The sequence below is a fragment of the Cydia strobilella genome, chromosome 13 (assembly GCF_947568885.1).
Source record: "Cydia strobilella chromosome 13, ilCydStro3.1, whole genome shotgun sequence".
NCBI classification, from domain to species: Eukaryota; Metazoa; Arthropoda; class Insecta; order Lepidoptera; family Tortricidae; genus Cydia; species Cydia strobilella.
In genome coordinates, this window is record NC_086053.1 from 8,919,731 (window position 1) to 9,063,909 (window position 144,179).

Genomic DNA, 144,179 nt, shown 5'->3' on the forward strand with positions numbered 1-144,179 from the left:
TTAGCCATACTATCCTCTACTACTACTATATAATAAATATATTCTTAACTTGTTATTCAATCCACTTTGATGAGATGCTGAGGCGCCGGCCACCAAGATACCCTGAAATTATCCACATATTATTTGCCGTTTTTTTAAGGTATTTAGAAGCAAAGTTTGTTTATTAAGAAGAAAGGGGACGACCGCTTCTTCATACAAATTAAGTCCCCATTTTCCTCCCTAGATATTAACGTTACATTAGAAAGTCAAACGTGATGTTTTATCCTCGTAAGGCCCAATGTGCATTACAATGTACACTCTGCTTCAATCTAATTTGAACCTTACACTAACTGAATTAAGTAGCATTTCTTTGGTTTCATTGTTTTCTCAAACAAACGAAAGTCACCCTAATCTTCTATACAACAAGGTTCAAATTAAAAATAGGAAATCTTTGTATGGTGGGCCTTACGAGGTTAAATAATCAAAATTTTACTGCTTGATATTTACGTTTTCTTAAATCTTACCTGGTTTTCTTTTCGACTCTTCCTTTGTTCAACTGAATCAGCAGCCCGCAAATGTAAAGTCCTTGCAGTGTGTAGAAAATGTACTGCCAATTCATCATGGTTGTCTCATTCTCGGTTTGGGTGGGGTTCCTGAACATACCCTGTAATTCTCGCTTTCTGGCAAACTCTATGTCAAAGCTATTCCGAGATTCAGCTTCCATATGTCCTCTTGCAAGATTGTCTCTATCAAGAGTCCTTTGAGTGTCCCTCCGCGATTCTCGCTGAAAGGTGAAAATACGCCTGCTTTCAAGCGAGTCGCGTTTGTCGAGACGTTCAATCGCACGATCAGATCCACGCCTCTTTTCTTCTGATCGGCGATCTCGGTTCAAACGGCTTTCCATAGACCTCTGACGTCCCATTGATCGAATGTCTCTTTCTAGACTACGAGTAGCTCTTCGGTTATTAGCTCGTTCATCTTTAGCACGAGATACAATATTTCGAACCATGCGGCGGCTTTCAAGTGCCCTTTCTTGGATTCGAGCATCCCTGTTATTATTTTGACTGTCCCGGCGGTAATCAGTGGTACGGTCAAGTGAACGAATTTGCCTTTCAATACCCTGAGTGTCTCGACGATAAGTAGCGCTTTCAATAACTCGATTATCTCGACGGCCTTTATCAGTTCGTTCAGGCCTAAATACAAGGACTCTATTACTTCGAGCATCTGCTCGAATGTCAGCGCTTCGACTATTTCTTTGCTCTGATCTGAATGCTCGTATTCCAAGTTCACGAGCATCACGTCGACTTTCGTCCGTGCGCTCAGACCTGAATGATCGTGCTTCAAGAATGCGAGCATCACGTCGGCGTCCGTCAGTGCATTCTGTCCTGAATGCTCGCAGTTCAAAATTGATAGCATGTCGACGGACTTCGTCAGTTCGTTCGTCACTGAATAGCTGGGAAATAACATTTCGAGAATCTCGTCTACTTTGCTCAAACCTTTCTGTCCTGAATGATCGGACTCCAATACTGCGTGCATCTCTCCGTCTTTCTTCAGTGCGTTCTCTCCGTATGGCTGGGACTTTAACCGTGCGAGCATCACGTCGACTCTCGTCAGTGCGCTCAGTCCTGAATTCAGAGCGTTCAGTTCTGGACGATCGTGTTCCAACGGAGCGAGAATCTCGCTGGCTTCTAACAGCGCGTTCATTTCGGAATGCTCGGACCTCAAAATTTCGAGCGTCCCGTCCGCTATCGTCAGATCGCTCAGTTCTAAAAGCGCGGATTCCAACGTTAAGAGCTTCTTGTCGGTCTTCGTCAACGCGTTCAGTTCTGATAGTTTGGGATGGAACATTGCGAGTAAACCGTCGATTTTCCTGTGATCGCTCCCTTGTCATTATTCGAGCCATTCGGTGTTCACTCGACGGTTTTCGATCATAAACGCAGGTTTCTACAGTGCGTTTGGCATTTGACTTAAATACACGGAAATCCCTTTCGGCATTACGGATTGCCTTCCGTGTTTCCGCTGCACGAATATTATTAATGTTTTGTCGAGGTGCTGTTTCAATATTACGGTTGTCATTTCGGTTTTCTAAAACTCGCTTTAAAAACTCTCTTCTGGACTCCATTCGATATGCGCTTCGTTCTAGTGATGCTGCCATGCTTCGAGCATTCCTTCGGTTTTCTGCAGTAATTTCACGCTTAAATGTCCTGGACCCACTAAGATCCTTTCGGGTAACACGATCATCTACGGATTGTACTGCTCTCGCCAGTCTAGCTTCGTTTTCGGTATCTCGGGTTTCTCTTCGGGTGTCGGCAGATTGAGCTCGTTGAGTGTTTCTGCGATTTTCAGAGATACGATTAGCTAGAACTCTGCGGCTGGCAGAATCTCGGATATTTCTTCGTTCAACTGTTAGTCGGATTTGAGATTCACGCTGCCTTTGTTCGACGACGAATCGCGACCCCTCATTGGCACTAGCTCGATTTACTTTATCACCCGAGGTTGACGAGCTTCTTATTTCCCTGCTGGAGCGTCGGTTAAGAATTTCACGGTCCGCATTGCGGCCCTGTTGAATTCTGGACACAGAACGCCGTGTGTCCATCTTTTGAACAGCCTCTTTCGCAATACGATGGTCTATCAAACTGCTTGCTCCATTATCTCTCGCTCGGTTGGTATGAGAACGTACTTCCCGATGTTCTCGAACTCGTTTCGTGTCTGCATTGATTCGATTTTCTCGGATATCTCGTCGAGATGCCACTGAAGCCCTTTCATTGAAGCGCTTGTTATCGATTCTTTGAGAACGGTTTTCATCTACAGACAATCTGCTGTTCTCTCGGCGGCCAGAGAAGCGAGCTTGGTGGGATTCCTGCGCTGTTGAAAGGCGCTCACGTCGGGTTTCTTGCTTCCGTTCGTCACGGTGACTGGAAACGGGAAGTGTTTTGTGAATTTCGCGGTGCAGGACGGCGTCGTTACCGATGCGATCGCTAGAAAGCCTTGTCAACGTAAACCTCTCCCTTTCCACGGTATCAGCAAGTCGCCTGTCTGACGATGAAGCGATGCGAAGAGTTTCTTCCTTCACTTCATTACGGCGAAGCTTACGAATATCGTCCCTCTGGTTTAGGCAGCGATCTTCCACGGCAGGTTTGTTAAAGCGGTAACTTCCATGAAAGTTGAGTTCCGGATCGCGCACCGATGACCGATAGTCGCAGCGTTCCTGCCTTCCATTAACGAGGCCGCGCTCAGTGTACGAAGCAATCGGCTGGAATACCGCGACAAAGGCAAGAAGCAGTAGACACCCGTTATGCATAGTCACAGTAGCCCTTTTTGTATATGGATTTCTTCCTTCGTGATGTAGTAGAAGTGCTCCTTTGACGGTCGTCTTCTAACTGAATGTGGTAGAGCTGCTACCTCCTTTTATATTGCTGGAAAGTAGTCGAAAGCGTGAATTTCGATTAAGCGCTACAGTGCATTCAATTTTCATGGGCCGCCCACAGGATACGACAATGCTAAAACGCGTGGTTCAAACAATCTTGCTCCTCTCCTAGCTAGAATAGTCGGTACCTACTATAAAGTTTTCGAATCTCCGACTAACAAAACGCGTTTTAGTATTAATTATAATTAATTAATTTAATTTATAACCTATTTTAATTTAATTGTAATTTTTAATTTGTATTATTGTGGACCATTGTTGTCTGGAGTTAAATAAATGATGATGATGATGATGATTACCGTTTGTCGGAACAATAAAATTATAACATTTAAAACTTTCGCGGTTTAAACACATATTAAATCACATTTAGAAACGGGTCTATCGCGAATTTATTTTGTTACCTTTATTTACCGACGTTTCGACACAGGTTTCACTGGTCGTGGTCGCGGCTAACTGACGTCCCAGCAAAATGTCAAAACAGAGATTTGTGTGACTACCCCACGAAAAATGCATTTAAAGTTCGAGGTAGAGGTGTGTCGAAACGTCGGTAAATAAAGGTAACAAAATAAATTCGCGATAGACCCGTTTCTAAATGTGATTTAATAAAATTTTATCTTGATAGGTATGTAAGTAATAGGCAGGTTGAAATAGAATCTGATTCTTAAATGGACAATGGCCCGATATCACGGGTTACGTGCGAAAACTGGAGCCCACAAGCATATACCGTATTGCATAAATTACCCGATAAAACATATATCTTCACGCTTACTTTTGCATAGTTCTTTCTAAACAAAAAAGTTGTAATAAATCGCAACGTTTGTAAATATCTTTTTTAAATGCGCGCACCTAGGAAGTATGTAAACGGAGAAAAAATATTATGCTCATTAAGCTCAATAAGATTTGTATGTATGTATGTAAACACTTTATTGTACATAAGACAGATTTATATTGTGGATATAGATAAATACTTAATACATAGTAAACATCCATATCTAAGTCAGGACATACAGTGTGTTTTTTAATGTCCTGCAATATTTTACAGTGAAAATATAGGTCATACTGAGCTGAGCAATTTTTACTATATGGGACCAACCACGAAAACACGAAAATAAAATTTTCCGTACCATTACGCAAAAAACGGCAAAAAAAATCAAGTTTTTTGTATGGGAGCCCCACTTGAATATTTATTTTATCCTGTTTTTAGTATTTGTTGTTATGCGACAACAGAAATAGGTACATCTGTGAAAATTTCAACTGTCTAGCTATCAGGTGGCGTAACTAGGGGGAGGGGGGGGCAGAGGGGGCAAGTGCCCCGGGCGCCATCCAAGAGGGGGGGGGGGACGCCAAAATGGGCAAAAGGCAGCAGCAGGGAAACTTGTCAGTCGTCAGGGGGCGCAAGTTTGGTGACTGACCGGGCGCCATATCCTCTAGCTACGCCCCTGGCTATCACGGTTCATGAGATAAAGCCTGGTGACAGACGGACAGACAGCGGAGTCTTTAGTAATACGGTCCCGTTTTTACCCTTTGGGTACGGACCCTAAGAACACCATGTATGTTCCTGTGTGAACACAGAAATAAATGGTCTTACCAGGATTATTATATTACCGGGTATTGCTGCCTTCGTTGTAAACTTGGTTAAATTTGGAAACATAAGCAAGTATCAAGAAAACACGGGCCGCGCTACAACCCCTTGCATGTTATCGCTGGCCACAGCTGCGCGGGAAAATTTGTCGCCGCGCGTAAAATAATTATCTGATTGAACCCTCTCAAGCAATAAATGGAACTCTATAAATTGAAATTCTGTGACGTCAATGCGACCATATTGCGTCGTATTTACTAACAAAGTATGTTATGAAGGTGCGAAATAAAATAATAATAAATCTCTAGTCTAGTGGGTATACGACCTAGTAAGGTAAAATGCACGTTTCGCTGAATCTACTGATATAGGTACCTACCGAATATCTTCTCTTCAAGCTATATGTAGGTAAGTTGATTATGTATTTACAGTTAATATTTATGTTTTTTTTGGGGTTCCGTACCCTAAGGGTAAAAACGGGACCCTATTACTAAGACTCGTCTGTCACCAGGCTGTATCTCATGAACCGTGATAGCTAGACAGTAGAAATTTTCATAGATGATGTATTTCTGTTGCCGCTATAACAACAAATACTAAAAAGTACGAAACCCTCGGTGAGTCCGACTCGCACTTGTCCGGGTTTTTTTATTTTATTCTCTTTTCACCACACCAGCTGGTAAAGGCTCTCATGATTGTTCAAAAACTGATAGGAAAGTTGCATTTTATCCACATGTAAAGTAATCAGATGCAAGTTTTGAGTTTTTTCCTTAGGTAGAATTGACTTCAAAATGATGATTTTGAATGATAAATATTTATGACATTCATTTGGATTTGATATCTTACCTAATACAGTTAGTTAATATTTTTTTTCGGGTTGGTGTGGTAACATTTTTGTTTAACCTTCGTGCTTTGAAACCCTCGCAACGCTCAAGATTCCATTTTGCGACCCACTCGCTGCGCTCGGGGTTCCATTTTGGAATATTTCGCTTGCTCGGGTATCAATATTAGCACGAGCGGTTAAACAACAACTTTGCTCCCTTGAAAAACAAATAACTAAATCCTATGTAATTCAGTCATTCTCACTAAAAGCGGTTACATCTTTTGCAATTTAGGATCTACAGTTCAGTTTTACGACCACAAGGAGCTTTTTAATTGATTAATGAGTAAAATATACCTTAAAATTTATATTTCTAAATGGTGTTACAAGATGTTCTTATAATTCATTACTACATAGGTTTATTTTACATTTACAGAACTTTAAATACAAATATAAAAATACAATAAAAAAATAACCTTCATTAAAAATACCTATTATGTACATAATAATTTTTAAGAAAAAAAAACCGACTTCAATGGGGGATGCCGCTGAAAGTTTACTTATTGTTGATAGTGCACGTTTAGATTCCAGACAATGAAATGAAAAAGACAGCATCTTTTGCCTAATTATCCGAATCCATCTTTTGCCTAATTGCGTAATTATTATAATATTGCCTAATAATGTAGAAAAGGAGGTAAAACCACCCACTTTTCTAATAGCATTTCGTTTTTGTAAGGGTCGCAGTTCTAACCTAACCTACTTTTCTGATAGCATTTCGTTTCTGTAAGGGTCACAGTTCTAACCTAACCTAACCTACTTTTCTGATAACAGTTCTGTTCTGTGAGAATCGCAGTTCAAAACCAACCACCCACCTAACCCACTTTTCTAGTAGCATTTCCGGGTCCAGGTCTGGGTCCGGATCCGAGTCCGGGTCCGTGTCCGGCTGTTCGGGTCCAAGTTTGGGTCAGAGTTCGGTCCGGGTCCGGGTCCGAGTTGGGGTCCATGTCCAGATCTGGGTCCGGGTCCAAGTTTGGGTCTGGGTCCATAAGAAAGACAACAAATCGCCAAACGTGAACCATGTGTCATTGAAGAGTTCCATTCTGATCATCATCAGCAGTTCCACTTCATCAAATGTCACTTTTTTAAATGTAAATGCTGTATTTGTTGATGAAATTACTAAAATCACTATATGTATGCCTTTAACATTTGAGGAGTTCCCTCGATTCCTCATGGATCCCATCATCAGAACTGCGTTTTGACAAAAACGGGACCAATCCGTATGTCTTACAAACAAAAAAAGAATTTTCAAAATCGGTCCAGAAATGACGGAGTTATGGAGTAACAAACATAAAAAAAAATACAGCCGAATTGAGAACCTCCTTTTGAAATCTTGAAGTCGGTTAAAAATACCCACAATAAACTTAAACATAATATAAAAACTAAACTTAAACTCACCCATAAAAACAAAGTAGTCGAACAACCCTCCCCGCATCGCTCCCGACGCAATGTGCCCATCACGCCTGCTGCGTTTCCGCGTTGAACCGCGATGGACAGCCTCGGCGCCAGGAACGACCCGGAGCGGGGGTCAAGACCCCTCTCCCGCAAGCGACGCCCCAGCTCCCCGAGAAAAGTTTTCGCCTCTGCGCGCCAGCACCCGCAGACGTCTCCACAGCAAGGGGAACGAACAAGTAGTTCATTAGCCCCGAGTACTTGTCCCTCTTTAGGGACGCCGCCTGCTCCTGCCGACCGCACGGTGCGGCCAAGGTGCGTGGCGGCGAATGTGCTGACGCAGGTGGCGTCTCACAAAAGGCACTTACCTCTCTCCCACGGCACCAGAGTCAATCAGTCTGGTTTTTTTCCATCTGGCCGGCAAAGACCCGGCGGCTCCAGCAAACACGGGACATTGGCTGACACCAGCGCCCTTCGAACAATGTCATTTAACGCGTGGTGCCGTGGGTACCTCCCCGAGCACCGGCAACAACTCAAAGCATGGTGCCCGTTGCTCTCCACCATGGACCCGCAAATGCATAGATGTGGTGTGTAGACAAACATCGCAGCCCAGACGAAGAGCAACGAAGAGGGTGCCCAAGTTCGGGGAGGGAAGGGCGTGCAACCAAGCCCCAGAATCCAGATTTCGGCGCCGAAGCCGCGTTCAGCCTGGCTCTATCCGCACCAGAAGCCTTATTTAAGACAGCCAAACAGACGCTTAATATCAACCTCGTCCCACAAACGCAGACGGAACGTCTGTTCAGGCACTGACGCACCCGGGTTGAGCCTCCCAGGCCGACAACGCATCGGAAGCGATTAATTATTTAAGTTTAACCTTATGGTTTTTAGAATTCGCCTCGCTTTCAACTCGCCAGTGTGACCTCGCTCTTAATCCTGAATCACCCTATGATGTTTTTTCTTGGGGTAGTGGTACAGTAGTCGCCATCAGATATATCGGAGCGGCCGAGGTGCTCAAAAATATCTGAACACGCACTTAACGCCTTAACAATAGAGGCGTGTTCAGATATTTGTGAGCACCTCGGCCGCTCCGATATACCTGATGGAGACTGTACAATGGTACAGTCAGCTGCAGAGAAAAGGTACCCCACGTCCATACTAATTTACAGAACTTTGTATGCAGGGTGGGTGACTTTTCTCTGCAGCTGACTGTACATAACCCTTGAGCGAGTCCTATTCGCACTTGGCCAATTGGACGTATTGGCAAACGGGCACCAACCCACACCAAATAATCATTCAAATGTCTACTACATTGTTTTAACATTAAGGTTCGATTTGCAATGAGTATTGTTGAGTGGGTTGGTTCCCGTTTGCATAAATACGTCCAATTTATTGAATGAAATAAAATGACAGTTTGGGCAACCAAAGGTTTATTTTTGTAAAATTGTCTTAATCCTAATTGTATCCATAGGATTGGATGACTGCCGTGAAAGGCGCTGTTGCCTTCGCGACCTTCGCGCCGGCGTCCTTGGTGATTTTCTGGAAAAATATTTTTTTATTAGCCTACAATCTAATGGTGTATTTAGTATAAATTACATTAATGATGAGATATCAGAATAAGTGTCTTTTCATAACACATCAAATAATGTAGGTAAGTTAATAATCATCATTGGCAAAATTTCACATGTATGTGCTGGAGTTATTGGGAATAAATTTTAAAATAAAAAGGCAACCACATTCCAGTACATTACATTACAATTAAACTTAACAAGTTCTTAAACATTCATAAATTTAACTAATTAACTTTTGGACCACAATTTGATCAAAAAATTACGTGTGTAAAAGTGTGAAGTTACATTTTTATGGAATAGGCATTAATAAAGCTTTAGCATTCTTGACACTATGGCACGGACATTATACAAAATGCTTTGCTTAGCAATTCTCAGGGTTGAAAGGGTTAGAGGCAATTATGTTTTGACATAATCTGTGCTCTTGTAAACCCAATTCAACTATTTCTACAGGTAAACAAATAGCGGAATACACACCTTCAGCTTCCTTTCGTAGGCGACCTTGTGGACAGCCTTGAACTTTCTCTTGTCCTCAAGTTTGCGGACAACCTCGCGGTACTTCCAGCCAACCTCGTGTGAGAGGCGTCCGACGTGACAGTACTGGAAATGGGGAATAATGTGTCAAAATTATTTACAATTAATTATTATTCAAAATATGTGTCACGGAAGTCTCAGTGTACTTAAAAGTTGACAACATAAGTATTGCTTTCAGTCGCAAATTACCCAAGTAAAAACATCATTGAAACTGGTGACTTGCTTCTACATTTTCAGGAATAGTTGTTAGAAATGCTTACAATCAATCTCTTGTTCATTTTGGTGCTAATTAAGGTCCTTTGGAATAATAATTTCGACTTGAAAAAGGTTTGTACTTCTTAAAGTATTTTATACATCAACATACTTTTTTTTTTCAAATCCTTCCTTTGTTTAATGGAGGCTACATGGCATACCAAGTCAATAATAGATCTAAATAAGGCGATTTAATCTACACACTGGCGTCGTAACCGGATGCGGCGGCGGTACAAAAGGAGACAGCGCTATAGATAGTAAAGCGCAGTCCTACTCGCACACCGTCGCTGCATCCAGTTGCAGCGCCAGCGGGAACTGAATCCAATTTTTTTAAACCATTTGATAACAGAAGTAAAAACTAAGACAAACTGCAAAAACTAAAAACATGCTTTCAAAAAACTATCAGAAAGTTACCTAATAATATAGCAGTTTTCTGAGGAATGAATTCAGTTACATAAACCCACCCATACAATCTTCAAATTGATCTTCTACCCATATATGTGGTATTTTCTATAAAAAGGGACTATTGTCGATGGCGCTTACGCCATTATTAACGATGCTCCGATATAAATACAATGCTGCGCGAAGCTGTGCGGCGTAAGCGCCATCGACAATAAGGTCCCTTTTCATAGAAAATGCCCCATATAGATAATGGATGGGCATCGTTTACAAACCTTGCGACCAGGCTTCAGGCAGAAGACGCGGAGGGCGGCGGGCACGACCACGCGGCGGCGGTTGTCGTAGGGCGGCGGGCAGCCGTCGTACGAGCGCAGCCTCCGGAGCGCGTCCTTCCCGCGCTCCGTCTTGTGGGGGATCATTCCTGAACAATTCTCATTAGTCAGTCTATGGACAGAGACTGGCCACTGCTGTACGATTTTGTAGGACTTCATATGTTGGGTATTATCATTGACAGAATCAAATAATGTAGGTATTAATGTGAATAATCATTAAGACATGGCCAGTGCAGCTGTCTCACATCTCTACTTTTAGTGCTTCATTCTTTGAGGAATAGATACTTGATATATTATGAGTGGCCATAACACACTAAACAAACACCTACATATTATGGGTAAAACGGACAGCCCCATGTGCAGAGCGTGCATGGCAGAAGAAGAAACAACAAAACATATTCTCCTAGACTGTAAACAGGTAGAAGTATATAGGAGCAAATACCTAGGGAATCCATGCACACTAAAGGAAGCAACTAGCAACCTGAAGACCTTGCTAGGCTTCGTGGAGGAGCTGGGGTGGTTAGAGTAGCGCTACCTCGTTTCACGCAAAATAGGCACATTGGATGTCGAGTTGCGGAAAATGCCCAGCAAAACTAACTAACTAACTAATATTATGAGTGGCCACAGTTTAGGGTTACAGTTGGTCAAGGGTGATCCATAAATAGATTATTGACTGTGAAGTCAAATTAAGTCGGTATAAATGTGTAATTTCCAATTATAATTAGAAATAAATGTTGAGATTGCTAGTTTTACCATGGAACTAGGTCTGCCATCACCATCAACCAACTTCAAATCAAATGTTAGGTACACATTTAAAAAGTCAAAATGTGATATTGAAACTTTTCTTACAGCTTGGAGAAATTATTTTTAATTCATAAGTTGTTTATTGGTGTTCCCCTGAGTCAGGAAGGGCCCTGACTCAAAAAGTATTCAATTGTTTACATGAGTACTTTACACTTACAGTTAGGAACTTTCCCTTGAACCTGAATGATATTGTCAATTCAGCACTATATATTATGTTTAGCGATGATAACTACATTGCAAAATATCATCACAATAACTTATTTTACTTATACAAAAACTAAACATGGTTGTAATTAAGGATGAATTATTTAGATACATGTAAAATATGTAAATTATGAGTGGATAATACCAGCCAACATATATGGCAATGATAGTTCCATTCAGTCAAATAATTAAAAAAGATTTTTAGTGAAATAGCATATTATTTAGAATTTTATTTATATTATAACAAATAGATGTTGACTTCATGTCTTGTTATAATATTTTTTGTATGTAATAAATGTTTAAAAACTTTTGAACACCCAAACTCTTTGTTGTGAATGTATGGATGTCAATGAGGTTGTCTATGCTGCTCAAAGAAATATATCATGGATTGATGATATCACAGTTTGGCTTGCTTCTGATTGGTGTTTCAGTCAAAATGGCTGATTGGAGAATTTTGCGGTTATTTTATGGAAAATATTAATAATCCTAATGTTTATACTGAAGTTTAGCCATTTTTTAGAATCATATTATGTTCCGTTGAAGTTGAAACCATTATTTCCATGATTCTTTGGTCCCGTCATCAGGCCTATTAAAACGAAAATATTACTTTGCTAATCCGCAAAACAATAATGTGATAGTTAATCATTGATAACCTGTTATACATACTTGCAGATTTTTTGGATGTAATGTTCCCATTCCCACCCTCCCACCACAAAAATAAATATAACAAAACCACTACCAAAAGTACAAAACTAGACGTGTTTCGCCTCTTATAAATTTGGAATAATGTAATTTAAAACAATAAAATAGATTCAGTGGTTTTGAAAGCATGTGATCACCAAATCCTTTTATGGTCCACACTTGGTTTAGACACTGAAATTGTGGTAAATTATTGTACCTACTTGGTTCCTTCATTTAACTAAAGATATATTACATTAACTAATGAGCAGCAATAATACCTCTAGAAATTTGGACAACACAGTTGAAATATCAATTGAAACATGCTTACCTCTGACAGTCTTCCATAGGATTTTGGAAGGAGCTCTGAAGTGGAATGGTCCACGAGCAGGGTTCACATTGCACCGCTTGCGCAGAAATGACATGAACTTCAACTTGTTCCTGTAAAATTATTAAAAAATAAGCATGGGCTTAAAAAAAAAGCTATTTGCAAAGAAAATTCACAATTATCAGATCATTTAATTTAACAACATTCGTTTCAGTAAACATTCAGTCGCAAATTACCCAAAAGAATAACATCATGTAATAGCCAATCATAAAATATGTTTATGAAAGTTTTAGAGTTTAGATGGTCCAAATGGTAGTCAAATTACATGTGCCAAGCTGATTTATCATAAATTTGATATCTATATTGCTGATCAAACGTATAAGAAATCAAAGAACACGACAAAAATGTTACATAAAAAAAGTAGACTGTATACAAGCTTACCTGAAGAAGTTGCCAGAGATGTTAAGTTGTTCGCAACGAACAACGACGACTTTGTTGCCCTCCAAAAGGACCTTGGCGATGACGGCGGCCAGGCGGCCGAGCAGATGGCCACGGCCATCGATCACAATGGCCTGGAACACCAAAACTTAGGTTATACCGCTGACGTCCCAATGCCCTATAACCTCAAAATTTTATGAACCGAATTGTTATCACTCCCTTTATAGTTATTTCAATTTTTACACTTATAGCATTCTCTTAAAACAATATGCGAATATAGCTAAAATATAAAATAAATTGTCACAATACAAGTAAATGCCAAAAGCTCGCACGTGTATCCAAGTGTGGGCATTTTGTCTGGATTTTCACCCTTTATCACTCCAAACCACAAATATAACAAGCGAAACTGAATTACACGACAAAGTAATTCGACATTTTGTGATTTTAAACATAATACACCATTAGTTTTCTAATTTTCGGGTCCTCACCTTATTGCTAAAGCCCGTCATTTTCACGAACACAACGGAAAAGAATTTTTTTTTTAACAATATGGCCACCGGATCTTCACCAAACCATAGACAAGTAGACACGAATCAGTTGGTGGAAGTATAGTTGGTCAAACCAAAGTGTCAGTAAATAAGAACAAAAAATTATACTCATCCTTTTCTTTTGGGTGATAGTACTTTTATTATTATTAGAGCTTTTCATTATTCTACATAGAATTATTATATGAATTTGATAGATATATTTTAAGTTTTATTTTATTTTTCTTCTGTAGACCCCTACTGGGTAAAAGCCTCCTCCAGCTGTTTCCATTTGGCTTTATCTAGAATGCTACACTTTGCCATTTCTGGCCTGCAGTGGCAACAATTTCGTCCTGGCAGGACGTGATAGTACTAGCGTGAGACAAAGATAGTATGATAATCTCTGTCTACGTATGAAATGAGACAGTCCTTTGACTATGGAAGGTAGAGTTAAGGAAATGAATCTTCATGTATCAAAAAGTGACCGTAAAAAACAGTAAATAGGCGGCGCCACCATACACTGAAGTACCTAAACCCTACACCTAGTATTTTATATAGATGTGCACCCGTGCGACCGTGAGGGACAGAACATACGCAATGCGACAAAATTAAAAACACCTTTTAACATTCCTGACAACATACCAGAAACAACCTACGTAATTTGGTCGGGTTATTTGCTGCCCCTATAGGGATTTCAACTCTACATTATTATACCTCTATGGTTCATGTCATAGAGTCTCCTATATATTACAATACTCTTTGGTCTCAGAGCCTACCTAGCGCCACCGGAGAGATTAGGAACTATTATTTATAGCTGAAAGCGGTCACTTTTGCAACAATTCTGCCATGAGAGATTGGCATCCTTTCTATACCATCCATACCTTTGACAAACTATATTTATCAGTCATATCGATTATGACGCATTTTTATTGATATCTCGAACAGCAATTTTGACGTAAGCCAATTCTTGACATTTTCGGCGAGAACGAGAATATAAATAAATACTTACCGTTGAAAATTACGTGTATTACTGAGAATGGTCTAGTATTTTATTAAGTGGTATGATCAGATTTCTAACAGATTTACGTCGGTAAAGATGGAGATCCCTTATAAGAAAATATTTATATACATATTAACCTTCGCTGCCTATGCATACACTGGTATAGGCTCGAGCATGTTACGGAATTTAAAAGATGCAGTATTGTCCGCTGAATCAGTTTTCGGAGACTTGTTTCGCAATACTATCACCGTCGCTGAAAAGTTCAAATCATTGCACGAAATATTCGATGCAGCTGTGGAGGAGGAATGTATATTCTCATGTCCTGAAGGTAACCTATCAATTTTCATCCAATATCATTGTTTTTTTACATAATTATCTCATGATTCTCTTGATTAACGCCCTTATTTCACTGTTTTCAGGCCAAAAACCAGTCAGGAATAGAAATCACATAGCAACGTCTGATGGCTGTGGTTCCCTTGGGTTCGAAATTTCGTCAGAATATTTGCCGCTGGAGCGGATGACCAGTTGCTGCAACACACACGACATCTGCTACGATACATGCAACAGTGGCAAAGAAGTGTGTGATCTAGAATTCAAGAAATGTTTATACAATTACTGTGATTCTTACAAATCTGTAAATGTTGCTGGTGAAACAATAACTAAAGGTAATTTTGATAATAGTATTTATGATATTATAGTGCAGCATTTATAAATATATATTATGTGTAGTTTCATAAAGACCAACATTGTATTTCAATTACATGTGCTCTCTGACATACATCTTATTATGCATTCACTTGGCATATATCCAAAATAACATTACACAAGGTTTTATAATTGAACCAATTATTTCATTAGGAATTTCATTGTTGTAAATATGTTACAATAATTTAAATGTGCAAAACTTATGCTGTTCCATTCTCAAGAATATTCTCCATTTTGCATAAGCAGTAGTCTTACTCAAGATTATTATATACACAATGAAAAAGGCTCTTAAACTACTGGTATAACACTAAGGAAATAAAGTTTTCTTTACATTATTACAGGTTGTAAAGCTGCAGCCAAATTGCTCTTCACAGGCACCCTGACCCTCGGGTGTAAGTCCTATCTGGATGCACAGAAAAATGCTTGCTACTGTCCACCTCCAAAGAGCAAGTATAGAAAATATACAACAGGAGATGGAGATCTTTAGGTAGTGGTGTAGGTCAATTATTCTTTATGCAATATTAATAATTTTAACTTAAATAAAATATAAAATAAGTAATTTGTATTTCGAGTAACTTTACAGACTCATATAGCTTGTGTTAGTAAGTACTTATAGCTATGTTAATGCTTACATCTATCACTATAACTTAAGCTAGGTCAATAGCCTTATTGCCAAAAATGTATTTATAGTCAGCTTAGGACCGGACCGGATTACAGGATCCACCGGACCGGAATCCTTAGCACCAATGACAATATGTATAGTTTCATTCTAGTAGCAATTTTTTTTTAAATCATTAATTTCTGTTTATTATTTTACCTTGCCAGCATCATTCTTATTTATTGTTATATTTGTTATTTCGTAAGTTAATAGGAGGCAGTTAATATAAAAAAGGAAGAATTAGGTTGTGTGGCTGCCAAATGTTGTGTAAATAAATAAATAATTCTAACAGGCATCAAGCTTAACTAAGACAAATCATAACAACTTAGTTGAGCAGTAGACCTGTGGCATTATTATATGGTCTTTTGACTTTTGGTCTGGTTGATAATATTACTTTATTCATGAAAATAATCATAAATGTTTGGGATTGAAATATTTTTGTACAGTTAATAAAAAGATTCATACATTTTTTGCAGTTTATTGTTATAGCATTAAAAAATTACATCTTACTTTTTATCCTTGTGGAATATTATATCTTAATATTAAATAATTTAATTTTAAATTTAGAGAACAGGCCTTCCCTACTGTATCTAACCAATACTAACTGGACGCACAATTAAAACATATGTATGTTATACGAACATATGTTGAGCTTATAAAAATAATTCTTGCAATCTAAATAAATGCATTTAAAAATAGTTCATATTACGGAGTTACTTCATTGTTCAACTGGAACTAGTGATAATATCTTAGTTTCCTATATTTGTGTAAGCTACACGTAGATACTTTGTGATCTAGTCCTATGTTAGCAATTCCTTGATCTCATCCTTTTCAGCGGCTTCTATGTATGGAGTTCCATCTGGGGTTTTTCCATCCTTTGAAGCACCCTGTAATGAAAAAAGGAAACCATTATTCCATGTAAAATATGATGCCTTTATACTGCTGCACAAAGACTGCATGTGTGAAGGGGTTTCCCTACAACTAGGACAACTATGAAATAAAAACCGGACAAGTGCGAGTCGGACTTGTCCGGTTCGAGGGTTCCATAGAAATTTAACATATTGTTTATTTTATTTTTTACAAATATATAGTTTTTAGATTTTTCTCTGTAGTTGTAGTGTAAGATGATATTACTTGCCAAATTTCAGTTCTAGGTCAACGGGAAGTACCCTATACATTTTGATTCCCTTGAGTGTTGAAATATACGCTTTTTGCGGCATAAACGGCCGTAACTTTTTTTCGCGTTAACTTCTAAGCTTTATATTTTACAGCTTCATGGGACCATAGCCCTTAGTATATGGTTTTAATTTCAACTGGATATGTCCACACATTCCCAAGATAAAGGGGTCTTGACAGACTGACGGATAGACAACAAAGTGATCTTATAAGGGATCCGTGTTTTCCTTTTCAGGTTTGGAACCCTAAAAATGTAGTGGAGTAATTTTTAACAACAGAAGGGTTCAGGAATAAAGTTTGAGCTAGACATATTATTGAAAGGGGTTGACAAATAATGAAGATGTTAGATAACACTGAAAATCATAAAGACACAGTCCTGAATGTTCTGATACAAAGTAAAGTACTTATAAGAGTGCTGGTTAAATCACTACCAGGTTTGTTGTAATTTTAAACTTACATGTTTCAGCAATGTCTTTACACAATCGGTGTGGCCTTCCCATATGGCTGCCAATATCACAGATATACCATGTTTGTCAACCATCTGAAATTAATTAGGTTTATGATGCTTATTAGACTATATATTTTTTTTTATTATTTACCCAAGGGCAAAATTCATAAATGGGTAAAAATAGATCCTAAGTCAATGAACTTGTTAGATTTTAGCTATTTGAAAATATTATGAGATAATAATACAATTCTTGAACTGCAAAATTCAAATACTGAAACATTGAATAGTTTTCTTGACTGCTGCATTGTGGTTTTGATAACATTATATTTATTTTTAAAACCACAAAGCAGTAGTTAAGGATATTTTTGACATACATTGGGATTTGCCCCTTTATCCAGCAAGTAGTTCAGTACGGCTGTCTGTCCATAATCAGCCGCATAGTGCAGGGGTACTCGCCCGTCCAGCAGTGCATTCAAATCTATTTTCTGAAATTCATAAACAGTATTAGTACTTCAACGTAAATTAATTATTTTTGCTATGTCTACATAACATATATTGACTTAGGCACTAATAATTATAAGACGTAGTAAATCTGTAAACAAAGTAAGTACATAATAATATCTATTCTGTTCTAGGCAGACAATTGAAATATTAACAAATTAGTCAACACCCGTTAAAATTTGTGTTTCTAGCATATTTAGATACCATATGAGTAATACTGGAAATTCGAGGGTGCTATCAACAATAAACGAAGAAATGCTTTCTCTTGCCATCACGTCTGACTGTGCAGATTCCAATAATCACAAGCAAAAACAAAGATTGCTTTCGTACAAAGATAGATACTTACTTTGTTTTCTATAATGTCTTTCACTTGATCTATATCGCCGTTTTTGATACCCCAAACTAATTCACTCATCTTGGCGTACTTCTATTGCAATATTTTGGTAAATAAAATCTAACTTCAAAATTCCGGAATGCAATGGCGATGGTTCACGCCGTTCACGTCACGTCACGTCAAGTGACGTCTGTCAGCAAAGCAAAAGAAGCTGCAAACTTGTCTGAGAAAATGTTTTAAACGCGTTTTAACTGTACCAAGCATAGACATAGTATATATAGTTGGTCAAGCAAATCTTGTCAGTAGAAAAAGGCGAGAAATTCAAATTTTCTATGGGACGATGACGATAACCCTACGCGCCCACATTTATTAAAATCGCCTCCTAAATGTGATGCCACCCGGTCGGTGATAAGGACAAAGCATGGCACTCTTTTCTCTTATACGAATCGCAATAAGACTATCTTTCTCTAGTTTTACACTAGTACTAGTACCCAAAAGAAAAAGATGCGCATAGTTTTTTTTTGTTTTTATTTACTGACGATTTGGTTTGACGAACTATAATAAAATTGATCGATTGAATTCATTTCACCCAAATGTAGGCGCAAATACCCAAAAATGTAGGCGCAAATGGTTCACTCTTCCCCACGTCCTCCCACACACAGACTATTTGAATTTCGCGCTTTTTTCTGACAAAGTGGGTTTGCCAGAGTATAAGCACGAAGAATTTCGTGCATTGACTCGCCTGTTCCTATCTCTATAGCCCGCTCCATACTCGTGCGCGAATCGCGGCGCGAAGCCGCGAACACGAGTGTCACAGATCTGCAAAATCGACTCCACACTTGTGTTCGCGGCTCCCAAGAGTGTGGACGGCGCTTATCGCTCGCACATACTTATATTGCTGTCCCGCTCGCATATTGCCATTGACTGTCGGCGTCATGGGCCGTCGGCAATATAATTATGCGCGTGCGATAGAGATAAGAACAGACGTGTCAATGTACGTAATTTTTCGTGCTTAGCGTCCTTACTTTACAAATCATAATTTATTTGTTGAAAGATCTATAGAGCCCTTCAATTTAATAAAATTTTGGGGTGAAAATTCTATCGTTTGTATCTCGTTTGTATCAGTTTTGAAATTTTTGTGCTGGCAACTCAAAATAACCGATTGTCATTTTTGAAATTTCAGTAGATTTGTTTTGTAGGTTTTGTGAGTTGTGAGACGTTTTCTTGTAAAGTTTTTATACAAAATGGACCTGAATTTAGATTTTATGCATATCCCACGGGATCCACCGAGTGCTTCAAAGTTTATTGTGGTACGATTTCCAAATAAAATAATTGTTCACCATCATAATGACTTAGTGAAACTAATTTATTATCCATTTTTATAGGATTTGTTATTTAGCAAGATATATCCACTAATAATTAGAATACGAACACGCTTACAAGCTGCTACAGAACAAGAAGAGGAAGCCACAAATATTCTAAATGTGTTTACTTTGTGCTGCAGTCAGATTAAGAAATGTGTACTCAACTTCTTTGATATCTTCAAACAAGAAAATCAAGTAGGAATATTGCTACAGGTTTGTGTTCATAATTAATGTTGTTGATTTTACCTAAGTTTTATTTTGACGCTATTGATAACAGGCATAGACATATATATTACTTTGTAAAGACCGGCCTTACCAGCACTACGAATGGGGCCGATACATTGGAGTTAAAATCGCATTTAGTTACACCAGCGAGCTCAGCCGTGTGGCGAATTGCTCAGTGGAAACTGTGGAAAGGCATCGGTGTTCGGTCGGAATTGTATGCATACGCTTATCCTTCGTTTACACCAATGGTGACGCCTTTCCACTGCGCAATTCGTCACACGACAGTGCGCTGGTGTAACTAAATGCGATTTTGACAGCCCCATTCGTAGTGCTCGTAATATATATGTCTATGATAACAGGTTGATGAATAATATTTATTTTAGGAAAGTCGACAATGCACCATAGAGAGGTTATCTTGGTGTGTCAACAGACTTGTGGTGGTTGAAGACAAGTTAAAAGATTTGGCGCAGATTACTCTAAATGACATTAGTTGTGAAGACTCTCCATTCACAACTCCCATGTACTTTGTCAATTGGATGGATCATACTTTTGAAACTCTTTCTAAGCTGGCTGAAATTATTTACAAAACTGATTACAAAGAGAATGTTGAGCTGTATTTTGAATGGAAAATCGAAGTAAGTATCTTATTGACATCTTTGTACAATGTACATAACTTGTTAATTATTATGTTTACTTATATCCCGATAACCAGACAAATCCAGACTGGTCATACAAGTACTCTCATATTTCAATACAATAGTTATTAGTTACAAGTTATTTATTTATTTAAGCTTTATTGCACAAAAGAAAACCTTACAGTACAAAAGGCGGACTTAATGCCATGAGGCATTCTCTACCAGTCAACCTTTAGGCAAAGCAGAGATTGTGGGGTGTTTAACAACAACAACAAAATATATGTATATATATAAATACACATACACATGTAATTTTATTATAAAATTATGGAGTACTTACAAACAATTGTTGACTATTTTTAGACCATGTTTATTAGGATAATAATAATAAGATAATTTGAGTAATTTTAAGTGTTATAATTTAATTGCAGCTATTAGACTGCATGCGGGAGCTACACTCCGCTCTGGACGAGCTGCTGCTGTCTGCTATGACACTTTGCAAGTATTGCCTGCCGTCAGACCAGATAATAGTGAAAACTCGGTGTCAAGTGGTAAGAGACCATACATTCTTATTAATACATTATATGTGTTCAAGAACTTTTATAACCTTACAAAGTAGTTTTTATATCAATGTAGATGTAGTGTAGGGACGCCCGGCCGGAGGCAAGCGGGCTGTCGATCACGTGTCGCGTTCAGTCAGCCCAGTTCCCTGAAGTTGGAGCTGCAGGTTACTGTCCCGGCGGCATTCCCACACTATTCTCCTCAAATCTTCTTGTTTTCCTGCAGAACAGAAGGACATCTTTAAGTTCGACGTCCTTTAGTTCATTCTCTTTCAGCGTGTCTCTGCGGAATGTATTATATCGCGATGCCGCATACATAATACACTCTGCTAGTAAGTGAAAGCTGGTCTCCTCCTTACCACAATGTGGACAGGAGGCGTCTCTGCTAATTTCCATTATCTTAAGGTGTCTGTTGAGAGTGTTATTACCTGTAATGATACATGTCAATAGTCTTAGACGGCTCTTACCTAGTTTCAAAAGATACCTGGTTCTCCTGTGATCTATACCTTTAATCATCATCTTCGACTGTCTGCATCCAGCCTCTTCTTCCCATACTCTCTGTGCTTTTATCTCTTTTACCTTCTCTATGACTCCCTTCGTGACATCCGCTGACATGGGCAGAGCCGGTTCCGGACCTATATATCCCGTCTCCGCCCCTATCCTCGCCAGCTCGTCAGCTTTCTCATTTCCCGTTACTCCCTGGTGTCCTCGTACCCATGCCACCGTAACGCTTCTTTGCTTGCTTATCGAGTTAAGTTCCTCTCGACATTCTCTCACCGGAGAGGAGGTAACCGATATTTTCTTTAGTGCCTTCAGTGCTGCTTGGCTATCTGTGTATATTACAACAGCACCCTCTCTTTTACTATACGTGCGCAGTGCGCTATAGCACATACCTCTGCTTGGAACACGCTAGCATATCTACCCAGTGGTATTGATACATTCTCTCTCAGTTTAGGGATCACTATATTTATATCAATGACAGGTAATACTAATATTAAAAATTAGGGATGTACCGACTAGTCGCCGACTAGTCGGGAAAGCCGACTATCCGGCCACATTTGCAGTCGGCGATTAGTCGGCGACTAGTCGGCCAAAATGGCCGATTAGTCGGCCAAAATGGCCGATTAGTCGGCCACTTATTAGGTACAGAAAAATAGCAAATAAACGAAATAAACAGCAAATATTGATCAAATGTTTAATACCCAGTTTACTCAAATTAATATATTTTTCAACACACTTGCTCAAAACGACGTTTTTATTCCACCGAGTTTTGGCTCATAATCCTAGATATTAAACACGCGTGCTCTTTCAGTGTATTTTTCCACTCGTGCTTTTTCATTATATTATCGGACTGAGTTAAGAAGCTAACTGATTGCTAATAATATGCATGGAAAGGGAGCCTTCTTTAATTGGTCAGACTGGCGGGCACGGGCGCACCCGACCGCCTGCGCAGTGCGCGGCGCGCGGCCCGCCCGCCGCGCCGCCCGCGGCCGGGGCGAGCGAGGGCCGGCCGGCAGTACGAGTATGACAGATAAGATGAAACACACAATACTAACTGTTTTAACTATTAAAATTTGATTAATATGAAAGTTTCTTTTTTTTCCCGCAAGTGTGTTGAAAAACGTCGTATGAAACGCGTGTGCATTGGTCATTACACACATCGGCTTTCTTATTGCGCGCTCGCTTACAGCTCGCGCGCACAATATCGCCTCGTGTGTAATGACCAACTTAGCACACTTGTATCATAATGTACTATTTGAGCACAGTTAAGCAAGTTACACTATTGTGCATTTCATTTATTAAAACATATGTACAAAAATAGCGCGCGAAAAGCTAAAGCGACGCAAGCAGCAAAATAAATGTTTTTCAAAGCATCCGAACTTAGACAAAGCTGCTGCAGTGACTATCCGAATGCAAACTTTGAAGAGAGAAAATTATTTATGGATTTGGCCGACTAGCCGACTAGTCGGCCGACTAATCGGCCATCCGAGTGCCGATTAGTCGGCTAGTCGGCTAGTCGGCCAAATCAATAGTCGGTACATCACTATTAAAAATACTCCTGAACTGTCGGAAAGTTTCGAAAATTCTGAAATTTCCACATGGAATCATTTCAGAAACACTTCTCATAATTTTGTATGGGAAACAAAATATTCCATTTCAAAAATTTCGAAACTTGTGAAATTTTCCGGAAATTTCTGAAAACTTATAGAAACTTTCTACAAACTGTACATCTATAATTACGAATGCAAATACAACTCGTTGGTTAATATTGTTTCCTGGGTTAGATACTGAACGGGTCTTAAAATATCAGCCCTAATTTATGTATCTTACTTGCAGGTCCTAAGAGAAGCTAAAGTTTTAATAAATGAAGTCATTGAAGGTGATACAGATGGAAAATTCAGTGCCACAGTAAACTCACTGAAACTACCAATCTTGCCAACCAATGTAAATGTCTCAATCGATGTCCTAAAGGATGTCCTGTACGTTTTGGAGACAAATACAAACACTGCTTTGCTAGCACTAGTTGTTCACTGCTTTAGTAACAGTGTCTCTCCTGTTGACATAGTGAAAAGACATTTTGTGAATACAGAAGGGTGTCCATGTCATGATACTAGTGAGGACAATATTGTAGAAGATTGTGAATATGTAAAAGAGTTTGATCTCTACGGTGAGAGGCTTTTGCAAATTGGGTCTTTTGCAGTATCTTGTTCTTCAGATCAGGAGAGTAAGTAATTATTATAAGATTCATAAGTTAAATCTATCATGTTATTACTCGAGTTTTTTTTGTTGCTCCCAAGTTTGTCAGTGGAGACAGAGAACTAGATGGCGCTGTACGGCACCATGTTTTGTAGTACCTAATTGAGTTGACAAAAATAGGTAGATTAGACAACCAAAGTTACGACACATAATGTATGAATGAAGCTGTGCAGCGCCATCTACATAAGCCGTCAAATTCGCAACACGAATCCTAAATGTAGTTTTTGCTTGCATTACTCCTCTTTTATCATTCCTAACTGCATGCTTTGCAGTTTTGAGGGAAATTCTGAATGTCAGCAGTATCCAACTGTTGATTAAAAAACAACTATTACCTACAGTTTTCACATTGATGCAGAACCGCACGCCGCTCCGATGTTTGATCGAGACAACGCTATGCATGTATATAGATGTCCCGTTCACTCACCGGTGCGCCGTGTGGGATCGCATCAGAGGGCCTACCGTGAGCACGTTCGACGTGTTGCCTCCCTGTGACACTTACTCGCGATAGTTACGATCGATCCGAATCCAATATGAAACGCCCTATAGCCAGTTTAACATATTTCAGGAATAGTATCTCTAAGAAGCGGCCTGGCAAGTCTAGAAGCCCTGGACCCTCACCTGGTGCCGGCATTGATGCTGTCTTCTGGTAGTTGGCATGCTGAATTTCTCACTGACTCCTGGCGTAAGGAGGTACAGGATATAAAGGACAGTGTTTTCCTGATTGTGGACCCAGCTGCATTTGCAGAGGTAAAACTAAATTTCTTAATGACTGCTGATACAATGAGTTAAAAAGTAACAAAGCGGAAACATACCCCTCAGTAGCAAACCACCATACAAAATAAGTCAGTAAGAACTAGGAAAATTATTCTCATCCCTTTCCTTTGGGTGCTAGTACTAGTGTAAGACAAAGACAGTATGATTCTCTTTGTCTATGTTTGAAATGAAACAGTCCTAGGCCAAACTATAGTTTCATAAAGCGAGAAACCGCAAAGGGCGTTCATCTTCACCTTCATTATTTGACAAACCAATGACTTATCTACTGGGACATACCTACTTCGGTGACTGGAAGACTGAAAGGTTAAGTCCAAAGCACAACTAGGGTTTCGAGAAAGATTTTTCGTTGTTGTATAAAAAAAATGGATACACAGGCGCATTTGCTATAGTTCAAAGAAAAAGAACCTCAATTAATAACCAAAGCGGGATTTACAATACGAAAATAGTCTCATGGATGTTGAAATCAGTTTCACGAAAGTAGTTTCGATATATGCGAAAGTAATTTCGTGAAATAATTAGTGTCGCAGTGACCACGGCCTCATCAGCATCGAAGCTACACATCCGCACACCCCAGTCACTTTCGCGACACTAGTTTTTCACGTCGCATTTACATTACGAAATTAGTTGCATGACACTAATTTCACCAAAAAATCGTGCAGGGCACGAAATTGATTTGCTTTCATGAAATTAATGCATGCATTACGAAAATATTAAATTACACGTGAAACTGTTGGTAAAACTACAGTCACGAAATCAATTTCACGCCACTAATTTCATAATGTAAGTCCCGCTTTAAAATTCAACTTATTCTGTCATGTTTACTTACAGAAATCAAAACAGATGATGCACCAGACCCTGCTGCAGCTTTTCAACACGAAGAAGTACGAAGGTAGCGCTGTGTGCAGTGTGATCAACCTTGGCGGCGTGCTTCGTGACTTTTTTGACGTCTACAAAGAACATGAGCCTGAAGCGCTGTCTTGTCAAGAGGTTTTACTGCTATTGCTGGCTGACTTGAACAAAGGTAAGTGGAGTTATACTTAAATGATCTATCCACCTATCTATACTGAATATTTTTAATTGACCGAGCGTTAGAGAAGGTCTCCGTTTCAGCTTGGGCAAGAATGCTTTCGTATGTCCGGATGTTCTTCTCTACAGGTCGCAATTCTCGACCGTGTTTCGTAAAGAAGGTTCGATGATTAAATCTTTCTTTTGTCGGTTAAATTTTTGGAAATTGTTCAAAATGGCGGAGTCATACATTTATTCAGTTTTGAGTTATGCTCGCGAGGTCTACGGCTCACAGAGCCACTAGTGACTAAGTTTAATTTTGCGTTTGTTTAGCTGTTAACACTTTCTGCGCAATTGCGCTTTTTTGTGTCTAGGTATATAAGTAACTTTAATTTTTCTTGTTCCACGCGATTCGCACGATGAAAAATAAACATAAACACGAGTAGCTAATCTATTAATTCTTATTATTACCATTTTCTGTGATAACAAAGAAAGACAGCCAAAATTACGATGCTTGTTTACATAGTTCCCATTAATGGGTTAAAAAAATCCATTAAGACTAATTCTTAACACTTTCATTTTAACATTCTATTTATGTGTTCGTGCAGGGTGCATTACAGTTGTTAAAATTACTTTTCATATATTATAATTTGGTATATCGTTACTTTGAATAACGTAATAACTGCCATACTACCGTAATACCTAATTAACGGTACATATAATGTAATTATTGGTATAATGGTCATTGGGCATATTTACACTTCGTCTAATATATATTGCCATAATTATTACATACTCTAAAGCATATTATTTGTTATAACAAGTGATATCACATAACTATTTGTGTGGCATAATAGTTGCATGATATAAATTGGTTAGGTTAGGTTGAAACTGCGAGTCCGCACAAACGAATAACTACCTAGCAAAAGGAGGGTTAGGTTAGGTTAGAACTTTGACCCCCCATAGAATGAAATACCTAGGAAAAAAAGTGGTTAAAGGGGCCCACTGACTATTAGTCCGCCGGACGACATCGGCCTGTCAGTTGTTCGGAACTGTCAATTTTTTGTTCTAACTGACAGGCCAATATCGTCCGGCGGACTGATAGTCAGTGGGCCCCTTTAGGTTAGGTTTGAACTCCGGCACCTACAGAATCGAAATCCGTGAATAATTTGGTTAGGTTAGGTTAGAACTGAGACCTCCCTAGAATAAAATAGCTAGCAAATGAAGTGGGATAGCATTAAACACATAACTAGAAATTCAAAATTTTAGTGCAATCGTGCTATTCTTTTTCGTCAGGCGTGTTTACACTAGGATAATTTGTATTTAATTGTAGGGCCTGCGTACTAGTTATAAAAAGTATGTAAAATGTTACGTTTTTCTTAAATAAAATATGCTAAAAATGTTTATACAATATATGTATTTATAATTGATTTAATTATATTAAGTATTACGTTATATGCAAAAATAATATAACAAATGTCATTATTTATTTATTTATTTAATCGTATGGCGTATATACTTACATAAACATTCTTTATAAAATTGGATAATAGTCTGAATAAGATAATTATAAGTCCACATTCAGGGTCCCGAGCCACGAGATTACGTCAGGTGTTAATTTAAACAGATCTTCCGGGAGGCCTGCAAGTGAGTGCAGAGGGCAGCGCTGTATAATGTCATTATAAAACATGTCTATATACTATTTAAAAATTATATTACAATAGGCATTATATCAATGATAGTTTAGATGAAATCACAATATAACAAAGGAAACTTATAATAAAAATTACATTATAACATATAATAATATATTAAATGGCGTTATATCAAATGTATATTATTATATATATATATATATATATATATATATATATATATATATATATATATATTTATATTAAATATTACACACCCGTTTGTGCAATGTGTCCACTGTAGCGTTGAAACTAATAAGCTGATTTTGATAATTGAAATATCAATTACAATAAGTTCGTTTATGGGTCTGAGTGACATACACTACATTTCTAACATTTATATTAACCATTTGTAAACAGGAGGGCATATACATGTACGTACTTCCTAAAATATTTTTTTATTTTTTACTTGGAGTTTTATCATTCTACCTATAAACCTTTCAATTAACTCTTGCAATGAATACCATTAATCTTGCAATTAATAATATTATAATATACAATGTTTCTATTTTGTTAATATTTACCACCTTAAATAAATATCTCTTTCATGAATCACAGGTTTAATTTATATAACTCCGAAATGTCTATGAGTCAAATAATTTTCATAATATTCATTTAATTAGCGAAGTTATAATGATACTGTCTAGTGCCTTATATCTACCTATTAAAGGTCGCGATAATAAGCAGCTTTGCATAGCTTATTTAGAGTGGCCCGACCGGTCCGAGGCTTATAGCAATTTATTCAGTATATTTAAGAATTCATTAATTTCATCCTCATTACAATAGGCACGTTCTTCGTACCCGGGAAGTAGGCATATCCCGCGAAGTATGATAAAAGTATCAAAATTCTCAACTGACCTTGTGTGGGTCTTATTTCGTAACAATAAAGTTTAGTCACTTAACTATATGTCAGCGATGGTCCGAAGCTTTTATATTACATTCTAAACAAAACCGAACACAACTTATAAACCGGTTTTTAATATAAATAACATTTTGTTATTATACAGTTTAAGTACATAATTTACATTATACGGTGCGAAATTTTCCTATTTCCGGCTACACTGAGCATCTCTGTCAAAGAAACAATAACATAATTGATGATTAATGAAACTGTAGCAGTACCTAATATGTGTGTGATTTTAATTTACAGTTGTTTATCTGCCTATTCTAATATCTGCGCATTCGTTACCTACGTATTTTTTTCTTAGCTCTTCAGGAGTGCAAGGTGGTCAGCAACCTTTTCTGCTCAAAGGACGATTATTCGTATGACGTAAAAAAACCCACGCCCAACAAAGAGGTCTCTCTGGAGCAGCTTTTTAAACGTCTAAAACTACTGTACACACTGGTTAATAGAATAAACCAGTTGCTTCATCCAGACGATAATGATGACCAGTTCTTTAAATCGGAGATAGCAGAAGAGCAGGCGACCATTCCGAATGTCACGTATACAATGAGCCCTGTAATTAGCAACACTTATGTTAGCTCCCCAAAAAATATACCTTGTATGACACGTAGCGTATTTGCTAAAACTGCCAATATAAGAACACCAGCAATGAGATATCCGTTGAAGAAATTAGTTAATCAAATTAAAGCTCAAAAATGTTACGAGCTAAATTTTTCCATACAGCTCGACGCGATGTTTAACCTGTCTGAATTTGAAACCGACCAAAAGGAAAAAGCCGAAGTACATAAAAACTCGATTTTGTACAATTTCTCACCCAAAAAGAACAAGTCGTCTCTAAGAAAAATGGTTCTAAATAAGCGCTATAACTTGACTTCTGAGAAACAGCTGGAAAATAAAAGCTTGAAGAGCGAAGTGCTCTTCAAAGAGAGTCTCATGGACGACACAACAAGCTTACAGATTTCAGGTGAGTTATTTATGCCTACTTATTATTCTAACAAACATAATGAACAAAGACATTAATTGGGTAAGATTTATGTACAAATCTGTATCTGTCTTGTTGGATCCTGGAAAACTTATCTAAGATTTTGTCATTATTACAGGGACTTACAAGGAGTTGAGTTGAGATTGACTGATATCAATGAAAAAAGTTTTGTTGTTCAGGCATTGTTTAGTAAAAACAGAAATAAAAATAAGTAGGACCATAAAACTGATAAAATACCTAGCTTTTGTTGACGAAAAGGTTTATATTTAAGGTTTAATCTATGATATATCATAGATTTAAATATTGACATCCGTCTGGCCTAGTGGGTAGTGACCCTGCCTATGAAGCCGATGGTCCTGGGTTCGAATCCAGGTAAGGGCATTTATTTGTGCGATGAGCACAGATATTTGTTCCTGAGTCATGGATGTTTTATATGTATTTAAGTATTTGTATATTACATATATATAAATCGTTGTCTGAGTACCCACATCACAAGCCTTATAGAGCTTACCGTGGGACTTAGTCAATTTGTGTAAGAATGTCCTATAATATTTATTTATTATTTATTTATTTAAATATTCATAACACACTAATATAGGCATTTAACTCCCAACTAATAAAAAATATATTTTAGTACAGCTCATGTTTATCAGACTGAACAGAACACAGATTAAAAACAGACCTAGCGAGTTATATTAATTGGATTTTGTTTTTTATTTTACAGAAATTCTTGACCAAATGCATGACATGACGAAACTTCTCTCCAAAACGAATTCGCGAGTTAATCGCACAGGGCCCATTTCAACAAGGAACACCAATCGAAATACATCACTATCTAAATACTTGCGCAACATACCGCCTAATGCCAGTGCCCTGGAAGTAGAAGTGCGTTTGGACGACACTGAGGCGATTGCTACTAATGCTACGGTGCCATCCGACGTGTCAACGTTAGAGAGACTGAAGGATTTGAATCGTGTTGAGAACAAATTGACAAATCTGAAGCTATTGCATAAGGAAACTCGTCTGTAATTAAGGACATCGCTAATACAACAACATCGAAATAGAATAGGTATAAGATTTTTTTATAATCTGGATTCATATCGCACGTAAAATGTGTCGAGCGTGTATTCAAGTTAAATCCGGATATTGCCGGTAGCTAAAGCAGGTAGGTACCCTACGCTGAAAGTTCGTTAGGATGACGGATGACAGTAGGCGAAAATTATAACATCGTCTGTCGTTTCCATTTTGGGGAAAGTGTAAGATTTTAATCATATTGACAACAAATTGCATGACCAACGTGAAGTTATTGCACACGATTGTAATTTAGGTTGATTATTCATATCGCAGACAAAAGTTTCATTCCTCAGAATTTATACTTCCTGAAATCCTGAACAAAAAAAAACCATTATATACCTATAAAAAAAACATGACAGATTATTTTCATACACTTTTCATATACATTTCTTATAAAATGATTTCTGTAAAATAATAATTTTACCTAATTAGTATGTAATTTAGTATATTGATCATCTTCCTAACTTTGTCCCGGCTTTTTGCACGGCTCATGGTAGCTGAACTTCCAACCCAGAGGGGAAATTAGGCCTTATTGTGATTAGGTACTTCGATTTCCTCACGATGTTTTTCGATTATAGAAAAGAGACTGGTAACTATCAAATAACATGTCGTACATAAGTTGCGAAAAACTTGTTGGTACGAGCCGTGGTTTGAACCCGCAACCTCCGGATTGCAAGTTACGTTACCAGCGCTTTTTTATTTAGTATATATTATTGAGACATAGATAAATAAGGCCCACTTGCACCATCCCACTAACCCGGGGTTAAGCGGTTAAACCGTTAATCCAGTGTCAAATTGTACTGGTAACCATGGTCACTTCAGCTTTAACCGGTTAACCTCGGGTTAGTGAATGGCGCATGTGGCCCTAAGTAAGCTTAGAGTGCTCACTTCATACATGAATTTCCTAACTTAATAATAATAATTGTGTCGCTTAACTTCAAACTCGGGTAAATCCATTCGACCCTCTCGGCAAATCGCATTAATCTGACAGATGGATTCACCCGAGTTTGAAGTTAAGCGACTCAATTAAAATGGAAGGTGTGGTTAAATTTATTATTGATAAGTTTTAAAATTCCTTAAAACTTAATACTCACTAAGCTTGAATCGAATCATTAATAAGTTTTCGCTAGACTTATTAAAACTTATTATAAAAGGGTTTTTATCTCTACATATTATGTATGGAGTGAACACACTAAGCATACTTATTTCTTTATGATTGAGATTAGGTATAATTTATAAGTTTATATTTTGAACTAATAATTATTTATAAGATGCACAATCGCTATGTCTATACGCAATTCGTTGCAACTAATTTAAATGCAGACCTGTGATATAACCTAATTCAAATAGTCAAAAATAACACTCAGAGATCCAACTACAACTAAGCAGTATTATAATATTATTGTTACATTTGTTACGGATTACTACAAACTCATAAAATGAAGTAAAGCGGTAAATCATTTGCTGTTTTCAAAGAAATAAGATGCAACGCTTATATTTGTCAAACAGTTCCATCCAAGTAAAGAGGTAGCCTCCGGCCCAGCTTTTGCCGTGTTGTTCGACAGAGCGATCGTGCACAAACACATAGAAAGGTCAGCCACGTACGAGTATCTACCGCGATGCTTTTACATTGTCGCGAACGAGAGAAGGCGGGATTCTACCACTGTGCGGCACTGTGCAGCACAAGCATTTTTGTATGTACTGAATATGCTTGTGCCGCACAGCAGCATTATATCTCGTCATTTAAATATAAGTTAGTTATTGTATTATATATACTTAATACCTTTAAGAGTCCACAGCAAGCTCGGCCGAATTTCACCTTCCCATACAAACGGAGTTTCGTTCTCATTTTAAAACTACGTGTTGGATTGTAATGAAACTTTGCACATACAATGACATGAGGTATATCTAATATATCTATGTCTGTAATTAGTTCATATAGCTCAAGCTTATAAAACAAACGAAATAGAGCAAAAACAAGTTTTGTATGAAAAACTTAAATTAGCTGTATTTTTTTAACTGTGGTATCTGAAGCTACATAAACTAATTACAGGCATAGATATACCTCATCCTATTGTAAGTACTAAGTTTCAGAGCAATTTAGCTAGTCGTTTTAAAATGATAGCGTAACTACGTTTGTATGGAGAACCGAGCTTGCTGCGGACTTGGGTTTTAAAATCGTAAGAAAATGAATTCCGTCCGCATAATAGTGTGGTTCGTCCCGTACCGTCAAAGATAGATATAACTCCGTAATAGATGGATACAGTCTAAGGAAAAAACGTGCCTCGAAAATCAAGAAAAATTGATTTTCGTTCAGAGGGCGCTACTAGTTTTGGCCTACAGTCGTATAGATGGCGTTGACGGTTTCGTTTGTTATTTAACAATTTTAACGCATATCAGTGAAAGAACATGGGTCAAAATCATAAAAAATAATTAATGCAAATAAAAAAAAACATTTATCTATATTTAAATACTTTCTATCGTATTTTTATAAATCTTTATTTTTAGTTTTAAAGTGTGTCGACAGATGGCAGTGAATTTACTGGGGTTACAAAATTTACTATGACAGTACCGCTCTAGTATAAGTTACTCTATGGTACCGTCTAGTTATATATAATATTATTTTATTTTATATGTTTTACAATTAATTACTAAATAAATATTTTTGTAATAGGTAACATTTTTTTGCTTTTTAACCTAATATTTCCTAATATCCGAACATGTCCATATATGAGGGTTATTCTCGGGTGTTACCAGGTTACCACCAAATTGTAATACTGGTAACAGTTAAGTAATGATACGTCAAAATGTGAAGTATAGATAGTACATAGATGTAAGTGATTAGTAAGAAGATCTATAAGCCCCAAAGGCGGCGTAAGTACCTAACGTAACGGGTCCCGCAGCGCCCAATTTACTTGATTTGGAGCCGTGGGCCTCTGCGGCGGGTCGGCTAACGTTGACGTCAAAGGTCACTGCGAAATATCTGTTGCAAATGGTAAATAACAACCTAATTAGAAAACTTTTACAAAACCATACATACAAAATCATACATAAGAAGTGGTCCAGAAACAAGTAGCAGATAATATTGATGAATACCGTCAACCGGGGTGAATAGGGACAAAACTTCAAATGTAATTTGTTATATTACACAAACCATTTGGAGCCACTTTTGACCCCTAAAAATGTATTTAACATAAACCAAAGATAGATATAACTCCGTAATAGATGGATACAGTCTAAGGAAAAAACGTGCCTCGAAAATCACGAAAATTTGATTCTCGATCAGAGGGCGCCACTAGTTTTAGCCTACACTCGTATAGAGGGCGTTGACGGTTTCGTTTGTTATTTATAATTTTAACGCATATCAGTGAAAGAACATGGGTCAAAATCATAAAAATAATTAATGCAAATAAAAAAAATCATTTATCCATATTTAAATACATTTTATCGTATTTTTATAAATATTTATTTTTAGTTTTAAAGTGTGTCGACAGGTGGCAGTGAATTAACTGGGGTTACAAAATTTACTATGACAGTACCGCTCTAGTATAAGTTACTCTATGACATAAACATATGAAATTTAGTTCATTTATTAAGACCCATAAGGCTAACAGAACTAGAACCCCAAATTCCATATATAGCTCAACCGGTTATTAAGATACATACATCTAAAAATCGGGTTTTCTCTCACTGACTTATTGACTCATGTACTGACGTACCGATTAACCGATTCTGCATGTACAACCAGCCTTAAAGTTTATTATGGTTCATTATTTTTGTATGTGGGTATTTTTGCACATTGTAGTTTTTCATCAGTCACCCGTTGACCACGAACGCTGTAAAGGGTTCGAAACGTCGGCATGAATTATAAATTCAATATACGCGATATAATCCGTTTTCATAGTTTTATTTCATGAGTAACTATCGCGGTAACCGAAGATGAATAGGTGTAATTTTTTTAGGGTTCCGTACCCAAAGGGTGAAAACGGGACCCTATTACTAAGACTCCGCTGCCCGTCCGTCCGTCTGTCTGTCAGTCAGTCTGTCTGTCCTTCTGTTACCAGGCTCTCATTAACCGTGATAGCTAGACAGTTGAAAATTTCACAGATGATGTATTTCTGTTGCCGCTATAGGTAACAACAAATACTAAAAACAGAATAAAATAAATATTTAAGTGGGGCTCCCATACAACAAACGTGGTTTTTTTGCCGTTTTTTGCGTAACGGTACGAAACCCTTCGTGCGCCAGTCCGACTCACACTTGACCGGTTATTTTATTTGAATCTAGTTCTAAGGTAAAATAGTATTATAAACAAAAAAAAAAACAAATAAAATGAAAATGATATTCATACTTAATTTATTACGCATTGAACTTGTGTATTGGAATTGAACTAAGTACTTTAAGTAGCTGGGTGGCTAAGACAGTTAGTACTTAATACTTAATGTCATATACTTCATAGAGGCAAAATCCGCAAAATGCTTCATGAAATACAGCCAGCTGACAAAGAGGCGGACAGACAGAGAGACGAACAGCGGAGGCTTAATTATTGACCGAGCGTTAGCGAAGGTCTCTGTTTAAGCTTGGGTAAAAAAAATGCATTCGAGGTATATCCGGATTGTTCTCTGCATGTAGCTTTTTTTTGTCGTTTCATTAAAAAAAAAAATGGGAAATTGGCATAAAAACTTACGCGCCAGTAGATTCTATGGCACTTAAGACCATTGTGAGTTCGTTGTCGAAGTTAGTATTTTTTAATTTTTACATCTTTTAAGCTTATCGCGAGGTCTAGATACAGCTCACAGAGCCACTAAGCGCCACTTGCACCATTCTACTAACCCGGGGTTAACCCGTTAAACCGTTAACCCAGAACCCAGTGTCAAATTGTACTAGTAACCATGGTAACTCCAGGTTTAACCGGTTAACCCTGGGTTAGTGGGATGGTGCAAGTGGCCCTAATAGCGTTCGGTTCGGTACAAACATAATGTATGTATTGGTGGTTCACTTTGACACTGGATTAACCGTTTTAACGCTTATCCCCGGGTTAGTGGGATGGTGCAAAGTGGGCCTTAGGCATGTTGAAAATGCGCTCTAGCGCGGCTCGACTCCAGTCGGTTGGTGGGAATCGTACATTAATGATACTAGCCGTTACCGGCTTACCTATTCTATCGTACGTACCTAATTATGTAAGTAATAGGGATGTTGTCATGAATTAGCCTCATGCATGAAGTTTATATTTGAACGAAATATGTTTTATTCGGATGTTTGTTACCGTTATATCATGTTACAAATGCATTTCCGTTTTTAAATTACCATTTAATTACTTAAAATTATAAATAAAAAGTACAAAAATTTGCCCGCGAAAAGCTAGTGAGCGAAACGCTCGAAACGCCACGTGATGTCACGCGTTCGACAGATTAGTGTCATTAGTAGCAAACGTCAGTTGGGCCGCCCAACGTGTGACGTCATCACGCTCTGTCGAATTCGCGCCAAAAATTATGAGCGTTTCAACCGCTTAAAAATTTTCAACATTTAAAATATTTTTTAATAAAATAATGTTAAGGTTTACAAAAGTATTTTTATCATTTCCGGTGTTCCAACGATATAAATTATGAATCCAAAAATAAAAATAAATTCATGCATGGAGCTAATTGCGAATATATAAAATGTTATGTTTTTACCATAGCAATAGCAGGGAATAAAATGCTGAAAATCATATTTTGTAAGTGTAAATATGCGTAATTAATTAAAAATAATTTAAAAAGTATTTAAAATAATGATCAGCATCACGTGACTGCAAACGCAAATCGGAGCGCGTGACGTCACGGTGTGAGAAACACGCACAGACAAGTTGTCAAACCTGGTCATATACCTAGCATTACATAGACCAGCTATACGCGTGCGCCCGTAAGGGATAGACATAGATGACGTCATAAACGTGGGGATACCATATTGGTAAAAATTACCCCAATATTTGATATCACGTTGGGGCGATTACCCTGGAGGCAAAGTTAGCTTGTTTGACGGTATTAAAAAATTGTTAAATAAAATGTCAATGGGCCGTTCTTTTTAGGCGTATAAACAATGAAATACCTCCTATAATTCGCGCAGGTGGTTAAAAACTAAACATGTTTAGTAAATAAAACGTAAAATAAAATATATTATGGGTTTTAATTTAAAGAAATCACAAATCGCAATCACACCAATTAATGTACACCACATTTAATCTTCACAACATTTGTTTATTTATTTTTTGGAATTAGAAGTACGAAAAAACTTCGAGGTCAAAATTACCCATAAAATTATGATATTTTCATCTGGTATCCCTAACATTATTGTTATGCAGCTAAATTAAGAAGAAGTTTAAAAATGGCTGACCTCAGACTCTTACCTACCTACGTAATTTGGGCGGATAATTTTACAAATAATGTTTTGTTATTTTGCGTAAATAATTGTGATATTTTTATTGAAATCGTTTGATTCTACATTGCTTTGAGTGTAACGTAATTTAACGATGTTATTCTCACATATTGCGTTAAGAGGAAGGTGTAAAATACCGTACTTACGTGTGAAAGGTTATGATCTCATATTTTTGCTCAGAGCGGCTATTACAGCCGATTACAGAACAATTCACCAGTATTTTATCAAAGTTCAAGCATTCAAAACGCTAACCATCACTATATTTCATAAGAGAAAGCACAATTTCATACAAAACAACGATAATTAAACAAGCAACGAACAAACATGACATGTCACGTACTTATTTGTTTGCCACAACCTCGGTTGTGGCAGCGGTGGAAAAGTGAAACTATGACAAGGACAAACAATAACAGCGCTTTCTCTGCTACTTCTACTGAAAGATACATAAGACTATCCCGTTCGGTCATTTTCCCCCACTCCTCATGACCGATCCAGTTATACTAGATTCATGAACCTGGTGGTCTTCCGGCACTGACAGCAGTTTGTTTATCACATTATTACGTCATCCAGATCACGTGACAGCTTGGAGCGTTTCTGCGCGAAATTTAAATACTAAACTAATTAAAGTCGATTTTTTATTAAAAAATTATAAATAAAAATTTAGATTTTTTTTTGCAATAATTACGTATCTATCTATAAAATGGAAACAGTTATAAAAAAATGTTAACATCCCTATTCTAGCTATAATATTGCTATTGAGAGCCATCAACAGTATTTGTATCGCAAAGCCGATAACAACAACAACCCCGTGACGTATTAGGTGCTAAGCTTTAATTCCGCAGAAAGCAATATCGCTTTATAACCGTAAACCGCTTAGGTGGCGATGGCGGCTATTTTCGACTGTCTGGCTGCGCGTGGTAGTGGATAAATATTTTGCTGAATCATAGAAAATATTTGTTGCTATTTAGTGTTTTACTTAGAGCTCAGACGTATACAGTTAGGAGCAAAAGTGAGTCAATAGTAGTACCTTAGTAATATACAGATAAGCATGACTTAATTACTTTAAATACAACTTATAGATTATGAAATGCTCTGTCAATCAGTTCACAAATGATCTGTCTATCATTTATGGTTTTTTACTAACTCTCAAGGCTAAACCGTATAATTCATACTTTTTTATATCCCTGATATAATTACCAAACCTGTGTATGAAAAGCAATATCTAAAATTCTTAAATCAGGGAATGAGTACCTGTACATAAGTAAATAACATATTGGCTCAAATAAAATTTCGCAGAAAATTTTGTGAACAAAGTGTGTGGTGCTAAACTGAATCATTGCAATAATGTATGGATGGAGCCAACAATTGATTCACTTTTTGCACCTGATATAATGCCGAAATAAAGGCAATAATTACTGGAATGTATTTCTGGTTTAAGAGAGTTGCTGTTTATTGTAAAGACGCGTAATTAATTTGTCTTATAATTGTAGCATATTTGACATCCCATAGTTATTTTAAATTGAAGTAAAACCAAAATATCTGATTTATACCTATTGGTTCAAAGGGAGTTTAGGTAATATATAAGTCATGATCTTTAACTCCGACTTAAACATAAAAAAAATTACACATTGTCTATTATTAGTTTATTTGTATTTATTAGAACTTAACGTGGATATATGAAGATCCCAGAAGAATTTTATGTTATGAAAACTATGAATTAGACTATCCGCCAATCATAGAGGTTGCTGCAAAATAGAGTCAATGTTAAAGACGTTTTAAAAATAAAATGCAATATCCTATTTTAAAATGGCTAAATGCTACGGTATCCTCAATATGTATGATAACGGAAAAGAATTGATTGCAAACATAATGTCTTACCAATTTCATGTAAATTAGATACATCACAAGATAGGTAAACATATTGGTTCAGTTATGCTAAATAAGGATAAACGTTTCGAACATACTTAGCTTCCGTTTTATAGTTATGAATAAATGTTGAACCGGCTTGGTTTTATATGGTTTTATAAAACATTAGTAGAGAGGTAAATAATAAAATAACGTTATGGTTTATGGTGCCGGTGACAGTGATATTGATAGGTGATAACATAATATAAATACCTTAAAGATTTTATTCTTAACAAGCTTTAGAGAATTACTACATAAAAAAAATGTAAAGCGGTTTATCGATTTGCACTGGACCGGATGAACATAAGATTCTAATTTATAAAAGCCGGTGAACGAGTTAACAACCGGTTAATTTTCAGCTTTATTATACTGAGCGCCTTATGTTTAGACTTTGCAAACATTTATTCTAAGTATTCTAAGCGCCACTTGCACCATCCCACTAACCCGTGGTTAAACGATTAAACCGTTAATCCAGTGTCAAATTGTACTGTAAACCATGGTAACTCCAGGTTTAACCGGTTAACCCTGGGTTAGTGGGATCATGCAAGTGGCGCTAAGCTATACTAAACGTCTTATATTTAGAGCAGATTTATTTTAAGTATTCTAAGATTTAAAATTACCTTCACATTTTTTCCTAAAAGTGTTATGTTTTAAATAAGTTATGCTTACGAGTTAATTTATATTTGAACAGAAAAAATTTTAAAAAAATTTAAGAGTTTATTTGTTTACTGTATATGAGCTCCAGCAGATTTATCAAATAGGAATGCTACCGTGTCTGTTCGCTCGCATTATAACTGCTTTTCCTGAGTCTGATATAACTGTTTGACCTTAAAACCCATCAATTAGCAGTGCATAGGTTGTAGCTCCTCCTCCGAGCAAAGCGCGTGCGCGTGACTTATTCTGGTATAAAAGCTTTGGCGCGTCCAACTCGCCACCATTCCCGGAGTCCTTATCTGCTGCGCCTGAAAACGGGCGGGAAACGCAAGAACTTTCCAGAAGTTTTACAAAGTGCAGTGGCGGAGGATTTGAGTTTTTAATGTGAGTATTAAGTTTATTTAACTTGTAAACGACAAAAGTTTACAAGTTGAGGTTATTAGCAATAGCGGTTTCTTTGGAGTTAAGTCGTAAGTAAGTTAGTTTGTGTGCTCATGAAATATTCCAAACAGACAATGGTTTGCTCAACTTTAATCCTCTAGCGGCCCACCACACAAGAAAAATTGGCAATCGAATTTGAATTAATGGTAGGTACTTATTAGTTGAATTTTTGTTTTAAAATCGAACGAAACAAAACGAAAGCAACTCTGTTCCATTTCATTAAGATTTAAGTTTAATTGGAGGTAAGATGTACCTACTAGTATTAGGACATTGAACCCCAAGGGGTTAATTAGACTTCTGTTTACTTGTGTTGTTTGTTTGTTCTGTTGTTTTGTGTGTATATTGTTTTGAAAAAAACTTATTAATCATTGACGATGTTGCATAATATATTTTTCTTTAATTCCATATAAAACCATCTTTCTAAAATAATTTTTACTTACTTACACATGTTATAATGAACGTAAATTATTTTAATAAATTATGTAGGTGCCTAGGTATAGATAGGTACTACTAGCAGTACTAGTATTTCCTTAGTCACTTCGAACTGCATCATCAGAATAAGTTTATGTTTGTACAGGTACTATGGGGTTAATATGGCCCAATTTCGGGCTCAATCAGACAGTGGGAAGTGGTACCGATTTATCTTTCTACTAATTGAATCAAATCATGCTTAAATTTAAAATACGAAATATTAATTTATTATTTCAGGCCACAAACTACTTGTATGTAAAAACTTCATGTGGTTTAACCATGTGGGTGGTTAAAACTTTAAACATGCACATTTTAACTTATGAACTGGGTGTGAATGCACATTATTTGCACAATTGCATATTTTTTAATCATAACCTCACTATCTATCAATAGCTACTTTATTGGTCTTCAATTTTTGTAAAGTAGGTAGGTATTCAATAAAATAGTTGGTACCCTAAACAGTTCTATTTGCATCGTAAATTCATTATTTTTCTATGCGATAGATATAGTATATTGCGAAAAAAGTTATGTTAATCCACTTTATTTTGACTTTCGATTAAAATTAAACCATAATTACCGTATCTTTGTACAAAACCACCATTATTATTTAATTAATCTTAATATTCATGAGTATCTTATAACTTCTCTTGTACAAATTGGTAGTACCAGCAAAATAAATAAAAACAAAGTAAATACGCTTGATGGTATTTTGTAGGTAATTTATAAAATTTCATAATCGCTATTTTAATCTGCACTAATATTCATCTATGCACTGTCATTCAGACATTTATTATTTATTTCTTTATTTGTTAGGGTTCCGTACCTCAAAAGGAAAAAACGGAACCCTTATAGGATCACTCGTGCGTCTGTCTGTCTGTCTGTCCGTCTGTTACAGCCTATTTCCTCTGAAACTACTGGACCAATTAAGTTGAAGTTTGGTACACATATGTAACTTTGTGACCCAAAGATGGACATGTAACGTAAACAAAATACATTGTTTAAATTGTGTAATGTACGGAACCCTTGGAACGCGAGTCCGACTCGCACTTGGCCGGTTTTTATTTTAAACTTTATTGCACAGTAAAAATATACAGTAACAAAAGGCGGACTTAATGCTACGCGGCGGCATTTAACCGTCGGAAATGAAATATTTTTTTATCCACAATTTAATAGCGTTAGGTACCCTTAACCCTAAAAGCCTCAATCCCGGACATTTACTGGTGATTTGCGGGTATTATTATTATAAGAACCGATTGTGATCCAGTAATTAAACTCAAGAGCAAAGTTTTGAATTATTTGTAGGCGATCGGACCAAACTTTCAAGTTGACAAAATCTGAAGTTAACGAGCTTTATTTGTTGTTCTTGATTAAGACAATAAAAACCGGCCAAGTGCGAGTCGGACTCGCGCACCGAGGGTTCCGTACATTACACAATTTAAACAATGTATTTTTTATGTGAAACTTGAGTGGAAGGTAAATTGCGGTTTACGATTTATGACGTATTAAAAAAACTACTTACTAGATCTCGTTCAAACCAATTTTCGGTGGAAGTTTGCATGGTAATGTACATCATATATTTTTTGTAGTTTTGTTATTCTCTTATTTGAGAAGTTATAGGGGGGGGGGGGGGGGCACACATTGTACCACTTTGCAAGTCTCTCGCGCAAACTGTTCAGTTTAGAAAAAAAATATATTAGAAACCTCAATATCATTTTTGAAGACCTATCCAATAGAAACCCCACACGTATGGGTTTGATGAAAAAAAAAATTTGAGTTTCAGTTCTAAGTATGGGAAACCCCCAAAATTTATTGTTTATTTTTCTATTTTTGTGTGAAAATCTTAATGCGGTTCACAGAATACAACTTACCAAGTTTCAACAGTATAGTTCTTATAGTTTCGAAAAAAAGGCTGTGACATACGGACAGACAGACAGACAGACATGACGAATTCATAAGGGTTCCGTTTTTTGCCATTTGGCTACGGAACCCTAAAAAGGGAAGGAAGCTCTGTTATTGTACCGCTAAAATAAAAATAACATTTACCTAATATAAATTGTACGGTTCGGCGCTCTTGTTCTCGCGGGCTCCAAACCCGTATGTAAAAGAAGGACGCAACAACTCTTAGGCCAAGCAATAAGAAGGTATAGAGGGCTGCCAGGAACACAATTTTTAACTTCGTAGCTTTGTTTGGACTAGTTAGGTTAGAAGATGAACATATCAAAAGTCCCCGGCCGTAACCCTGGTGCTGGGGGGGAGAGGGGGGTTTGAAGGTTCCATTTTTCGGTTTTTCGATTATATTTCGGAAACTATGCGTTTGAGCAACTTGGCCACTTATACAAAATGAAAAGAGATTTAATTTGTTACAAGTTTTATTCAGTCAAGTTTTTCGATATCTTGTATAGTTTTTGAGATATCCGCTCTTGAAGGTTTATTTAGGGCTCTCATTTTTATCTTGATTATCTACATCAGTAAAGCTGCTAGGCTGGGTTTGGTAAACTTTTCGTATAAATCGGGGGTGCTGAATTCATTTATGGTATCAACAATACACCTTTCCGAAGTAAAAACAAATAACTTTTTTTTAAACTCCTCTTCACGCTTAAACCGCTGAACCGATTTAGTTGAAATTTGGTAAATAGGTGTTTTAAGTCCCGAGACAGGGTATAATATAGTTTTTATCTCAAAAATCATACTTTGAAGGTGTGAAATTTGGTTTGAGGGGAATTCAGCTTCTTCGCCGAAGTTGAATTCCTGAGGTTAATACTGTTTAAATTTAGGTTTGAAGTCATGTTTGGTATCATTATCAACTAAATCAAACATGTAGACCATCCCAAATAATATTTAAATAGGTTCAGCGGTTATTGATTCCCCATACAAATTTCCACCCCACTTTTCACCACCTTAAAAGATGATTTTGGTTATAAAAATTATCCTATGTACTGTCCCGGTACTCAAACCATATCTGTACCAAATTTCAACGAAATCGGTTCGGCGGTTAAAGCGTAAAGAGGAGTTTTATATAATTTTTTTTTTAATTTTGTTTTTACTTAGGAATGGTGTCAATATTGATACCATAAATGAATTCAGCACCCCCGATTTAAACGAAAACGATCCCAAACCCGGCCTAGCAGCTTCACCGATGTAGATAATCAAGATAAAAATGAGAGCCCTAAATAAACCTTGAAGAGCGGATATCTCAAAAACTATACAAGATATCGAAAAACTTGACTGAATAAAACTTGTAACAAATTAAATCTCTTTTCATTTTGTATGAGTGTCCAAGTCGCTCAGACGCATAGTTTCCCAGATATAATCGAAAAACCGAAAAATGGAACCTTCAAACCCCCCCCCCCCCCTCTCCCCCCCAGCACCAGGGTTATGGCCGGGGACTTTTGATATGTTCATCTCCTAACTAGTCCAAACAAAGCTACGAAGTTAAAAATTGTGTTCCTTGCATTTCCCTCTATACCTTTTTTTGGGCATTTATTTCTTGGCCTATCTATAATATGAAATAGTAAAATTCAGCAGTAAGAAAATTAAGCCCTTTTTAGGAAAATTTGTTTATGCCCAAAGTATAATCACAGGCTAACCTGAATAAATAAAACCGAAATTGATAGGCCCGAGTAAACACCTGGTAAGGGTAACCGCTTGATCCCGAGTTCAATTAAATATTATTTAGACAGTCGCAGAAGTATCTGAAATTTTTACGCAATTTTAAGTTTATTCGCCTCTCAACCCGGGTGTCGTTAATAAATCTGCATATTTATTTAATATTTTTACTCGAGTGACGAAGAAGGAAAACGAAGAAAAAGTTATACACACTTTTATTTAGCTTCACTGCGTATACAATACAGTGATAATATATATGTGCTTCAAATCATCCTTAATTCCAATGACAATGCGAGAATATGTTAGCACATAGAGTTGGTCTGATGATACAGTCGGAAAGTTCTAACGGAACTGTTCGATGGAAAAACATGAAACAAATTTAGGCTAATCAGAAAGGTCTCAAGAAGCGTATCTTTTAGCTTGGGCAGAAATTATGCTTTCGTACTCATATGTCCGACCGGCTGTTCTCCTCTACATGTCGATTTCTCAGTCGATTCTCGTAAAAAATTGTGACCGTGTAATAATTATATAGATTTTTTGTCGATTCAATATTTGTAAATTTTTCAAAATGGCGGATTAGGACTCGCGGGGTACAGCTTACAGTCACTGGTATAAATATATACCTATATAAAGGAGCCCACTGACTATCAGTCCGCCGGACGATGTCGGCCTGTCAGTTGTTCGGAACTGTCAAATTTTTGTTCTAACTAACAGGCTTATATCGTCCGGCGGACTGATAGTCAGTGGGCCCCTTTATACATATGTACTTGACATTTTAAAAATTAGGTTTTTCAAAGTTAGGGTCAAACTTCATGTTATTGAGATTGTCAATGATATGTAGGTATAATAAGGATGGAAAAGGCCGTCGATTGTAGCGTTATCTTAAGATTACAGTGACTTGCAACATACCTACTTGATGCTACCATGTAATGTAAAAATCCATAATTTCTGTATAGCATAGGTATCTTAGAACAAAGCCACTAAAAATAGTAAAATAAAAATAACACATAAAAGTTTGTCTAATTTTTAGGATATATTATGCCTAGGTATAAATATAGGTAATATAGGTAGGAATATAGAAAATCTTGCTTGGGAACGCAAGCAAGGTCAGTAGAACTTTGTTGAAGACAGTGGCGGATTTGCAGTCTTAGCGGTCCTAGGCCCCAGGTAGTAACTACTAGCCGCCCCTTTCTCAGCACGCATCATAAAGACTGCCGCCTTGTTGCCGCCCCTAATATCTAGCCGCCCTAGGCCCGGGCCTACTGGGCCTTTAGGCAAATCCGCCACTGGTTGAAGATGCTAGAAAGTAACCAATGGATGGACGAGTTGGATTGAGGGCCGAGCCATGGCCAAGTCGTTAGGGGAGGTCTTCGAATTTACTGGAAACCACTTACCTGCTTTAACTTAAAATTCATAAAAGTTTTATTGTAAAAAAATATATTTTTCATACAAGCTTTTATCGCTGACTGTACTTTTTTTTCAACTGGCAACTATACTCATTACTCATCGAGCATATTTTTATTTTAACACTATTCTTATGCTCAACTATTCGAGCATTAATTTTACAACTTATCTCAAAATTGTATCGTCTCAACAAATAAAAAAAAAGCTAAAGGCGTTTATTTTACTAACTGCTCGATGAGTTTCTGGACCTATAAATAATCTTTCTTATTTTTAAAAGCATCAAAACCGCTACCATAAATGACCTAATTAACTTGGTAGGTACACTGAGGGGTAGAGTAGTTTTTAGGGTTCCGTACCCAAAGGGTAAAAACGGGACCCTATTACTAAGACTCCGCTGTCCGTCTGTCTGTCTGTCTGTCACCAGGCTGTATGACAATTGAAATTTTCGCAGATGATGTATTTCTGTTGCCGCTATAACAACAAATACTAAAAACAGAATAATATAAATATTTAAATGGGGCTCCCATACAAAAAAACGTGATTTTTTTGCTGTTTTTTTTCGTAGTGGTACGGAACCCTTCGTGCACGAGTCCGACTCGCACTTGGCCGGTTTTTTTATCAATCATGATTCCACGCAGACGAAGTACCTCTCAACTGTGATCTGATAACGTTAAATGTCCAGATTTTTTAAATACACACGCAACTTTTAACGAATAACGATTACCTACAGACGGTTTGGTTAGGGGTAACCAACCTCCGCCGTTGGTAAAAATTGTGAAATACGCTATTTTGTATCCTTAAATATATTTAAATTTATTTAACACAGAATAAAATAAATAAATAAATAAATATTTACCTAAGCTAGGGATGGTTTTAGAATTAGTCGGTTTTGATTGTAAAATTAAACTTACGGAAATGGAAACGATGTTATGTCACGTATAAAGTTTGAAAAGAGTCCGTAAAAGTAAACGTACTAACAAATCCTTAAATCATATAATCGTGTAGAAAAACGGTATATGTTTTTCAGCTTGCGTCTCAGATGGCTTACAGCTGGCGTAATTGAATTTCTCCGTTTTCTACGCTTTGACAGGTTATTATCCCCCGTGCGACTAAAATGCTTTATTATTTACTGCTCACTAGGATTTCTACGAATTCAATTAACGTCGGAGAAAACTTTATTCCTGTATTGATATTATATTTCTAGATTCCTATTCAATCTTACCTTCATATCTAATGCTAATAAACGTGTGTAAATATAAATGAGTCACACAAAACGTATTAGAGGTTTGAATATGGAGAAATTAATATATTTAAGCTAGGGATGGCTTTAGAATTAGTTTAGAATGTAAAATTAAACTTAAGGGAATGGAAACGATGTTATGTCAGTTATAAAGTTTGAAAAGAGTCCGTAAAAGTAAACGTACATGTACCTAATGTAAATTTGCCTTATGTATAAAATGTACAAGCAATGAATTATCTCGTTTTAATTTATTTGTGTTCTTTAACTGCAATCAGATGAGGGAATTTCGTGGGATGAGTACAGCAAGACATCGCGGTTGCCTATTACTGGTTGCCGCGGTGGTTTTGGCCTTCTCTTCTTACATTGAACAGGTAAGATTTAAAATGATTGTGATAATTACATGAAATACAAGTTACTTAAATGTTACACGTTTAATTTGTTAGGTGGTGAGCATGCCCGCTTTGCCAGCTCCAAATCAATGGCCCACATTTCCCAGAAGAAATATAGCCGCTCTAGCTAGAGCGGGTTATTTGAGAGGAAGCTCCGCTGCTACTTTTAAAAGAAGCATTTCGACTTTAGCGAAAAATGGAATGCTTCCTACTTTTAGAGCACCGTACGATGAAGCCGACAAACAAGATGATGACGATGGAGAGTCTCATGAGAAACGAAACCTGGCTTCAATAGCCCGACTGCGGAGCTACTCAGCCATGAAACGGAATATCCAGGCGCTGGCCAGAGATGGTGGTTATCGCGGAAGCGGGAGAGCTCAGTACAGCCAGCAAGCCGATAAGCGTAATGTAGCCGCCTTGGCTCGCAATGGGATGGTACACCTGCACAAAAAGGACATGTCTGGTGGCGATGAATATTACTTCCCCTTTTATCAGAACCCTGTAGAGCCACCCTCTGACATCGACTCCAACGAAATATACGACTGGCAACAAATCGTAAATCCGGACATGTTCCCTCCCCTGTCACAGGTTTACAAGCGGGGTGGTCCCATGCCTCAAAGTGAATATGAAAATGCCGATGAGAATGGCTACGTTGAGTATGGAAATCCTTCTGAACTGGATGACAATTGGTATTTTAAACGAGGGTCCGTTGGCTTGCCGGTGTTGGGAATGTATAGGCCCACCATTGGAGACCAAAGTACCAGGACTAAAAGATACATTCTTTCTCTCCCCGATGTCATTGATAAGAATGATATTCATGACTCCGAGGACACTGAAAATGAAGACAAACGATCCGTAGGTAAGTGTGTATTAGACGAAGCATAAAAAATAATCTTTGAATTATAGAGAGGTAATTTTGTGTGCCTTCATTACGTCTGTTACAGATGATGATGACGATGTGCGTGATAATTTTGCAAAGCGACACATTGGGTCACTGGCCCGGTTAGGCTTACTACCGTCATTTAGGTTTTCAGGCGGACGCTATAGTCGGTCTGGCCGCGCAAGGCTGCTATGGCCTAGTCAGGAATTGTACAGGTCTTGTGGAGTTCGGATCTAATAATAGCCATCGATGTTACTAGTGTGTGTCATTGTCAATTTGATCCAGTAGTTATTTAGGACAGTTTTATCGCTTTAACGCTTCAAATAGGATTGGCGCTTAGTTTTAAGGATGATGATAGAGGCATGATAAATGTGTAATGAGTGCTGAAAGAAAAATAGATTCTTTTAAAGGCAGTTCGCGACGACTCGGGCAAAAAAGAATTTTTTAATACAGTTGCTCAAAAAGTGCTACTTTACGTAGCTGTTTAGCGTGCGGAAAGTTGGTTTTCGCGAACTAGTGCTTTTTACTGTTCCAATTTTTTTAAATTCATTCTTGTTCCAATTCATGACTACTTATTGATGAGTGTTAATATTAGTTTCCTTTAAACGTCGTAATCAACATAAAAACCTACTATTATTGTAAGAATACGAAAAATATTCATATTTCATATTTTATTACGTATACCTCTTCATCATTATAATACGTTTATTTTTTAATATTGAATATTGAAAAACCGTTCTTAATAAGTTGTCTGAATGGAACGCCTGTCAAAGAAGAGGTGTTTTTTCTTACTGCAAGCATGTTTTAAGTTTCCAAAGGCAACATTTGATATTGTTTTTATAAATATACGATACACAAATAATAATGGGTAATAATAGTATAATGTTTTATATTTACAATTGGTTCTGTCTTATAGAACATGCATTAAAAAAAAACTCATTGAAGTGGGTTCAAAAATAATAAAAACATCCATTCTAGTCGAATAAAAGCTAAAAAAAACACCTCTTCATAATGTCAATGATGTCACAGAATTAATAGTATAAAAGTTTCGAATTCCTTACTTGTTGTTTTTCTTATTTTTTCGCAACTGTATTAAAAAACGTCGTTCGATACACGTGCGGAAATGTCATTCTTCACTCGTCCCGAGTCTTGCCACTCGCCTACGGCTCGTGCCTCGTGCTCGGCCTATATCTCGGTACTCGTCAAGACGTAATGACATACTTTTCGCACTAGCATCGATATGTACTATTGTTACCAGCTTGTAATATTATGTCCCCTATTCGAAAAGCGAAAAGACATGGTCAGACATCGTAAATTTCGTATTGTTATATTTTGGGCTACCTAATTTACTTACACTAATTGATATACACAATAAAAAAAAGTGTTTTGTTAACTCATTTCATTTTAATTCATATTTACTGACATTATACTAACTTTACTAACATTGCAACGAAAACAATACAAAATTTGAGATTTCTCTTTTTTACATGGAACATCATGTTATAGTGGCCACGTCATAATGTTTTCTAAGTCTCGAGCTGCCCAAAATATTGTGAAATAGCGTTTATTTAAATGTTTAGGAAAATTTAAGTTTACAAGAAATGAGTGAGTTAAATCCTGGCAAATAGGTAAACAGTGTTAGCGCAGCGAGATAGTAAAGTTAAATGAATGTCGCATGATTGTTGACGTCATTAGAGCGTCGGCTGCCACTGTCGCTAATTACGTAATTACTGACATTCATAGCGGGAAATGCAAAACTAGACTGGCATGGCGGTAGGAAACTGTTCTATAGTATATAGACTTTTGGTCGATTTACTAAAGCTGACACTGAATGGGTTTATTATTGGCTCGCTTTATTATTAATTGCCCTCATTAAAATGTTTACGATAATTTTCTTTTTGATTAAATTTTTGATAGGAACCTTAGTAACGTCACTGACCGCTTCACCGTTTCAGGAAGAAACATATGGAAAATGTAATTATACCAAACCTAAAAAAAAATAAGTAGTATCTACCTACCTATACAACCAACATAATATTTAAATGGTTGGACTGATTGAATGCAGTGTACTATTTTGTGTTTTATATGTGGAATGTGCAACTTGATATTTTCACTTAATTGTAGACGCCTTAATTAGGTATAGTTAATAAATAATAATTGAATTCGTGCCAGCTTTCGTAAATTTACCTGTAGGTACGAGCGTTACAATTAATGTTTAGTAGGTGACTGCAAATGTGTGTCGTTTTCAAGCAAAGTGTACCTGTGTGTCGGTTGACATTATTACTGCCATAAAGATGCTATTTGAAATCGCCCTTATCGACGACCGACCGATGGTACTTTTTACATGAATACATATTTTACTGTTGATTGTTTTACCAAGTCATGAATGTCATGATATGATTACTTAACCAATATTATTTTTCAGGAAGCATTCCCATGACGAGAATTTCGGAATTAGGTAAGTATGTTATTAAAATGTTAATATCAGTGTATTGTTAGGGAGGTTAAGCCGCTATTTTAGGATAATTTAACATTATTTTATTAATCCATCATTATCAAAAGCGACACTGGGTGCGGAACTTCGATTCTTGTCCACGCTAACTTTAAAAATACATATTATCTTTAAGGGCCAGCACTCGCATCATCCTACTAACCCGGGGTTAACCGATTAAACCTGGAGTTACCATGGTTACCAGTACAATTTGACACTGGGTTAACAGTTTAACCGATTAACGCCGGGTCAGTGGGATGGTGCAAGTGGCCCTTAGTACCTCTCTATAAACCATTTATTTGTAGAGAATTAGGTACCGATTATTTCCGACTGAACGATTATTTGTGAATTTGTGATGTTCTTAATCAAAAGGTACCACTTTGTCGCTTACTATAAAGACGAAATTTGCTTGAGTATCTTTATACAAATAACCTGTCAGAGCGTCCTTATGGCAAGCGACAATGTAGTCCCTTTTGATTGAGAAAGTCTCATTTAGTGACCTTTTCCTATATACATATTATATTTAAGACATAAAATGAGAGCAGTTGTCACCAGTTGGGTTGCGAACAGATTTCCTGACAAGTCTGTTTGTGTTTTTATAAATATTGCAGCTTTAAACTAGTAGGTAGTTTAACGCAAATTTTGGAAAAAAATAGTTTAATTTTCCTAGTAATATTCTTTATCTATTTGTCTATTTTACGGGTGAAAGTGACAGATAATTGAGTAAATTGTGTATTTACAGGCAATATATCCCTAGTGCCGAAGCTGAGCCAGGCGATACAGACGACGCCGACGTACCGCCGCCGCCAGTACTTGCTCACACGCACCCGACCGGCCGCCTCCTCCACCGACCACTAGACAACGACGTGTCCAACGATGTGTCCAGCCCTTTGCCATCGCCCCCTAACTCCCTAGAATCCTTCGCTAAGAACCGGTGGCAAATCAACACCAAAGAAGTCCCCAAGTTCTATTACTTTAGGTCGCTGAAACTTCCCTATCACAACTCGGGCAAGCGATACCTGTTGCTGCCGGCCGTCGATAATATTCTCCTGAGGAAGAACTACCCCAACAGCAGTCTGCCGGGTCGACGCAAGAATCAGTAGCCATATAACTGTCGGCTGAGCGGCGGCGCGCGTTAACTCGTTTAAAACCTGACTAAACTACGGACATTATATCTAAATAGACCTTGCTAGGTCTGTCAAGCATGTACAGTCAAGTGTAAAAATATGGGTACAGTGAGGTTCGAAATTGCATGGAGTCATACAACTTTCTCAAAAATATGTCCCATAGTTCTTAATTCGCTGACATAAGAGTATGATGATATTTTTGAGCATGATGTGTGCACCCACATTTTTACACTTGACTGACTTGACATTTAAGGGTAAAGATGTGGCTACGGCTAAAATAAGTATACACGACCTTTGTCATAAAATTAAGGTTGAGTAAACGTATTTTTGGTAAATTGGTCACATCGATATTTTGACCCTTGATTGTACCACGTATTAATAAATTTAAGCGTGCTAATTTCTGAGTGACGTATGCCATGTCACGGGTTTTTGAATGATTGTAAAAGGCAAGGTCATGTTTTGCTATTCATATTTTTAAAGCTGACATAACATCTCTATATCTTAGGTTGGGAATTAAGATTGGATTCAACCCTTGTTTTTGAATGTACTGAATAAAGCATTTTCTATTGCCGATGGTACGTTAGGTACAATTAAGTGACTATTTAGATATATGTTTGAGGATTTCACCGTCTGCACAATACTACGGCATCTTACGATCAAATTCATCCTGATATTCTTTCCGTTGTTTAGTGTATGTAGATTGTTGAAAATATCCGTTATGGCAGACGCGCCTCATGCTCAAGCTGGAAAACCTAAAACAACTAAGGGTAACTTTTCCACGTAATATTGTACCAATGGACTCAATTAATTGATGGGAACCAGTTAGATCAATTATATTATACTTACTAGATGATGAATAAATTAATTACTTTTTTCCTGTAAGTTCTCTCAACGGTTCTGCTTTATCAATAATGTTGCGTTACCAATCCTTTTATAACTAAAATAATGTTTCAAGATTTGTTTGTATTATTATTACCACCGCTTCATAGTTTTTATACATCGCAGGAACAAAGGATACGGGATATAGTATAGACAATAAATTTAATCTAAATGATACACTATTAATGTATTGATGTTAAATGTTGTTGTGACAATGAACTAATTTAGCATGAATATAAGTTTTAAATAGGCTAGTGATACTTAGAATATATCGGACATTTTTACAAAACGACTTTGGCCAGATTAACCTGTGACAGATATAGTTTAGCTAATGAAAGTAATGAAATAAGTTTATGTTGTCAATCACAATACAAGAATTGATAAAAAAACGTAAAAAACATGATAGTCTTGACAATATAACAAATACGTAGTTTCTTAAACAAAAGTCATAGCTATAAGGTACTATTTACTGTCTGGTGTCTTCGTGCATTTGTTATATAATAACAATGTTAATTAAAGAGCTTTTTGATCCCTTATCGCTAATCGATATCAAGATTATCAAGATTGTAAAACGATTTTTAAACCAACATATCCTTCCTTGGTTGTTTAAAGTCTTACTTTTGTTACTGAGACTACTAGACTAGCTGTGTTTGACAAATAAATATAGAACATAATTTGCTTTTTATAATAGGGTATAAGAGATTTGGGATTCAATGGAAATTTTCTACTAATAAAGATGTAAGATACGTTGCCGTTGTAATTATAGGTAATACAGTAACTTTATACATTTATCGTTTGCGTCAAATCCGGTAGTTCTGATTTTTTGCAGACTTGTTTCTACTATTTTAAAAACGACTTCCCTAAATTACTATAAAAACGTCTTGAGGAGGTACTATCAAAAACTAGTCTTTTAACCCTAAAGGACCGCCCAAATCTAAAAAAATAAAACGAAATTTTGGCGGCTTTTTCGTTTTCTGGCAAAGTTGCGTTCGGCGCTCGAGGTCACAAACTTGGATTATTCATTGAACCAACATCATAAACAAGTCAGTAAAAAATCAGAAGTACCTGATTTGACGAAAAAACCCCGTACTTTCAGGCGACAAAGTTACTGGATTATTAATACAAATGCTTAAAAAAGGAATTCGTATCTTTCCTTTTCTTTATTAGTAAAACTGGAGCCTGTGATAAGAGAAAGGATTTCTTCGCGTGATTTCAGAACTTACCTATAGAAAATCTTCAATAATATTTACTATAAACATTTACATGTTCTTGTAATGTTTCTTGGCTAAAATTTTTGACAATAATACGAACGAATGTGACCATAAGAACGATAATAACTTAAAATCATAATATTTTACTGTAGGGTAGTACTTTCTCCTGAATAGTAGGTATGAGGATGAGGTAATTGTATCACTAATACTTTTAAAATAAATTTATAATAAGTATTCAATTTTACTGTCGTGTTTATTGTAAATAAATATAGACAACCATGCCAAGATGTTGTATTATTTCATTATAAAAATAAACCTGATTTATTTTGAAAAAAAAAAATTAAGTATATATCTCGCTAATTTATTAAAATAATTTACTCCCTATTAATTCTAATTACATCTACGAAATGTCGTTGAAATTATCATCGATTATGAGGTTCAGTACCAGGTTCTGAAAAAGAAAAATGTGTTGATCAATTTCTTTCTACTTAATCTAAAATCTTACGTTAATATCGCGTACAATTTCACTGATAATAACAATTTAATTATGTGCCCTCCCCGGGTCAAAGATGTCCATAGCAAATTTTATCTATATATCGGTTCAGTAGTTTAAGCGTGAAGATGTAACAGACAGACAGAGTTACTTTATATTATATATATATATGGCGTTATTTATAAACGCATTAGCTATGAATCGTTTGTCTTTATCTGTCATTTTGACTTATGTATTTGTAAGAGATGGATAAACATAATTTAACTAATTCAGGCTCGTAAAGTTTTATGAATAAGGGGGATAGAGTTCATGTATAATATTAGTAGGGATAGGTAATGTACCTGATTTAACCAGTGGAGTTGGTACAAACTTCTCCAGGGAAGAAAGAGCACCGGCCGAGGTTGCAGTAGGGGAAAAAGCCGCGGCAGGCCTGAAGACGGCCGACGTTAGCGGAGCCGCAGGTCAACGCGGTGGTGCAGCTGGCGCAACGGGCGCCGCCCTGCGGGGAGAAAACTTACTTGACCCATTACACCGTATCATACCATGTATGTATCAGGCACGGAATGAAACGCGACACGGGCTACCACGCCCACTAGAACTAGTGTCAACATTGTTTCATAACCGTACATACCTACAGATAAATAAATAAATAAATATTATAGGATATTTTTACACAAATTGACTAAGCCCCACGGTAAGCTCAAGAAGGCTTCTGTTGTGGGTACTCAGACAACGATATATATAATATAAATACTTAAATAAATAGAAAACCACCATGACTCAGGAACAAATATCTGTGCTCATCACACAAATAAATGCCCTCACCGGGATTCATGAATCTAGTATAACTGGATCGGTCATGAGGGGTGGGGGGAAATGACCGACCGGGATAGTCTTATGTATCTTTCAGAGGGAGTAGCAGAGAAAGCGCTGTTATTGTTGTCCTTGCCACAGTCTCACATTTTTTTTTATTCCCCACCGTAAATTTAGTGTGGTTTATGGTGGGCTACAAATCTACTCGACCAATCATATTGTCGCATTGCGTATGTTCTGTCCCTCACGGGCGCACGCGTATAGCTGATCTATGTATGCCGGGATTCGAACCCAGGACCATCGGCTTCACAAGCAGGGTCACTACCCACTAGGCCAGACCGGTCGTCAAGATGTAGTGCATAATTATTTTCCTTCGTATTTTTACGGAAACGTACGAACGTGACTTGCTATTTCAGTCGGTCTCTGTACAAAAAGTTCTGAGGTTGACTGAAGTAGCATGACAAATACGAAAGTTTCCGAGAAAACACGATGGAAAAACATCTGCACTACGTCTGTAACGTGTTTAGTGACCGTAGTTACCGCAAAATATTCTCGACGACAATCTTTGACGGTTTGTGCATGGCACGGTGCTGAGGGGCTACTGCGAAAACCGAAGTTCGCAAATTGCGGGGATCTTTCTCATTTACTCCAATGAAGGCGTAATTAGAGTGAAAGAGAAAAATGCCCGCAATTTGCGAACTTCGATTTTCGCGGTTATAGCCCGTCGCAGTGGTCGGTGATGAAACGGGCTAGTGGGCATACCTAGTCTTATACTTTTTAGATACAAAGAATATTTTTTTTGCCTGACACGATCCTACTACGTTCATGATGTGATACGGTGTAGTGGGCAGAGACCTTAAAAAGTGGTAAATGAGAGAACCGATGGCTGAAAATTTTGAAAAACTAACGTGATTTCAATTAGCGAGAATAGGCTCCCACCTCCCGTTCATCCGCGCATTTATTGTTTTACTTGTGGGATGCTGGCAGCACTTACCTAACCAAGGCTTAGACCTCCGTGACGGCAGTGTTGAACTTCATCATTGGCCTGTAATGTCTATGGCAGGCGATTCGTTGTAATATCCGAGTGAAAAAATAAAGACAAATCAATACTGGACTGGCACATGACATATTATGCGATCAGTATCGGATTCTACCCGGCGGGTAATGTAAAAGCGCTTTATCCTTATCCTATAGCCCCGTTGTAATAGTATTTACAGACGGCCGCACCGGACCGCGACCTTGGTGCAGTCAAAATAACTCTTTCTCGCTCTCACTTATAATTGCGTCCTGTACGGCGGACCACCTACCACACGATCGCATTAAGGTCGCGGTCCGGTGCGGCCGTCTGTTAACACTATAATTCGTTTCGTCTAGAAATTTATGAGATAAATAACTTGCCTGCGTGGTATAGTTACAAGACACTAATGTCGAAGCCGGGTGGAAAAGGTGGAAGAAAAATCTGTCCTGGTGATCTTGTTCATGTTGTTCTGAGGAAGCATGGTCTGCAGATGAATCAGTAGCATCAGCGGGTGGGCCCCCGGCTTCTTGTTCTCTGATACCTGGGAATTGAAATGGGGGGAATTGGAAAGAGGGTATTTGGAATTGAGGCATTGGGAAATGTGGAATGGGTATACCGAAGAAACTATGCTGTTGGCCACTGGAGCTGGTATCGTTTTGACTCTGTGCTAGAGAAAGGTTGAGGGTAGCCTGAAAATATATTAATATATATGTAAGTAGGTACATATTTTTATAAATAATGTTTATTACTATAGTGTAATAGAGGTGTGTATGGAAAAAAAGGGTTTTTATTGTCCTAGAAATTAACCTTATCTTTATAGGTGTAGTTTGATTATATCGTATACCTTCTGTAAGTTAGGTGTATCTACAATTATAACGGTACCTAAATATGTGTTACACTAGATTTATACAAAATATAAGATAGGATGATCATATTTTCTTCCCGTGATTGCAGTTTTAGTTAGGTAGGTACTATTACAAGATAGTTGTTCTTTTTTTATTATTATTAATGATTGTAATTTTTACTTATATTTTGTATGACATGTCAAAAGTGCTTATTAATTTATTATTAAGCCTACATAAAAAAAACGATTTTTGAAGTTGAAGTTGATATTTTAATCTGGGAAGAGGCGATCTCAAAACCTTGGTAAGATTCCATATTATTCAAACAAAACTTACCACAATCGTGACCAGTACAAATAGTGGAATTTTCAACATGATTTTCCGTTCGGTGCTTTGGACTATGCAGATATTCCTTGCCAATTACTCCACTGTGGCTGATTTTCAGCGGCTCTACATTATATACTGTTTCCATATTAAAGGAGTTATGCTAATTAATCTGTAGGGATGTCGGTATTGTCGGTCTAGCGTGGGATTAAAATTAATGGAGTTTTCTCTTTAATCACCATTTACACAGTTGACGCTAACGAGAAAATTAATAATTTAGGTTCTGATAAATTCTGCTGCAAATAAAACGCCTTACTGAACGGTCGGTTTGTACAAATAACAGACAAGGTTACAGCCATAATTTACACGAGGCATATTTCCAATCAAAATTATCACGAGAGTAAACAGATCAGTATACATTTCAGTACAATATTTGTTTTCGACATTCACTTATTGATTGACTCGCCGAATTGTTTTCGGAATGGAAATTGGTTGGGTACCTTCATTAAATATTCATTGAATTCTGGTGTGAGTACATAGTACATAGTTATAATTCAACGTTGCTCGCATTTTCCCCTTCAAATACTAGGCTAAAAATGGCACCAATTTATAGAAACTTTGGTCTCCTTTCGGGATAACAGATGAATTGAAACGTTTTGAACGAACAAAATATACTGTTGTATTGTTTGCCTATGCTTAAGCTTTATTTAAATAGGTAAATATAGTATAAAATAAAATAATTCAGTTTTGTAGATACTGACGGACCAAATCATTGAAGGTAAAAAAGTAAATTCATATTTATCTATTTGTAAAATAATATTTTTGTTTTTAGAACAACAAGTGCGAGTCGGACTCGCGCACCGAGGGTTCCGTACTTTTTAGTATTTGTTGTTATAGCGGCAACAGAAATACATCATCTGTGAAAATTTCAACTGTCTAGCTATCACGGTTCATGAGATACGGCCTGGTGACAGACAGACGAACAGCGGAGTCTTAGTAATACGGTCCCGTTTTTACCCTTTGGGTACGGAACCCTAAAAAAACATCGTGTTGCGTGGCTACCTACTCATACTCATACTCATAACCTGTGTAATAACTTTTAGTTATCTTGTTTAAACATTAAGTAATTTACGGTGTTCTGATTGTCAGCCCTATGCGGACATGAGCCGAGAGCAAACAGTGCTGTACTCGTCTTCCTGTAAACAAGTTAGTACAGAAATGCTTTCATTTTGCGTGTTATGTCGCTCGAATACCTTCCTCCGAACAATGATAACATACGAATCGTGAGCCGTGTTTGTTGACAATGGAATCTTAAACAATTAGGGACAGGCGAGGCAGTCTTTACAATTAAATGACGTTATCAATTGTTTAAATACTTTAAATGCAAGGAAAGAAGCTAGACGAGTCGTAAAATACTTTATGGAAAAACTTACGTAAAACAATGTTATTACTGAGTAACGGTTGAAGCTTTGATCTCCAGTTTTGTCCGTTTTAGTTGATTCAGATGCCCAAAAAATATTATCCAATATACCTATTACCTACAGTTTATTTTCGCAATTAATAAATTCACACAAGTCAGTGAAATGCTTTCTATCCGTTCTTAATTTCATCTTAGCTATTAATAGACTTCGCCTCCATCTTTACTACATTTCTAAGTGTCCCCCCCCTGCAGGTTAGGCATCGAAGGCACAGACCTTCGACTTTCAGCCACGATTGAAAATTGTGTAAAAATATTTTAAAAGGCTATTAAATTAATCAAATTAAATATTTTCAAACATAAACAAGAATATCAAATTATAAACGTCAGTATTTTAAAAGTAAAACTCCCTTATACTCCGTTATAGTTATTTGTTATGCAATTCTGCAAAGTGGTTATTTGGCGTGAGTGTTGAAATTGAAAGCTGAGCGAGCGAAGGAATCTAAAATTCAAAGATAATTTCAAAGATAGATTCCTGAACGTAGCGAGGCTTTCAAGACACGAGACGCCAAATAATTTTTCAGCCGTACGGAACACATAACTTTTCACCTCACTACAGCGAGGAAAATGCGAGATGCAAGAAAAAATTAATAAATAATATCATCATCATCATCATCATCATCATCATGGTTTTCTGCTAATGGTTTGGTACTAAATGTGGAGAAAACACACATCATTCAGTTTAGTCTGCGTTTCTCAAGTGATTACTCATTAAATATTATGTGCAATGGCCAACCTGTGCCTCAAGTTGACCAGGTAAAATATCTAGGGCTAACCTTTGATGCTGGATTGAAATGGGCACCCCATATTGATAACTTATGTCAAAGACTGTCCTCTGCTTGCTTTGCTCTTAGCAGACTGCGGCCATGCCTCAGTTCCACTAACGTAAAAAAGGCCTATTATGGCTATTTTAACTCTATTTTAGTATATGGAATTGACCTTTGGGGCTCGGCTGCGGAACGCGAGAGAGTATACAGGCTCCAAAAAAGAGCAGTGCGTATTATCGCCGGTGTGAGTTGGGATCATCCTGCAAAAGACCTGTTCAGGAATCACAAAATCTTAACTGTACCCAGTCTTTATATCCTAGAACTGGCTGAGTGCGTCAGAAAACACGTTTATCTCTTCCGTACCAACGCTGATACGCACGGCTCCATTACTCGACGGCGGCATGAGCTTAGCTTACCTCAAACGCAGTCTCATTAAGGCTAAAAAAAACCTAGTTACATTGGTACTAAGGTTTACAATACAATCTCTCCGGAAATTAAACAGGCTATAATTAATTAATATAATTCATTTGTACGACAAATAAAAGCAAAACTTGAAATAGACGCTTTGTACTCGATTGATGAGTTTTTTTAGTACCTAGTATTCAATGATTAAATAATAAATGGACATGTAGTATATAATATAAAAAATATCTAATTTTCTAATATGTATAGCTAATTGATAGCAATATGTGTATTAATAATATAAAACTGTATATGTACCTTTGTAAATTTGACGTGTAAAATGTGTATTTTATCAATAAACCATTGAATTGAACCAATATCAATTGAACCAATATACCGCCTCCTCTTAGGAACTCATTGTAAGTGAATTCGTTCAAAGTGAATTACAAAAAATACATTTTAAGTGTACAGAAAAATCGTAGAAGTCTGTGCTAATTCTTGTTGTGTACTGTGTTTCTGGCTTCGTTGTGGAACTAGTTATGCAAATTGGGGGGGTATGACTGTTGCTGTAGTGGTCAATAGTTTTTACATTTTTGGTGTGGATCAATAGTTTTAGTAATTTGGCTAAAATTATATTTAATTTGTATAGCTGTAGTTTTTTTTTATTTTTTTATTTAGGCAACAAACAGTCATATACAAAAATGATGTAATAAAAAGCAATGTGTTAATAGACCTTGAGTGCCCTACCTTAATTAAATAATTTCTAATCTAAAGTAGCTAGTGTAGGAGCAGTAAGCGGAAAACAAAGTTATCATTAATTAACAAACTTATCAGTAACTTGAAGTGTATCTATATTCATTTATCCATGTATATGTATGCACGGGCAGGTTGCTTACTCGTACATACATCCACACGGGGTACACAAGGAAAGTTATAAATTATTTGTGCATAAGTTACCTATTACAATGTTAAATTATAGAAGTTGTTACAAAAGTTTAATTATACCTACTTAAATAAACAGTTTGTTATTGTTTACAATTTCGATTTGAAGTGAGTAATAATTTGTTTTTTAAAGATAAGATAAAGATAAAAGACATTTATTCGTGACGATCACAACACAAGTACGAACATGTACAGACAACAACAGCAAGAAAAGAAGAGATCATCAAGTGTGCATCACGAAATGGACCCAACTCAGCATAATGCTAGCTATAGAGCCAGCGCTGGTCTTCCGTAGGGCCCATTCGGTGATGCCACGACAGATAACACACAAAGATACATATTAAAACATTACAAAGCTACACACAAAGAATACCTAATTATATACAAACATATTAACCAAACCAAAAAGATATACATGAAGAGCACAAACAAAAATAAAAAAATAATAAGTATACAAGAAAAAAAAAAGAAAAACATTCAAGAAACAAACAAACAAATCCATAGACAATTAATAATTATGAATGCGACCATACCATCTGTCAAAAACCAGCTTGCAGCTGCTAGCGCCAGCGGCTACTGGCAAAACTAAAACTGCCTGCAACTGCAAGCACGGTATAACCTCAACTAAATGGTATTATCGCAACATAAGACGTAATCCTAACATACACTTAAAATTATAAATTAAAAGAAGTAATATGGCAAAGCAAAAGAGACAAAAACGAACGGTAAATAAATACGAGAGACAATTTATATGCAACTAGTGTCATGACTCAAAGTTTCCTGTGATTGTTGGTGTAAATACATAAACTTCTTGAGTTTGCATCTAAAAGTGTTAACATTTTGCAGCATTTTTAACTTTCACAGGTTTTATACGAAAAAAGATCAATGTGGGATACATTTATATTATAATAATTGAGACAACGGTTGAAATAAGAATTTGAGCAATATCTTGTACGAGAGAAAGGAATAGAAAATAATTTCTTATGGCGTGCAGTGCGTTGAGGTATCTTAAATAACAATGTACCAAGAAGTGAGGGGAGTCAATAAACCTGTTAATGATTTTGTAGAGAAACATTATATCAAACTGTGCTCGACGATCTTCAAGTGTCAGCAATCCATAGTGAACAAGACTATTTTTATATGAGTTTCGACTCCGTCCCATACGGAAGTCGATAGACTTGAGAAATTTCCTTTGTACACGTTCTATCCTATTGATATGACACTTAAAAAAAGGGTTCCAAATGATACACGCAAAATCTAGGATTGATCTGACTAAACTGTAGTATAATATCATGTATGTCATTTCGTTTTGAAAAGGCCTACAAACCCTTAATATAAAACCAAGTTGTTTGTAAGCCCTTTGAACAACGATATCTATGTGATTATTAAAAGTAAGTTTATTATCTATTAAAACCCCAAGGTCACGGACTTTGTCAACCCTGATTATGTGGTGATTATTTAATATATAATTATATGTTATTGGATTTTTGTTACGTGTATATGTGATTATATTGCACTTATCAGGATTAAGAAATAGTTGATTACTCTCACAATAGTCAGACAGAGAATTAATATCGGCTTGAAGCTCGCAACAATCATTGACTGTGTTAATAATCTTATTTTTTTTTGCATCATCAGCATATAACAGGTGATGACTGCTGCCAAGTACATCACCAATATTATTTATATAAAGTGTAAACAGTAATGGACCGAGATGCGACCCTTGAGGGACACCTGAAGGAATGTAAAGAAAATCTGACATGAAACCTTTGATCGAAACGGCTTGTGAGCGATTTGTGATGTATGACTTGATCCATCGGAACAAGTCGCCATGTATTCCGGCACTCCAGAGCTTCTCCAATAAGATTCTGTGACTAATTTTATCAAAAGCCTTGGAGAAGTCCGTGTACACGACATCGACTTGGCATTTATTATTTAGTGCGGTTAGTAAAAAATCTGTAAAGGAGACTATATTTATATATTTTTATTATTATTATTATATTTTTTTTTATATATTTGATTTGTATAGCTGTTATATTATATTTAAGTTGTATTTGTTGCGCTCTCCAGGGGTTTTCACGGAAGACCAGCGTCGGGGACCTCAAAGGTTCCTTGACATGAAGCTGAGTGGAGACCATTTCAGGAACGCTTTATAACCAGCAATCTATGTTAGCGTCATTAGTTAAGTTTAAATTAAGCGTTTTTGAATAAAGCATCTTCTATTCTATTCTATTCTAATTGAATTTATTTAATTTTGCCCTCTATTTAACATATCAAATTTAAGACATAACACACTCAAATCCAAACAAAATAAACAAGAGAAAAGCACACATATTCATCGTGTTCGAAATTCAAATGACTTTTGCACGCTAGCGGATAAAATAGACTTTTGCACGCAGATTTCGCGCTATAAACTGAGGTTTTCCGAGCGAGTGAGGTGAAAACTATTTTACTAAAAACCTACTTGGTTCGTATGAATTAGTGACATAATTTAAAAAAAATCTCACAATCCATAACTCTCGCGGGAACAATATAGGCCTTTACCCTTCAGTACACCTGCATGAAATAAGATCTTTTTGGAGCAAGTGTGATGAAAACGAAATTGATATAGTTTCTGTTAGTAAAACAATACGAGTATTTGGCAAATTGCATTGATGCATTATCAGAGTTGGATATTTATAACTACCTACTTACTCATAATTTATTTTCTTATTCATGCCGTGATTTATTGTCACCATTTTTTGTAAAACAAAATATATTTACCTATAGTTACTTAAAACTGTCCAAGCGCGTGTCGTTTTTTTAGGGTTCTGTAGTCAATTATAGGAAGCCTTATCACAGTGTCCGTCGGTCTGTCCGTCCGCGGCTTTGCTCAGTGGTCGTTAGTGCTACAAAGCTGCAATTTGGCATAGATTAGATACATAAATCAATCATGGCGACAAAACGGTAAAATAAAAATTACAAAAAATCATTTTTTGGGGTACCTCCCCTACAATATCTTTTGTTTTAACCCTATGGTGTGGGGTGTTGTTGGATAGGTCTTTAAAAACAAATACGGGTCTCTAACGAGCAATTTTTGATAAAGTGAATATTTACGGAAATAATCGCTTCGAAAAACGTACAGAAAGTGACGTCCTCAGAACGTGACCTAACTCGAAAGTGACCTCTTAAGCATGTGACATACCCCGCCTAAACCTAGCTATAGTTGTTAAGTTACCTCTAGCGTTTTGTTAAAACATAAACGTTTTGTTTTCAGTGCCAAGATATGGTTGATCAGAGATAGCGCTACAAGGCACGATTTAATAATACATGATTTGCTTTTATACATCTTAACCGATGAAATATTGTTTATTGCTTTAATTCCGTTACGCAAAAGTTAAAAAAACCCGTAATTGGCCATTAAAGACTGCCACATAGAACTACCGCTCAGTACGGAGCGTCGCGCAGTACTTTCGAATCACTTCATGAATCTTCAAAACCAATCGAGATGCCATTATAATTTTTTTTATAGGACATTAGTACACCATAAGCTACATTATTGTGTAAAAATAAAAAATATAAAAAAATGCGAAGTTGGAAAAAAAAGATATGTAATACTAACTTCCGGTTTGTTATATGAAAAAAAGATAAAAAAAACTTTTTTTATAAATTTTCAAGGAAATAAACTAATATTCTCAAATAATCACTATTTAGTTATTATTAAATCCATTGAAAGAATTGCAATAATAATTTTTAAAAAATCCGTTCCTCAAATTTTGTAGTTTTTTTAAATGCGTATAAATTTGTAACGAAGCAATATATTAAAAAAGTAATGATGCCAAATTTTTTAGTTCACATATAGGTCCAATTAATCCAACTATGAACAAAATCCAGAACCTAACAATTTTTTTGCTGCCCGCTTGACGTGAAATGCCCCATTAGTCATAATTTGGTTTTCTCAGAAACGCGTAACTTTTCAGGATTGCCAAACAAACCTAACCTAACCTATCTATAGGATAACCGGAGGAAAATCCTGAAAAGAACGGTTTCAGAATTATGACTAATGATAATATGACAATCATTATTATTTACAACGACGGGACTTCATCGCGTAAAATAAGTATTAAACCCACCTCCGACGTTTCGAGGACGGCGTTGTCCCCGTGGTCTCGGAGAAGACTGGCTAAAGTTGACATTAACATCTTCTAGGCGCGCGAGTTTTTCGAACTACCCGCACTTGGTCTTGTTTATTAACTTGAACGTTTTGCGCACTAGGGATGTTACCGGGTCGACACACAACACTCACAATATTCGATTTTTCAACTTTCGATATTTGGTTTCGCTTACACTTACTAATGACTGGGTTCCATGTGGATGAGATCTTAAAACCTTCGTCTCGATTGAAATTTCTATGTTTCTTGATTTCAATGGCTTCACGGATTTTTCTACTATAAAACCCACGATCTGTAGAAAGTATTCTAGGGTTGTGAAGCTCAATCCAGTGGTTTGGCCCTGACTCTAGTAAATGCTCAGCAACAGCAGACTTGTTCACCTGACGGTTCTTGACAGCTGCGATATGTTCCTTAACTCGCTCCGCAATGGTACGTTTCGTTTCCCCGATGTAGGAACTACCACAACTGCAATCGATCTTATAAACGCCAGGTGACTGGAACGGGATAACGTCCTTCGGTGACCTCAGGTTTCCTGCAATTTTGGATAAAGGAGTGTATACCGTCTTTATAGAGTACCTCTCAAGTACTGTGCCAACCTTATCCGTTATTCCTTTCACATAAGGTAAAAATGCCGGTTGCCTTACTTGAGAGGTACTATATTTCATTTACTATAGTTTACTATAGTTTACTATAGTTTACTATAGTTTAGTTTCCTGTAATTTCTCTTCTGTTGTGTGGCAATAAATGTTTTCTTATTCTTATTCTTTTTTTTATCCTTTCAAAACCCCAATTGCATTAGATGTCACGTACAAGATATTAAACTGTAGGTACATAATTATATATAATACCTATAGTCATGCTTGTTATGAAGAAAAAAACTGCACTTTAAGATGATAGCAAGCCGCTTTGCACGATGATAGTGGAGGCCCAATAAAACGATTTTTTTCGAAGAACCCATAATTTCGTCCCTTAGGAGCCGAGGTGAAGGTCTCTAAAAACAGAAAAAAAAATCTACAAGTTTCACGGATTATCCCATTTCCAGGGATATCCGAGGTTTTATTCCACCCCCAATTATATGGGCATGGTACTTGGGTGTCCCATTTCAATGAATTGCCCTATATATGGCCCACATGGTACGCTGCACGCAACGTAGGTTAGTTACAAGTTTGTTCTTTATTGTAAAAATAATTTTGTGTACTTCATTTACCGTTCTGTGCTCCGTATGTGCATCATACAATTCAATAAAAACGCTTACAATTGGATTAAATCCTACCTGAAAGATAGAAAACAGTGTGTAGAAATTAAACACCTTCAGGAAGACTCCGGGCAACTTCTGCAAACGTCGCAATCAAAAATGGTGACAGTGAACAGCTCCATACCACAGAAAAGCGTCATGGGATGTGTGCTATTTTTAGTGTACATTAATGACCTCCCTAAAATTACTAGCCAAAAGTGTGATTCGCTGATGACATCTCGCTGCTGTTTAGCCATCCCAATAACTCAAGCAATTTCACCATCATTAAAAAAACATTTAGTAGATTTTCTGAATCGCTACAAGACCATAACCTAGTAATAAATACAAATAAAACACACATAATACAATTTCGGCCACACCAAAAGAATTCTATCGACTTAAAACCACTTCTAGAGGAACTCAAAATCAACGAAACGACCGACGCCACCCTACTCGGGTTGACAATCGACTCACACCTCGACTGGAAAAAACACGCAGCCAAAGTCAAAGCTAAACTATCCTCTTTCCTCTTTGCATTAAGTATATTAAAGGCCAACACTCATACGGAATGCGCCCTCTCTGCATATCACGCACACGCTCAAGCTTGGTTACGCTACGGTGTCATGCTATGGGGAAATAGCACCGATGCATATGACATATTTTTAAAACAGAAAAAATGTATCCGCATACTTGCAAATATACCGCAACTCGTAAGCTGCAAACCATACTTTATAAACTTCAAAATTCTAACTTTACCCTCTTTATATATCTTGGAAATAGCCACTTTTGTCAGAAACAACCTTTATTTGTTTAAATTCTATAATAGCGAACGTCGGAACGATAAACTCATCCCGCCAGAACCGATACTAAACATTTACAAAAAGGGCCCATATTACAGCTCAATAATAATATACAACCAAATACCAATAAATATAAGAAATACCACAACTAACAACATTTTTACAACAAAATTAAAAGCGCTTTTAATTCAGAAAGCCTACTACTCTGTTGCAGAGTTCCTGGAAGACCAGCATGTATAAAGGCAAAATTGTTCTCCACGCCATTGTATTAGTTTTAAGAACTAGCTTTAAGAACTATTTTTAAGAATATATGTGCTATACCCTGTCAGGGTCCATGTGAAACTTTATCACCTGTAACAACATATGTACCATGGTTTGCAATAAACATTTATGATTTATGATTTAAAATGGTTTCTAGGGGACCAGATAAGATAAGCTTATAAAGGCAGGAGTTACTTCTGCGTGTTGGAGTCCCAGGGCCTAAATAAGGCTGACGGAAAAAAGCCAGATGGGTTGACACTGCTTCCGTGAGCGCGAAAACGCAGCCTCATTTGGGATGCTTTTTTATTATTATTTAGGAGTTTAGAAGGAGACCTCTATCATATCCTTAGATTTGACGCCGTGATGTCCCTTGGCCTTGACCTGCTTATCCTAACCTAACCTACGGCTCATAAACTTTTTCATTAACAAAAGCCCAAAACTCCCGACTCAAGAGTATGACTGTAGTAAAAATCGCCATGAAAATTTGCCACTTTGTAAAACTTGAATCTCATAAACGGCTTAAACGATTTTGATGCGATTTTCAATATACAATAAAAAATATGTTTGATTTTATCATATAGTACTTTTTTGTAGATATTTTCTATGTGGAACACACTATAGGTATTTGCAGAAATAAAGCGTAAGAGGAAAAAATTGATTTTAATTTTTCTTACACCATTTTTCTTTTAAAATATAGTTTTTATTTTTTTTACAATAAATAATGGCATTTTCTTTCAATTGACACCAAATTTAACGAAATCGGATAATCCGTAAAACTTGTAGTTTTTTTTGTTTTTAACAGCTTCACCCCGGCTCCTAAGGGACGAAATTACGGGTTCTTCGCAAAAAAATCGTTTTGTTGGGCCTCCACTATCATCGTGCAAAGCGGCTTGCTATCATCTTAAAGTGCAACTTTTTAGGGTTCCGTACCAAAATGGTACAAAAGGAACCCTTATGGTGCGACTCTGTCCGTCTGTCTGTCTATCTGTCTGTCACATTGCTAAATATCTCGAGAACTACTGAAGCTATCGATTTGAAATTTGGAATAGTTATGAACAACGCTAACCCAAACACATTGGAAGTGTAATTTTTTTATTTTATTTTTATTAATTATGAAAAATGCCCAATATAAAGATGGGGCAAAATTTCAAAGTCTAGTTACTAGGTCGAGTGGGATATCATTTGAAAGAGCTCGAATTGAACATAACAAAACAATTTTTTATTTGTTTTTCATAGAAATAAAAAATTAACTTATGCAGGAAAATATGTAAAAAAAAATCATTTTTTGCATAATAATAACATTATTGTAAATCTTCTTCTTCTTCCTGCCTCTGTCCCAGTTCATCTGGGGTCGGGCCTCCTTGTGCATCGGCGCCAGGATATTCTATCCCGGGTTGTCACAGGTGCAAGCTTCTGGGCTTTCAAATCCTTTTCGACGGTTGACCACCAAGTGGCTGGTGGTCTGCCTCTTCCTCTAGGCCCTGTATTGATGTTAAGTACAGTCTTCAGAGAGTAGGTATCGTCGCGGCGCATAACATGTCCATACCAGCGGAGCCTACTTTCTCGGAGTTTTTCTGTTACTGAAGCCACTTTGAATGAACCCCGGATGTGTTCATTCCTTACCCTGTCTAGGCGCGTAACTCCTCCAGCCCATCTCAGCATCTTCATTTCTGCCGTGTGCAGTTGCTGTTCGTGCTTGCTAAGGGCTGTCCAGCATTCCGCGCCGTATAACATGGCAGGCCTTACGGCCGTTTTATATACTTTGCCCTTGGTTTTAATTGGCATTTTAGGGTCACATAGAACTCCAGAGAGGGAGCGCCATTTCAGCCATGCTGTGTTTACGCGGTGAGTTACATCCTCTTCTATGCGAATATCAGATGTTAGCATGGATCCTAAGTATTTAAACGGGTAACGGTTGGAAGCGTTGCATTGTCGATCTGTATCTTGCAGTTTAATTCTTCTGTGCCACCCAGATCGCATTCCATATATTCTGTTTTTGTGCGACTAATTCGGAGTCCATGCCTTTCGAGTTCTGTGTACCACTTGTTAAAAGTTTGTTGTAGCTCCGATGCCGACTTTGCGATCAATACGATGCCGTCTGCATACAACATGCACCAAGGGATTTCTGATTGGAGATGTCTCGTTATGTAATCCATGATCAGGTTGAACAGTAGGGGGCTTAATGCCGAACCCTGATGGACACCTACTTTCACCTGGAATGGATCTGTGACGCCAGCGGGACTTCTAATTTGCGGCGTAACCCTTCGTACATATCCCGGACTAAGGATATGTAGTTCTCGGGTACATTATGGGCTCGCATTGCTTGCCAAACTAACCTTCTTGGGACCCTGTCGAATGCCTTTTCTAGGTCTATAAACGCGAAGTACAGGTTTTCCTTGTTCATTCGACATTTCTCCATTAAGACGCGGATGGTTTGGATGGCTTCTGTTGTTGACCTACCCGCTGTGAAACCGAACTGGTTTTGTGTCGTGCTAGTTAACGTCGTCAGTCGGGCACTTACTACTCGTTCCCACAGTTTCAGCGTATGCGACGTTAATTTGATCCCCCTGTAGTTGTTATACTCTGCCACATCACCCTTATTCTTATATATGGGGCAGAGGAAGCTTGATCACCACAAGGTTGGTATTGTACCCTTAGACAGAATTTTATTAAAAAGTGCCGTAAGCCAGGGTAGGGCAGTCTTTTGCAGCAATTTCCAGATGTCCGCTGGCACTTCATCAGGACCAAGGGCTTTGTGCAATTCCATCTTAAGTAATGCCTTTGCTATTTCTTGTGGCTGAATGCAATCGTGTGGGCCCTCTGTAGATGATAATATTGGCAACTCTTCGCTAGGGAAATCTTCATTTAACAAATGATCATAGTATGTTCGTCATCTCCCATTTATGTCTTCATTAGAAGTTAAGAGTTTACCTAAGCTGTCCTTGATGTACTTATTGCACTTTATGTCAAGCGAAGTTTTGTGCCGCTGCCGAGCGATTTTAAAAATGGCGCTTTCCGTGGGTGCGTTTTCCAGTCTCTCGTAGAAGTTCTGTCGCGAGTGGGCCCGTGCCTGTGCCACTGCTGATTTTGCAATCGATTTCATGGCTTTGTACTTTTCGTGGTCCTCCTCGAGATCAGATTTCTGCCATGTCTTAAATGCGTCGCGTTTTGCTTTGATTATATGCTGAACATCATTGCTCCACCAGGTAGTGTCTTTGTTAGTTCCCAGTCCTCCTCGGGCGACCCCTAATATGAGGCGTGAGTAACTTTGGCAGATACATTCAAAGTCTGACCACATCCTGTCAGCAGGTTTGTGGGCATATGCATCGGTCTGCAGGTATGTATGTACCAATCTTGTTGAGCAACTGGGTCCCTTTACTGCTGTGAAGTTCTTTCCATTTTATGCGCTCGGTTCGATCCATGTGTACTCGGATGGGTTTTGGTAATTCCATTGTGGCTAGTAATAATCTATGCTGTGTGGTTAGAGCCTCTCCTGGTATTATTTTACAGTCTTTATAGTACTTTCTCATCGAACTTGACGCTAGGATGTAGTCTATTTGTGTTCTGGCTGTAGATGTTTTGTATGTGATTAGGTGTTCTTCCTTTTTCCGAAAAAGTGTATTCATAATTTTGAAGTTGTATTTTACGGCGAAATTTAGAATACTGAGTTCTTCTTGGTTACGTCTGCCATATCCAAAGCCTCCATGCACTTCAGGATATGCCTCATTCTCAGCCCCAAAATGGCCATTCAAGTCTGCTCCTATGTGTACCAGCTCCTCTGGTGGTATATTTTGTAGCACTTCGTCAAAATCCTCCCAGAAGGTATCTTTCTCCGACGCGGAACAGCCTACCTGGGGTGCATATGCTGATATGATGTTTAGGACCGGTTGGTTGTCCAGTGCTAACTTAACCAAAAGTTACCTATCGCTCTTTCTTACGATGTTATGATTCGCTGTTTTAAATCTGTATCTAGTGCGACTGCTACACCATTGCGCTTTGCATCCTCTCCGTGGTTTATTAACTGGTAACCGTTGCCAATGTCCCGGGATTTGGAGCCCTTCCACTTTGTTTCCTGGATGCAGCATATGTTAATGCTTCTGTTACGAAGTATCTGACTTAACTCCGCACTGCGCCCGGACATGGTTCCTATATTCCATGAGCCCAGTCGGAGTTTTTTGGTACTTCTTAGATGCGAATATTGGTTCTTGTCGTTGTCGTCGCTTCGGGCATTCAATTGGCATTTCTTCGCATTCACATTCATCGCATCCGAGTTCTCGTCTTCGCTTACGGGGGACGCCCTAGCTTTTATCGTTTTTCTCTTATGTTTCGCTATCATGATTGCACAAGGAGAGTGAATATTGACTATAGTTTTACGGCCGGTTGTCACCTGACGCCAAAGCCTTCATCTTCTCAAGATGTGGGTGCCGCCGTTGACCCGTTAAGAGTTCTTCCGCCGCCATCCCTTCTGTGTACTCCAGCCCAAGCACAGAGCATGACTGAGACCTCTACTTCGAGTACGTCAAAGAAGCTCGCAGCCAGGGTTTGATACGGAGTTACCATCTCCGGCCTGTTTGGTCCGCGGGAGGTATTTTATTTCCCTCCTACCCTTCAGGTAAGTATATCTACCTGATGGGCATCCCCCTATCCGCCACCTGGGGACGCGTCCTCTAGGGTGAAAGGCTCCCCCGAGGACACTTCCTGTAATATTTACAATAACATTATTCTACTACACCTCTATCCTGAAAACTTTTTTTTATTATCATAAAATCTTTTCTAATTTAATTTGCAATTTAAGCCCATTTGCGGGTGAATGTTATACTTAAGTAATGTCAATGAGATTATACTAAAAACATCTTCTTTCAAATAAAAGAAAAATTGTTGAAATCGTTTCACATGATAAGGAATTATCACTGAGAAACCAACATACATACAGATCGCGCAAATTAGTTAGCCAATTTGCCGATAGATGGCGCTGTACACAATTACGCTTAGTATACTTCTGGGCAAAAGTCTTTTGTGATTCTATTTACATGAGAAAATTGAAAGATTGTACGGAACGAACGAACTCGCACTTGACCGGTTTTTTTTTCATAACAAGCATGACTTATTTATATCCTTTTGATATGAGTAATGATTGATATAAATAATGACTCCGTTAATCTCATATGAATACCTATGTTCATTTAGATCGTTATACAGATTAACAACATTTGGTATCAGTTGATAAAATAAGATATAGATTTGACTCATTCAATATATAAGTTAGTTTCGTATCAAGCGACTTAAAATCAGGTGTGTGTTGCAATAGTCAAGGATTGACCATGGCCGCCCTCATCAAACTTAGTCTTTTTGTGGTACGTTCAATTTGTTTTTCTATTGACTCGACTTAAAATTATACTAAATATAAATTTAGTTTACAGTAGTAGTAAACGGCATGATCGTAAATATATTATTTATGTATTTCTTGTAACCTAAAATGTTTTAAGGAATTGAATTATTAAAAAAAAAATTAAAAATTTAAACTTTATTTAAAAAAAAGAAATTACAAAATCTACTAAATAGAGGCAGTAGAGGACACTCTTACGTAATACCTATCTTATTTATCTGTAATATACTTGCTTATAATTTAAAGATTTAAGTTTATTGGGTGCGTATTCTGATTGTTATAACAGGATATGTTTTCGATCTGGATTTGTTATGAATACGATCTGTCAGTGTTAATACTTGAATACGCCTCTTGAAATCAGTCTTTATACAGTGCCACGATTTGTCAGAATATCATATGTTATTTTATATTTTCAGATTACCATAATCGCGATGGTTAACTCGCAGCGCGTCGTCGATGATCCCGTGGGTATGCCACAAAATTTGCCGTGGATTTCACAATTGGTGGAGTGCGAATACGAGCATGGAACATTTAATGGTCCCACATGTAACGATTGCTACAGCACCTTACGCTGCACGCCTAAAGGGGGCATCGTGAGGAACTGCTTCGGACGGACACCTTACTGCGTTGACGGAAAATGTGTTAGAAAACCCAGTGCGGACTGCGAAGATTTTGAGACAGTCACCGACGTTTATTAGGGTCTGATAGTTTGATTGTTTATTAGGTTATGTACAGTCAGCAATACTATTCGCTTAGCACTTTTCTTTACAATTTTCTATGCAGGGGGGTACCTATAATCAAATAATGTACATAAATATATTGTACATAAATATATACTAATTAAATTTTCCCCTTTTAAAATTTGTTATCACTCTACACGTAAGATACACTCCGCATGTTTTTTCCTGGCCTCTCTTATCCTAGAGTTTATATTTTGCTTCGGAGAGTCCGCTTTACGACTTTTTGGCCTAATCTTCCTATGGTTCCCTGGCCTATTCCGATTTCAAAGCAAAGTTTATTGCAAAGTTAACATATGTAGGTAGCATAATTACTGGTTGTGGATTGTATCGGCCAAATCATCTTCAAAGTTCACTAAGAAAATAAAATCATGATATCTGTATGACCGTCCCAGAAGTAGTTAGGTACGACTGATATTATAAATCTTATAAATCTATAACTCAATGACAGAAAAAGAAGGTCGATAAAATGTTCTAGGGATTTCAATAACCTTTGATTTATATATTTCGTAGCGTTGAGTGCCTAGTTTGTGATTAATAAGTTTTTATATACTAAGTGTATACAGTTTAGGTTTAATAGGTTAGTTTTAATTTTATAATATTGTAATTTTATTTATTAAAGTGACGTGTACAAGTTGTACAACTCACTTTAATAAATAAAATTACAATATTATAAAATTAAAACTAACCTATTAAACCTAAACTGTATACACTTAGTATATAAAAACTTATTAATCACAAACTAGTCCCGTCAAAAATTTCCTTTTAAGTCCCGAACTGTTCCCTACCTGGCCCAAATGTTCCAAATATGCCAGCTGCCTTGCCACGCTGAAAGGCTAAGGATATTTGTTGGACCAGGTAAGATCCAGCACGGGGGTCACAGCCTCTGTCCCTCAACCGACGTCCGATCTCCCTGACCAGCTTTTTGGCCTCGGCGCACCATGGCCCAGCCGTTTCTACAGCACCGGAATGAAGTCATACACTGGTCCAAGGTTGGCGTATTTGCTGTGTTTGACCTTAGCAGCGGCCTCAGCCGCTGCACCTGCCTTTTTAAATGTGTGGCCGACATGAGAGGGAGCAAACGTGCACACACATGTGGCATCCCACAGCAGGCTCCGGCCTTTTGCCCACGGGACCAGTGTAAGACCGTCCGGTCTAAAATGCATGGTATGTTCGCCGAGACTAAAGCGCGTCGAAGCAGCTCGTTAATGGCTTGGTGCCTAGGTATTCGCCCTACACATCGGACGCAACTAAGCCCGTGGTGCCCATTAACCTCGACCATTACCCCGCAAGGGCATCTGTGGGGCTCACATACCCTGCTCCCAAGACGTAATGCGACACTCACCCTCACAGTGTCATTGTCCAGCAACGTTCCTAAGTGACGTTGTACAACCCAATTTACCCGACTGAAGTCTGATGTATATTGACGTTTGACCCAACGGGGTGTGATGTGAGGTTTCATACGCCATGTACGCTAGCTTTATTTAGTTTTTTTTTATTGTGTTGATTAAATAATTTTGGCTCTGAGTTAGAAAATATTGCGTTACTGCTATCTTATGACGATTACGCAATCGTCCCAAGATCATCATCTATATCTATGGTTGATCGGTATTCTCTACTGAGATATTTTACACTCATATTTAATACATCAAACAAACATCAAACATTTAGGTATTCAGCGAATAGGCCACAGGGGCACTTTTCATGTCAATTTTTACAAGCAATACAAAACCAAAATTTACAAAAAACAATTACAAATATGGAATCAATAAAATATTAGATACTTTGTCAGAGATGTATCCAGTCTAAATGTCGAATTACACAAAAAAATGAAAACTAATAAAAAATATACAAACAACAGACAATTACTAAAATTGTTTAGAGATGTAAAAGTCTCTAGGTGTCAGAAATAAAATATGTATAATAAATAAATAAATAAAAAGATCATCAAATTATCCTTAGAGGTGTAACGGGTCTCCAAGACTTGAATTGTTATATAAGTAATTATAAGACAAGAAATTAAATCAGACAGACAAGAACCGAAATAACCGAATATAAGGATATACGTAGGTATATATTATTATGCATCAAATGGGCTTGCCACGAGATGAGATAAATCACACGTAGTTACTTTGTCAATAAAATTCCACGGTTTCAAATTGAAAACATCGAGCGATCAAAGTATTCTAATATGATAAATAATCACGATGACTGAAAAATAGAGTTAAACCAAACTAATAGTTGGCAGCGATTTTGATGGCCCAGACTGTGCAAGGGTTATTTTAAACCTTAAACTCTTATGAAATTATGACGTTTAAATAACAGTTGCACAGTCTGGGCTATCAAAATCGCTGCCAACTTAGCTTGGTCTAACTCTCTTTATAAGTCCACTCGTTGATGCTTACTGTATTCTGATAGTCAACCGACGGCCACCCTGCGGGCATTTTTCACATACTTTAGGGCGAGAGACACTAAGAACACCTAACATCCTCGTCCTGTCTAGTGATGTGCCGATGAAAACGTTCTTATTTCTGAGAATTCCTTTCCGAAGAAATTTCCGAAAAATTTCCAAATTTCTCGAGAACCTTCTCTAACTTTTCTTCCTGCACCTTATAAATAAAACAAAGTCCCCCGCCGCGTCTGCCTATATGTCTGTATGTTGGCGATAATGGCGATAAACTCAAAAACTACTGAACGGATTTTCACGCGGTTTTCACCCATAAATAGAGTGATTCTTGAGGAAGGTTAAGGTGAATAATTTGTTAAGGTTTTGTGTAAATTGGTTGAAATATGACGATGTTTGTTAAAGACGTCGGAAAAAATCACGGTGGCTAGGAGCTTTAATCGGAAACGCTGCCGAATCCGTTTGAGATATAACAACATAATGTATGGTGGAATTGTATCTCTTTTATTAGTCTACAAAAAAGTCCGCGCTAGTATATGTCTATCTTTTAAGTATAGCTTACTATACCCATCATTAACTTCTAAAAATAGATCACATATTATGTGATAATTGTAAAACTATTTATATTTATACACGGATACAGTATAAATCATTATCAAATTAAATACGTTACTTAAATTAAACATTTCACATGGATTATAATGGGTCTTTACAGCGTACAATTTAAATGAATATCTTAGGAGTTAACCGAAATTAAAAAATTCGCGCGTAAAATTCAAGCAAAACTGTGTTATTGACGTTGTTGTTTATTACGCTTTACTTCCCGAGTGAAGCCGGGGCGGGTCTCTAGTATGAGCATAAATAAGTAATGAACAATTTTTTTAATGGAATGACATATTTATTTTTGTTATGTTTACACCTTTTGCCTCAAATAACTATTTGAGAAAATTGGGTTATTTTACTCTAGGTATTTTATCAATTAGTATTATTTTTATATTGCAATGAATGGTGCCTAATATTGGGTCATTAATGTAATATATACTAATTATAAATATAAAATTCACAAGATATACGCTCACTTTTGTATATTTTTTTTGTATAATTTTGAATAACATAAGATTCGCATTGTATAAAACCTATATTTTATAGTGATAAAATGTCTAATTTGTTTTTAAATAACATTCAGGCGGGCCGTATGCTTGTTTACCACCGACGTGGTATAAAAAAAATCAGTGTAGATAATTTAATGTTGTATAAAAGTTAAATTTCATAAAAATTATACAGTCGAACGATCAAAAACCATATCAGTTAGTAGATCTAAGAACATAATCTAATCTAATCATAATATCTTTATTTGTAATAATTGCTATAAGTTATGTATGTTATATAAAAATTAATTAGCCAGTACAACCTTTATATGATATATTAATATATACGAAGTATGTTAGATAATTTCTGATTATTATCTACGATCAATATGTACATATATATACGTTTTTTGAATATTGAATGTGTTTTGTTTACCTGCCTGAAACCCAATAATGACAATATTTTTTATACGAATGATGTCCGGAGAACGTTTCCGAGAATATTCGCCGGAAATTTCCAGAGGGAATTTCATGTTTACACTTTTCCAGCACATAAAATAAAATAACATAATCAGTGATGCTTATTTTGAGAACACAATAAATAACAAAATTATTTTTTTTGTTTAAAAAGTACTTTCTCCACAATTTCCGTCTGAGAGAACGTTTCCGAGAACGTGTGTTCTCTGTTCTCGGAAAAATTTCGAGACCGGCACATCGCTAGTCCTGTCTGACACGGGACACGGGTCTAGCTGTCAGCGCCGCGTACAATGCCGGAGAAGAATTCCCATTACTGCGCAATATCTGACTCTTGCAAATGTAACAACGGCCTTAATTGGATTCTTTCCACTGTCGTTTCAGTGTCTCATGCGACGAAAATAATACTCGTTGATGTATATTATAAGTACGGTTTATACGATTTTAAGATACTCTTATAACACACAGTCAACAATAATGTATTTATACCCTCATCTTCCTTTAGTTTTAACTTCGATCCACTGAAAACCAGCTTTTGCTTGCTGGGGTAAATTGTTGAGCGGGGATCCTGTTTGACTTCTTTTTGTTGTTTTATTTCTATTGACTACACGTCTAGCACGTCTTGCCGCGATTGGAAGGGCCACGGCTCCACATGTAAAGTCGCGCGACTTGTGTCTAGATATGCTAGACATGACATGACAGACGTATCATGTGTACAAATTAATTTAAATTATTTAATTTGTGATACTAAATAAGTGTGACGGCGAACACCATGCTCAATAGAGTAGTGGTGGACGTTAAGTGCGAGTTCATACATTTTATAGAGTCTGTTCGGAAAGAGAAGTCGTGGAATGTATATTGGGCCACATACATTTCACGACCCTTCTTTTTCCGCACAAATTACTGTGTGTTACCAAACGCAAGTAGCAAATGTATGAACTCGCACTAAACACTTATCAATCTGTAAACAGGCCCTAACTGTCAGTAATGTTGAAACCAATATTTTCAAAATGACCGTTTTTATTATATTTTATTAAATATTACACGAATCAATGAACTAAATACAGTATAACTTTAAATAAAACAATATAATTATGCACTACTCTAAACTAATGTTAAATTACATGTATTCGAAAGATATAGGTACTTTAGCGGTCCAACGAATTAAATTTATCAGTAGCAGATTAGCTGAGATACTCGCTTTCTTTGTTATAGTGCAAGCGTGATAAATAAAATAATAATGAGTGAATGCTTTAATTTTCAATAAAACCTTTGTTTGTTCAGTCTACGAGTATTATAAAATAATTAATAACACGTAGCCGGTCAGCAAGACAAAATATTCGTAAATATATATAACTGCTAAGAGAATTGTTTGCAAATTATGCCTATACTGTCTAAGGTACTTCGGCTTTGAATGGCTGCAATGAACACTGCACTCGGTATAAACTCATCAACGAATATCTCAAGCCCTAGCGTTGGAAACATTACAAACACAGCTTAAGCACAGCCTGCGCTAGGAATAGCGGAACAGCGACCATTGTTGCAGAAGGGCCTATTCACACTAGGACAAGTGATCACTTTTCCACCAATCGGTAGACAGAGTAGACGAGTGTTGCAGTCTTGGCAAGAATGTTTCGGCGTCGTAGTTTGATCGCAAGTAGTCCAGCTCACAACTCCTGAGTCTTCGTCGCTATCTTGTTCGGCCTGTCTCTTAACCCGGCCCTGATCTTCGTGTGCGCCTCCTTGAGATTCATGGGATCCTCCTTGCGATTCGTGAGGACCGCCCTGAGATATATGGGGTCCTCCTTGAGCCGTTTGACCCAGTACTAAGCTAAGGAAGGCCAACTGAAAGAAACATAGATATTAATACTAGTAGGTATATTGTTGACATTGTTGTTCAACGGTAACATTGTCTATTCGCCACCTGTTTCAAATTAGCTATGTTTGTTATATACTCGTATATATTAAAAGGGCTATGTCACGAAATACCAATTAAATAAGTCAAATTAGGTCCATATTCAGCGTACAGAACAAATAAACGTTAATCAGATTCCATATATTTATAGCGATGAATCACAGCAATATTACTTTAATGTCGGCGGCCGATCGTAAAATCGGGCAGATCATGAAATTCCTAGGCATAATCGAAAAACGTGAAAATCATTGTTTCGTTCCCTGAGTCGACGGACCTCCGCCATGCGGGGCTCTTATTTCTGGACAGTTTGCCCTTTGGGCATGTCATTTGAAACAACTTAACGAACATATCCTACCTATCTATTAGTTTAATGTAACTATCGTCAAAATATTACACAGGAACTTTACGATCGGCGGCCGACATTATAAACCGAATAAATAAGAAAACAATTTATCTACCAGCAGTAGCAGACACGTAGCGTGTTTCAATATCGCCATATTTACGTTTTATAGAGTACTTCAATGTCTTTTCGATGCAACTGATGGCTGGGCATTGCTTTTATACTTCATATCTACTCGTTATCAGAACTTGATACATAGGCAACCTTGGATTTTCCTAGAGAAGTCAACAGTTTAGCGCGTCTAGTTTTCCGTTGGGGAAATTCCGTTATTGTTATGAAAAACCTACTTTCTAATCACAATATATCTCAGTTTAAGTAAACAGCAAGATGGAGTTAGAATCTTTAGTGTATTTTTATTAAAGTCGTTTAGCCTCCCCGTATTGCAAATGTAAACTTCTTTACGCACATATGACACATATCGTTAGTGCTCTAAAATGCGTTCAGAAACCGTAGGAAACATAGTATATTATACAAGTAGTTAGTAGGAAATGACCGGCATTATTACAACCAATTTTACTATGAAACCTTTCTTATCTGTGGTAGTAGGTAAAATCTGTACTTTAATGTTATTATGTACATTTAGTTATTATTCTGAGATGTACATTATTATAGATTTTTGGTTATGAGCAAGTTATGAGTTTAAATTTGAAACATTTGTCGAAACTCAAGTGGGTTTCTATTCTAGTATCTATAGATATTAAAACAGTTATCGATACGAAACGTCAATTTAGTATGTTTTTTGAATATAAACCGCACGACATTTGATCTCGAGTGACATGAGAATAGGGACTTCATTCGTTTGTCTATAATAATAAAAAAACATTTTACTGTTGTCATTTGTTTGTTGGTTTTTTGCTGTACAAAAGTAGAACTTTGAAAAGTTGTTTGTAATTTACATTTTAGTTGAAAATATGAGTAGTTTGTTTCTGTATTTGTTCAAATTCATTTTTTATTGCATTATTTTAATATCTATAGTCTATAGATATTTTACAGGTAGCACCAGTAGCAATGCAGATCATCTCCCTACGGCTTCTAAACCCATCTTAGAGTACTTATGATATGTGTATAGTGTAGATAAAGTAGTGTATGCAACTGTACATAATTAGGCCTTAACCTTTTGGACGCCAATGACGGATATATACGCACCGCAGGTCCAACGCCAAGGACCGATTAATCCGTCATAGACCACAGAGTAACATAGACCTACATGCATATGGATAAAGTTTAATTTCAGTTTTGACACGCCTTCGGTGACGTGGCGTCTGGATGACAGCTTTTGTGTTTGACACGGCGTCGAAAAGGTTAAAACACTCGTGTGATTCTATTATGGAACTCGCTAACGCTCGTTTCATAAAACCACACTTATGTTTTTAGAATTGTCTTCTAAATGATGATTTTGAATGATAAATATTAATTAACGTTCATTTGAATTTGATTTGGTTTGATTTGTTTGATGTTTTATAGGTAGTAATTTCCTCGCGTTGGTGTGGTGAAAAAAATTGTGTTTCACTAAGTGGCAAAATTTGTACTCGCGACGAATTCAGGTTGTGAGCATTTTCTTGTAAACACGTACACGGCCGAAACAGCTTGCAATTACAAGGACTACTATGATCACGACGAGCAGTATATTAGTCGTGGGGGTTAGATGCGTCTTGACCTGTTCAACTCCGGCTGTGTTGCTGCCGCCACTAGCGGTTTGGGCGATAACCACTTCATCTTTTGATGTACTCGAACCCATTTCCAAGTTTTAGTGCCGTAGAACTCGGAAGATAAAAATCGGAATTATTTAACGTCGTCAAGCATTTTCAACTTTTTAGTGTCTACGTATTTTGCACATTTTGTACCGTTCAAAAATCACATAATTCAGGTCCTTGATTGCACTCACTCGCGCTCACCACAATCACGACTGGCAGGATCGCCATGTGATGTGGGAGATGTGTAAGGGAAACACAAGTTGTTGTCGGTATGATGTTTATTATAATACTGTCTAATTAAGTGGTGTACATGCTTATATAGTAACGTAACGAACAGTGAGAGGGAAACATACTTCAAACCATAGTAAGTATAGTAAGGTATGCTGTATTTTTAAACTTAGAGTTTAAGGTGTCTATGTCCTTATCCTTATTGCCTGATTGAGTATAGATGTTCAAATTATACTTATATCCAAAGAACAAAACACGTCCATATGTATAACATTAGAAGAATTGGATTTGTATGGCACTTGACAATAATTCTAAGATACCTATTGAATTCCATAATAACTCTTTCTAGAAGTCTAAGTCGGTCTGTTAACACCGAGCTAATAGAAAACAATAGGTACCTACACCTATATTCTATTGACTTTACACTAGGAAAACCCGAAGTTACCTCCGACCTGATAACAGATATAGGAAGTATAAAAGCAATGCTCAACATTCAGATGCATTCAAATGCAAATGACTCGAAAACATGTCGATTCTAAAGAACACTATTTGCCTCATGGCCCTGGTAAGTACCAATTTAAGTAAGTTTTAGAATTCACAAAAATATAAACGTGTTTCGTATATTTGTAAATTACGAAACCTTGCGAAAATATGTGTGATATACTGATTTAAACTAACACGATTTTCACTCACTTAAAAATTAATATGTGTGATTTTTAGTTAAGCTTTTAAATTGTAGACACCTATGACTTTTTTTTACATACAAGGTACAGGTGTATCTGTTATGATAATATTAAAAGCAATTAAAAATATAATATTTTAATCTTGTTGTCGATAAGATGACATTGAAAGTTATTCAAGGATGTTACACAAAGGTACAGAATAAGGCTTGTTGTACATAATACTACATAATTCCTCCTACCACAAAAAAGGCCACGGGCATGGGACCGTCTGGATGAACCCTGTTGGTGGATGCTGCTGGCGGCGGTTCTTCGCCATGGTCGCCGCTCTGTTCGTGGGCGTTAATGTTACGTCTATAATATGTCAAATTTTTGACCTTAATCATTTTCTTAGGAACTTGTTCAGGTTCCGGTAGCCTAATTTCTGGCGCTGGTTTAAATATTTGTTGACTTGTGTCGATGGTCGTCTTGCTCTTGATGTTTGCGTTTTTGTACTCCGTTCGTGAGTTCTACTTCGTAAGAGTAAGGTCCGTTGCGTTTAATAATTGTTCCAGGGTCAGACCCCTTACCGATAGATTTGTTTATCCAAACCTTATCGCCAGGTTTGGAGACTGGAGGCAAAACTACTTTGTTGGTAGGTCTCAGTATCTGTTTTAGACGTGTTATTTCCATGTTCTCTTTAACGTCAGGCTTCCACAGGCCGAAAGTAGTGAATATTGGCCTTCCGAACATAATTTCGTATGGCGATCGATCTGTTGAGCATCGTGGGATGTTGCGGTATCCCCGAAGGAAGTTGTTAAGACGTTCATGGAGGTCAAGGCTTCTGTCACTGGCTAGCATTCGCTCCTTAAACGTGCGCACTGCGCGCTCCGCCAATCCGTTCGTTTTTGGGTGATATGGTGTTGTTTTTATGTATGTAGTATGTAATGCCCGAAACTAGTCAAAATCTTCTGAAGTGAACTGTGGTCCGTTGTCACTTACTAAATGTAACAAATATGTTCTTTAATATCTGCACTGTTGCCCTCGTTGTTGTAATTTTCATTGGCACCACCTCTACCCATTTCATATATATAGGCGTCTATGACTATTAACCACATATGACCTAAGAATGGCCCAGCGTAGTCTACATGTAATCTGTGCCATGGCTCCACTGGTATTCCCTACGGAAACACCGGCGCTTCGTTCGTGTTGCTTCTCGACTGCTGGCATAGACTGCACTGTTTTAAGAAGGTTAATATATCTTTGTAAATATTTGACCAATATATGTACGTGAAGACGTGCCAGTGACTGCATAGCTGTAATGCCGTTATGGCCATCGTGTAGCATTTCTAGGATCAGCGGTCGGAGTGTTTCTGGTATGACGAGTCTTCCGTTACAAAGTAAGATTCCGTCCTCGTATGACATCTGGTTCCTTTTTTCATAAAACGTGTGCAGCTCGTTGGAAAGGTCCTATTTATCTGGGCAATGCGTTATGATATAATTTTTGATAATGTTAAGCGTCTTGTCTTTGAACGTCTGTTTTTGTAGCTCGTGTTTTGTTACGGGAATGTTCTCGAGTCTTACTCGTAGATGTAGTAAGTGGGCGAATTGCGGTAGCCCGGTTCTTTCCTTAAGTGTTGTGTCGTTGCATGCGATCGGTAGTCTAGATAGTGCGTAGGCCGGGATGTTCCCTCGTGCTGCTTGATAATGTATGGAATATTCATAGCTGTTTAAGATCATGCTGGTCCATCAAAGAAGCCGGTTGCTAGCAATTTTGGGTGTTTCTCGATCTTGGCTGAAAGGGTTCTCCAAGGGTTTATGATCAGTTAGCAGGATGAACTTTCTACCATAGAGATATAGGTGGAATTTTGTGACATACACGATCCCCAATGCTTCCCTGTCGATAGTCGAGTATCGTTGTTCGACGTCGAAGAGTGTTCTCGAGGCATACGCCACGGGTCGCATGGTCTCGTTGGTTTTATGAAATAAAACCGCCCCAACTCCCTTCGCTGATGCGTCACTGCTGACATATATCGGTTTTTTTTTCGTCGTAGTGTACGAGCGTGTCTGATGACGTCAGAATATTTTTCAGTTCATTCGTTATTCGTGTGTCTTCCTCGGTTCAGTTCCACCGTTGGTTCCTTTTCAGATGTCTATATGTCTATTTATACAATAGGGCGCATCTTATGTGAAGGCTATCTATGAAACGGCCATAGTATGTTATTGAGCCTAGTAGGACTCGAAGTTCCGTTGTGATGGCCGGAATAGGCATGTTCTTAATCGCATTGATTCTGTCTTCCGTCGGGTGTAGACCGCTGGCGTCTATTTTATGTCCTAGGAAAGTGACACTTTTCTGTAACCAAGCGCACTTATTTACTTGGCTCTTGGGTTTGAATCCCATCCTCGTCGCCAAAATGTTATATTAAAAGCATAATTAAAAATATAATATTTTAATATTGTTGTTGATAAGATGACATTGAAAGACATTCAAATTTTTATTTGACGTAGGCGTATTAAGAGTCCCCGGCAAGCTCGGCCGAATTGCACCTTCCCATACAAACGTAGTTCCGCTCTCATTTTAAAACTACTTGTTGAATTGTAATGAAACTTTGCACATATAATGATATATATAGATATACCTTATCGTATTGTAAGTATAAAGATTCAGACCAATCTAGCTAGTCGTTTTAAAATGAGAGCGGAACTACCTTTGTATGGAGAACTGAGTTTGCCGGAGACCCTTAAGGATGTTACATAAAGACCATAGGTATAAAATAAGGCTTGTTGAACACAATACTAATTACTAATTTGACGACCGGTCTGGCCTAGTGGGTAGTGACCCTGCCTGTGAAGCCGATGGTCCTGGGTTCGAATCCCGGTAAGGGCATTTATTTGTGTGATGAGCACAGATATTTGTTCCTGAGTCATGGGTGTTTTCTATGTATTTAAGTATTTATATATTATATATATCGTTGTCTGAGTACCCATAACACAAGCCTCCTTGGGCTTACCGTGGGACTTAGTCAATCTGTGTAAGAATGTCCTGTAATATTTATAAAAAAAAAAAATACTACAGTATCCACAGATTTTTGTAGCTTTTTTTGTGAGAATAGGATTTATAGATGCGGTATTATGCCCAAAAAACCATAGAATTATATACTTAACATTTGTTGTGATTAATACTGTTGTTCCCTTAATAACTTTAGAAGTATCATTAAATTTTGCTTCAAACCAGGGCATTAATGATAGGTGAATATAACCCATAATGAAGTATACTTTATTCCTTATAGTTTGCTTTCCTGAGTGTGGCTCTCGGCCAGTCAGCTCAAGGCGCACCTCACACATCTCAAGGAGGACCGCACCAAAACCAAGGCAGAGCCAAGCGCCAAGCCGACCAAGTGGAGGCCCAAGCTATTGTTAACTGGACTTCTTGCGATCCCGCCGTCACACCGAAGTACACATGCCAAGATTGCAACACCCGTCTCATTTGCTTGCCTATTGGCGGAAAAACAATTAGCTGCCCAAAAGTTTTCGCGCCTTACTGTAATGAGGGATATTGTTCCCCGGTACCTAGTGTCGATTGCCAATAATTGCTCCAAGGGCAATTCCATCAAATTCTTAGTATTTCTTGCAGTTCGGCATCCTAACATTTTTTAAATTAAAGGCATCGTTTATCTTTTGTGAAAATACTTTCAGAGAGTTATGATTTGTTTGCTTTGTGATTCATTATTTTGAGTAACATTAAATTTAGAAGTTTATGTTTATTTGTAATAAAAATTGGCAGCAAATATTACTGGTTTGAATTTTCATGTAAAGGGCTCTTAAGCGTGAGTGGAATTAATTCAATTAATCCAATTAAGTTCGATGGGCGGAACTTTTGTGCAAAAGTCAGCATGCAATATTGAGTGGTAATGAAAATATCCCTAATAACGCATGTAAGGTCAATATGGGTAAGTGTGACACACTTTTGTAAAAGTTTACTTTAAACACATAAATCAATATCATAAAGTTGGATTTCGAACTGTGCCCTAAGGTACAATATGGTATGGTTCAACTTTAGCTGAAATCAGTGCTTTATGATTGTTTGATAGTTTAAAAACCGGCCAAGTGCGAGTCGGACTCCGACGACGACGACGACGACGAGACGGTTCCGTACTTTTTAGTATTTGTTGTTATAGCGGCAACAGAAATACATCATCTGTGAAAATTTCAACTGTCTAGCTATCACGGTTCATGAGATACAGCCTGGTGACAGACCGACAGACGGACAGACAGACAGGCGGACAGTGGAGTCTTAGTAATAGGGTCCCGTTTTTACCCTTTGGGTACGGAACCATAAAAATGGTATTTAAGGTCTTTAATGAAAGTAGAGACAGGGTCACACTTCCCCAGCAAAATGAGGTAAGTGTGACTACATTGTTAGTGCACGCAAGACAACATTTTTTAATATTAAAACGCAATAACCATGATAGTAAACGATGATAATTTATAAATTTTGATCTATATACTTAGTTAGTTATCATCATTTATGATAAAATATAATCCGGGATAACGGTGACATATATGTTCCAAGCTGGGGTGGAAAACCTTTTTCTTTGTAAAATTCTTCTTAATGAAAAATGCACTTTTAAATAGGTAAAATCAATTTAGAACTGAAAAAGATATGTGAACAAAACAAAAATTACCTTATATTTATAAACACACTTCATAGCGCTGTGGCGCTCGTTGTCTCAGCCGGCGAAATACGGTAATTAGACTTATTAGATAAAACATAAAACATACCGGTGAGATAAAAAATAAGGTACGATAGGTACCTTAATTAATAATTCCACGCAGACGAAGTCGCGGGCAAAAGCTATTAGTCACACTTGCCTCAAGTGAGATAGACACACTTTCTCAGGTGAGAGCTCCAACTCGTATTAAAAAAATTGTAAGATTTCAAAATGACTATAATCTCAAAATTGCTTGACAACGTCACCTTTAGTAATAAATTACAATTGATAGTTTATTTACTCATGACAACAGATCATAGCAGTATCAAAATCTCAATTCTTCTTCTTTGCGTTATCCCGGCATTTTGCCACGGCTCATGGGAGCCTGGGGTCCGCTTGACAACTAATCTCAAGAATTGACGTAGGCACTAGTTTTTGCGAAAGCGACTGCCATCTAACCTTCCAATCCAGAGGGGGAACTAGGTTTTGTTAGGATTAGTTCGGTTTCCTCACGATGTTTTCCTTTACCGAAAAGCGACTGGTAAATATCAAATGATATTTCGTACATAAGTTCCGAAAAACTCATTAGTACAAGCCGGGGTTTGAACCCGCAACCACAGAATAACTAATAGTAATACCGTACAGAAAATTCACTCCTTCACAAAAGCCAGATTTAGGTATAAAATTATACCTACACTCGCCGCCTGCAAGCAAAATTGAAACTTATAACCGCACACGAACCGTGAATCTTCTTTGCGCGCCGCAGTTTTATGACCGAGCTGCGAGTGTCGGCACGGGGTTGTCACTTGACAAGTTTTTGTACCTATACCTACTGATTTATTATTTTTAAGGTAAATATGTAGGAATTACAAACGTTGATTCTGTAAACATAAAATATTTAGCCGGAGATAGTATGTCTGATTCTCACGGAAGTAGGTATGCCACAGAAGTATGTATGTATGTAAACACTTTATTGTACATAAGACAGATTACAAACACAATAAAAAAACAAAAATATGTACAATGTACAAAGGCGGACTTATCCCTATAAGGGATCCCTAGAAGTACTTATTCCTTTGAAAATATGTCGGTCAATATAGTCCGGAATTTAAAAAAAATGTTTTTTCTGCTTCCTTGTCCTTCCGTTTATTCAGACATCCGTAAACAGAACATTATCTTTTATACAGATTAGATCGCGATTTAGGTTTCGAAGCCATTGCGTATTTAAAATTTTGCGCGAGCGCCACGTGACACGACTATCGTGCGAGCCGAGCGGCAGCCCACTGTCATACACCTTCCCGGGCGGTGCGCCGGCCAAATATACCTAAACTGCGCAGTGACACCCCCCTGCCGCAACCTCCGGATTGAAAGTCGCACGCTCTTACCGCTAGGCCACCAGCGTTTTATCAAAATCACAATTAGTTTACGTAATTGAAATTGAAATTGAAAAACTTTATTTCAGACACATTAGGTATCCATAAACATTGGTTAGTACTTAACAAATAACAAACCAAAAACAAAACAAGGATAATGTTAGTATTACTTAAGGCTAAAACAAAAAACTAAAACTAAAAATAATTACCTATCTTAACTGCGCAGTCAAGTCAGTAATATGAAGGTTAGTTACACTTGCCTCGCAGCTACACTTACCCATACTGACCTTACTAGTTTACATTATTACACTTGCTTTGACACACAGGAACACACAAAGGGCCGGTTGCACTAAACCGCCTGTCAACGTCATCATGATTCGTTGAAGGTATAATAAGTGACTGTTCTCAATGGGGCGATAGCTGCGTTCGTTGATTGTGCCTGCAGCACCTCACCCTTGAGTGACAAATTAGGTAGCAAAAGTTTTTGACACTGGCGTTAAAATGTATGAATGGCGCGAGCGAGTAAAAACGGCAACATGGTATGGAAGGTATAATAGTTACCTATACCTTTACTTTAAGAGTCCCCGGCAAGCTCGGCCGAATTGCACCTTCTCATACAAACGTAGTTCCGCTCTCATTTTAAAACTTCGTGTTGAATTGTAATGAAACTTTGCACATATAGAGACATGAGGTATATCTAGGTCTGGAGTTAGTTTATATAGCTCCAGTTTATAAAACAAACGAAATAGAGCAAAAACAAGTTATTTATGAAAAACTTATATTTGCTGTATTTTTGTAGCTACAAAAACTAATTACAGACATATATATACCTTATCCTATTGTAAGTACAAAGTTTCAGCCCAATCTAGCTAGTCGTATGGAGAACTGAGCTTGCCGGAGACCCTTAATTATTACTATTATTATTACAGCTTTATTTTCCACTTAACAATGTATTTTTCAATTTATACTTTATCTATATCTATGTCTTTGTTATGTGGCCCCTGTGAGGGTAAAAGCCTAATTAGCATCAATAAATTTAAGTGATCCGTAGTACTCACAGTCCGTATCTAACCCTACTCCAAAGTCCAAACTTAATTATGAGATTAATTAAAGAGTGCGGTACGGTATGGACTTGCAGCTGTATATTATTCCGAACTTTTTCCATTTTTCAAAAGTTTTAACTTCTTATTCATTTAACTTCTAAGGCTTATATAGAATCTAAGCTCGCGTAGCGTCGCGGGGCTATGTCGATTGAATAATTTTCCCGCTACCTATGCAGCAAAATGCGTTGTTAAGGCGTGTAGTACCTATATCTGAACCTATATCTAAATAGGTATTTACTTCACTTTAATTTCAATAACTTAGCCAAAAGTTAGTTGACCTTATGGTCAGTTGTAAAATAAAATGTTGTAAATTAACCTATGTTTCTTTTTGTGACAATTAAAATACATTTGTATAGATTTTGTCGTATTATAGGTACTTATTATAAGAAACGCAAGTATTTATGTATACGAAATTAGTTTGCCATAAAGGATTTGCCACACTGGATGCGTTCTGGGGGCAGCGGTCAGGTCAAACCCGCATTATGTATGAACAACATTGACAGCAACCTTTGAAGTTGAAGTTTGACCTGACCGCTGCCCGCATGATGCATCCAGTGTGGCAAATCCTTAAAGAATGTGGATATTACTACAATAGTAAGTCGATTTTGTAAAAAGGTTTTTTAATACCACATCGGCGGCAATCAAGCATACGGCCCACCTGATGGTAAGCAGTCACCGTAGCCTATGGACGCGTGCAACACCAGAGGTGTTACATGCGCGTTGCCGACCTTTTAAAAACCTGTACACTCCTTTTTTTAAAGATTCCCATACTGTAGACCCTCGGGAAAACCCTTGTAAAAACGTATGTAGTTTTTATAAAATACTGCAACACAAATACTTTTATTAAGGCGAACTAAATCAAAAAGTAATCGCGTGGTAAACTTAATTGCCTGTAACTTGTAAGTGCTTGGCTGAACGTTGTAGCCTGCTAAGGCTAAGAGTCGTAGCAGAAACATTTCAAACACATGTGTTCAGCCCATTATGTTTCCCACAGCGCCCGTTAGGTACACTGTTACAACAATAACGCCTTGATTACAAATCCAGGATGTTTTGCTGAATCGAGCTGCATACCTATTGTAAAAATAAATTAAGTATAAGTAATTTTGTATTCTATTTCCTGCAATGAAACAAGCGATACACAATACGGATTCACATTTCTGATATAAGTAATCACAGCATTACCGAATCTATAATAATTAGGTCTAAATACAAATATCATTCATTACATTAGCCAGTGGCGTAGCGTGAACTAATCTAGCCGTGGGCGAAATCGCATCTGCGAGGCCCTTTTTTTTCACTGTGCCCGAAGGGGCCTCGCGCGAGGCCCCCCCTTGGGGCGCGAGGCCGTGGGCCTTCGCCCACGCCTAGCTACGCCACTGACATTAGCTAAGTAAGGTAGGTACTTTAAAAGTTTAAATAATATTTTGTCAATAGGCAATTGAGCTAAACTAGACTGCGTATAGAAAAATACTTGTGTATACTAGCTTCTGCCCGCGAATTTGTCTGTGTGGAATGATTATGTTTATTGATAAAACCTACCCTATATCCTACCTCGGGCCTCAAACTATCTCATCAATATCAGTTCAGTGTTTTAAGACGTAGCGAGACGCCCGCGCGAATGACTGCTAACTGATATGATTCCAACATCATTCAAATATCGGTTTGATGTTAGTGTACGTTCGAATTGGTCTGAGAGTTTATTTCGCATTTATAATATTAATAGGGTTTAATATTAGTAGGGGTGGGGTATTAGTGGACCTATACTTAACTTGGTTGGAATTTATATCAGCATTTCATTTCAGCAAAACGTACCTACTATTTAGTTATATAGCTGTGTGCTGATGTATAATAATGACGCAGTAGGTAGAGTAAAATTGGAACAGTCCTGGTTTACTAGTTACTGTTGTCAACATTTATTGCGTAATTAGGTATGTACCAAAGAGGATATAATATTAGGGAGTTATATCTATCTTTGGTATGTACTTAAACCAAATTTTTCACATCTCTCTTTGAAATTAATAAAATAAACAGAGATTAAAAATGAGCTTTATTAAATAATACAAAAAGGAACACGTTACAATATTTTAAGTATTTAAAACGTAGTTCAGTTTAATCTGTTTGAGTATACTTGGTTTACACATCAGTCGCAATACTCCTGAGTTTGAATTCGTGACAGTTATTTACTGGTGTTTAGTCTACTAGTGTTAAATTAGACTGTGGCAGGCACCGCGGAGACCGGGGCGCACTCAGCAGAAGGCGTGGCCGTGCAGTTTCCTAAGCTGCAGTAAGGCATGGTAGGGTCGTTGCAGGCACGCTGGATAGCACCAATCTTCGTGCATACCACCTTGGTCTTACAGTCTAGGCAGGTGCTTCCGACGGCGGCGCAAGGGGTGAAGACGGGGAACCAGGGCGCGGAGGCGATCCACGGAGGGATGAAGGGGTTGGCAGCGGGGGCCCAACCGCCGGCGCCCCAACCAGGGGCTGCGGGCGCACCCCAACCGCTGGCCGCTGGCCAGCCTCCGGGACCTCCAGCCGCTGGCACGGCTGATGCAACTGCCCCCTTTGAAAAATAAAAAAAATATTAATTTAATGTCTCAAAAAGAAGCGAGAGATTTTAAACGCATCAATTAAATTTTTGGTTCCGTCTTTTTGCTGTTACATTACGAGTACAATTGTTCCAATTATGAATCATGTGACAGGGTGATGCCATTGTAAAAGAAATTTCATATGCGATTGCGTAATCCACCTTATAATATTATGATATTTTTTATATTTGGCATTAAAAATAAAGATTTTGTTTCAACAGGACACTTACCAAAACACACAGGGCTAGTACAATCTTAGAAACCATATTGATGATTGTTTTCTTCGTGATGTGATCGTTCGTTCGTACTTTTGACACAACTAGTTGTGATGTCGGTATTCAGTGCTCCTTGTCTTTTATACAGTTTACTATTTAATGAAAGGCTTAGCGTTAAACAACCCAATGCAATTAGATAGGAACATAAGAGGTTTTCCCAATGGAGATGAATAATGTTCAACATAGATAACGTCACTCTCTATAAGGTACCGATAGCAGCAGCGTAGGTAGCGTTAAAATCTATTTATTAATTATAGCCCAGCTAGGTAGGTATATTAAAAATAATGCATTAGAAATGCTTCTTACTGTGCTAGGTATCCACAGAGATTTAGCGTACGTTTATTAGGCAATCATGAGTTAATTAGATGCAAATCTTTGAAACTTGGAAAATCACACACATAAGGCACAAAATATAAATTACTTCTGATAAATTCGCATTGCAGATGTGACAGTTATTATACTTTTTAGGGTTCCGTACCTCAAAAGTAGAAAAACGGAACCCTTATAGGATCACACGTGCGTCTGTTTGTCTGTCACAGCCTATTTTCTCCGAAACTACTGGACCAAAAGTTGAAATTTGGTACACATATGTAAGTTTGTGACCCAAAGATGGACATATAACGTAAACAAATGAATTTTAAACATGGGGGCCACTTTTGGGGGGTAAATGAGAAAATTAAAAAATAAAGTTCTTCATAATATATAGTACCTATAACATATCAAATGAAAGAGCTCATTGTGAGTATCTCAAATGTATATTTTTATAATTTTAGGATAAACAGTTTAGAAGCTATTCAAGAAAATAGGCAAAAAATGACCACCCCCCCTTTATCTCCGAAACTACTGGGTCTAAAATTTTGAAAAAATACATAAAATATTATTTCTTTATAGATGACAGGAAAACCTATTAGAAATGTGCAGTCAAGCGTGAGTCGGACTTAATTACTTAGTTTTTGATCCGACCACTACGGGTTTTTTAAGACATTTCACTCACATTTCACATAAAAAATACATTGTTTAAATTGTGTAATGTACGGAACTCTTGGAACGCGAGTCCTACTCGCACTTGGCCGGTTTTTAATTTAAATCACTGGTGCAATATTTGAAGACGCTACATTTGTCAGGCTTGTTTTTGCACTATTTTGTTGACATAGGTACCTACAGATATGGAAATTATAACCGAACTGTTTGTGCTAGGATTACTACCAGTGTATGAACAATTACAGGGGGCCTCGCCGTCATTTAAAGAAACCTATGTTGCTATGGTCTTTGCTTGCATTACTTTTTACCTAAACAAAGTGACAAAATTCGTTTCATAAGTTTTTACATTTTTAGTACGGTCGCCATCATATTTATCGGAGCGGCCGAGTTGCTCAAAAATATCTGAACACGCACTCTAGAGCGCCTTGACAATAGACAATGCGGCACTGTGCAGCACAAACATTTTTGTACTGAATAATAAAATTGAATATGCTTATGCCGAGCACTGCAGGTGGAATCCCGCCTTAATCCTCTTGCTTTGGAATCTTTCGCTTGCAATATTAGCACTAGGAGTTTAACAACAACTTTGCCCCCTTGTAAAACCAATAACTTTTGCAGATGTGTTGTAAACTACATATGTAGGCATTAGATATTTCCTAATTCTGCGCATAAGTATTTCATGCGAATGTTCACGCCCTTATTAAGCGTCAACTCTTTCTTGAACTTCGATATTATATTAGAATTATGGAAACGCTTTTATATATATAATTAACAATATTTATTGTAACTTTTACATTAATATGTATTGACATTTGTCTTATTGTTTTGCGAATTTTGTCGCAGTTTAGAAATTCAATTTATAATCCCAATTCCCAACTAGTTACTGTATACTACTAGTAGTAATCGGGTTAGCGTTCCAAGTTCCTTTTTAAGTTATTACATCGAACACTAGAGACGACATTCTCAGATAAGGGAGTAAGTACGAATAGGTATCCTGGTTAAGCCTAGCTAAGCTGTCTGCTCGCTGGACTGAATATCAGAAACTGACTGTGTATCTGTTTGTGTATATATTTAGGCTAATATTTAATATTATTATTATTAGATATTGGCCCAAATTACTGTGCAGTATACAATTTATAGAATTATATTATTTTATCTGTGTCCTCTTTTGTCGTCGGGCAGGGTTGGTATCAACAGTAGGTACCAACTAGGTTAGGTACTGTTGATATGCCCGATAAAAAAGATATATTAATCTGATATGTATAAACAACAAATAATTATCCTCCTCCAATTTCTACAAATGAGAAAAACATATACATATGGTACCATAAAGATTTTTTTATTACCTACCTCTACTTATCCCAACGTCACCGCATTCTGTATGATTACAATATGTCATTAATGAAAGAAGATTAAAAATCAATTATCCTCTCATGCTAAAACTATTTTCAATATTTGGATACACCGTATTCATGGCAGATTCCAGAGATTATTTAATATTCGATCTTCATTGCACCCTTATTCTTTTATTTTTCAACTACTTAAATACCCGTAGAAAGCTCTTAACTTAATTAGCTCTGATTTCGCAAATTGAACTTTATTTTCTATGTATCTAAATCCGTTTTATGTTCATATGCGTTACAGGATGTACAAACAAAATCAATTTCCACTGCAATTTTTATTGCTTCCTTCGTCCGTTGTCCTGAAATAGGTTTTGATATTATACTTATAACGCTTTCGAGGAAAAATGATTTCTAAAGACTTCCTGTGCAGAATCTGACTGTAGTAGGAAATGTAAAATTTTATAAACAGAAATATTATTGGGTCGTGTTATTTTCCTGATACAATTTTTGGCTTTGTCTTCGTCTATTTGTATTATGTGTACGTCGTTTATCTAACTTGCGGTATACAGATTTTTAAAATGTTTTGTTGATTTGATTTTGTTACTATATACTCGTACCTAACGCTTTTGCGGATTTATTGACACGAAAAAGATGCATAGAGATAACATCATATGTACATATTAATATAGGGAGGAATATTTTATCTAGCCTTAGTTTACTAACCCTTTCAGTGTGTTTACTAATATGTATGTGTCCCAGTTTCACGAAATAAATGATTATGATGTTATAAATGATATGAATATCTAAAAAACCGGTCAAGTGCGAGTTCGTTTAACTCGCGCACCGAGGGTTCCGTAGAAACTAAATTTTCTCATGTAACTATAATAACAAAAGACTTTTGACCAGAATCATAAGTAAAAACCGTAATTGTGTATAGCCCCATCAATCGGCACATTGGCTAACTAATTTGCGCGACCTGTATGTATGTTGGTTTTTCTGGGATAATTCTTTATCATGTGAACCGATTTCAACAATTTTTATTTTATTTTAAATAAGGTGGTTTTAGCTTAAATTGCAAATTAAATTACAAAATGTTTTTTTAATAAAAAAAAAAGTATTAAATATAGAGGTGTGATTATATTTTTCCTGTAATATTTATGACAATGTTATTATTGTGTATAAATTTCATAATTTCTCGTTGGTAAACTTCGGAGATAAGGCGGGGGAGATGGTTTTTTTTTACATTTCCCTTCATAAGTCAATTTTTTTACTGGATTTTTTTTTTGTAATATTCAGTTTGAGGTTTTTCAAATGATATCCCACTCGGCCTAGCAACTAGACTTTAAAATTTAGCCCCCTCTTTATATTGGGCATTTTCCATAATTAATAAAAAAATTATACTTCCAATGTGTTTGGGTTAGCGTTGTTCATGACTATTCCAAATTTTAAATCAATAGCTTAAGTAGTTCTCGTGATATTTAGCAATGTGACAGACAGACGGACGGACGGACAGTCGCACCATATTCCTTTGTACCTTTTTGGTACGGAACCCTAAAAATAGGTACTTAACATATTTTAAAATTTTGGTTGTCGCCGATTCCTTTACTAGTTAACGATATCAGTGTTGTTCAGGTATCAGTCTCCAAATTTGTTTACTCGAGGGCTAAGGCTGCCTCTGAGGTGAACCACGTTCGACATGTTGGCCTCTCTGTGGCACTTGTAAATTCGTACGTAAGTGTGACAGATAATTTTTGACTCCGTAAATTTGTTTGGACTAGTTAGGAGGTAAACATATCAAAAGTCTCCGGTCGTAGCCCTGGTGCCGCGGGGGAGAGAGGGGTTTGAAGATTCCATTTTTCGGTTTTTCGATGATATCTCGGAAAATACCTATGCGTCTGAGCGACATGGTCACTTATACAAAATGAAAAGTGATTTAATTTGTTACAAGTTTTATTAAGTCAAGTTTTTCGATACCTTGTCATTTTTGAGATATCCGGTCTTGAAGGATTATTCGGGGCTTAAATTATATTTTTTTGATATCTACGTCAATGAAGCTACTAGGCCATGTTTGGTATCGTTCTCTTATAAATCGGGAGTGCCAAATTCATGTATAGTATCACATTGTCACCATTACGAAGTAAAAACATATAAACTTTAAACAAATAACTTTTTTTAAACTCCTTAAACCGCTGAACCGATTTAGTTGAAATTTGGTTTCCGAGATATAACCGAAAAACCGAAAAATAGAACCTTCAAACCCCTCTCTCCCCGCTAGCACCATGGTTACGGCCGGGGAATTTTGATATGTTCTCCCCCTAACTAGTCCAAACAAATCTACGAAGTCAAAAATTGTGTTCCAAGCATTTCCCTCGATAACTTTTTTTGGGCATTCATTTTCGTCTACTAGTAAAGTTTTATGAATAAGGGATTATTTTATTCATTAACTACTTTTGCATTTCTCTGTAAACGTGAGGAAATTCCTATGCACAAGAATACATTTTTGAGCCTTTTCATCGAGCCATTTCACCTTCTTAAATAAAGTGAAAAGTTTTCTCAGGCGATTCACCTGAGGAAACTTTTCACTTTATTTAATCTAATTACCTTTTGGTGTTTCACGCCTCTTTTATATCTTCCTCTCTCTCTCAGTGTATCGTGCACTAACGAGTGAACGATATTATAAATCCATTTTTTTCACGATGACCGTTCTCATCGGAATTTTTCCGCGAAACTACTATAGACGCCGGTTTAAAAAGGCTTTCTCGTTAAAAATCATCTTGTATTTTCAGTTGCCAAACGAATTTGGACAGACTAATTCAACGACTCGTATAAAAACGCTTTCCTGGAGCATATTCATGTTCAATGTCTCACACGTTTTATTTTTAATACCACGTCACTAAATTAAATTTGTTTAAAAATTGTCTCAAAACTTATTTGTTAAAGAAGTGCTTTTATTCGGTTGATGAGTTTTTGTCAGCTCGGAGTACAATATAGTATTAATGAATCGTTTTTTTTTCTCTTTTTTTCTGACATAATCAATAGTAACGAATAATTAATTTAGATGAATTGACATAGACTTGGGAATTATATTTATTATTTTATTATAAGCCAAATTGTTATTATGTTAGATAGTTGTAATACTTTAATTTTTAATTGTTATTTATAAAATTGTAATTGTGATATAATGTGAAATTCAAACGCAATGTATATTGTTATATGAATAAATGACTATGACTATGACTATGACGTCGGTGGCAAACAAGCATACGGCCCGCCTGATGGTAAGCAGTCACCGTAGCCTATGGACGCCTGCAACACCAGAGATATTACATGCGCGTTGCCGACGCTTTAAAAACCTGTACACTCCTTTTTTGAAGAACCCGATACTGTAGAAAGCCTACCTTTGAAAAGAAAATGCCGCATTAATATACATATTGTTTCCACTATATTCTACGTAAATCATGTATTTTGTGTTGACTTTTAAATTTGTTTTTACTTTTCATAAACTATAATAATATACATGTAATATGTGTATAATGTACATATCAAGGGACACAAGTTGTCCTCGTGCTAATTCCCGAGCAAATGGAAAATTCTTAAATTGAAATAAAGAAGTGGAATTTCGAGCGTAATTTACAAAAGTATAAGTAGTAAGACCCAGCTGCCTCTGCATAGATTTTGTCTTGACAAAGTGTGGAAGTGCTATAATAAACGTCATATATTGACGTTTATGCAAACACGTTGACACTTTAATTTTTAACAAGCAGAAACGTCTGCGATCGATGCTATTAAGCTTAGAATAAATTTAAAAGTGGAAAAATTACTGCCTTGGGTGAGACTTGAACTCACGGCCTCTGGATCGATACTCCAGCGCTCTGCCAACTGAGCCACTAAGACCTCATCCATAGTCAGCAAATCTTAACACTTTGTCATTGCAAAGTCTGTGAGTTAGCTAGTTATTGCGAAGGTTACAGTGTATCTAGTTAAATATTTGCTGACAAATTCTGAGCCACCATCGTAAAGCTCAGACGCGATAATCCACTATGACCTGAGTTAGCAAAAACAGCTACTGTAAACTAAGAACTTGTAACTACTTAATTTATTTATGTTGTACTTGGTGTAGTTAGGGACAAACTTTGTATCTTTGTTTATAAAGTGTGCCTTTACGCTTCCCTAATCCTACTTGAGTTGTGAGAAGCCTTGCTAGAAGGAAAATTTTGACTTTAGTTAAGCCTGTGACCGTGACTTCATCCGCGATATTAAATAGGTAAAATGTCCCCTACTGCCCCATATTATTCTCATACTAAATTTTGTATGATAAGTAGTAAATTTAAATTTAGTATGAGTGTATATAGGGGATAAGTTCGCCTTTGTACAAATTTACTGTATTCTCTCTGTGTTATGTACTTGTTTTGTGCAATAAAGTGTTTACTACTACTACTACTACTACTACTATATGTGTGGATTCCGGGATGAAAAAATATCTTATGTCCTTTTCCAGGTTATGAACTATTTGTGTGATTTCACTGAAATCTGTTCAGTTGTTTTTCCATGAGGGATCCAAATGTCAAAATATATATTAATTTTCACCTCAGCAGCTCGAACAAGCCTACTTTCGTCACTCACTGGAGTGAAGAAACTGCGACTTTCCTCACTCCAGGGAGTGAAACAAAGTAGCTTTTTAATTTAGTGAAGGCCATGAACTGCCACTTAATACTTCGGGATCTGTTACAAATTCGAAATACATTTTAACCTTTAATATGTTGTCAATACTGAGGTAAAAATTAAATGTGTCACACGAGAGCAGTTATTTTACATCTCGTGTTTTTGAGTTCCGAGAAAGCGAAAGATTCTATAATTGAATCACGAGCGAAGCGAGTGATTCTAAGTTAGAATCTTGAGCGTAGCGAGACTCGCAAGAAAAACCAACTTTCCTCTCTTGTTGCACAAATAACTATTTTCACGTTTAGAATGCAAGTACGGGAACCATTTTGCTGTAGGTACCGTTTCTGCTAAGTGTTTTTTTAAATAATAAATACCTATAAAGTATACAGTTACATTTCTTGTGTCATTCTGTCGTTGTAAGCTCCAGCAATGTAAGTACCAGCTATGACCATACAATTAAATAAGTATTACTTATAGTATAATTATGTGACATATTTCATCATAACTAAATTACTGTTCATTGCTGGATGTATGAGAAGGCCTCTAATGATTCTTACAATTATCAGCTTTAAACCTTTGCCACTCTCAACCCCTCACGCCCTTAACTCTCTCATCCTACATCTGGGGGTCTACCGCGAAAATAGACGTCAATATTTCGTTATCTGCCTCTCTATCGCTCGAATATGCAAGGGGGGATAGAGAGGATTTTCGATTTTCAAGGTAGACCCTAGTTCAGATCATATGGGTGGTCTGTTCTGGCTGCTCGCTTTAGCGGTTCTACGGTGACATTTCTTCTAGTCTACTTCGAATCGCCATGAAAGATACTCCGACTGACGGTTGTGCAAGTTGCGGAAACTTTCCGAAATGTTCGAAAACTTCTTGGAAATTTTAAGAAAATTTCAGAAGAAACAAATGAAACTTTCATTTTGGAAATGTACAATTTAGATTCCCATACAAAACCATGAGAAGTTTCCGAAATCCGAAAATCAGTACTCCTACTTTCGTTACATTTTAACGCAAGTCTTCAATTCAAATTAGGCACCACTACCAATTTTAAATATTATTCCTAATGCAATGTTATTGCCAAGCAAATAACAAAGAATTATCTTTAAATGGCCACAAATGTGCGGTATGTTAATACACCGCTTCCTCTAACCGTTAATGAACAATTAAGAGAATATGCAAACAGTGTAATCTTAGAGATAATTTTGGTTGGAGACACGTGACTTACTTACGTAATATTTGTGACCTTGCCGTTTGGATAAAATAAGTAATAGTTTACATGTTTCAAGGGTAAATAGGTTTAACTTTGATCCTAGCCTTTACAAAGGGTCTGGGTTCTCAATTTGGTTATATTTTAGGTTTCAAACTAGAATTATGTAGGTACGTGTTGTTTATCCCTTACCCCTAATTTATAGCAAAGTATATAAGGTCGTAAGGTCTGAAAATAAACTTGAAAGCACCTATTATTTTTGATGCATGCTTTTATTGCTCTCTGTAGATTTGTAAAACCATTTTGAAAAGTAAATCAATTGGTAACCGTTTTCTCTCGCAAAAAAATTTCAATTATAAACTGGGTTTTCAATTGCCTTTACCTTTACACCATACGTCCTCAGCGCACATAAGACCCGTATTACGTTGTTATTGTAGTAGGGTAATATTAGTATGATGACAATTTGATGAATTAATGAATGATGTGTGAATAGTATGTGATGTTTGTGTTTTTATTAAAATGAAAACACTTTTAGTGACATGTACCTATAAGTGCCTGCCTAAAATTTTTGATGGCAATGACAATGCGTATTGCCTACATGTCCTATAGGAATGTCATACTTGGCGTAGCACTTAGCGTGAAAATTTAGCGAGGACGGTCCTTACAGTACCTAGCCATGCTAGCGCCTTTTATATGTGACTGGAATACCCCTTACATGGAAGGAATAAATAAAATGTCATTGGTATTAAGTATGTTCTACGTTATTTGGTGCAAATATTTACGAGTACAACGGCGGAATGGGAATCCCTCAAGCCTAGCGTCATTAAATGCAGTGCAAATAAAACAGCGCTACTTTAGTAAATACGTAAATATTAGTTGACAGTAATTAAAAAGTGTTGCTTATTAGCAAAGCAATAATAATAATTGATTATTTAGATACTTCAGCGGCTAGTATTCGGATATTTATTAACCATGTCGGACACTATTTAACATTTCCACCTCAAATCAATCTTTCGCCTCTGCTTACTCAGATTTTTTTAATTAATTGAAAAACAAAGTCGTATGAAACATGTATGTAATTTAGCTAACAGCTAGGATTTCTTGTGATATAAACCAATAGTTTACTAAATGTATTTTTTAATAAACTAAATACCTAGGTACTATAAAATGCTATCTGTATAAAAAATAATGAAATAGTTAAACCTATGTTCATCGTATATCTTTATTAGATTAATTAACAGCCTTTTTTATGTAATATTCAGTGAATAAGAAGACGCGCTTCCTGACAGGAAGCGATCATGATCACCCATGGGTAATATGGACAATATCGACATATAAAAAAAGTAATATTAAAAGAGCCACTTATGTGAACCCTTGGGAACCCTGCATATTTGCTTCTTGAAAAAACCCACGTCACAACGCCAAGGAAATACCTCAGGAAGTAGCGCATACCACACGTATTCCACACATTCTAGGGAGAAACGAGTGTTATACATGCCTATTCTTGGTGAGCCATGCATCTAAAAAGTAGGGATGAGCTTTGATCCTCTGACGGGAGGTCCAATTCAAAAAGTTCTTGGGGCCGTGGGGGCCAAGTGTGCGCCGACTCCACAAGGAGATATCGGCGCGTCTTATTGAGGCTTCCGGCGACCAGAGGGCTGGTCACTATTTCGCGCAGCGCATCAGCACCCTACCACACGACCTAGGTCAGATTTTTTATTTGTAAGTTTTTTAGTTTAGGTTTTAGCTGTTTATTGTTTTAATAGAAAATAAAAGTTCTTTCGATAATTTGTACAGGTGTACAGGCAACAGAACAGACATAATAGAGAGTGAGAATAGAAGAGTGAGGCTTATTAGTTACAAGAACGCAAAATAAATATAAGCAAACAAACAAATATTACAAGCTTACTCGTACCTTAGCCTATGTAACGCTTTCGTGTTGTTAATAAACCTATTAGGTAGTTACTCAATGAGAATGCCAAAGCGGTTTTTGGGATCTTAATAATAACAAAAAACGATCTTCTAAACAATAGTTACTATTTATTGCGTGTATTTTATGTATTTACCTATTACGCACATATGACCTTAGTACCAGCGGTTAAAGCTTCTTGGTGGTGATAACAAAAAAATACCTTTTGATATACGATATACCTAAGGAAGTCACAAGAATGTAGCAGTAAAGTGGCAAACTGTTTTAATTGTCCCAAAATAGTACTTACTATATAGGCAAAGCAGTAAAGTCGACTTTTATGCATACCTTGCTATTTTTACTTAATACCTATATCAACATAGGTTGAATATTTTTTTCCATACGTCAGTCTAATCCCACAACTTCCTGTAGTAATAACATCTTATGGAAATATGCAAATATCCGGTTGTTGGCACAATCTAATTAGCGCTTTCTACCATTCATCTGCATTATTACGTGACGTGCGATAAACATACGAGTAGGTATCATGTTTGTTTTGAGTCAGGCGTCGCAGAACGTTAGTTTGAGCAAGGCTTCATTCGACACGACTTATCTCCAACCAGACTTTATCTCTCCTTATCTTCACTAATTGCTAGACAAAGTATAAAAGCATGCATCTATTATTTTGGAACAATTCTTACGAACGATCTCATATGAGACACAAGTATACTTAATTGTTAATATAACGAACGATATTTCGCATTGAATGAAGTAAAACATCCAAGATGAGGATCATATATTTACTACTAATCGTAAGTTGAATTTAATTCTTTTATTTTTTGGATACAAGTACCTAAATTTTGATCTTATAATGTAACTTATAATAAAATTAGTTCATTGTTGTAAGATAACTACGAGTTTGGTAGAATTATAAACTTAATTAATATTGAGTTATTCGATGTTGATGCGTAAATAGGTATCTACTGTAAAGGCGCTGTCATTTTTTCCTAACATAATTTCCTACTTTTCGCACATGTATAGTAATTTATTTATTTATTAAGGAGACAACACAGAAAACATACATGGGATGAACAAAGAACTTAAAATAGCATAAATGTCCTTAAATACAGATGCTTCCATAAACGTATCTCACGGGGAACATATAATGTACAATTAATAGGTACTTTCAAATCAGTTCTTATCACATTATAAGTAAATAAGCATTGGCAATTAATTTTTCTTTTACAATGTCGTCTTTTAGAGCTCAATTAGAAGTATATCTCGTCACGTATTTGTAAAGAGTTTAATACTATATAAGATAATTGTAACTATGACAATATGATAATACTTCTTGTTCATGTATTTGCAGGTAGCCGTCTGTGCAGTAAGTGCGAAATACTTACCTTACGAAACGAATCCACATACAAGGTCTCTATTATCCACACATGATGATGAATCTTCATCGTCTTCAGAGACTAATGAAGATAGTGAAAGCGAAGTGGATTCCAGGGAAAGCAAGATTCAGGAAGAAAACCTGAAGAGACTAGAAAAAATTGAGAAGGAAAGAAGAAAGCATGAAGAGGAACAACTTGAGCGAGAAAGGAAATATCAGGAGAAACTAGCTGAACAACAGCGCGAGAAACATGAAAGGCAAGTTGAACACGAACGTAAGCAGCAAGATAGGCAAGCTGAACAGCAGCGTAGGCAAGCCGAATATGAACGTAAACAACAAGAAAAGCAGGCTGAACGTGAACGCAAGGAACAGGAACGTTTAGAAAAAGAAAAACGCAAACAAGAGGAGCGAGCTCGCAAAGAAGAAGATAAAGCCGAAAAGAAGCGGGCAGAAGAAGAGCGTAAACGTCAGGAAAATATTCAGAAACAATTAGACAAATTAGAAAAGGAAACTCTTAAAAAAGAACAGAACTTCCAGGAAGCCATCGAATCAGCTGAAGAAGACGTCGATCTCGATGATATCTGGAAGATCTACGTTTACGAAAAGTATGGCTTAACAGGATTTAGCACTGGTCTTGAAAGGAAAGTTGCGCTCAGCCGATTCTTCACGGAAGAGCTGGGCCTGAATGCACACAGCACTAAGAGCGAAAGGCGCCAAGCTATCACAAACTTTGTTCAGACCAAGATCTACGAAGATGTTGCCACGCTGACTGCCTGGAGGAACCATTTGGAATTTTACTTGAACACATTAACTGTCCAAGCTGTACGAGCGGAGCTAGAAGATAAAGTTGAAAAACTCGAAACTAAGACAGCTTTATTGCAAACCGTACCTGCACCCTGGACAGCGGTAGCACAACAGGAAATCGATGAAAAGAAAACTTTACTTCAGTCTGTTGCTCAGCTGCTATCAAATCTTCTTCCAAACTGGGTGCCTTCTGCAAACGGCGTAGCTGCTGGTGGTGCGGCTTCTGGACCAGCTGGTGCGGCCAACTCTGCCAACGCTGCTTCTGGCGCGGCTGGTGCTGATAACTCTGCCAACGCTGCTTCTGGCGCGCCTGGTGCTGGTAACTCTGCTAACGCTGCCGCTGGTGCAGCCTACCCTGCTGACGCTGCTTCTGGAGCGGCTGGTGCTGCCAACTCTGCCTCTGGTGTGGCTGGTGCTGCCAACCCTGCTGACGCTGCCTCTGGTGTGGCTGGTGCTGCCAACTCTGCCTCTGGTGCGGCTGGTGCTGCCAACTCTGCTGACGCTGCCTCTGGTGCGGCGGGTGCTGCCAACTCTGCCGACGCTGCCTTTGGAGTGGCTGGCGCTGACACTGTTGCCCCTGCTGGCGCTGACGCCGCTGCTTCTGCTGGCGCAGACTCCGCTGCACCCGCTGGTGCTGGCGCCAGTGCTCCCGCTGACGCCGCTCCCCCTGCTGATGCCGCTGCCCCGGCTGGCGCTGACGCTGCTGCACCCGCTGGCGCTAACGCTGCTGCCCCCGCTGGCACTGACGCCGCAGTACCCGCTGGCGCTGATGCTGCTCAGTCTACTAACGCCGCTGCTACCGCTGACGGTTCAGCTCCCATTGACGCCGCTGCCCCCGCAAGCGTTGATACCGTTGCGCCCGCTGCTTCCGCTGACGTTGCTGCTCCCACTGGTACTGACGCTGCTCCCTCTGAAGCCGCTGCCCCTCCTGGCACTGACGCCTCTGCCGCCACTAGCGCTGATGCTGCTGCTCCCGCTGACGCTGCTGCTCCCGCTGCCGTTGCTGTTCCCGCTGACGCTGCTGCTCCCGCTGACGTTGCTGTTCCCGCTGACGCTGCTGCTCCCGCTGACGCTGCTGCTCCCGCTGACCCTGCTGCTCCCGCTGGCGCAGACGCCGCTGCACCCGCTAGCGCTGACGCCAGTGCCCCCGCCGATGCCGCTGCCCCGGTTGGTGCTGACGCTGCCGCCCAGGCTGGCGCTGACGCTGCTGCACCCGCTGGTGCTGACGCTGATGCACCCGCTGGCGCTGACGCTGCTAAGCCCGCTGGCGTTGACGCTGCTGCACCCGCTGGCGCTAATGCTGTTGCCCCGGCTGGTGTTGACGCCTCTGCCCCCGCTGGCGCTGACGCTGCTGCCCCCGCTGGCACTGACGCCTCTACCGCCGCTGGCGCTGATGCTGCCCAGTCTGCTAACGCCGCTACTGCCGCTGACGGTTCGGCTCCCATTGAGGCCGCTGCCCCCGTAAGCATTGATACCGTTGCGCCCGCGGCTTCCTCTGACGTTGCTGCTCCCACTGGTACTAACGCTGCCCCCTCTGATGCTGCTGCCCCCGCTGGCACTGACGCCTCTGCCGCCGCTAGCGCTGATGCTGCTGCTCCCACTGACGCTGCTGCTCCCGCTGACGCTGCTGCTCCCGCTGACGCTGCTGCTCCCGCTGATGCTGCTGCGCCCGCTGACGCTGCTGCGCCCGCTGACGCTGCTGCTCCCGCTGACGCTGCTGCGCCCGCTGACGCTGCTGCTCCCGGTGACGCTGCTGCTCCCGCTGACGCTGCTGCTCCCGCTGACGCTGCTGCGCCCGCTGACGCTGCTGCTCCCGGTGACGCTGCTGCTCCCGCTGACGCTGCTGCTCCCGCTGACGCTGCTGCTCCCGCTGACGCTGCTGCTCCCGCTGACGCTGCTGCGCCCGCTGACGCTGCTGCTCCCGGTGACGCTGCTGCTCCCGCTGACGCTGCTGCTCCCGCTGACGCTGCTGCTCCCGCTGACGCTGCTGCTCCCGCTGACGCTGCTGCTCCTGCTGACGCCGCTGCTTTGGCACCTGAGGCTGCCACCGAAGATTCACCATCAGAAGGGTCCGGTGCTAAACCTGCTCCTAGCGCAGGTGTTGAAAATGCTGGCAATGTAAATACCGAAGGACCTGTTGATGTAGTAACGGGAGCGCCTGTGGAGCAAAACATGGTTGAGGTTGTCACTTCTGAATCTCCGGTCACTTTGTTAGACATTCTTTCTGGACCAGTGGCTGATGAGGCTGCGCCAGAGACGGATGCGCCTGTTGAGATTGTACAAACGATTGACGTTGTTCCCGCCCCAGTCGAAGTGGGCGCGACTGTTGTTGAAATTACGCCACAGTGAAATTGAGCGCGGAACATTGGCTCCGATTGTAACAAATATTGTTATTTAATGTAATAAATTAAAATGGTAGTTTAGATGCAATTATTTATACAATTTTTATTTAGTATTTCATTTCTGCAACACTTTCCACGGAAAAATAATAAACAATTTTAACAGTGGTTTACAGAACTTATTGAAACTAGCCAATTAATTACCATACTAACCGAAAGACCGGTAACCGAAGACAATATTAATTACCATACTATTCAAAAACCACGCTTGTTTATTGTTAACCACTGTGGTTATCCAATAATACGATCAAATACTTAAATACGTCCATAATTAAATAAATTCCAAAATAAATTAAAAAATAAAATAAATAAATATACGAGTATGTCATGAAAAGTTGATTATCACGGCCACTGCATTGCAGGCTTGCGGGAATGTTAAGGATTTAGGTATGAGTGTTTGGTAAATTAAAGTAAAAATAATACGTAGTCACAATTAAAAGTAACTTAAATCCTTTTGTTTATTATTTGCATCTCTTAATTTTTTCTGTATTTTAAATAGGTAGTACGAATATTTCATCAATTAATCGAATTAATAAGTAAGGGGGCGTTCATTCGCGTCATACGTTTTTGGCCAGTTTTTGACCCCCCCCCCCCCTCCCCCATGGTGACATTTGGTGATATTTTCAGGACCCCCTCCCCTATCAAATATGACGTGTAATTTTTTTTGTCAACTATAATCATAAACAAAGGGCGTAGAATTAAAAAAAAAAAGATTTTGTCTTATTCATGAAATACCCGGTCAAGTGCGAGTCGTGCATGCGTAGAGCTCCGAACCATGGCACAATTTTTAAAATTTATATTTTTTCTTTTAAGCGACTTAGGTACGCTTGACCAAGATCCAAAGGTGGGCTCATTTTAGGGGGTACCTATGTGGGGCACCCCACATCGGGAACAATGTGCCGTTTGGAGAGGCGCCCTGAGATCGCGAACCGCAAACTTAAATTATTCTTCGAGGTATAGAGGATTCAACGAGGAGGTAATGAGAACAGACCTCGCCGACCGACAGATTATGAAGAAATCACGTTTTTCTACATGGAAGCCTTAATTTTTATTTTGTATTTTTTTCAAATGTCCCATATAAACGTTATTGAGAGAAAGCCCGCTTACAGACAGGGCGACAGTATGGAATTAGACATAGGGTAAGCCTCTTCTCACTACATAGCTCGCACTGCCACGGCTTCCCGAAGATTGCCTTATCAGCTTCACCTCCGGCTGTCGAAGCAACCTGAAGACTGCCAAAGCTTCCCAAAGACAGCCTAGGCGTCTTTAGATACTGTCAAGGTTAGGCCCCTTAGGCATGCCGGAGTTGCAGAGTTGTGCCGTGCTTTCCAAAAAGAAGCTGGGTTCGAAGAAGTTTTATTTTGAGTATGTTGACGGGGAGCTCGAGAGAAGAGAAGAGATCGTAAATATTCGATAAAAGACCGTCGATTCTGTCATTTTTAACCGACTTCAAGATTTCAAAAGGAGGAGATTATCAACCTCGACCTCACCTCAAGGACAATGCAAATATTGAACGTGAACGTAGGGCCCTGTCGATAAGAGCTAATATGATTGCCCGCAGGTTTGCACGCTGCTCTAATGACTGTAAAATAACCCTATTCAGGGCTTTTTGTACCACTTTTTACACATGCAGCCTGTGGAGCAAATTTACAAAAGCGTCGTACAGGGCCCTACAAGTTCAATATAATAATGCGTTCCGGGTGTTGATGGGGCTGCCGCGCTTTTGCAGCGCCTCACAAATGTTCGCCGAGGCGCGCGTAACCTGTTTTAAAGCAGCAATGCGCCTGCGAGCCGCATCGCTAGTACGGCGTACCATCCTGTCTATGATTGCGGATAGAATGGATTGTCCGTACATAATGCACTGTTGTGGGCTTCACAAGCCCAGTAACAGTGTACCTATATAGTAACTGTAAATTTAGTTAAGAAATTATTACTGTCACTAACATAGTTTTTTAAGTTTTATTTTAAGTACTAACATTTTATGAGCCATGAGCTCGAAATAAACGATAATTTAATTTTCCCCTCACTAGCTCGGAAAGTTGTCTTTCATCCTTTAAAATAAGCGGGGAAAAACGCATTTTATCCACTAGTGGGGAAAGTACTTTGACCTTGGATGGAGCGTGTTTAAGTAGCTTGACAGATAACAAAACGTAAAACGCTCATAATAATGATTGGTTTGATATTAATTATCATTAAACAAATGGTTTGAGAATCTAATAAAGAATACCAAATTTAGCTTTATTTAATGATTTTATGTCATAAACCTTAAAGTTCCATGAGAAACGTTAGTTTTTTAATAATGATGTTAAATATAAGTTGAGTCGATGCAATTTCAAAACGCATCATTGACATTTAATACGTCAGAAATGTCAACATTGTCAACAATTTTTTTACTTAAAAACTTCTCACGTAAAAATACAGAATTTCCAGAGTTTTTTGTTATAATATCGTAAAAAATTTATGATTTCAGTGATGAAGATGATGTAACGCCTGTGGATGTTGCACTTTCCTCGCTATAGTGAGGTGAAAAGTTTTGTGTTACACACGGGTGCAAATGTATTTTACTTCTCGTGTGTTGAAACACTTGCTACGCTCAGGGTTCTATTTTTTAACCACTCGCTTCGCTCGTGGTTCAACTATAGAATCCTTTCGCTTGCTCGTGTTTCAATTCCACACTCGCGGGTAAAATACAACTTTGCACCCTTGTATAACAAATAACTATTAATTTAATTTAATTTTATCACTTCGGTTGTGTTTTTTTTTTAATGTTTGTTACTCCATAACTCCGTTATTTCTGGACCGATTTTGAAAATTCTTTTTTTGATTGTAAGTATATACATACAGATTGGTCCCGTTTTTTGTCAAAACGTAGTTCTGATGATGGGATCCATGAGGAATCGAGGGAACTCCTCAAATGTTAAAGGCATACATATAGTGATTTTAGTATTTTCATCTTAAATCTTGAAGTCGGTTAAAAAAGTGACATTTGATGATGTGGAACTGCTGATGATGATCAGAACGGAACTCTTTAATGACGCATAGTTCACGTTTGGCGATTTGTCCTCTTCGTTATGTTTGTTAAGCAAGTTAGGTTTTTCAAGAAACATTTTTGTCTAGTTCGAGTTCTGATGATGGGATTCATGAGGAATCGAGGGAACTCCTCAAATGTGAAAGGCATACATATAGTGATTTTTGTATTTTTATCAACAAATCCAGCACTTCCATTTTAAAAAGTGACATTTGATGAAGTGGAACTGCTGATGATGATCAGAATGGAACTCTTTAATGACGCATAGTTTACGTTTGGCGATTTGTCCTCTTCTTTATGTTTGTTAAGCAACTTAAGTTTTTAAGACATATTTTTGTCAAGCTCGAGTTCTGATGATGAGACCCATGAAGAAACGAGGGAACTCCTCAAATGTGAAAGGCATACATATTGTGATTTTTGTATTTTCATCAACAAATCCAGCATTTACATTTAAAAAGTGACATTTGATGAAGTGGAACTGGTGATGATGATCAGAATGGAAATCTTCAATGACACATAGTTCACGTTTGGCGATTTGTTCTCTTTCTTATGGACCCAGACCCAAACTTGGACCCGGACTCGGATCCGGACCCGGGTCTGGACATGGACCCCAACTCAGATCCGGACCCGGACCGAACTCTGACCCAAACTTGGACCCGGACAGCTGGACATGGACCCGGACTCGGATCCGGACCCAGACCCGGACCCGGAAATGCTACTAGAAAAGTGGGTTAGGTTAGGTTAGAACTGTGACCCTTACAGAAACGAAATGCTATCAGAAAAGTAGGTTAGGTTAGGTTAGAACTGCGACCCTTACAAAACCGAAATGCTACTAGAAAAGTGGGTGGTTAAACTTCCTTTTCTACATTATTAGGCAATATTATAATAATTAGGCAATTAGGCAAAATTAGGCAAAAGATGGATTAGGATAATTAGGCAAAAGATGCTGTTTTTTTCATTTCATACAGGCATACATATAGTGATTTTTGTATTTTTATCAACAAATCCAGCATTTCCATTTTAAAAAGTGACATTTGATGAAGTGGAACTGCTGATGATGATTAGAATGGAACTCTTTAATGACGCATAGTTTACGTTTGGCGATTTGTCCTCTTCTTTATGTTTGTTAAGCAACGAAAAAATTACACGTCATATATCCTTAGGTTCCCCTCCCCCATGGACGACCATGGGGGGAGGGGGAGTCTTAGGAAATTCTATGGAAAATTCGTGATTTTTTTCAGACCCCTCCCCCCCCCTAACTTCGTATGACGTGATTAATGGACGCCCCCTAAGTATAGGCTGTTTGTGTTACCACCGATCAATTTTTAACCAAAAATATTGAAACTATCTGCATCTCATGAGCAGTTTACATTAGGTTAACTACACGTTCATGTTGTCTGCATGGTATAAAACATTAATCGATTATTTGATTAATTATTTTAAGTGGAAAAACTACTGCCTTGGGTGAGACTTGACCTCACGGCCTCTGGATCGGCGGCGTTAGCAGACGTTTCTAATTGTTAAAAAATCATCTACTTAAGTTATCTTAAACACCCATGACAATGAAATAAAATGAGTGTTAGGTATATCAAGAACTTATTTGTTAAAATACTAAATATTATCATAAAGTAAACATTTTAAAACCTTGTGACTGTGGTAGGAATTTCCGTTAGACGTCACATGACAATTATGATATAGCAACAATTGCCTAGTTATTATGTTATAGGTACTCTTGAATTTGTTTTAATGAAGTCCCCGGCAAGCTCGGCCGAATTTCACCTTCCCATACAAACGGAGTTTCGTTCTCATTTTAAAACTACGTGTTGGATCTTAAATTCGCTGTATTTTTTTAACTATGCTGATATCTGAAGCTACATAAACTAATTACAGAGATAGATATACCTTATCCAAAGTCCTTATCCTTGTAAGTACAAAGTTTCAGAGCAAACTAACTATTCGTTTTAAAATGAGAGCGTAACTACGTTTGTATATAGAACCGAGCTTGCCGGGGACCCTTAAGTATTTAGATTTTCCCTACCTAGGTTCCATTTGGTGGTTTCCATAATAGTTTTAAGCCTGCAGGACGCACTATGTCGTCTAAAGTGAGATGAATGGACACTGGCTTAACGTAACTTATTCAGAATAATTGTTCCTTTATAAAGGTTTTGACAGACCTCTTACACCATCGGTTGCTTATTAAGGCTGAATTGATTAGGATGTTGGAATGTAATCGATATACCTATCTATAGTTACACTTACCACTAAAGTGTACTAACATATAAGAAAATACGCAGAAAAAGACCCTTTACATCTCCAAAATTAATGTATTATTAAACCAGAGACTAAATATACCTACATCTCTATTAATGTAACGTTTGATCAGCTAGGTACTGGCTGTTGTATTTATGTAAGTTGCTATGTATTTATTGTATTTTTCATGTCCCTATATGATCATACATTGGCCCTTGAGGCCTACTTGCAGGATACGTTTTTTAAGTTTGATTCTTAGTTGGTTAAATAGCCTAGCCTAGCTAACGTTAGCCTTTAACGTTGCATATAAATTATAGAAATTTCGTCTGGTATGGCTGTGATCCGAGTGGCCTAGTAGAACCGTCTGCTGTTGATACGAATGGACTCCGGTTTAACTTTGAACCCAGCCTTGGGCACTGGATGCCCTTGACAATGTTTCTTTCGTATATGATATCTTTATCGGTTTACAGCCACGTAAGCATTTCAAGCATACATTTAGCTGATTGTATACTCGCATTAGACAACCTAGAATAAAAAACTACATATAATTATTTATATATTTTTTACTATTGACTTCATTATTTAACTATTTACAAATGTTTGGTATTAGGATAATTTACTAAATTAGGAATGCACAATAGAGGTAAATTCTCACAATTGATTTATACCTAGACTTAAAGTTTACACATAAATTAAATAAAATTAACAATCTAGCTTTGTAAATGCTTAAAATACTTTGTCAAATCCAATACTTGTTTGCTGCATTGGATGGATTGGAGTAGTTGTGCTGGGTGAGCGGATCCGGGATGTTCGGGAAGGCGTACGGCTCGTTCATGTACTTGTACTCGCCGGACAGCCCCGCCAGGCTCATGTTCAAGGAGTTGTGGGACGGGCTCCAATTAGAAGCCGGCGCGGGGCCGTCAGGCACCTTCGAATAATCAGCAGGTACTTTATAGTCGCTCGGTGGTAACGCTTTGCTATACTCCTCAGTCGGTTTGACGAAGCCGTCTTCTCTAGGCTCGATTATTTCATCACTAGCTACTTTATCATCATCGTCTTTGGGCAAATAATTAACAGGCTTATTGTAAACGTCGTATCTTGCGTAGTCATTTCTTGGTACTCCTGGATCTAGTATTTGACTATGCGGTGATCCATTAGTGCCGCCCACTAAGTGGCTAAACGTGGTCCCGGAAGTGCTCGGAAATGCGGCACTTTGGAATGCTTGGTTCAAATGTTGGGATTGCGCCATTAGTTGGTTGTAGTTGGCGTATTTCTGGTGATGCCAGGCGTCGGGATGTTGAGGGTGGTGCTGCGAGAGACTGGGTATGTCGCCGGCGGGGTACGGGCAGGGGATCTGCGGCATGGGTAGTGTCGAATAGCCGGTTAAACTTGGAGCAGTGTTGGAACCGGTGTGCTTCCGCAGTCGTGCTCGTCGGTTTGAGAACCATACCTGAAAGTAAGATAAATACTGCTTTACATTCTTTGCGCATGTTTACACACTTTTAGTTCAGTTTCAGTTACTTTATTCATAACGAAAGTTACATGTCAATTTTAGTGTTATATTTACATGAAATACATATATATCGAATTTTTAATTATTATAAGTTAGGAGCATTTAAAACTTTGTTTGGAGTTTATTTTTAGCTCTTAAACTCTTACTATTATCAAAAAATCGAAAAAAGTCGAAGGGGCATACATAATCACACTTTCTATAATGTTAATATATCCAGAGGAAAGTGGGGACTACGTTTGTATGGAGAAGTGGTCTTCCCCCTACCTCTTAAAAGCGCCCGGTTAGGCCGCTTTATATACTTCCGTTGTTTTCATCGAACAACGGAGCGTGTACGAGATTACGTTCAGTTTTGTATGTGGCTGCCGACAACTCTAAGAAAACTAGACATCGTCGCCTAACACGGACAATAAAATTCTGCTGTTAAAACAACGGACATATGCAAGTGACTTAAGGTTATCACATCCAACAGCCGAGCAAGTTATTTACATATTAAAATGCTTCGGGATTGACGACATCTTAGTCAATATACAAATTTTAAAAATTACAATATCCAGGATTTTATTCGTCAAGTCACTTACCTTAATTTAGTCGAATTGAGGCTGTATTTTCAATATCACTTTTAATTCTGAAGTACTTATCCATATACGGGTGGCTTGACTGTGTAAAGGTCCAAGAATCCATTCAACATATGAGATTTTAATCATTTCAATTTTTCTTATGCAACTGAACAACTTAAAATAAAAGATTTCTTAGAATATGAATATAATTAATGCCTGAATGGAAAACGTTGGCAAAGTAACTCGAGGAATTATCGCGAGACGTGTAGGCGTAGGTAAGTATTTCAGTGTATAGTGGCTACAACCGCATGGTGCTTGAATCAATATCATATTTTGTCAACAAATTGTGTATTTGGTATCAATTAAAATGTGTTTGCATTGAACTCTTGCTGATTCTTGCTGATTGCTGACTCTTGATGCTGTCTTGAGATAGCGGATCAAGGTGGATCAATTATTAACCTAGTTTTAAGACCTGTAACTAACCCTTTTTTTGCAAATAAATCTGAATCTGCCAGTTAGAAAATTTGAAGTGCTTGTCATGCTTAAATAGACATCAATTAAAGTAGTGATGCGGCAAGTAATTTAGGTATTATGCCACGTTTATAAAATTGTATTTAACAATTTTTTTAACAGCGGCCTTTTCATAGTGAAAAATTTGATAACATTTCTTTTAGGTAATGAAGCGATAAAAATTACATATTCCATTCTACTAGTATATATATATTAAATATATTAATAACGGGTCACTCACGTGTTTTAAGTCGAAACCGAGGTCGTAAACGAGGGTAGTTTCTCGCCCCCCCTGCCGCCACCGGCACCCGCGCCGAGTCATCGGGCGCGGAGGGCTGCGGCCCGCAGTCTGCGCCGGTCCGTCACCGTCGACGCAAGCTCCTAATGACGCTCCTCGGTACGGAGTGAAACATGTCGAGCGGTTTCGACTTAAAACACGTGAGTGACCCGTTATTAATATATTTAATATGTCTATGTCTCACGGAAGCTTTGTTATTAAAATTACTAGTATATATACCTAGCTTTTTTCACGAGAGCTGGCGCGGATTTTATATGTCATTTATGACAGATTCGTACAAATCTGGCACCAGTTCCTTAATACATACACCTCTCGGTGCTTCATCTGCGGTATTTCCGGACCGAAACTTACGCCCGGGTATTGCGTGCTGTGGAAGGCTCGTTCTAATGGGTTCAGCTGCTCGCCCGTGAATGCCTAAGAGCACCTCTGTTTCTTCAATTTGAACTCTTGGTCTGACTTAGTCTAATGAAGGAACGAACCTGTATTCTAGCCTCAGTTAGGCCTGTCTGCTGAGCTAGCTCCTCCCGCGTGTACACGTCCGGGTACTGCGTGCGGTGGAAGGCTCGTTCTAAGGCGTCCAGCTGTTCGCCCGTGAACGTCGTCCGAGAGCGCCGTTGCTTCCGCTTCAGCGTCAGTCCTGGCTCGGATTCAATGTCTGATGAGTCGGAGCCGCGACCTGCCGGAGAACAATGTAGGGTTAATTCAAAATAAAAATTACAGGAAGAAGTTATTTTATTAGAAGTAGAAGTTATTAGAAGTAGATGCCTTGCCCACGGTTCTATTAAGTCTTCTTCTTCCTCGCGTTATCCCGGCATTTTACCACGGTCCTGGGAGCCTGGGGTCCGCTATTAAGTATTAGTAGGTATTAATTAACTTGAATAAAATTGAATTCTTTTTAAGCGGGACAGCAGTCTAATATATTTATTTATATGTATTGCGTTCGATTTTCAAACAAATAAAATCCTATTTTGTATAACACTATTTATAGATTTTTCGCGATGGGTCGCTAGAATTTAAAGTTCCAATGGACAAAAATGGGTTGAGTACATAATATAACATAATAAAAACTGTTCGGACAGTTTTAATGAAAGCAGTGAAGAGAGTTTACTTTAGTAAGAAATGATTTAAGTTCCTTTACTATAAGTATTAGAAATAATATATAGGACCAATAAATTAAAAGGACCTAATCTAAACCCGGCAATAAATTAGCTCGCGGCAATTTGTCTTCATCTGTTTTTTTAAACACGCGTTAGTTATTAATAAAGTGTTTTTTGTGAAAACCCACATCAGTTTTTAAATCGCCCAAATCAAGAACCGTCAGCTCGCGGGTCGGTCGATCTCATTTTATAAATCGGTAGCGGTATCCTACGGAAACAGATTAAAAAACACATGCAACAATACGCGGCTTTGCCCCAAAAACTGATTTTAAAGAATGCGGCTTATATTAAATAGCCTTTTGAAATAAGTCAAAATTGAATGAGATGGAAAAAATAGGGGCTCAGTGTGGCACAAGGAACACCCAGAGCGGCGGCCGCTTTGTCGGCGCCTTTGCGTTTGGTGACATTTTGGCACCATTCAATATTTTGGTGTTGCGATTTGAATTTACGAGCCGCAAAACGAAAACGCGAGTTTTAATGTGACGCGGTCGAATTTAGGGTTAGCGATGATTGCTCTAAGGTTGTTTATGTTGTAAGTTTATAGTTTATACCACAAAATCTGTTGCTTTGAATTATTTAGCTTATTCTGTTTTCTGTTGTTTAATGTTGTTGTACCTACATATATGTTAGCGCTGGGCTTCCTTAAGAGCGCTATTCGTAGTAATTTATAACTCGCTTGCTAATATAGATATATATATATATACTACTACATGTGATTTAAAATGACATTATTGGTTGTAGCTTTCAATGCGAAAAATTACAACCATTAATGACCTAGGTATACTTTTGTTTAAATATGTTTTCACGATTATAACACGAAATCTTGTAAATTGGCATTTAACTAGTTTTGCATTGCATTATCTGAGTAGTTTCAACAACTGAAATTTCTTTAACTTAAATCTGTGCGAGTGAATAAGAAGTCATTAGTTATGATATATACCGTAATATTAATTAATGGAATGTGTGCATGTAAGCATACTTGTGCTTATCTACCTTCTTACGAGGTAAACAATCAAAGCCATGCCAGTGGATTTGAAGTCTTGGTTTGCTAGTGAACATTATATTATAAGTTTATGTTATTTCTGTATATGTCCATTTGTACCCTAAATAAATAATTCTAATAGGTTGAAGATACAATTGGAAAGATAATAGTGAGAGCAATAGAACTGAAAATACATAAATCAACGGTCGATCATAACGCGACGGAAATACACTATTAACGTCATAGGTGTCGGAAGAGTCATTAAAGCACGAGGCAATATCTAACCACAAAAGCTGCGACACCGAATAAAAAACAACGCTTTGTAATATAATGATTTACATTGCTCAAATTCTTCGCTGGCCCGCGAGACAGGGACAGATTTATTTGGAGTCTTTTTTGTGCCGAGTCCTGATCATAACGTATGAGATTAAAATGACTCTACTACGTATCGAAAACAAGAAATCGTTCACAGCCATTAACGACTTTTAATCTTGGACTTAAAGATCTTTATTGCTCGAAGAAAAAGCGCGTAGGAATATATGAGGGATTTTAATGTTCAAAGAAAGGCGAGAGGTTTATGGGAGCCCTGAATGTGGGAGAGGGCAGGATAAACTTTAGCGATTGCCGAAATATGACCCCGTGAAGACCGCCGGCTTGGCTCAAAGTCATAATTTGGGAGTTGAAAGAGCAGCGGCGGCGGTTTAACACCTCCATAATCTGGGTTCATTAAAGGGCCGGGCTGGCCTTTGTTTCAGCGGGTTGTTCAGAGAGTAACAGATGGTCGGATTAGCAGCCACACTTGGGTCGCGCCGCGGCATGGTGGGCGTTTTTGGGTTTTATTGATATTTTATGTGGTTTCTTAATTAGTAACCATTAGTTATTCGTATATAACTACGGCGGTATACGGCGTAGCGAAAAGGGAATGTTTGAATTTGGGATGAGTTATTTTTAGTTAGTACCAGCTATATGCATTTAGGTAAATTTTTATTCATTCACACCTACATTTACACCTGATTTACACTAACAAAATGATTATTTGGTCATAAATCGGTGATTAGATCATCTTGAAGAAGTCAAGGATCTTTTAAGGAAAAACTAAAAGTCATTTGTACTCTTATTTGGTTGATTGTCGAGGGCTATTCAGTCGGTCCTCTTTGTAGTCAGTCGTATGTACTTCCGGAAAGGCTCGCGGCACGCCGGGAGGGCCCAATGAGTGATGTGATGAGACAAAATAGTGAATAGGTAGGTACTACAACTCGGCGTTATAAATGTCATACAAATAGATGTCACACTTAGGCCCACTTGCACCATTTCACTAACCCGGGTTAACCGTTTAAACCTGGAGTTACCATGAATACCAGTACAATTTGACACTGGGATGGTGCAAATGGCACTTACCTATGTGATTAGTTTACACGAGTGGTTATTAGGATCAGTTCTCTTCTACATTTGTCTACTTAGGTACTTGTTTTTTAAAGCTCTTGGTAGTTTTGTCCGTTATTATCAACTGTGTCAAGATTTTACACTAGTCAATTCATATCTTATATACACGGTTGTAGTTCCTATTAAGGAACGGGAACTATAAAATCATAAATAAATGCGAGGAAAATTATTGATCAAACTTGGAACTTTATTTATAAATAGAAAAATATGAATATATATATATTAATAAAGAGCGAGTACATTTCCATTTAACATTTTTACTATGGAACCTAAAATGCAATACTCAACTAACTCACTTTACGTGTAAGGGAGGTAGCCCAAAACTGCAATATTGCACCATTCTAGTGCCTGCTAATGATCACTGAGCTAAGCTGTGAATGGACAGACAGATAGGCACAATTTTTATAAGCATTGAATTGAATAGTACTTAGACACAATTAACAAGTGTAACACCCAGTGTTTTATTCGGTTGATTGTGTGTTTGAACAACAGCAACCACAAAATTTTGGGAATTTGTGGTTAATTACAGTTTTAGTTTAGGTACTTATTGCTCTAAATGAGTCCTCGATTGAATTGCAACGCAACAGGTGAACAAAAAGGCATCATGTAACCTGTCTAAATGGGAATACATAAAGGCGTCACGTCATGGAGGTCCCACGATAATGGTCCGTCGCGGCCACCGCCTCGGCGACATTAAGCCCCTAACGACCGCTGTTATTAAACAAATGCGAGATTTTATCCGACACTCTTTTGTTTCCCGTGAAAGTTACTTTATCTTTAAAACTTTGGATTACGACGACTTAGCGAGATAATGGAGAGCGAATGCGAAAGATTGTCATCAAAATTTGATGGCCCTATTTGTTGTACACCACACACACACACACACACACACACACACACACACACACACACACACACACACACACACACACACACACACACACACACACACACACACACACACACACACACACACACACACAATTGACTTTTAATGAAGGGTGGAAGACTCAATGCGATAGATATTACGATTGAAAATTAACAAAGTTTTAAGATGACATTCTGCTTTATAAAAAGAAATATCAGCGTATATATTGTTAAGTGAATTCAAAGTTAAACATCCGTCCGCTATCATTTACATTTTCTTTCTAGCGAGGCATTTAGAATTTATAATTGGATTTATATTGAAAACTGACAAGCACTCAGTCGATGCAGCAGATGCGCAAGACAAATTGACTGTCACACCACTTTGAACATGAATAAATGCTGCTAAGAGAGTCTCTTAAAGAGACATACGAAGTACATAATACATTGGATAACCTCAAATATATATATAGAAGAAACCAATTTCGAAACAATGTTATAATTTATTGACTCAAAGAAAAGGAGACCACCGATGGTTAATATCATATGTATTAGCAATCTATTTATAGGGTTTGAACCTAATGATCAAAGATTACGCAATGGGATTGTCCAACTATTAATGTCAGTCAAAAAAGTGCCGCAATGTTGCCTGCATTAAAAACGCCGACCTGTTTGAAGCGGCGCATAAAACGCCGACAGGGAAAGCCCGACGACGCGACAGGTACGCCGGCGACTCAAAGGACAATCAAACTTGGTGACAAAATGAGCACAGAATAGCAACAATAGTTACAAACCAAAACATGTTATCTGGATTGTTGCGATTTCAGCACTATCGAGTGCACTGCGGGCGAGCGCGGCGAGCTTTGTCGGCCCCTCGGCCGGCCCGCGCCAAACGAGACGCCTTTAGATGCCTCAAGAACAAACTCCAATATTTCAAACGCCAACAATGACGATGTGAGATTTGTGTGCGGAAATTGATTTTTTGACTCCGTGTGAAAGCTTTGACAAGTTGTAGCTATTAACGTGCAGAATAGTGTTTTTCTACAAGGGAAGTTATATTGTGCAACGTTTTGGGGCGGTTACGGTATAAGATTGGTTTTGCACGGAAGTAACTTTACCTACGTTAATATTTTTGATAAACATTTGCAGGTCACAAGTCTAGCATGGAAAATCATATTCATACACCTATACAAATAGAAATCTCTAGGGGCTGCTACTTACTGCACGACAGGTCGTTTGAAGCAAACTGCATTTTGCTCATAAATTCTGTTTCTTACTGGTTTCTTGACATTTAATTTTAGTGAAAAATGTCAGCATATCGCCTCGACTCCGTTTTACGAGTAGTGATCACTAAGTTTATAGTGTTGTTCTCAATGTTGTATGTTTACCCATAGATAAAATAATTATGGACGAACCTGGACGAGCTGGCAGACATTGGTTCAATCCAGTATCAATTTTCAATTTATAACCAATCATATTTTGTAACTAAAAAAAAATTCAGTGCACCTACATACAAAAAAATTAACTATAGTCCTTTATGGCTCCTCTACACGATGGCCCAGCGCTGGACCAACGAGATGGCCATGCGATGGTTATGGCTTTTCTACACGATGACCCAGCGATGCGTACGCACTATCACTGGCCCACTAACTTTGATTTGCGGACGAAAAACCGTGGCCATCCCATCGCCATCCCGCCGCGCCATAAGCCATCCGACAGTACCGACACCACTACCTCACTACACGCTGGCCCATCTTAGTGGGCCAGTATGATGGCCCATCGTGTAGAGGAGCCATTAGATTTTGGGAATTGACGTCTTGTACCAATCATGCGTCATGAGCAATGAAAGGGTGAACTGACCTCCAAGGATGCCGTCAATGCTGTAGTCCTTCTTGCCGTCGGGGTCGCGCGTGCCACCGCGCAGCAGCCGCGAGATGGACGAGATGCTGGGCGGGTCCGACACGCCTTCCTGTAACGAATTACTTTGTTTTTATAAGGCGAAGTTGGAAACCCTAAGTAAAATTAGTAATCGACTGTCATTTTTCAGATCAGTAGCCGTACCACGAGTTGACACTTGACGTTTACGTTGGCGACTGCGAAAACTCGATCGCAGTAGGTACATCTCACTCGCACCGATGTAGTCCACGCTGTCCACGTTGGCGCTAAAGTAAATATCAAACGCCAACTCTTGGTAACCGTGCTGTTGTAAGTGGTAAATTCGCTAACCACTTGATGATAAGACAAGAATACTATCAATGCAACTCAGAAATTTAGTTACTCATTAATTCAACAACTTATTAATTATTATCTATAAATAATAACTATTATATCTTCCAGCTTATATTTGGGTACTTCCGTAAAATTTACGATATAGTAATTAAGGAAAGGATTAATGCTTGAGAATATTAATGTTTCATGTTTTCATGTCTACGCCAAAAAAAGATGTGGATGATTTTGCGTGATATGACATTCATCAAGTATCTACGTATATTTTGCAAGTAATTTCTTTCAAATTTTAGTCTAATAAATAGTTTGAGGCTTAATTTACTACATATGTAGGTACCTTCTTTAGAGTCATGTCAAAGTTGTAGTTATGGAAATTTAATTCTAAATGAGGTTTACTTGTAAACTTGTTATATTAACTTTGATTACAAAATTGTAGGTACGTAATAATAATTATTAAGTCATTAATCTATTAAAAAATCAGAACATTCCTTCACAAGTCTAAGAAAAAGTTTTCTTTTTAATTTCATAGGTATCAGTTTTATCTAGGTCGATTGGTAATTTGTTATGTATTTTGGACACAATCACGACACTGTTTCTAGCAAAAAGCTGAGGTGAACGTCGGATATCTAAATTCATAGCCATATTTAGATTATATAAAAACGTGCTCTAGGACTTTTATCCGGTATTCCTAATAAAATGCAGATGCATAGTCGCTTACTCATCATGCAGCGGTAGGTAAGTACCTTTCCTGCGATGTAAATACCTATACATATCTCGCTGTTGTCGTTTTTGTCTATTGCTCAAATTAGCCGGCAAGTAGCGGACCGCCCACGGACTTACTGATTGTTTAAAAAAGTGCTATTCTAGTTTTAAACTATTTCGCGACTGTTTTTGTCTTTCGACAAAAACAATTGCCGCACTTTTTATGTCTGTAATCGTTGAAAAATCTTTCGAAAGAATTATACAATTAAATCAAAACTCTTACTGGCGTTTATACGTACATATACTCGTACGAATTCTCACGATAATAAAATAAAACAAGTTCACGCTAGGTTAATTTTTGATATTTTGTGAAAGTAAAGGCATGTGGCTATATGTTTGTTTTCTAAAGTCACACAAATGCCGCAAATGATCTTAAAACAGTTTTTTAGTTACGCTTCATTTTAATTACTCGAAGAACTCTTGGGTAAATTTAGACCTCAGTAACGCTTAATTTTCTTGGGTTATGAGATACCACGTTGAAATAAAAATAAATGTTATGTTAGAGTCGTAAGCATCTATTCTACCAAAATTAAAATGAAAATTGAATTTAATTACTAATGACTCTCTCGCTTTAGTTCACGATAAAGATTATGTGTAAGAGCAGGAAGTAAGTTGCTAATCCAATGCATATATGAAATTTTTGTCCTTGTGGAATAGAGACCCGTACAAAGCTCGCAAGTTTTTAAATTTAATTACAGAGAGGTAGGAAAATTTATTCTGAATGAATGTTGCTCTATGTTAAGCAAGCAGGGATGTTTTAATTTAAAGGATTATAGCATTCTGGACTTTAAAGGAATACCTAAATAAACATGTAACTAAGCAGGATAAGGGGAGCACAAAGGGGACTGAAGCTTTGAAGTTATAAAAGTATGTAAATACGAGTAGGTTCCATGAGATTATAATAGAAATGTTCTATACATATAGTGCGTAATACAATAACGTCTACTATGATGGTAAATATTTGTATAGTATAGCAATAAATACATAATTTGTTCATGGATATAGGTAATAAAATAGGTATCAATAATGTTTTCTATAAATAAGTTTAGTCGTTTTCTCAGCATGTACTTGTAGTACAAAAGTAATTTAAGGAACAATAAGTACCATTACCTAGATAACATTATTAACTAATAATTCTTTAAAACACGCCTGTTTGTAAAAGTAGGTTAAATATATAATTTACTTATATAGGTTTTAGTTTTTTGAGAATATTTCTAAAATAAACCAAGAGCATCCGTGTTGTTTGTATGTCTATTATAGACGGTCAGCCTTCCTTAAGAATACCTATCAAAGCTTTATACACTAGGTATTTACAAACATACAGTACCTACTTTTTTGTTTCTAAATTAAATAGTTCGTAGAAGTAGAAAATTTACGTAACTAATAATCCTTCATACACCAATTTTCGCGTTAAATTGAAAACGATATTTTATTCCCAATGAATATGCATAATATTTGCAAATATTTAAATTCAATAATTAAATATATAATGATAGTTTATTTTTTAAGTGGGCATGTTACGATGAGCTTATGAACGTCAGATAAAGCTACTATCTAGTATGAATGGTCAATACGTACCTTTATCAATTTCTCCCGAATCTCCCAGGAGAATATCCCCGGATTCTGACGTTTAAGCTCCTCGATCCTCGCCTCTACCTCAGGAGTGGCGACGCGCGGTTTGGAGCCCCCAATCACGCCAGGCCTTATGGACCCGGTCTCCTAGACGAGACGCAAGTTCAGTTAGTCTTTTTAATCGATATTGTAAAAATGTGGCTTTCCATCACAGAAGGGTCCTTATGCTTCAAGTGGAATCAGGTCTTTTTGGAGTTTACTCCTTAAGAATCGATTTTCTTATATAAGCCCAGGGTATGAAAATGTATGGTGAGTCAAATGAAATGGTGGTCAAATGTCACATGTCACACGTTATGTTTAACAACTTATTTTGCGCATCCCCTGGCAATGGCTGTATGGAAACACTTTATTTATTCAATGTTAACAACAACTGTCAATTTTTCGGGGTTTTCATCTTAAATTTTATTTTGTATTTTATATTGAAAGAGTAAACTCCAGTCGTGCGTCGGAGCTGGCACACACACTTTTTTTTATCTAAAATTCCAACAGAGGTTCTGATAGATGATGATGTTATTTGCACATGAAGCACAAGGACCCTTTTCTGAAGGAAAACCACAAATATTAGCCTTGGATTATTTAGATTGTATAGAAGACGCGTACGATATGAAGTCAAAGCAAAGTAAGTAATTGTAATACATATACAAAAAAAACCGGTAAAAGAAGAGCCAGCTGCTACGCGATTATTTGATGGCTTTACGGCTTTTTCTAATAAACTTTGGGCCTGTGTAACAAGTTGACAGAGTTTATGTTTTTGGATCTTTGTAAGGTATCCTAATGCACCATGAAAAGTAAATTTGCGCTTTAGGTAAATTAGAGATAAATTTATGCCTTGCTATTTATAAATTGATCCCTTGAAGGGAGAGCATTAAAAAGCCACGTTAATACAGTAGGTACCTATATTGTACAATAGAATAGAATAGTTTTTATTCGTAAACACACAGACAATAGACATACATTAAAAGAACATAGTGAAAATAAAGTGTCACAAAATGCCCCCATCTCAGTATGGTGCTGGCGACTTCCAGCGCTGATCTTCCGATGAGACCATCAAGTGAGAATCACGGAAGGCACTACTACTACTACACTACGTACTGGTACTAGTTGTACTGGTCTACGTATATCTCTGAAAACCTCCATGCCAGTGCTCTCATTAATTCTAACGCAAAACATATCGTAATTTTCTGGCTGGTTTGCGTGCGTTTAGAGCTCTACATACATATTAATGAACGAGGTAGTTACCAAAAGCTAATTTTCTCACAATAGTGGTAATAAACAGGCACTATCAAAGGTCGCAGCTTATACTCGCAGAGCGTGGCTAAACGCTTCCTGGGCGAAACAATCGCCATTATTGTGGTTTTGTGTTCCCCGTGGCAGCGTGGTGATGGTGAAACCTTCGGGGATCAATGGCGATTGTGTGACGGTTGACCAGCCGTGGAAATGCAAGGATTGAATCAAAAGTTAGATATAGAGTTATTAGATGAGTTTGAGCCAGTGAAATAAATTCATTTTCGCTTATCCCAGGTTTGAATTCGTAATCCAACACATTTTCCAAGAAATTCAACTTTGCGAGAATTAGTTTTGATTTAAAAATCCTAACTAAAACTAATTTTCACCAAGGCATTTTGCGCAAAGTAGTTTTAACTAGGGAAAACGCATTTTCACTTATAACGGGTTGTAACAAAAATAGTGGGGATTCATTCAAGGGCATATTCGGTATCGTGTTATGACTTAGGAAAAAGTAGAAAAAAAAATTTTTTACTAAAATTTTTTGGCTTTTGTATGGAGGGTTGGCCAACTTGGACGAACACTTGGAACATTTTTTCTTATAATTTTTCACAATCAGAACACGTTATTGAACATTCCCATAAACGGATCTCCGCAATTTTTGTTACACCTTGTATATTGATATTTTTTTAACCGACAAGCGAGTTACGTTCCGGCCACGCCCATTATTTTTATAATCTTTATCAGCATATCTATATAACAAATATTCATGAGCCAAATATAATTGACTCTTTACTGACGTGTTGTTAAATTTTCCGATTCAGCATTCATTATATCACAATTATTTATGTACATTTTTTTGACACCCTGACATTAAACAATAATGATTTGAAGGAATTGATGGGGTTTTTACTAGACACTTGAGAAACCTGTACCAATTGAGATTATTTTAATTTATTTAGCTTATAAAATTTCGCATAAAAAAACCTCGTTCTGTACACATGATTAAAAAAATAAAGTATAGCTTGGCTAACTTAGTGAAAATTGGTGAAAATCAATCTGTCAAAATGAAGTCGAATACAGCTTCTGGGTATTACATGAAATTGTCCTTCTTCATCAATATTAGCAAAAGGTATTCGTTAGGCAGGGGTACTACCTAAAAGTAACTTCGGACGCTAAGAATGCTGAACAATTACCAAAAACTCAAAAGTTATCTTTCACGACGAGAACAGTGTGTAGAGTTGAGCAGAATAGAAGAAAATAATGAAGTACTTAAATCAAATTAATGAGTGAGGTGTGCCACAAGGCAGTGTACCGTGTATTAGGTCCGCTGCTATTTTTACTATATATAAATGACCTTCCAAGAGTGATGAATCATAAGACACTTTTATCTGCAGATGACATTTCTAATAACATTTAGGTAATTCATGCATTCGGTATATCAGCTTTAGGTGTTTCGAGTAATAGGTATATCAGCTTTAGGTAATTCGTGCATTAGGTATATCAACATTAGGTATTTCGTGTATTAGTAAATCGGCTTTAGGTAATTCGAGCATTTAGGTGTGTAAATTTTAGGTAAATCGACTATAGGTAATCAGAGCTTAGGTAATATTAGGATAATATTAGGTGAAACGTGCATTAGATATTTCGTTCATTAGGTTTTATGAGCTTAGGTTAATGGACCATTAGGTATTAAAAAAATAGTTGAATCGAGCATAGGTGATTCGACATTAGGTAAATCAATTTTCGGTATTCTGATATGTAACCGTTGACATCTTTTTTTTTAAAGAAAAAAAAAAATGCTTAAAAACCTATCGCGTGTGGTATTAAATGAAAGGAAATTCTGAGCCGGTTCTAAAAATATATCACATCATTACATTTCAGTTACGTGTTATGTCTAACCCCAAGAAAGCAATTTGGAAAATATAGATTTTTTTTTTTTTTTTTTTTAATATAATAAAATGTGGTCCATCAATTTATCAATTAAATATTTAAAAAGAAATCATAAAATTAATATATAACGGTTTTTTCATCGCTTATATCTCGAAATCTACAAGTCGTAGTAAAAATTTTCTATGTAAGAAATAACTAAATAATAAAAGAGGAGGGGGGCATTAAAGGTGAGTTGTTTCAGTCAGGGGTCGGAAACCGGTATTTGCTCCATACAAAAATACTGGTATTATTACGTTCTTTTTCGTTCTTTTGTTTATAATTTCATTTTTAATGGGACGTTTTAATAATGCAAAATTGTTTCCCAAATACATGATTCAGTCCTACGTAATGAGCATAAAAAAAAATCAAAATATTGGGCTATTTCGGGGTTTTAAAAAAATACCGGTTCCGAGCCCTGACTGAAACAACTCACCTTTAATGCCCCCCTCCTCTTCCTCAAGCTCACCCTTCACCCATCAGAACTTTTCCTTACTTAAAGCTTTGATATTACCCAAGGAACATGTAAACCAAGTTTCAATATTCTTATTTTACCCGAATGACATTATACTCGTATTGAGTAATTCGACACCGGTATTATCACACTTTGTAAAAATGAAAAATAATAATCTTAAATAATAAATGGTTAAAAGAAAAAATGTAAAGATGACCATGAATGCTAATAAATATATTTAACTTAAGTTTTAATTTAATTTAATCCTAATATAATAATAATCAAAGGTTGTATTTTGTACCTTTATCCTAACAACAAAGGCGGAATTTATACACTGTGAAGGCTCTATCGGGTTTTAATATTCTTATGTATAAGGTCGTGACATATTAATAAAGGGCTTTTTGAAACATGCCTACTTTCTGGGCAGGGCTACTTTATATTGTAGAAAATATTGTAACACACTTTTTTAATTTATCTTTAATATGAGAAATGAGAATATAGCAAGTGACCAGTAAGTATAGTAATCGTGCGTTTTCGTTAAAATATATGACAACAAATTAAAATTAAAAGTTTTGCAAAAAATATATGAGTATAGTTCTTGCATTAAATTACATGCTTAATCATTTACGGGAAACAATTCTTCTAGGAAACAAGCCTAATCACTCCTACAACAGATATTTAAAAAATGTGTCCCCTCCCCACCTAGCGAGTAGGTACCTCTTGAGGAGCCGAGTCAGCCGTGCGAAACGCGCGACGTGAGAGCGAAAACAATTAAAAACCAATAGTTGCTGCAATACTTCGATGAAAAACACTAGATCTAGAAATTTCAAACAAATATGCTAGTTTTAAAATCGTTTATTTGCTCTTATTTACAGTGCTCATAAGGTGTAAATAATTATGTTGACCAATCGAAGTGAACTGAAGTAACCTATCATAATCGCCTCGCTCTGGTTTTTATATTGAAATCGACCTTTATAAATTTATAATCCATTGTGGACCTACGTGTCCTGCACGACATTTTAAATGCACCTACAACTAAATGTTATCTATAAGAAGCAATTTAATTGTGTAGGGTTTGCTGCCTCGCCGTCGCCCTACATGGCGATTTCATGATCTCTACCGAGTTTTTCGGTTATATATTTATAGTAAATGCGTGTATTTTCTTTCAATATCCAGAGAGAAGGTAAGAAAAGCGTTAGTTGAAATTACTCGAGGTGAAGTTTATTTACAAAAATTCCATTACAATTTGAATCGTCTAGCCTAAACATTAAGATCGATATTTGAACGAATAGTTATGTTTAAGATTTTAGCGCAATCATATTTTACACGTTGCTCCACATTTTCTATATATTTAACCAGGTGGAAAGATTTTGATGTGTTGGGATAATAAGCTACAAGAGAGAGTTTTAGTTTAAAGATACCATGTTGTCACATGCAGGAATTCCTAGTCTTCGGTCAACCTACGTTCTACTTTTTGTCCACTCATAATTTCCACGTTGCTCAACAATTTCCACATATTTGAGCAGGTGGAAGGGTACTGAGTTACAAGATAGGTTTAGGTTAAGAGGATTACTTGGTCTTTTTTCGTCATACTAAGTTGATGCTCACCTGATACCTGTTGAGGATCTTAGAGACGCATCCGTGCGAGACGCGCAGCTGGCGCGAGATGACGCAGGGCCTCACGCCCGCCGCCGCCATCTCCACGATCTTCAGCCGGATGTGGTTGGGTAGCGGCCGGCCGTTGATGAACAGGCCTCCGAGCTGATTGACGCGTCCTTGCCCTGTCGGGATTGGTGGAAATGTAGCTGAAGTTCAAATGTTTGATGATAAATTGATATCATATTAAACGTGCATTGCGTTTGGTCTAGAGCGCAGTAACATGTGTCGGAGCGCGACCCATTGATATTAATAATTATATAGGCATCGTAGTTTATAATGCCGAATTCACCACGGGTAGAGGTAGTATGTCATTTGTCAATAAGAGCAATTTCTAATTGCACCTTTATACCAAAAGTGCGTTCACAGCAACAGCGAAATATGTAGTACCTTCAAACAGACAACGGTTCGTAGAATACCGGGTTTTTATTTAATTGAACTGGAAAATCCATTAATTAGGAATACGTTTTTAGGGTTCCGTACCAAAAAGGTACAAAAGGAACCCTAATGGTGCGACTCTGTTTATAATTAAGGTGCTGAGGAGTTAATCACTACTGATAAAATTATTCAGAATCTAAAGCAAAAATTACTTAAGTAGGTATAGTGGAATTTATATGTAAAACACAAGTAGGTACTTACAGATATAGTAGTTTTGCAGTCTGAATAGAAGTCGTGATAATGTCATAAACATCACTTAGACACTAAAAATGTCAATCAGTCTTTATGAGTAAGTGGTTAACTTGGTTTACATGTGTTCATGTAAGAAGGAAGGCTAAACGTATTTATTTATGATGACTGAATGCAATAGAATAATTTCATGGTCCTATCAGTCCTATCGAACACTTTATTTAACAGAAGCATTAAAATTTTAATATCTAGAAAACTAAGGTATGAGTATAAATAATATGAGCAGGTTGAAGCAAAGGGAGTAAGTAATATAGGTATATTACCGTCAAAACCCGTTATTAGTAAAAACGCGTTTTCCCTAGTTAAAACTAGTTTTCTATAGCGCCTCAGTGAAAACGCGTTTTCGATAGTTAAAACTAGATGTCGCAGGGTGCCTCGGTGAAAACTAGTTTTAACTGGGCTTTTTCAGTCAAAACTAGTATTCGCAAAGTGCCTGGGTGAAAACTAGTTTTGACTATTGGTTCCGTAAACTACTGCGTTTCCGAAAACTAGTTTTGACTACTGAAAACGCACTTTCACCAGGGCGTTACGGAAAACTAGTTTTAACTAGAGAAAACGCGTTTTCACTGAAAACGGGTTTTGACGGTCACATATGCAATTCAAAAGAGACTGAAGTTAATGATATCCATTAGTTATTAAATAATCAATGTCCGGTACAACATTTTGTCAACCGGACGCCAATTACCTTTTAAATTCTAATAAGCATTATAAGCTTCCCATTGATTTCTTGCTTTAAACAGAATTTGTTTACAGCGTCGGAGCACTAAATAACGTGAAATGAAAACTAAACAAACCTAAATATTTTTATAAAATTCCTTGGCAAATAATCCTTCATTTTAAAATATCTATAACCTTAAAAAGTACCTAAGGCTCAAAATAATATAAATTTTATTATTTTTATTAAGTACCAAACTACCTAGTTAATTTCATGTCCACTTATTATATCTTATATTAAACTATATATATAGTATACAAAAAGATAAAGATAATAACAGGTACTCAATGAAAATGGCTACAGGCGTTTAAGTTACGAAATAAGAATTCCTTTATTTATTATTCACAACGACGGGACGTAATCGCGTAGAATAAGTTTAATTCGTTGTGAAAATTAATGAGTAAAAATCGTGAAAGTTTAAATCAGTGTTAAGAATTCCTTTTTTTTTCGATAACTATTGATCTATAATTGTTAGTAGGTACACATTCAACTAATTTTACTAAAGCCTTAAAGTAAATGTTATTAAATGCTAACTAAATTAAAACAATATCTACGCAGAGTTTACCCGGAATCATTGTTACTATAATTTAATACTCTAACAATAAATAGGACTGTTTGAAACACCTATCTACAGCTTTCAGGCAAAAGTTACCGCTTTGATGGTTGTCATTAAAGCGCTACTGCATTAGAAACAATCGTCAAAGCTGTACCTAGCTAAATTCGTCACTTGTCAACTCTAGTTAAGGCAAGAAAAAGTATATCTATCGCTGAATAAAGAGTAATGATATCTAAAGTTATTAATAGATACTAAAATATACCCTTACCTACCCACACATCCATACCATTTTGGTGGCGTTCCATAATGGTATGTCAGAGTCAGATCAGTTCCATGGGCGACGAATCAGGCACTAACCGTGTTTTAGTTCAGGCACTTCCCGCACAGAGCCGGCACTCGCGGGTCATCGTTCAAATCTACATCCATCCGCAGCACAATTAGCTTTCAACAAAAAATACCAAAATTCCGGACCATGAAAACATTAGCACCGTAAAAATGTCACAAATTGATAAATATCTGTTTACATTAAATTAACCGAACGAGATCGAAACACATAATTCAAATTGATTATCGTCCATTTGTATTTACATAATTAAAACGACATGTTTAATTAATTACGCTGTCATAAATATTGTGATCGAAATAAATAGTAGGTATTCGAGTCAGCGGACGCGTTCGTTTGTAGACGTCTGTCTTATTCGACTATTAGGCATGAAGCCTATCAGACGGAGTTTTTTTTTGGTTTGAAAAAAAAAAAGATCGATAGATCGCGTTATCTTTTTTTTCTGCGCGTGAGTGCAGTAGAGGAGGTTGTGTTGAACTGAGTGCCGCTGTGTTAGTACGGACGGGGTGTAGCGCGCTGGTGTGAGTGAGCTTCACCTCAGAGGCTGTAGTCGGTGTTTCGGTGCACACTGTTCGACTATAGAGGGATCTTTACTGTGTGAGTGAGTGCACGATACACTCCCACTTGTACAAATGTCAAGTGTGTAGTAAGCCCATGTGCCGAGAAATTTGGGACACCATAGCCGTCATGTCTGCCAGTGTTTTCGTTTCCTTAATATTTGTTACGAACATTTATAATTATAATATTATTTGTTTAAAGGCAAGTAAAAGCAAAAATAAATGGATTAGCATAATAATAAAACATTTAAATTATCTTATTAGCAAAAATTACTATGATATTTTATTTTATATAAGAATGAATAAGTTGATCCACTAGCCTAACTTCTTATTACATTCCATCTTATTTAAAAAATCTATAACAGCAAAAACCAAAAATAGTATTTTCAGTAGGTGCTGAAACAATGTCAAATATTTGTCACCCGAGTATTGTACTAAAACAGACTCTTGCGCCGCTGGAGGGGCGAGTTCTACCCACTCATCGAGCGCGCAACTACAGAAATAGCTGCGTCTCCCTCTAACTGGTAAAGTTTCATAAAGGCCGGTCGCTTTGTCTTGGTTTTCCCAACATCATAAACATTTAGGGTTAAGTTTTCAATGTCATTAATTTAAGATGCTTACTGATAGCACAGAACTAGTTAATGACTGACAGTGTACTTCTCGTTTGATTGTTTTTAGTGTGTTTAAGTTATGGTTTTAGTATAGGTTGGACTTTTAGGAACTTTAGGACTTAATGGGCAAGTATACATGTTTTAGTTTAACTTGAAAAAAGTTAAACAAAACTTACATTGTTTTTAGTAATGCAGAAATTGCAAATACACGCCATTGTTCATCAAATAAAACTATTTAAACGGATTATATCGAGTACAGGTACAGACAGGTAGTCAGGTACCTAATGAATTTGAAATACACCCCGACGTTTCAAATTCCCGTAGGCTCGTGGCATGACTCGGGACGAGTGAAGAATGACATTTCCGCACGTGCATCGAACGACTTTTTTTAATACAGTTGCGAAAAAATAAAAAAAACAACAAGTAAGGAATAAAAACAACATCGATTGTTGCCTTTGGAAACTTAAAACATGCTTGCAGTAAGAAAAAACGCCTCTTCTTTGACAGGCGTTTCGGCATTCCGTTCCATTCAGACAACTTATTAAGAACGGTTTTTCAATATTGAATATAAAAAAATAAACGTGTTATAATGATGAAGAGGTAAGTAATAAAATATGAAATATGTATATTTTTCGTATTCTTACATTAACAGTAGGTTTTTATGTTGATTACGACGTTTAAAGGAAACTAATATTAACACTCATCAATAAGTAGTCATGAATTGGAACAAGTATACATTTAAAAAAATTGGAAAAGTGAAAAGCAGTAGTTCGCGAAAACCAACTTTCCGCACGCTAAACAGTACGTACGTAAAGTAGCACTTTTTGAGCAACTGTATTAAAAATTGTTTTACTTCATGAGTGACTAGGTATCGCGGTAACCGAAGATAATATTTAAACGCCATTGATTTGATCTTTCACGTTTTTTTTTTTTTACTAGCCCATTATGGTGTCCCACTGTCTTCCACGACTCCCGATGTAGTGCCTTGAGACCTTGCAGTTGTTGAGAAAGGTGTCTAGGTCGTCCCGCCATATCCGTCTGGGTCTGCCGGGTCCGCGCCCCTCTTCTGGCATCCATTTGGTGGCCATCTGTCTGGATGCATGCGGCAGACGTGACCGGCCCAGTCCCATTTGAGCCTAGCAGTCTTCTCACCGACGTCAGCAATGCGGGTTTTTGCGCGCAGCGTGGTGTTCCGGATACTATCGGTCCTCTTCACACCTAAAGCCAAGGCCAAATTAGCCTCAAAAAAGCTCGGTGTGCTCAACAGATCGAGACAGTATTTCACGCCCGCCCACCGCCTACAGCTGTATAAAGCGCAGGTTCGCCCACACATGGAATACTGTTCTCATCTATGGGCAGGGGCACCCCAATACCAGCTTCTCCCTCTGGACCGCATCCAGCGAAGAGCGACTCGAATTGTCGACTGCCAGCGTATTTCGGAACGGCTTGACTCCTTGGCGCTGCGTAGAGATGTGGCCTCGCTCTGCATTTTCTATCGCGTGTATAACGGGGAGTGCTCCGAGGAATTGTTCGGAGTAATCCCTGCAGCTTCTTTTCGCCATCGCCCTACGCGACAACATTGCCATCCTCACCACTTAGATGGTTGGCAGTCCTCAACTGTGCGTTTCTCTAGAAACTTCCTGCCTCGCACAGCTAAACTGTGGAATGAACTGTCGCCTGCGGTATTTCCGGACCGATATGACCTTCAAACCTTCAAGAAAAGAGCGTATTCCCATCTTAAAGGCCGGCAACGCACTTACAACCCCTCTGGTGTTGCGGGTGTCCATGGGCGGCGGTAATCGCTTACCATCAGGTGATCCGTCTGCTCGTTTGCCTCCTATTTCATAAAAAAAAATAAAAAAATGCTACGCTCAATAGCCCGTTGGCATACCTTCAACTTGGACTTCTGACTCTCTGTGAGTGACCATGTTTGAGCACCGTAGGTTAGGACGGGCAGGATACACATGTCGACGAGTTTTCGCTTCAGTGACAGTGGAAGGCTACCCTTCATCAGCTCTTTCATGGACCAGTAGCTCTTCCAGGCGTTTTCGACACGGCGCTCGATTTCTTTGTCTTGCCTGTTGCTGAAAGAGACTAACTGGCCCAAGTAAATATACTCGTCAACATAGTGTATAGTCTTTATTTCACGAATATTTAATACAATTTCTTTTATGAGCTACTAAAACTCTGAATCTATTTCATTAATACGCAAAAGCAGAACTTTTTGTAATATAAATTGTTTCTTACGTTAAGCGTTATATACTCGTACCTATTAGGTACCAAAACATCAACCAACATTGCAAACAATACAAGTAGGAAAATATTTTTTAATTACCTGTACCTAAGTAAAACGATACAGTTCGTTTCTGTTTTTCTTTTTTCTTTTTTAGTAGTTAGTTAAAAATTCAGTCACATGAGCCACAAAACGAATCGAATGACACCTAATTCATCAAAATTGGCTCAGAAATTTCTTTACCGTTGTAGCTTTATCAAGGTAACACCTAAAATACGCAAAAAAAAATAGAATAAATAGCGCCACGTAGCGAGTTAAGAACCCCATCATCCACAGAGAAACACAAGCACAAACGCATAGAGAGAGAGAGCCTTTAATTCTAATCTCCGTTCCTTTTTGGATCATATTATGATCTACTCTACCCCTACTGAAAGTAACAAATAAAAAGTAGGTTGAATTTTATTCCAAAAGATGTACCGATGTACTTAGAGCATACATAAAATTGGTACAACTGAATCAGGTCCAATACTAGAGGTCTGTTAAGGATGACTCACGCTAGACTGGGCCGGGCCCGGGCCGGAGCTTCCGGAGCTTCGTTTTCTATGGATCACCGATCCACGTGATCACCGATCAGCCGTCATAGAAAATGACACGTCGGACGCCTCGGCCCGGGCACGGCCCGGTCTAGCGTGAGTCATCCTTTACTCTAACAGATAGTTATTTATTGTCATGAGTTTGTATAACAAGAAACTAGGTACTATCTGAATAGATATCCAGTCCCAGATCTATTGTATAATTAATAACAGACATTTTTTCGTACATATTTAATCATTACTATTGATGCATTGTGTGCTAAATAATTTTATAAAGAAAAATAAAAGCCGTACATTTTAGGTGCAACATATGAGAAAATTATTTCATTATAACCTACTAGCTACCCTTAGAAAATGTGGTCAGATCAAAAGTTCGTCATCAATTCAACTCTATTATATTTATGGCTGTAACTTAGGTTGTTTCAGTGAAATATAAGAACAGATAGAATGGAGCAAGTGCGCCAACTCTAGAAATACAAGTAGTATAGTGTAAGTAAGGTTATATACTCGTAGAAACCTTATCAGTGCATGTTCCTTAGTTGCGTAGGCAAATCTAGCGACTACCCATCACTACGTTACTTAGGTACCTACCTTTTTTATAAACATTATGTTTTACTTGAGGAGTGATGACCCAATGAGAGCTTATTTTTAAAATTCTTCATGGATAAGGATATGTAATAGTTTGATCTAGTCAAGACTTCTATAAAAAAAGAATACTCTAATTAGTTAGTTTTTTATTATTATTATTAAGCCTTTATTATACGAACTGTTGACATTTTATGTAACAATTATTAATATTTATTGTATGTTTCTTCCATATGCATCGTAAGGTCTTTTTGACCTAGACCTCTTCCGAATCGCCTTTTTCTATTATATTTAAGTATTTGTCCAACATTTTTTCCATTTTTGTCTGTCAGACAGACAAATTAGTTAGTTAGCAGATATAATAAGAATATCAAAGCTTTCTTGAGAACAATAGTTCTAAGAATAACGTTTGCCGCTCACAGACAATAACGGGCTGCCGAGCACAAATCGTAATTTGGACGGTGGCGTTGGCCGCTGACTATGGAAAATCGTCTTTAATCTACCTTAATTAATTTATTCCAAATAGACTCGGCCTCCCAAACAGTCGTCAAAGCATTCAATTTTGCATTGAAATGGCAATTTACACGGCACAATAATTTGTAACAGTACCATTTCGGTTTACTGTTTTTTGCCCTCGGATTATTACGTACCTACTAGTTAGGATGAGAACGTTTTCTCACGGTTGGGAAAGCAAATAATCCAGTTCGTTATTAAATTCAGGAAATTGACTATCCAGTTACTAAATTTAAATGAAGTTCATCACTTGTAACGGAACATTTATAGCCGTAGGCATCAGATTTGTCTAGAAAGGCAAATTTTGATGATTTTGATTCTATTTAAAAACTTAGAAAGCAATAAAGTATCAAATAATTAGTTAATAAAAATAATGACGAGCTTAATGTTTTCAGCTCGACCTTAAATTTATTAAACTTTCATTTTTCGTCACTGACAGAAAATTCGGGCGTAATTGAATTTCTCAACGGTCGTGAGATAGACTTCTTGTAACACTGGTAGCATCGGACTTATCAATGGATTCCACGGAATGAAATGCTATTGTAAGCGATCCATCATTCTGGAATGATCTAATAGATGCACTTGAGGCAATAAAAGTTGAATACTTAAGTCCTATTATTAAGAACGAAGTTTCTTTGGCAGGTAAGGAATGTGGTTTTTATGCAGTTGGGCCTACGTCCGAGGCTATCAATGAAGTTCACCATAGTATTTGTGTTAAGTCATCGCATTTTAATGAACCGTCGATGACATGCTGTACGAGTAATAGACTCGGAGTTATTCTTTTTAGCGCCGAATTTCTTCTATCCTGCACTATGCTTGGGATGTGGCGGAGATCATCAGTACCTAATGCCTACTAAAAAAGTGTCTGTCTTGTTTTTATTACAATTTATTTTTTAGCATGCACTCTAGCGGGTATCCTGTTGCTTTTCAGCTTCTTCTTTTAATTTATCCCTCAATGTAGTCAGTCTCTGATACGTGAAGCTTTGGTAAATTAGTTCTAGGAGCGGGAAAGGGTTGCTCACATTCCTTTTGGCTAACCATTATATATCGACTTCATGACGATAGTTAGAAACTATGTATCTTGTGGGCTCCATTACAATTTAAATTCCGTCTATTCAGTGGTAGAATAGCAGTATTTTAATGATTATTTTATTATTAGATTATTAGTCAGGTATTTAGAGTATATAGGTTATATGAACTTACTTCTAAACAATTTCAATCTTGGAGTTTGAACTTCGAAGATTAGTCTTATTTTCTATAAATATAACTTGTCTATTATGAAATGTATGAATAAGAAAGTAATGTATATAATTATATTATGACGTGTAAGTTTAGCAAAATCGTTAATTTTACCAAAATATTTAAAAAAATAGGTACCGATCATGTAGGTACACGTAGTTCTATTTTTTTCTAATCAGTTTAGGTTATGCGTCTATCATGTAGACTTCATAAAATAAACGGGCTTTTAAGCGTAATTTACTTACTTTGTCTTTACGGGTATTTTAAAAACTTCTACTTCTTGTATGAATTGATTAAAGTCGTATGCAAATCGTTAAGTTTTGGAATGTTCACAGATAAAAACGCCCGTTTTCCCGAACGTTTGTGACCCATATGTATTATTAAATTGAAGTAAGTATAATTTAGAATGTTTTTACTTAAAGTTTGTTATTGATGGAATTAAATTTAAAACACATTTCTTCCCTACAATAGACTGAATGTAAAAAAAAAATATTGGTAAAATTTTGTTTTTGGAAATAAAAATTCATTATTTTGTACGTAATTGGTCTTTGTCTACTACACTACTGCAAAGATTAACCGTTTCATTGGCTACTACGGATGTACAAAGTACAGTCGGCACGAGAGAGGGAAATTGTAGGTACCTAGTAAATACCTCGCCATACCTACTCGTATATGTAAACATGTATGGTGACGGGATGCACTCTTTTTTTGATAGGTACAGGAGGCAAACGAGCAGTCGAATCGTCTAATGGTAAGTGATTACCGTCCACCATGGACACCCGCAACACCAGAGGGGTTGTAGGTGCGTTGCCAGCCTTTAACATTTGAAGGTTTGACGGTCGTATCGGTCCGGAAATACCGCAGGCGACAGTTCATTTCACAATTAACTGTGCGCGGCAGGAAGTTCCTGGAGAAACGCACAGTTAAGGACTGTCAACCACCTAAGCGGTGAAAATGAAAATGTCGCTTCGAAAAGAAGCGGCATAATAGATTAATACGAACAATTCCTCGGAGCACTCCCCGTTATACATGCAATAGAAAATACAGAGCGCGTCTACGATACATCTCTATGCAGCGCCAAGGAGTCAAGCCGATCAGAAATACGCTGGCAGCCGGCAATTCGAGTCCCTCTCCGTTGGATGCGGTCTAGAGGGAATAAGCTGGTATTGTGGTGACCCTGCCCACAGATGCCCACGACATTCTGTCGAATGTCCTTTTTGTATGCTGCACTTTTCCGACCTGCTTGTTGAAGCCGCTTCGCCCCATAGTCGGGAGTGTCGGGACCGGAAGCCGAGGTCACTCGAGCGACAAGCTCGTTACCCCTCCCACTCCTGACTCATTTCCTCACTTTTTTCCACGAATTTTAAATCTCATTTACTATCAATGTTGTTTCTCACAGATTCGAACCAATAAAAAAAGTTTGGTTCAGCTACCGAATTGCGGCAGGATGACTTGCTTTTGTAACATATTTTAAAATTTGATCGACTTTGAGGGAAACAAGTCTTTCATTTGAGTTGACTTATGTAAATCTTAGGAAAAACGACGCGATTTAAAATAAATAAAAGGGGTATTAAAAATTCAGTTTTTACGTCAAAATACGTACATAGTAGTTATATGTATGTACCTTAACATAAATATTTTAGTGTTTAAGTAGGTAAGGTTTGTCATGAGGTTATGACGTGCTAAAACACTAAAGTTCTCAATATTTTGGCAGAATTAGTAGGTACGTGAATATAATTAGGATATAGGTATGTCGTAAAACTTTAATAATGATAAAGGATATGACAAAAGGTCACGCTTGGGTTGGGACGGTATTTATCACAAAAACTTGGGTGTGTTTTTATGTCATCTCCTCAGACTCTGGAATTTCTAATTTCCGGTTAAATGTTCTATGTTTAGAAGAAGGTCACTGGGCAGTTTATTTATGCCATCTACTTGTACTTTCATTTTGTGATTCGTATATTTATACTCAATTGCACAAACCTTAATTTTATTATATGTATACACTGTTTAATTAAATGACGTGTCAGTAATGTTTACGTTACGTTGACGTTAATTTATCAATAGCAAGCGTACATGAATAAAGTACTATTGAATACGTACACACGTTCGCATTCTTTATTGTGAAACTTTTAATGACAAATACTGGGTGGCTGAACTTTAAGAGAACAAAGTGTATATGCTTGACAACATGAAAAAAAAAAACAATGAATGAAACAAAGCAATATCGATTTCTTGTGAAATACATAGAAAAAAAAAACTAATAATGGTGACTTATCCCTGGGATACGATACAACAAGTTTTGGTGATTTATAAACCTGAATGATTCTCATTAAAAACTTAATCACAAGTAGAATAAAGTAAATCCAACGGCGTGGGTCAGATCTCTATTATATAGCGGCGATCAGAGTATCGAGACAAGAACAATCACTGATACGTCTACAGACGTAATGAGTTTGTATGCACATAAAAAGTGTTCTATCGGTCGGTTGGTCCTTTGTTAAATAAATTAGTTTCGGTGTCTACCAAATTACGCCGCGGACCTATCTATATGTACATCACATTCGATCTTGGCAGGAAAATATGCTCTACCTATTATATTACTTTGAATACATTAACATACTTTAAGATCATTTAACAAAACGGAGTTGAAACAATAGTACATCATACATCTTTGTAAGAAGCTTTTGGGAATACTAGTAGCCGAATACTATTTGTTTTCATTGATTTATTCATGGTCAGGCCGGAGATACAAGGCGCCGACAAACACAGTACTTTTGAAACAACGTCTGGTCCGAATTGGTAATGAGTATGTAAAACGCAACTAAATAACAAGTCACGTACTTTTACCTAAAGTGAAACTGAACAATTGTTCAGAAGATGAAAATTTTGGAATGGCGCTGGATTGTCGTCAAATGTTTTTACTCCCCTAACGGTTTCATCACGGTTTAGGTGTTCTTGCTTCTATCATAAAAATATAGTGCATTTCGTGATAAGGGCTTGTGATAAATTGGCTGTTTCATATGGCATTCATTAGAAGCGTGCAAAATGCGGTCCGTTGCGCGCGATAACTTGACCGATAACACTTTTATCGCTTTAAATATTACCTATTCGCGAATCCCTGCCAGCCTTTTACTATACAAACACAGAAATAAAAAAGAAATGAACGTATTATCGTCAATATTTATTGCCAATTCAAATTCTTAATTATGCATCAGGTCAAATCTGGCATAGAAATAATAAATAAAAAGATCGTTCTAAAACTAAAACGAATACCTACAACATATATTATATAAGTTATGTATAATACCAAAGTGGAGTATTTGTCTTGACGTGCTACGCATAATGTAGGGCGTATATGTATGTATTGATTGGTTACTTATCTGTTTTAAATGTGTCAGTAAAATGTTATAATGTCTCATACGTTGATCTTCGTATATTCAAATATAGCTTCTCATTTATATCAACATCAATGTTTGTGGCGACAAAATATAATGAGTGTTTTATGTCAAGCTATTAAATGTCAGCGTCGGTCATATATTCGGACACAATACCACAGATTAATAAATAGTAATACATTATTGTAGGTAAGTACTTCTCATATTTTATTTTGAAGAAACGTCATCAAAGTAAAATGCATTATAGTCAGTTGTAACTGATTAATTGAAACAAGAACACAAATTCCTATAGAAGATTAAATTCATCCTGCTTATATTTTGAATAGTCTGATCTACATCGAACCGTCGACTGCAGAATTGCTTATGTACTTAAGAGTAATACTTACGCATTTTTAATTATTATAGCGGTTGGTTGGTTAAACATATTTTAACATTTGTTTAGGTACCTACCTAGCCATAATATATATATAATACCTAGCCATAAAGCCAACAAAGGTGCAGGCCCGGATGGTATCCACCCAATTTTTATTAAAAATTGTTCAGCGAACTTATCGTCCCCACTCACTATTCTTTTCCAAAAATCCATTAAAACTGGTTTCGTTCCTGAAATTTGGAAAAAAGCTTTCGTAACTCCAATCCCCAAGGGTCAAGTTAGCCAGAATATTGAACAGTATAGGCCGATTTCAAAATTATGCCAATTTAACAAAATTTTCGAAAAGATAGTCACAAATCAACTCTCCCAAGTAGTCAAAAATCACATTAGCCTTAATCAACACGGTTTCTACAAAGGTCGTTCAGTAGATACTAACCTATTGACTTTCACTAATGATATATTAGTAGCGATGGATGGAGGCGCATGTGTAGAGGCCGTGTATACAGATTTTGCCAAGGCTTTTGACAAAATATGCCACAATACACTTTTACTCAAGCTTTGGCACCTTGGAATACACGGAGACTTATTCCGCTGGATAAAGTCATATATAGAGAATCGGAGCCAATGTGTTGTTCTAGCAGGTTACGCCTCTGAATGGAAGTCTAATAGTTCCGGAGTACCACAGGGATCTCATTTAGGCCCTTTACTGTTTACGCTTTTTATTAATGACATAGATAAATATATTAAAAACTCGAAAGTGCTGCTCTACGCAGATGATACAAAAATTTATAAGATTATCAATTCTGTTGAAGATTATTATTTGCTCCAAGATGATTTGAAAAATTTTGAGACATTTTGTACTAAAAATAATTTATTTTTAAACTTGAATAAATGTTGTGTCATCAGTTTTTCTAAGAAAAAACATAATGTTAACTATAATTTCACATTAGGCAACAATAATCTGAGTAGAGTAACACAAATCCGCGATCTTGGAGTTATTATGGACTCAAAACTAACGTTTATACCTCATTTAGAATCGGTTATAAAAAAGGCGTACAAACAACTAGGTTTCATTTTACGGGTGGGAAAGCCATTTAAAAATAGTGTCACTTACAAAATCCTTTTTAACAGTTTTGTTCGCAGCCACCTAGAATTTGCCTGCGCAGTATGGAAACCCTATCATAATGTTCATATTGAAAGAGTGGAGCGAATACAAAAAAAGTTTGTTAGAACCCTCGATTTTAGAACTGGTCATACTCACCTTAACTATAACGAGTCGCTGATACATCATAAGCTCCAAACTCTTGCTAGTCGACGAGACTGTGTAGATTCTGTCCTACTTTTCAAAATTATGAACAATGTATTAGATGTCCCCTCACTACTACATCAAATACGTTTGAGAGTTCCTCGTAGACGTCAGCGCCACTGTCAGAAGAAAAAAATGTTTTCCATTCCCTATAGTAGAACATGCTATGCACGAAATGTATTTATAAGACGTGTTTGTAAACTTTTTAACGAAAATGAAAAACTTAATAATTTGGATTTGTTTAACTGTTCCATTAATTCATTAAAATGTGTTTTTCGGTAGTTAATTAATTATGTAAATTTTTCTTATGTATACTTATGTCACTTTCCGGAAATCATGTCATTACTTATTAATTCCTACATTACTTATTAACTTTATTACCTGTACCTACTCATGGGTCGATTCACGAGAATCGGCGAGGATTTTCTTTTAGATATAATTTACAGTTTCAGTACAAATCTTCCGCCGGCTCTCGTGAGTTTTACCTATACCTACCTTCAAACTATTACTACCTAGTACCTACCTACTTTATGTTTTTGTTGTTTTATAGACTGCAATTTATATACAATAATGAAACTCCAGGTCTTAATTTAAGAAATATTTGTAAACGACTGTTTGTTTCTTAAATAAAATAAATTAAAAAATAATTATATTTTTTGCCATTTTCATTTAGTAATTTTTGGAGCAAAACAATAAAAATGTAGGAAATCCGAAAAGTACCAGTACCACTGAATAGGGAAGTACCAGTGGGATTCTTGGAACTAACGTATCTACGAAATTAAATTTGATGTTTACCAGCTGCTCTTCTGCGGTAAAGGGAAACATCGTGAGGGAACCGCAACCCCAATAGGTCTAGTTTCTCCTCCTCTGGGCACAGAATAACTAATGGTGCTCTGGGCTCGAAGTTCAAAAGGTAATTGTCGAAAGCGGACCCCAGACTCCTTTAGAAAATAGCCAGGGATGAGGAAGAAAAATGACACCAAATCTCCATAACATTTCAACATTTTTTTAAATATTCAAAACGTTTACACCATTTGACATATGTAGTTTTAAAAACAGTGATTATTTTATCGAAAGAGGTTTTACCAGCTTTATATAGAATCTGTCGAAGATTGCAGCTGACTTGCATTGCCGCGTTATTCACTTCTTTAATTAACTATCAAACCAGAGGCACTCTCGATTAAAGCCCGGCTACCCGACTTTGTGCCCATGCGGCGAGTACCTGTCGCATTCGATTACATTATGATTGTTCAAAATTTACCACAAACTAAAATCAACCTTATCTATTTGTAAACAAAGCCTAACCAAATTTATAAAAACCTTAAGCATTTTATAAGAGACTAAAAGTGACCTTATGGTCATATAAATTAGGAAGTGGGGAGATTACAGGCGACTGGCTGTCTCGACTTTGTATGTTTTTGTGTACGTGTCCGTAATGAGTTCGAATTTGAGAGAACCCCGGTTTCTTTTACAAAAAAATCATTACTTACTTATGAAAGTAATATTAGTATGA

At 37.3% G+C, this 144,179-nt stretch overlaps 11 protein-coding genes and 1 long non-coding RNA gene across 16 annotated transcripts in view; 5 read left to right on the forward strand and 7 right to left on the reverse strand.

Moving 5' to 3' along the window:
- The window catches only part of LOC134746608 (trichohyalin-like), a 3,571-nt gene extending 113 nt beyond the window's left edge, over positions 1 to 3,458 (reverse strand). The window contains exons 1-2 of the mRNA XM_063681036.1: positions 504 to 3,458; positions 1 to 102 (exon numbers count right to left, since the gene is read on the reverse strand). The exon at positions 1 to 102 is cut by the window's left edge and continues 113 nt beyond it. Of these exons, the coding sequence (XP_063537106.1) occupies positions 57 to 102; positions 504 to 3,280 (2,823 nt within the window). The 5' untranslated portion in view covers positions 3,281 to 3,458 and the 3' untranslated portion in view covers positions 1 to 56. The remainder of the gene's footprint in view (positions 103 to 503) is intronic.
- A 5,197-nt stretch (positions 3,459 to 8,655) lies between these two features.
- Positions 8,656 to 13,367, reverse strand: LOC134746610 (large ribosomal subunit protein uL13). The gene is made up of 6 exons (XM_063681038.1): positions 13,268 to 13,367; positions 12,783 to 12,913; positions 12,345 to 12,454; positions 10,271 to 10,416; positions 9,288 to 9,410; positions 8,656 to 8,781 (listed from the first exon to the last, which is right to left on the reverse strand). The coding sequence occupies exons 1-6, from the start codon at positions 13,286 to 13,288 to the stop codon at positions 8,698 to 8,700; spliced, it is 615 nt and encodes a 204-aa protein (XP_063537108.1). The 5' UTR covers positions 13,289 to 13,367; the 3' UTR covers positions 8,656 to 8,697.
- Positions 13,368 to 14,274: 907 nt separating this feature from the next.
- On the forward strand, positions 14,275 to 16,364 carry LOC134746611 (group XIIA secretory phospholipase A2). The gene is made up of 3 exons (XM_063681039.1): positions 14,275 to 14,631; positions 14,723 to 14,968; positions 15,350 to 16,364. The coding sequence occupies exons 1-3, from the start codon at positions 14,400 to 14,402 to the stop codon at positions 15,493 to 15,495; spliced, it is 624 nt and encodes a 207-aa protein (XP_063537109.1). The 5' UTR covers positions 14,275 to 14,399; the 3' UTR covers positions 15,496 to 16,364.
- LOC134746612 (myotrophin-like) lies at positions 16,154 to 18,295 on the reverse strand. The gene is made up of 4 exons (XM_063681040.1): positions 18,138 to 18,295; positions 17,665 to 17,775; positions 17,300 to 17,383; positions 16,154 to 16,553 (listed from the first exon to the last, which is right to left on the reverse strand). The coding sequence occupies exons 1-4, from the start codon at positions 18,204 to 18,206 to the stop codon at positions 16,467 to 16,469; spliced, it is 351 nt and encodes a 116-aa protein (XP_063537110.1). The 5' UTR covers positions 18,207 to 18,295; the 3' UTR covers positions 16,154 to 16,466.
- A 1,007-nt stretch (positions 18,296 to 19,302) lies between these two features.
- On the forward strand, positions 19,303 to 32,404 carry LOC134746642 (serendipity locus protein alpha). Its single transcript, XM_063681128.1, has 9 exons — positions 19,303 to 19,435; positions 19,511 to 19,702; positions 20,098 to 20,349; positions 20,781 to 20,900; positions 23,247 to 23,634; positions 24,232 to 24,413; positions 25,269 to 25,461; positions 28,348 to 29,007; positions 29,750 to 32,404. The coding sequence occupies exons 1-9, from the start codon at positions 19,370 to 19,372 to the stop codon at positions 30,052 to 30,054; spliced, it is 2,358 nt and encodes a 785-aa protein (XP_063537198.1). The 5' UTR covers positions 19,303 to 19,369; the 3' UTR covers positions 30,055 to 32,404.
- A 6,821-nt stretch (positions 32,405 to 39,225) lies between these two features.
- LOC134746676 (neuropeptide-like precursor 1) lies at positions 39,226 to 51,134 on the forward strand. Of its 2 annotated transcripts, none has more exons than XM_063681185.1 (5): positions 39,226 to 39,456; positions 46,510 to 46,605; positions 46,678 to 47,482; positions 49,929 to 49,961; positions 50,737 to 50,999. In XM_063681185.1, the coding sequence occupies exons 2-5, from the start codon at positions 46,510 to 46,512 to the stop codon at positions 50,850 to 50,852; spliced, it is 1,050 nt and encodes a 349-aa protein (XP_063537255.1). In that variant the 5' UTR covers positions 39,226 to 39,456; the 3' UTR covers positions 50,853 to 50,999. The 2 variants fall into 2 exon arrangements, with proteins under 2 accessions (XP_063537255.1, XP_063537256.1); XM_063681186.1 differs by lacking the exon at positions 39,226 to 39,456 and adding an exon at positions 47,568 to 47,718 and having other exon boundaries at positions 46,450 to 46,605; positions 50,737 to 51,134.
- Positions 51,135 to 52,145: 1,011 nt separating this feature from the next.
- On the reverse strand, positions 52,146 to 56,851 carry LOC134746693 (uncharacterized). The gene is made up of 4 exons (XM_063681216.1): positions 56,714 to 56,851; positions 55,916 to 56,224; positions 54,046 to 54,203; positions 52,146 to 53,662 (listed from the first exon to the last, which is right to left on the reverse strand). The coding sequence occupies exons 1-3, from the start codon at positions 56,750 to 56,752 to the stop codon at positions 54,051 to 54,053; spliced, it is 501 nt and encodes a 166-aa protein (XP_063537286.1). The 5' UTR covers positions 56,753 to 56,851; the 3' UTR covers positions 52,146 to 53,662; positions 54,046 to 54,050.
- A 15,107-nt stretch (positions 56,852 to 71,958) lies between these two features.
- On the forward strand, positions 71,959 to 72,872 carry LOC134746373 (uncharacterized). The gene is made up of 2 exons (XM_063680743.1): positions 71,959 to 72,089; positions 72,538 to 72,872. Exons 1-2 carry the CDS (start codon positions 72,057 to 72,059, stop codon positions 72,817 to 72,819), a joined length of 315 nt encoding a protein of 104 aa, XP_063536813.1. The 5' UTR covers positions 71,959 to 72,056; the 3' UTR covers positions 72,820 to 72,872.
- Positions 72,873 to 75,342: 2,470 nt separating this feature from the next.
- On the reverse strand, positions 75,343 to 79,307 carry LOC134746614 (uncharacterized). Of its 2 annotated transcripts, XR_010128244.1 has the most exons (3): positions 79,198 to 79,307; positions 77,085 to 78,669; positions 75,343 to 75,357 (listed from the first exon to the last, which is right to left on the reverse strand). It is a non-coding gene; the product is annotated as an uncharacterized LOC134746614 (long non-coding RNA). The 2 variants fall into 2 exon arrangements; XR_010128243.1 differs by lacking the exon at positions 75,343 to 75,357 and having other exon boundaries at positions 76,492 to 78,669.
- An 11,637-nt stretch (positions 79,308 to 90,944) lies between these two features.
- LOC134746615 (uncharacterized) lies at positions 90,945 to 91,880 on the reverse strand. Its single transcript, XM_063681041.1, has 2 exons — positions 91,724 to 91,880; positions 90,945 to 91,468 (listed from the first exon to the last, which is right to left on the reverse strand). The coding sequence occupies exons 1-2, from the start codon at positions 91,757 to 91,759 to the stop codon at positions 91,118 to 91,120; spliced, it is 387 nt and encodes a 128-aa protein (XP_063537111.1). The 5' UTR covers positions 91,760 to 91,880; the 3' UTR covers positions 90,945 to 91,117.
- A 10,656-nt stretch (positions 91,881 to 102,536) lies between these two features.
- LOC134746632 (ice-structuring glycoprotein-like) lies at positions 102,537 to 106,521 on the forward strand. The gene is made up of 2 exons (XM_063681073.1): positions 102,537 to 102,688; positions 103,246 to 106,521. The coding sequence occupies exons 1-2, from the start codon at positions 102,662 to 102,664 to the stop codon at positions 106,420 to 106,422; spliced, it is 3,204 nt and encodes a 1,067-aa protein (XP_063537143.1). The 5' UTR covers positions 102,537 to 102,661; the 3' UTR covers positions 106,423 to 106,521.
- A 5,780-nt stretch (positions 106,522 to 112,301) lies between these two features.
- LOC134746670 (protein gooseberry-neuro) lies at positions 112,302 to 131,993 on the reverse strand. Of its 3 annotated transcripts, none has more exons than XM_063681179.1 (6): positions 131,184 to 131,993; positions 128,910 to 129,082; positions 123,641 to 123,778; positions 120,935 to 121,043; positions 115,108 to 115,304; positions 112,302 to 113,200 (listed from the first exon to the last, which is right to left on the reverse strand). In XM_063681179.1, the coding sequence occupies exons 1-6, from the start codon at positions 131,218 to 131,220 to the stop codon at positions 112,490 to 112,492; spliced, it is 1,365 nt and encodes a 454-aa protein (XP_063537249.1). In that variant the 5' UTR covers positions 131,221 to 131,993; the 3' UTR covers positions 112,302 to 112,489. The 3 variants fall into 3 exon arrangements, with proteins under 3 accessions (XP_063537249.1, XP_063537248.1, XP_063537250.1); XM_063681178.1 differs by having other exon boundaries at positions 123,641 to 123,781; positions 131,184 to 131,992; XM_063681180.1 differs by having other exon boundaries at positions 123,641 to 123,781; positions 131,188 to 131,990.
- Between the last annotated feature and the right edge of the window lie 12,186 nt (positions 131,994 to 144,179).

Bases quoted from the DNA above. Each gene is read 5' to 3' on its own strand.
- LOC134746610 (XM_063681038.1), bottom strand. From the start codon at position 13,288: ATGACGGGCTTTAGCAATAAG. The intron at 9,411-10,270 runs GTTTGTAAACGA...CCCCATTTCCAG, and splicing joins GCCTGAAGCCTGGTCGCAAG to TACTGTCACGTCGGACGCCT. The intron at 8,782-9,287 runs GTGTGTATTCCG...ATATTTTTCCAG, and splicing joins CCTACGAAAGGAAGCTGAAG to AAAATCACCAAGGACGCCGG.
- LOC134746611 (XM_063681039.1), top strand. From the start codon at position 14,400: ATGGAGATCCCTTATAAGAAAATATTTATATACATATTAACCTTCGCT. The intron at 14,632-14,722 runs GTAACCTATCAA...CACTGTTTTCAG, and splicing joins TATATTCTCATGTCCTGAAG to GCCAAAAACCAGTCAGGAAT. The intron at 14,969-15,349 runs GTAATTTTGATA...ACATTATTACAG, and splicing joins TGGTGAAACAATAACTAAAG to GTTGTAAAGCTGCAGCCAAA.
- LOC134746612 (XM_063681040.1), bottom strand. From the start codon at position 18,206: ATGAGTGAATTAGTTTGGGGTATCAAAAACGGCGATATAGATCAAGTG. The intron at 17,776-18,137 runs GTAAGTATCTAT...TATGAATTTCAG, and splicing joins AAGACATTATAGAAAACAAA to AAAATAGATTTGAATGCACT. The intron at 16,554-17,299 runs GTAAGTTTAAAA...TTTTCATTACAG, and splicing joins TAAAGACATTGCTGAAACAT to GGTGCTTCAAAGGATGGAAA.
- LOC134746642 (XM_063681128.1), top strand. From the start codon at position 19,370: ATGGACCTGAATTTAGATTTTATGCATATCCCACGGGATCCACCGAGT. The intron at 25,462-28,347 runs GTAAGTGGAGTT...TTTTTTTCTTAG, and splicing joins GCTGGCTGACTTGAACAAAG to CTCTTCAGGAGTGCAAGGTG. The intron at 29,008-29,749 runs GTGAGTTATTTA...TTTATTTTACAG, and splicing joins AACAAGCTTACAGATTTCAG to AAATTCTTGACCAAATGCAT.
- LOC134746676 (XM_063681186.1), top strand. From the start codon at position 46,510: ATGAGGGAATTTCGTGGGATGAGTACAGCAAGACATCGCGGTTGCCTA. The intron at 47,719-49,928 runs GTCTTGTGGAGT...ATTATTTTTCAG, and splicing joins CCTAGTCAGGAATTGTACAG to GAAGCATTCCCATGACGAGA. The intron at 49,962-50,736 runs GTAAGTATGTTA...GTGTATTTACAG, and splicing joins GACGAGAATTTCGGAATTAG to GCAATATATCCCTAGTGCCG.
- LOC134746693 (XM_063681216.1), bottom strand. From the start codon at position 56,752: ATGTTGAAAATTCCACTATTTGTACTGGTCACGATTGTG. The intron at 56,225-56,713 runs GTAAGTTTTGTT...ATATATTTTCAG, and splicing joins TTGTACTGGTCACGATTGTG to GCTACCCTCAACCTTTCTCT. The intron at 54,204-55,915 runs GCAAGTTATTTA...TTCTCCCCGCAG, and splicing joins CTTGTAACTATACCACGCAG to GGCGGCGCCCGTTGCGCCAG.
- LOC134746373 (XM_063680743.1), top strand. From the start codon at position 72,057: ATGGCCGCCCTCATCAAACTTAGTCTTTTTGTG. The intron at 72,090-72,537 runs GTACGTTCAATT...TTATATTTTCAG, and splicing joins TCAAACTTAGTCTTTTTGTG to ATTACCATAATCGCGATGGT.
- LOC134746615 (XM_063681041.1), bottom strand. From the start codon at position 91,759: ATGGTTTCTAAGATTGTACTAGCCCTGTGTGTTTTG. The intron at 91,469-91,723 runs GTAAGTGTCCTG...TATTTTTCAAAG, and splicing joins TACTAGCCCTGTGTGTTTTG to GGGGCAGTTGCATCAGCCGT.
- LOC134746632 (XM_063681073.1), top strand. From the start codon at position 102,662: ATGAGGATCATATATTTACTACTAATC. The intron at 102,689-103,245 runs GTAAGTTGAATT...ATGTATTTGCAG, and splicing joins TCATATATTTACTACTAATC to GTAGCCGTCTGTGCAGTAAG.
- LOC134746670 (XM_063681178.1), bottom strand. From the start codon at position 131,220: ATGGAACGCCACCAAAATGGTATGGATGTGTGGGTAG. The intron at 123,782-128,909 runs GTGAGCATCAAC...CGTCTCGTCTAG, and splicing joins AGATCCTCAACAGGTATCAG to GAGACCGGGTCCATAAGGCC. The intron at 113,201-115,107 runs GTTCGTTCCTTC...TCTTACTTTCAG, and splicing joins TAACTGAGGCTAGAATACAG to GTATGGTTCTCAAACCGACG.